This window comes from Schistocerca gregaria, chromosome 2 (genome assembly GCF_023897955.1).
Source record: "Schistocerca gregaria isolate iqSchGreg1 chromosome 2, iqSchGreg1.2, whole genome shotgun sequence".
NCBI classification, from domain to species: Eukaryota; Metazoa; Arthropoda; class Insecta; order Orthoptera; family Acrididae; genus Schistocerca; species Schistocerca gregaria.
In genome coordinates this window covers 560,987,367-561,131,545 of record NC_064921.1, presented here as the reverse complement: position 1 = coordinate 561,131,545, position 144,179 = coordinate 560,987,367, and the positions used below count along the sequence as shown (strand labels likewise).

The window sequence follows — 144,179 nt, the reverse complement described above, 5'->3', positions numbered from 1 at the left end:
GTTTGAAACAAATGTATTTCCACCAACCACTCCCTCTGAAATCAGTAAAATAATAAACTCACTGAAAAGTAAAAGCTCTTACGGAATTGATGGCATTTCCAGCAAGATACTTAAAGCTTATTTCCCACAGATAAGTAGGATTCTCAGCCATGTATGTAATAGCTCTTTGGTGCAGGGTGTTTTCCCCGATAGACTGAAATATGCCATTGTAAAACCATTGCATAAAAAGCGGGATATGTCGGATGTCAACAATTATCACCCAATCTCTCTTCTGACAGCTCTAACAAAAATTTTTGAGAAAGTAATGTATTCAAGAGTAGCTTCCCATATTTGTAAAAATAAAGTACTAACAAAATGTCAGTTTGGTTTTCAGAAAGGCTTTTCAGCAGAAAATGTTATATACGGTTTCACTGATCAAATATTAAATGCTCTGAATAATTGGACATCACCCATTGGTATTTTTTTGTGATCTCTCAAAGGCCTTTGATTGTGTAAATCATGGAATTCGTTTAGATAAGTTAAATCATTATGGTTTGAGGGGGGCAGTGCACAAATGGTTTAATTCATACTTAACTGGAAGAATGCAGAAAGTTGAAATAAGTGGTTTATGTAATGTTAAAACAACAGCTGATTCCTCAAACTGAGGGGGGGAGGGGGGGGGGAGGCGGGCCATCACGTACGGGGTCCCACAGGGTTCGGTCTTAGGTCCTTTACTGTTCTTGATATACATTAATGACTTACCATTCCATATTGATGAAGATGCAAAGTTAGTTCTTTTTGCTGATGATACAAGTATAGTAATAACATCCAAAAACCAAGAACTAAGTGATGTAATTGTAAATGATGTTTTTCACAAAATTATTAAGTGGTTCTCAACAAACAGACTCTCTTTAAATTTTGATAATACACAGTATATGCAGTTCCGTACAGTAAATGGCACAACTCCAGTAATAAATATAGACTTTGAACAGAGGTCTGTAGCTAAGGTAGAATTTTCAAAATTTTTAGGTGTGTCCATTGATGAGAGGTTAAACTGCAAGCAACACGTTGATGGTCTGCTGAAACATCTGAGTTCAGCTACGTGTGCTATTAGGGTTATTGCAAATTTTGGTGATAAGAATCTCAGTAAATTAGCTTACTATGCCTACTTTCATTCACTGCTTCCGCATGGCATCATATTCTGGGGTAATTCATCGTTGAGTAGAAAAGTATTCATTGCTCAAAAACGTTTAATCAGAGTAATTGCTGGAGACCACCCACAGTCATCCTGCAGACATCTATTTAAGGATCTAGGGATCCTCACAGTAACCTCACAGTATATATATTCACTTATGAAATTTGTTGTTAATAATCCAACCCAGTTCAAAAGTAATAGCAGTGTGCATAGCTATAACACGAGGAGAAAGGATGATCGTCACTACGAAGGGTTAAATCTGACTTTGGCACAGAAAGGGGTAAATTATGCTGCCACAAAAGTCTTTGGTCACCTACCAAACAGCATGAAAAGCCTGGCAGATAGTCAACCAACATTTAAAAATAAATTAAAAGAATTTCTATATGACAACTCCTACTCATTGGCTGAATTTTTAGATATAAATTAAGGGAGGGAAAGAAAACTAACTTAAACATTAGTGTCTTGCAATATTTTGTGTAATGTAATATCGTGTACAGACATCTTTCATTAACCTGACACGTTCCACATCATTACGAAGTGTCGTATTCATGATCCATGGAACAAGTATTAATCTAATCTAATCTAATCTAATCTAGTCATGCAAATAAAGATTTATATACAGCTGGAATCGGATTATTCGTTCATGATGTTACCATAATACTTATTGAACCATGAGAAATTGTGAAAATCTTGGACATAATGGATGTTTACAAAGAAGCAGTGAGGGCAACTATGAGCAGCTATAAAACACAGACCTTCTGTCTCAATGGAAGCTCACCTCATACAACATTCCTTTGCTAAATGTATTGATGTGGGAGTGTTGGGTATGAAACTTAGGAAAAATGTACACAACCTAACTGATGTGAATTCCAAAGAAATGGTAGGAAAAATAAGAGGTGCTGTGATAGTGAATAGTACAAGAAAATTGCATGTCATTCAAAGGATAATACATGTCACTGTACCACCCCTGTCCAAAATGTTGAATGTTGCACAAGCCATACCCATTGCAAGAAAATTTGTAACACAAATAAAAAAGTATATAGGTTGGTTCATTTGGGAAGATATGTTGTCATGTGTAGCTAGGGGTCAGCTGACCAACTCGCCTACAGAAGGCAGCAGAGGTTTAACAGATTGTGAGACAAAATATTCAGCTCTTGTGATGAAAACTTTAATAAATACACTGATACTACCTGCAAGTCAGTCAAATTTACTGAAGACTGCATGAGGTATTATGGCTGGAAAACAGGTTACAGACAGATGGGAGCAACTACAGGTGCAAAAAAAAAAAAAAAAAAAAATGTGCAGCACAAATTGCGGGACGCATTCCTCACACATAGACAAAGAAATTATGGTATATGAACATGGGTCTGGAAAAATTTTGTTTCTATGTTACAGGTCATTTTCTCCAACTCTTTAATCATGGCAAACACACATGAACAGAACACACCGGCATACCATATGCAACTCTTTCTCACAGAAGATGTTCAATATGCCCTCTGCGGGCACTGATACACACATCAACCTGCTGTCATAGTGAGTCCCTATCTGCTGATGTATACCTGGACTATAGTATATGGGTACAGAGACTCTGAACATCTTGCACCGTGATTCCATACACAAGATCTTTCAAATGCCCCCACAATAGAAGTACTGTGCATTTAGGTCCAGAGAGCATGGTGGCCAGGCAATTCTTCCATCTCTACATACCCATCTGTCACTGAATCTGTCATTTAAAAGCTGACAGACAATAACATTAAGGGACTCCATCATTCATGAAGTACATGTTTTGTTGCACAGCTAAAGGCACATCTGCTGACAGATCAGGTAGACCACTCTCTACAAAATTACAATAACTATGTCTGTTGAGCCTGCGTGGAACAAAGTGAGATCCTGCTGAACCTACACCAACAATCCAATCTTGTTGAAATGACACCTCATCTGTGAACAGCACTGTTGCATAAAATTAGGGTTGACACTTTGTTGGATAAACCATTTGCAGAAGAGTACCCATGCAGGAATATTAGCTGCTGACAGTGCCTGCACACACTGTAAATGATATAGATACAGCTGGTCCATGTTAACACTCACCAGACTGTATGTGATCAACATTCCATGTTACAACTACACATCCTGTACTGACACTAGGGTTGTCATCAGCTGCATGAAGAACTGCCACCTTCAGTAGCAGTGTCCTAGTCCTTCTAGGCCTCACCCCATCATGAGTATCAGAGTTAAATGCCATGTGTTCCCTAAGTCAATGATCAAGGGCTTCAAATGTTTTCCTGACAGGGCACCTTCATCCTGGAAATCTCTTCCTGTACAAACATTGAGTGTGAGTGCCATTGCCATCAGCTAATCCATACATCAAATGGGCATCTGCCAACTCTGTGTTTGCATACACTGTCAGTGCATGAGACAAGTCTGTGATTAACTCTATGTAGTAACCTGTGTGTTTACAACAATCATACTGATTGCAGGAACAGTTGATGTCACCTATAAACAAGTAACGACATACGTTGCATGCCAACAGGGACATGTAAAACAAAACATTAGTGGTGCAGCACGTAACCAGAAGTCACCAAATGCAAGTTTCCTGTAATTCTAACATTCTGTAGTGTGTTTCCGATGATTAATGAGCTGCAACACATAAACAGAACGTGTCCAGACCCATGTTCATATGACATAATTTCTTCATCTAAGTGTGAGAAGTGTGTCTCGTAATTTTTCCCATACATTTTTGTTACACCCTGTATATCTCAAGTCTTACAAAACTGCAACGTATGTAGTAGACAAGGTTCCTAATGGAAGGTATTATATGACAATGACAGTAATTGGAAGCATTCAGAAGACAACTCCATGCCTAATTAAACACAAAGACTTAAACTGGAAGACAGTATAAGCAGATCTCACCAACAAATCCATCAGCTCACACACACACTCAGTGGCATATATGTTTATAAATAATCGAATCCCATCAGCATTGCATCACTACAAAATAAACCTCACAAGTCATGCATACTGCCAGAACTGTGGTCTAGTTGTCACAGCCATATACTAAACAGTAGATTGCTACAGAATTACATGTTTCTGGAAATGGATAAAGTGTATGTCAATGAGAATTAACAAAATAAACACTAGAAAGTCAATGTGTATGAATGCACCCTCATGGTTTAAAAATTATTACATAAACCATGTTTTCAGTGATGAAGGAGAATCCATAATGATTCTTTGCTGTCATGTGGATACTGTAGGAATCCACCAATTTCGTACTCCTTGAATGAGGAAAAAGGAATAGTACACTGATGGAGAATTGCTCCCTTCTGATGTGTTCAGTTTAATAACAAATGGAAATATTCTTAGGATTTAAAGAAAGATGTACTAATAAAAAAATTCTATAGCAGTTAATACTAGCTGAGTTCTGGCAAGTTGTGGTTTATAGAGGCTTTTCATGTACTCTCTGGGGTTGGCTGTGTCTCGCAATCAATGTAGTTCTGCTGGCTACTGCATACTCGCTGCTATCTATTGTATATGGATGAATGTTTTGACAGTTGGTGCCTGTGCATCATTCACTTTCTCACTCACTGTCTCTCCAGTGTGTGTATGGAATGCCATGTCCATTAACCATGTCAAATATGTTCCGGTGTGCAACATAGATAGAGGCAATTCTTCTTCTCAATCACTATGGCTCATGACAAGGCAGGAGCTTCATGCATAGGCAATCACAGTGATTGTATCTGTTTCTCCCACCAAATGCTATATAACATACATGCAGTAGACATGATAGCACTAGGCCTTGAGCTGGCAGGCTGTAGAGTGGAACTTGACCATGGATATAATGACACGTGCATCTGCAGATTACATTTTTGATTTGGTTTACATAAAGTGCATTTCCTCTACCATTCATATCCTGCAATGGGGAAACTATTTACAGTGCAGTTTATTGATGTATTATGAATGTATATACTTAGTCTCCCATTGTTATTTGCAAGTCTACTGTAATGCTAGTCATACTTCTCTAAAGCAACCTAATAGTGGTACCATTGTTTTATAATATACTAATAATGCAGGGTGTGAGTTCACCATAGGCTTGGTACATGTTTGTTGTTGAGTGCTATTTGTTTGTATTTTATGTATTTGTTAAAATATCAATCTGTGCCATTTGCTTAATGTGTGGTATTGGTGTATTTTGTTAAATACCATATGTGCAAATTGTTCAATATTTAAAGTTTTGTATTTATGTGTGTGTGTCTGCTCGAAAATTGGTTATCGGTGGGAAAATACTGGGTGATAATTCACACAAAAATTTTAAATAGCAATGGGATGTACTGTGATATTGGTGTGCTTATAGAAAATGTCATGATGTTGATAATACAGTAATCCAGCAGTTCCCCAGTCACACAATGTAATTACAAAGTATCTTATATCATAAATTATGTTAATATTTCCTGTCACTTTGAACGTTATGCTATGACATCTTTAAATTACAGTAATTCAGCCATATTCCATCATGTCAAGTCATGTCATGTCAGTCATGTCATGTCAATCATGTCATGTCAGTCATGTCAAGGTGTCTTACCCCATGTATTATGCTAATGTTTCCCACCACTCTGGAGATTATGCCATGATGTCATTAAATGATAGTAATTCAGTAACACACCAGTGATACACTGTAATCTCAAAGTATCTTACCTCAAAAATTATGGTAATATTTGCCACCATTTTTAAGTAGGATAACTCTGTTGCTGATAATTCTTCCACAGCATACAGACCTCAAATGGTGAAACTCACCCAACTGGAAACGTAATTGATTACTATTGGCCTAGAGGAAAAGCGAAGTAGGGGGAGGCAGACCTCATCTTAGTTCATTATCTTAGCTACAATCCACACAGTTGGTGGGTGACTTTTATTTTCCTGACATTTTTATGTCGTGTAATTGCCCTAGAGGCAAAGTGGGGTATTACATTACATACTGACATCAAGTGTCCCATTTGCAATTGCCTCAGAGGTATGACCAGAGGGAGGTTCTCCAGAGGTGATTCTGGAGAAGGGATCCACCATGACATTGAGATAAGATTGTTATCTAACCGAGAACCTGCAATGACACACTGATAAGCCAAAACATTATGACCACCACCAACCGTGATGTAGGATGGCACCAGGCGGCATTGCAGGCACATGACATGATAGCAAAACTATGTAAGCAGAGCAGACATGGATCGGGATCACCCTAGCAAAGATCTGAGCTGAAAATAGGGAAGTCCATTGACACAAGTGACTTTGACGAACAGCAGGTTGTCATTAAGCAGAGCCTGTGAATGAGTATCTTGAAAACAGTGAAGCTGGTTGAATGTTAACCTGCTACTGTGGTGAGCATCTATGGAAACAGGTAGAAGCATGGTGAAACTACCACTAAATGCTAAATGGTTGAAAATCCATGAGTCTTCACAAAATGTGGGGTTTGGAAGCTTGCCTGCTCTCTAAAGTAGGATAGATGGTGATATGTGGCATCTCTGCCAAAAGAGAACAATGCTGGTGCACTCACAAGCATTTCAGAGCACACCGTTTGTTGCGTATCGTTGAACATGGAACTCTGCAGCAAACCACCCCTACATATTCACACATTGACCCAATGACGTCATCAATTACGATTTCAGCGAGCTTCGACTGTTGATCAGTGGAAACATATAGGCTCCTTAGGTGAGTCACATTTTTGTTATACTAGGTCAATGGTTGTCTTCACAAATGCAGTCATCAAGGGGAATGGTAGCTCAGAATGTGCAGCTTACCAGGGATGCAGGCTGGTTGGAGCAGTCTTACAATATTCCAGACATTCTCCTCCACTTGCTTTGGACCTGTGGTGGTAATCAAAGACACGCTGACAGTAGTGAATGACTTGCATCCCTTCATGCTTGGTGCCTCTCCTGATGGTGATGTTACGTTTCAGCAGTATAATTGTCAAGGTCTTGGAGCCATAAGTGTGCTACAGTGGTTTCAGGAGCATTATAATGAACTCACACTGACATTTGGCAACCAAATTCATCTGTTGTATATCTTATGAAATCCATGTGGTTCACTATCAGGTGCCATCACTGCATAAGCAAATCAGTGGCCTGTTATTTAGGTGAATTACATGACCTGTGAGTAGACATCTAATGCCACATACTTTCACAAACCTACCAACAAACTGTTGGTAGGTTTGCTTGATCCTTGATACATCACATTTCGTATTGTGATTTTGAAATGGTATTAACATGTGAGGGTGGGTATTAAGGATAACAGTGTGTAAGAAACCCACAAAGCAAACAGAGTGTGTGAAACTCATGTCACACATCCAGTTGCATCCATCCCAACTGGGCAAAAGAAGGACTGGTGTGATAAAAGAATCAAATATCATGCACATATCTTATCCAAGAAATCACAGGTAATGCGAGTCATTTGGAATTTTCACTATTTCCACCTTGTTAAGTACATCACAGTAGTAAAACTTCGACAGGATTACAGACTGGACTAGTTTTTGTTTTATTTTGGTGGAATTTTTTTCTAAAATGTTGTATCCCCTGAAGACAGATTGGCATTTCCTGCATGCCGTGGTGTTTTTTCTTCCCATTTTAAATGCTTATTCAAGATTATACCAACATTTTATGCAGTTTTTCCATAGGATAATTAGATGCCATAAAGACTTATAGGTGGAATAGTTTCATGAAAATGTTTACTAATCAACTTTCAGCATGATATGAAAATGATCTGTTACTTCTTGAGGCTCAGATTTTGTGCCCTTCACGGCACTATACAAAGTCACTACTCATACCTGCTGTAGCAGCAGCAGCAGCATCCTTATTGCTGGTGCTTACACAAAACAAATATCATCAACATCATTGTGATAGTTATAAGAATGAAGCAGAAGTGAAATGTCATTTCCTGTTTTATCTCATATACAGATATCAAGGCTATTATCACTACACTACATTGATTAGTATCTTTCATTCTTTACAGCATCAACAAAATGCGGTACGGTGGAATCCTGAAGAGGAAAGTTGTGCTGAGTGCTGGGTGGGGAACCTATCCATACAATAGCGTCGCCTTTGAGAACATATCGCCATTACTGTGCCTGCATGCACTATTCACTTTGCTGTCACTAGTGATATTGGTGCTGGAGAGACAAGTCCACAGTTATCGACAACACAGCCGCAAACTGCAGAGACAGAAACGAGTACAACCGCTACAAAGAAGAAGACTCCCACTTTATGGTGCTAGCATTAGATCGCATTCTCAGTGTCACTTACTTCACAGCAACTTGGAAGCATGGGTGTGAGCTTATAAAGCAAATCTATTTGGCTCTGCTTTGGATGGTGTTAGGCTCAACAACAGAAGCAGTTCACCCTGATATCAAAGTTATACTTCATAGATATAGTCTTTGAAGAGGTTTCATGCTGGTCTCCACTTTCTTATATCCTAAGTCTTCACCACTAAATATCTACTACAGTCTACATTTTCAATAATATTTGTTTTTTAAGACAGCAGTCTTTCACTTCTGCAACTATCATGTACTGATTTATTCATCTCTGCAATGCCTGCACAACCAGTGTCTGTGAATGGTATATTTTTTTATAAAGTCTTGCCTTTGAGTGTTCTTTCTAGTCTCTTGATTTTGTACCTCAACCATCTAATTTTTGCCAACATTATGTAGAGTTGTCATTATGAATGAGTCATATTTCAGACTTTCTCTGCAATTACACTTTTTTTTCATTCTGTTACTTCTTCCAGGACCATAAGTTTTACTGAACACCTTGTCATATGTCCCAACAACTTGTCCTTTCATCTCAGAAACTTTACTCATTGACTTCCACTGCCATTGTATATTTCAGCTAATACCACTTAGTTCGATACCAAAAAAGTGCTATTTGTGTTATGTAATATTTGCATTGTGTCTGTCAATAACATGAAACACATACATTTTTTTCATAAATTAGCTTTCAGCCACAATTCTGCCCTGAATCCTAGTTATAGTTCTGTATTAACATTAATAGACTGCTACATCGGGTGTTAGAGTTGTTGTTGGAACTAGGATTGTTTGCATTCATTGATAACAAGCTCTCAGCACTTGAAATGCAAAGCAGATCGGAATTGGATGTAAGGAAGGGGTGTTATGGTGGTTATGATTTCTCCACTCCCAGCCCCCATCCTCACCCTCCCACCCCCCAACCCCTGCATCAGGAAGTACAATAGCATATATTTTGACATATATCAATTTCCAAGTTTCTCAGCCAACTTTCAGAAAATAAAGCTGCATAAAAGCCAAAAGTATTGAAAATAGCAAGGATTTCTAGAAAACTACATGCTGTGTTTAACACAATATATTTCTCAATCGCTCACCTGAGAACAGCCATGCTTAAATGTGCTTGTGGCCTGAATGGCTGCAGAAAAAGCATTCTGCCAGCAAAAGTCACCCACCTGCAGAACGACCACAACTGCTGCAGCAAATCTGAGATGGATCATGAGTCCAAAGGCAGAATCAATACACTACAGGAAGTTGAGCAAGGTAAGTCATAAATGAAAAAAATTAAATTGACTGACTTCCCCATATGGAAAGAGGGGCAGTCAAGGTGTTTGAGATGTCTGCCAGGTAAGATTAAAGGAAGACATCAAAAAATTCAGAAGTGGGCTGCTAGATTTGTTACTGGTAAGTTTGACCAATACACAATTACTATGAAGTTGCTTTAGGAACTCAAACAGGGATCCCTGGAGGGTAAGTGATATTCTTTATGAAGAACACTGTTGAGAAAATGTAGAATACTGGCATTTGAAGCAGGCGGTGGAATGCTTCTACTGATGCCACTAAACATTGCTTGTGAGTGGAACAACAAAAAGGAAACAACTCGCAGTGGTGCAAGGTACCTGGCATTCACCATATGGTGGCTCGCGGGGTATATACGTAGATGTAGGTGAAATGCTGGTAATGGTGGGTATACAGTTAGACTTAATATTGTGTAAATTATGACATGGCAAAAACTGGAGAATTGAGAATGAGATTTTCACCCTGCAGCGGAGTGTGCGCTGAAATGAAACTTCCTGGCAGATTAAAACTGTGTGGCACACAGTTTTAATCTGCCAGGAGAGTTAGTTTATTAAACAACTGTTTCTTAAAACAACTGTATGGTAAATCCACTTCTCAACTTTTTAAATGGATGTTTCTAAAATGATATATTTTTCTGAATTAAAAGTTACACTAAAGTGGTGTACTAAAATTGAATGTAAACAAATTATTATGCTATTAAAACATGTTGTATATTTTATTGTTATTCTTACTGTTACTGAAATACTTGACATCTATCATTCATTAAAATGTGGGATAAAAGCAATAAACTGTGAAACCCCTTCCCCAAAAAGCCTACATTAGATCCATACCTAAAGCAGACAAAGGAGATAACATGGTAATAATTCTGAGCTGTAGTTGATTTCCAAAATCACTTATATTTATGCTGTTAATGTTATATGTCTCATTCGTTTGCAATATCCTATTGTGTAACTAGACTATATACAGGGTGTAATGGGTATAAGGCAGATATTTCTGTTGTAGACTGATGACTGCTCGGAACAACATTACATCAGTATTTGTCATTTGCAGTCTGATAATTATAGCTGTTAGGAATAGTATGATGTTAGTTTGGTTACTACCTCCAAGTATGTGTGAAAAGAACAGGCCATTAATGCTAATTTTTTGCCTGGGCAGAAGGTTAGCCATTGAAGTGTGGAAACATGGATGCAAAATGATTAGTCTATACAGACAGGTATAATCCCCTTAGCTGTGCAGTTATGAACAAGTAGAGAACATCAAGGAGTAAATTATGGGACATGTTTGCAGTCTGAGTGTTCCACACAGAGAAAATTCAAACACACTGATGTGTGTACTTAATAAGATACCACATATAAACATATCTGCACTTATACCTGTTACACCCTGTACATCCATGTGCTTGGAGGGAGATGATCATAATTTTGCAAATCATATTCCTAGTATTTTATGTGCAGTTTATTTATTGTATATTTTTTGGGATGTAGGCATGTTTTATTGATGAAAAAATTTATAAGTTTGTACAGAATTGGGTTGACTTTATGTAATTTCACCTTTTATTCATACTGCAACAGTTACTGTAATTGCTTTACAAATATTTTATTAAAGCAGTTGCTGTTTCTGCTGCTATATCTGCATGTACATGAATGTGTGTAATATGGATCACAGACAAATCTCAAGCCAAAATTACATAATCATTTGAAGATGTAAATGCGACACACTATCATATAATATTTTCTGTAGAAGAAGAACCAAAATGTATACTGAAGTTAGTCATAAAAAATCAGAATCATTACCACATCTACAGTTGGCATTCAACAACAACAACTATCATTTTTCCCCCTGTGGGTTCGGGGGTTAGAATAGGTCCGAGTTATTCCTGCTTGTTGTAAGACGTGACTAAAAGGAGTCCATCACTTTTCAGCCTAATCAGTTATGGTCTCCTTTTAGGGTTTGACCTACACATCTTTCTAAATTATCCAAAGTGGGGAAGGATGCCTTATATGGTGCACCTCATATTGTCCTGGATCTACAACTCCACCTGCAGTCCTGTTATCTTGGGGAGGATGCCTTACAAGGTGCATCATCTACTTCCATTGCCTGCTATCCTCTTTTGCCCCCATGACAATTTTGGATTTTTTGGCACGCAGGTTCTAGCACAGTAGCCAGTCCATCATGGTGGGGCCATCATGTACCCATTTGGTGGTAGCCCCCTGACAACACAGGGGTTGCACTGCTGATGCCTGAGCTGTAAACTCCCCACATATGCCAAGGAGTAGTTGCCAATCTTTTTGGGCATAGGGATACTCAGCGACAGCCATCATGCCAAGTGGCCTTTGCTGTGGCTTGGTGGTGCCCATGGGGAGAGCCCCTGCTTGGTGTGGGTAGCATCAGGGAGGATGACCTGCAATGATGTAGACCAAGTCATCTTTTGCTGAGGACCAAATGGCCCCAGCAGTATCTAAAAAGGGACAAGTTGAATTTAATGCTGAGAGATATGACCTGAAAACGTTCTCCTCCCTAGTCACACCATTGGAGGAACGTAGATCTATGGACAAGAGGGGGCCTTATTTGCCAACTTATTTAGTCTGCAGCCGAGCAGATGGGGACTCTTTTCTGGCTACAAAGGCTCAATTTTTTCTTGAATGCCTGAGGAGAAGTTTGGGGAATTGGCTGTACTGTTGACAATGAGAATTGGAGCAGTCCAAATTCAGACAGCATCCCCAGCCGAGTCCCGGGCATTGCTCACCTGTGACCAGCTGGGTGATATTCCCACTCTCGTCATACCCCATAAAAGCCTCAACATGGTCTAGGGGATTATTTTCCATTGTGACCTTATCTTGCAGTCTGACAATGAACTCTGTGCCAGTTTTGTATAGTGGGGTGTTCACCTGATCCAGCACATCTGTAGGAGACCCAATGACAATTAGGTTGTCACCAGTGCATTCATCTTGGCTTTTGAGGGTGGTTCGTTGCCTGAAAAGGTCAAGGTGATGTAAAACCAGAAGTCTCTCCCAATATGCAGTGCTTTAAGTGCTGGACATTTGGGCACACGTCTTCCCCCTGAAATTCCAGTGCCACATCAAGACTGCAGACGTCCGCTGCATGTGTGCCTCCTCCCACTTGTGTAAACTGTGGAGAGCACCACTCCCCCTGCTTTCCAGTCTGCACAGTACTCTAAAAGGAAAGGAAAATTATGGCGTGCAAGATCCTGGAATGGCTGACTCACTAAGTGGCTGTAACATGACATCCTGCTTTTCCTCAACAGTACTTGTCAATACCAGTATTGTTTTTCAAATTTTGGACAGATCACTATTACCTCAGCTGCTTTTCTGAAAACTTTAATATAATTTTATATATGGTATGTTATATTTCAAGCTAAAATCTATGAAAAGGAATTACTTTATAAAAAATTTTAGTCTCAATACTACAATCAATAAGTAATAGCTCTGAATGTACAGTTAAAACTATTTTTTAGAAACATTTGAAATTACTAATTATTTGGCACACTTAAAATTTCTGTAATTAATTACGCAATCTAGTACTGCTTACAATGTTTATTTCTTAATTTATTTATGAAATAATAATCAAAATTAATAGAAATTCATTTGTCAAGAACAACTGTACATCCTTTGGAATATGGTTATTACTGTGAGTGAAGCTTTAGTAAGCATGCTCTGATATGTTTGGACGTATTTTTGTATTTTAGATGAACAATGTAACTTCAGCTTTGATAATTTGAAAATTCAAAAGACTGTATGCTATACTAAAATGTGACAAAATATATTAATGTAACAACAAAAGTTCTGCAACAACAATCTTCAAATTTATTTAGGTCAGTTCAATAATGAAGACCTAAAAACTGAGAATTTCAGCTTCAAGAATCAGACCCCTAGACAAGAAGAACTGGAGCCAACTCCACACAAAATGCTAAGTAAACTAGAAAGTTTATTTCAATCTTCATTCCTCTAAAAATTTTCATAAAAGACTTTGCTTATTGTGCATAATAAGTGGAATAAGGAAGGAGGTGGGAGATTAGAACGCTAACTGTAAATTTGAGAAATTGCACCCCATTCGGTTGAAACCTACATATGCTGCAGCTAAGCCAAAATTGCCCTCACTTGCGACTATAATTCCACAATCTCTGCTGCATATGATGGGCCCTTTTGGCTGCCTGACTACACTTGCCCCCTTCGTAGGTGGGGGCACCTCTTCTTCCATTGTTCCCAAAGCGCCTACTTTAGGAGTAATACCCCCCCCCCCCCCCTGAAAAAAAAAAAAAAACACCAGGGACATTGGTCCCCTTCCTAAAGCCAGAAAGGCCACAGCCTCCTCTGGCTCCTTTCACTTGGAAGCGGTCCTTTGGGACTCTTCCTTCCACAGTCTCATTTGAGCCTCAGGACATGTTGGGATACAGAGTAATGAACTTTCTGATAGCCTGGCCATACAGACTACTGGTATACCAACTTTGGAGATCAGCCTGTCTGAGACTGATCTCTGACTGGTCTTTCACCATAAAGTTTTTGTGATCTGGAATAGTGAATGGTGCACCCTCTATACACCAAACTAACTCTGTGCCATCAAGAAGACAATGAATGTGTGGTGGTCATCCTTTTGAGTCACTCGCAGGGACTCTGTTATCATTTGCTGCCTTCATATTGGCCACAATCAGCTAACACATAGTCACCTCCTCTGTCACGAGGACCCACCTTGATGTCACTGTAGCTTCCATATGGCTGTCATCCACAATTTGTTGAACTGTCCAGTTTTAGCTACTCTGTGATGGACCTTTAACCTTCCCAGCACCCTACCTATGATGTTGGGTGACAATGCCTCAATGGTTGATTTAGTTTCAAGTCTCACTCATGAGGTATTTTTTTATCATGCATTCTAAGGTGGGTGTCTGGCCTCCTCTCTCAGGCCTCTACCCTATCTTTATTTTACCTCTTCACCACTCTTTCTTTGCTTTTTGTTTGCCTTCATGTTCCTCTTTTCCTATGCATATTCATCTTGGCTTGTCTTTTAACCTGAAGATTTTAATGTATTGCAGAGTGTCTGGCTCATCCTTTTTAATTTTGCGATCAGCCAGCCCAGGCCATCTGCTATATTATTTTAATACCTTCTACTACTTTTTCCTTTTAGTATACATTTTCCCCTTTGTGTTAGCTTCTGTCATTTTGTTTTTCAGTGTGTTTTGAAGTTAGTTTTATGTCTTTTACCTTCCCTGACTCCTTTTAGGACTGTTTTTAACTTAAGACCTGTTTGAACGAGGAAAAAGGGACTGATGACCCCATAGTTTTGACCCTTTACCCCCAACCCCTCCCCCAAACCACCCACAGCCACTATCATTTCAGAAAGCTCGAACCATACATTGAAGTGCAGATAAATTATAAACACTAACTTGACACTTATCTTGTAAAAGAGCTGTACATTGTGAAGCAAAGCACTGAATAATGATTGTAAACAAAGAAGTGTAAAAATGTTATAAAACAAACAAAAAGATAGCTCAGAAAGAGGAAAACAATAAAAGCCAATTACACTGACTGTAAGAAACAGATAGACTGGTGCACAGGCAGGTATGATGAAGGTCATGAGAACATGAGACAAATAATGCATTGAAAAAATATGTACTGTACCCAGCTACAGTAATGTATCCAGACGTCTAGAAGAAATGGAATGCCCTTCTATTGTGTGTCCACTAACTCATGAACCACAGTGGAGTCCTGACACTATCAACAACTTGTAACCACCTCCCTGCCTTTGACGCACTAGATGCAATGGTAAGAACAATTTTTTAGAAAATTGAGAATAATAGTGGAAGTTCATGAATTCTATTAATGATGCTGGTTTTATAGGTAATTCACTGAGGGTTGGTCCACATTTAATCTAAATGAATCAGAGAGGTATAAAAGCACATCACTTGAAGCAATATACTTAGATTCACTCTAGAAATTAAAAAGGATACTGTGTTCCATTTCATCTGAAACTTAGAAAAAATATTTGAGCAGCAAAACACAGTAATAGATAAATCTGAGAAATGGTTTTTATCTACAAAAACAATATTAAGCAGAGTCAGTCATGGTGTGCCAAACTGACAGAGTACATGTGGGCTGAGGGACAGCTTTGCTCTGTCCTTCTCAGAAGTATTCAGTACAGCACAGAATTTCATTTAGTATTGCGGTGTGACATTTTTCAGTTGGCACATTCCTCAGTTAGGGAGAATTGTGGTATCAGCGCTGTTTACTCTATGCTATTTTTTCATGGTACAGTGGCTGTTTGCTCAAAAAGAGGTAGTCTAGCTATCAATCATTACAAGCCTTTAAAAATGAATGGGAATTATGAAGTTACATAATTGACAGGTGCCACAGATTTGCCATGGAATGAAATTACAACACCATACAGAAATAATTTAGTTGATGATGAAAGAGTGACAAAATAAAATGATTAACAGATGGGATTCATTGTTCTGTGCATCACAAAACACTCTGGCTAAATTTGCAGATATGGAACAAAAGATGAAACTGGTGGTACGAATAACAAATTTTCTAAAGTCACAAGCTTTATTAAGCTGTCAGTTTCCACAGTTTTCAATTAAACTGAATGAAGAATATGAAGACCTTATATATTACTGAAAAGTACATTGGTTAAGTCAAGGGGTGTGCCTAAACAGTTTTTTGATGTAAGACCTGCTATTGTTATGTTTATAAAGGAAAAAGGAAAATAGGAATGAAAATGAGAGTTTTGGAAATTAACTGCAGATTTCACATTTTAAGTGGACTAGAGTGCACAATAAGACATTGCAAGATGAGAACTATTTCTGATTTTATGGGGATACATGGCTACACTCTATACAAATACTTTCAGAAATGACTTCCTGACACTTAAATCTATACTCAATGTTAACAAATTTCTCTTCTTCAAAAACGCTTTCCTTGCCATTGCCAGTCTACATTTTATATCCTCTCTACTTCAACCATCATCAGTTATTTTGCTCCCCAAACAGCAAAACTCATTTACTACTTTAAGCGTTTCATTTCCTAATCTAATTCCCTCAGCATCAACCAATTTCATTTGACTACATTCCATTAACCTTGTTTTGTTTCTGTTGATGTTCATCTTATATCCTCCTTTCAAGACACTGTCCATTCCGTTCAGCTGCTCTTACAGGTCCTTTGCTGTCTCTGACAGAATTACAATGTAATCGACGAACCTCAAAGTTTTTATTTCTTCTCCATGGATTTTAATTCCTACTCCAAATTTTTCTTTTGTTTCCTTTACTGCTTTCTCAATATACAGATTGAATAACATCGGGGAGAGACTACAACCCTGTCTCACTCCCTTCCCAACCACTGCTTCCCTTTCATGTCCCTCGACTCTAATAACTGCCATCTGGTTTCTGTACAAATTGTAAATAGCCTTTTGCTCCCTGTATTTGACCCCTGCCACATTCAGAATTTGAAAGAGAGTATTCCAGTCAACATTGTCAAAAGCTTTCTCTAAGTCTACAAATGCTAGAAATGTAGGTTTGCCTTTCCTTAATCTATTTTCTAAGGTAAGTTCTAGGGTCAATATTGCCTCACATGTTCCAACATTCCTATGGAATCCAAACTGATCTTCCCTGAGGTCGGCTTCTACAAGTCTTTCCATTCGTCTGTACAGAATTCGTGTTAGTATTTTGCAGCCATGGTTTATTAAACTGATAGTTCGGTAATTCACACATCTGTCTACACCTGCTTTCTTTGGTATTGGAATTATTATATTTTATCTTGAAGTCTTTGGATATTTCGCCTGTCTCATACATCTTGCTCACCAGATGGCAGATTTTTGTCAGGGCTGGCTCTCACAAGGCTGTCAGTAGTTCTAATGGAATGTTGTTTATTCCTGGGGCCTTGTTTGGACTTAGGTCTTTCAGTGCTTCATCAAACTCTTCACGCAGTATCATATCTCCCATTTCATCTTCATCTACATCCTCTTCTGTTTCCATAATATTGTCCTCAAGTACGTCGCCCTTGTATAGACTCTCTATATACTCCTCCCACCTTTCTGCTTTCCCTTCTTTGCATAGAACTGGGTTTCCATCTGAGGTCTTGATAGTCATGCAAGTTGTTATCATTTCTGCAAAGGTCTCTTTAATTTTCCTGTAGGCAGTATTTATCTTACTCCTAGTGATATACACCTCTACATCCTTACATTTGTCCTTTTTCTCCTTTCATCAATTAAATTCAATATCTCTTCTGTTACCCAAGGATTTCTATTAGCCCTCATCTTTTTACCTACTTGATCCTCTGCTGCCTTCACAATTTCATCTCTGAGAGCTACCCATTCTTCTTCTACTGTATTTCTTTCCCCCACTCTTGTCAGTCGTTTCCTAATGCTCTCCCTGAAATTCTCTACAACCTCTGGTCCTGTCAGTTTATTCAGGTCCCATCACCTTAAATTCTCACCTTTTTGCCATTTCTTCAGTTTTAATCTACAGTTCATGACCAATAGATCGTGGTCAGAGTCCACACCTGCCCCTGGAATCGTCTTACAATTTAAAACCTGGTTCCTGAATCTCTGTCTTACCATTATATAATTTATCTGATACCTTCCAGTAACTCCAGGCTCCTTCTATGTATACAACCTTCTTTCATGATTCTTGATCCAAGTGTTAACTATGATTATGTTATGCTCTGTGCAAAATTCTACCAGGCGGCTTCCTCTTTCATTCCTTACCCCCATTCCATATTCACCTACTACTTTTCCTTCTCTTCCTTTTCCTACTACTGAATTCCAGTCACTCATGACTATTAAATTTGCATCTCCCTTCACTATCTGAATAATTTCTTTTATTTCATCGTACATTTCATCAATCTCTTCGTCATCTGTGGAACTAGTCGGCATATAAATTTGTGCTACTGTGGTAGGTGTGGTCTTCATATCTATCTTGGCCACAATAATGAGTTCACTATGCTGTTTGTAGTAGCTTACCCACATTCCTATTTTTTAATTATTATTAAACGTACTCCTCCATTACCCCTATTTGATTTTGTATTTATAACCCTGTAGTCACCTGACCAAAAGTCTTGTTCCTCCCACCATCGAACTTCACTAATTCCCAATGTATCTAACTGTAACCTATCCATTTACCTTTTTACATTTTCTAACCTACCTGCCCGATTAAGGGATCTGACATTCCACTCTCCGATCTGTAGAACGCCAGTTTTCTTTCTCCTGATAACCACATCCTCTCGAGTAGTCCCCGCCCGGGGATCGAATGGGAGACTATTTTACCTCCGGAATAATTTAACCCAAGAGGATGCCATCATCATTTAACCATACAGTAAAGCTGCATGCCCTTGGGAAAAATTATGGCTGTAGTTTCCCCTTGCTTTCAGTCGTTCGGAGTACCAGCACAGCAAGGCCAGATCAGTCAATCATCCAGACTGTTGCCCCTGCAACTACTGAAAAGGCTGCTGCCCCTGTTCAGGAACCACATGTTTGTCTGGCCTCTCAACAGATACCCCTCCGTTGTGGTTGCACCTACGGTATGGCTATCTGTATCGCTGAGGCACACAAGCCTCCCCACCAACAGCAAGGTCCATGGTTCACGTGGGGGGGAGTCAGCATGGTGTGGTGTGATAATCCAGTTGGAGCTCTGGTCTGGCATGCAGCACTGCCAGCCAGGCTGTGACATCATGTCTGTGGAGTGACTAGTGTTGTGGCACAACTGATATCTCTGTGCCATTGCCCATGTGACATATAGAGGCCTCAGCAGACTGTGGAGAAATATAGTTCTGTTGCATATCACAGTTTTCTGGTGGTGTTTGTCCATGTGTCCCCATTGCAGTTGGTGTGGTGGCGTTGGTGTAACAAAACATAGCATGCGGCATAGGTGGTGTAGGAAAGTAAGTTCAAGATAGCGGTGTCACACCCCTCGTTTGTGACACGCATCATGGTAGGTGAGGTGAAGTCACGGTTGGTCGGAGGATATCACCACACAGGAGGTCCATGCGATGTGCCCATAGGATCAGCAGCATGTCGTGTAATCACTGACAGCTGAATAAATTCTTGGAATATCATTGGTCCATGTGGTATGTGGTTCACTGTAGGCATTGTCAGTGCGTGTGGTGTATCAGTCAGGTTTTGATTCTGATATCCATCTTGTGGTCATAGTGCTTTTGATTCATCTGTTGTGGCATGGTAATTTTGTGCATCCATTCCAGCAGGTGGCAGGCATCAGTGTATCCCAATGTGAGCTGGGGTGTGGGGAGTGGTGCGGTGGGCGGGGCCATGACGTTCCGCCTGACATGTGCTGTGTTACACAGAGCGGCTGCCGTGATGTCACCTGTGTGGCGTGTGACAGCAAAAGCAGTTTGCAGAAATATGACACTCTGTTCAAAATCACTGTTAAACAGCACTTTCTCTCCCTGAGACTGGCAAATACACAGACCTGCATGTTTGTTTGTTGTTGCTAATTGTTCGGAGTTTCTTAATTCTCTGTGGTTGGTGTGCATAATTATGGTAGAGTCACTAGGCTGATAGGGAGACTTGTGAGTAGGATTAGTACTAGTTGAATGTATATCAATTGGAGTATTGAACTCATGGGCGGCAGGGGTGGCAGAGTGGCGCCATGTTTCATTACAGCTGATCATTGTTGTCCCTTAATTATGTAGTCTGCCAAGGTTAGTGTCCACATAAGCACTCGTACCAGTATTTTCAGTGTTGCTTAAAGACACTGTGGCCAATGGAAGTTCATTATCATTGTCCTTACATGTGTGATGATGAGACAATGCTTGCATTGTTGTGTGGGTATTAAACACTGAAGTATTACAATTTCTGTCTTGTAACGGTGAAAAGTCGTTAGGTAAACACACAAAACACTTGCTATCATAGACTATAGCTGGCTGACTGTCAGTGTTTGTAGGATCCACATTGGTATGGTGTTGGATTCTCACATCAGGTTGAGGTGGAGCAATGTGTCACACATAAATGTTGCAGTGCTGTTGTCAAAAACCTCAGGGCCACTGTAGGATTTCGATAACAAAAATGATGTTCATTATGTGTAATGACTATTAATGTTATTGATTCACATACACAATATTTATTTATACATATTATATGGACAGATACAACTTAGACACGTAACGTCTCAGAATACACTGCCCAAGGTCCAGAGATACTACTTTTGCAGCAATATTCTTGAGGACGGAAGTCCATAGAGCTTGTGTCCCCATACATACAAAACAAATGTGGTAATGGTACATGCAATACATCATTAATCAGTGAGCTAGCAATCAAGAGTCCAGAAGAAACAAGAAGTAAATTTGTACCAAGATAACAGAGTAAACTGGTCTCATCCATCATTGCCCTGGAATAATAACTCATAAATACCAAAAATAGCTAACATTTTACGTTGTAATTGTTTCAAACATTTTGAGTTTGTAAGTTGTCTGTTTATAACTTTGAATAAGGTACTATGTGTCAGAATAATTACAAGTAGCGTATTTGGTTCTCACTGTGTTATTCATTTATCTAATAGACAAGTAAGTATGTATTCTGAAGTGGTGCCAACATCTTTCCATATTCCATTATGATAATAATTTGGTTACAATGGAATTCTTTTGGTTTCAAACATATGTGTGTATATGTATATTGGGCATTGTTTTAATTGTATGAATATTTCAGTGTGTTAGACATTTTCCATGTTATGTGGGTGTCATTTGTTAGTTTTATAAATATTTCAAAGAGTTAAGACATTTGCCTCATTTTGTGTGTGTGTGTGTGTGTGTGTGTGTGTGTGTGTGTGTGTGTGTGTGTGTGTGTGTGTGTGTGTGTGTGTGTTTATTGGACAGAATAAAGAATAACGTGACTCTGGAAATCAAGAATTTTTTAGTAAGAATCACACGATTTGGGACCTAGTGAATGCCACATATGTGGTGCGTAAAGATGATGCATCCCTTTCAACTCCTCCTTTGACTTTGGGGCAACTATGTCCAAAACTGTGTCACTTCAGGCAAGATTACTTCCACTATAATGCAATGACCAAGACAAATCTACTGTTCCACTGTGAACTTACACTTTTCCTACTTAAATGACATGCCTCCTTCCCTTACTTCTCTCAACAATTCCAAGTGCTCTTCAACTTTTTCCAGTAACTAAAATATCATCTGCATATATTATCAACATATTATCAATCTAGCAAATAATTCCTTTCCCAGAAAAAATTCTTAACTTCATACATCTCAGCCACAGAAACATTTTACCCAAATGGTAAAACACAGTATTGATAAGATGAATGAAGAAATGTTTAGTTCAAACACAGTACTGATAAGATCTGCCACTATATGGAAAAGCAAGGTACTTTCTGCTAACGGTCTTCACAAATATCTGGTGAAAACTCAAGGTGAGATGAAGTCTAGAAGTATAAGCTACATCTTTAAATTTGTGTAATAGTTAATTTCTCTCTGTAATAATATATTTAAGTGTCTGGAACAGTGGTTGTCAAACTGCAGACTTGTTAAAGTGTCCAGTTTGGCAAGAAAGGAAAAGCAGTGGGCATCCATTGAGGTGAAAAAGTTAAACATTTTATAAGGGCATGGTGATTTAATGCAGTAAAAAAGGCAGGCCTAGAGAAGCTACTGAAACTGAATGGGCTGCTGTCCAAGAGAAGAGAAGAGGAGAGTGTCTAGTCAGGTCGGAAGCTGCCAGCAGAAGAGAACAAATGGCATGTCTGCTCCCAGCGGCTGGCCGCTGTTCCACCCCCACATGACCAACTCCAACCCTCCCTATTGGATAGCCAAATTGTAGACACACAGTTCGGTAGCATTACCTTGTGAGCAACACGTGAGTTTAACTGCTGATTGTTAAACACATGAGTTTTAAAGTGGTTCTGTCCAGTTTCATGCAATGTGACTTACACTCTGAAACTTCTGCCAGGCAGAAGGCAGTGGTGAACAACAAGTGAAAAATAAAAAATAAAAAAATAATTTTTTTTTAATAATATTAAATCCATTCAGTAATGGCCCCCAATATATACCCTTCTCTCCTCCACAGGAGTGAAACATGGAGAGACAAATTGACAGTTACTATGGGGCTCCTACAAAGGACAGCCTTATGTAATTTTGACAATACATTTTTTATTATTTTTAATTTGCATTTTTCCTTAGGAAAAGTATTGAAAGAGTAACAACACTTTTTTTTGTAATAAAATCTTCCGTGACAAAATTTGGACAAATACATATTTTAATGGTTTTTGTGATAATAATTACTATATAAGTGACTTATTAGTGGTTTCTTCATTCACCTCTCCCTTTCTTGTGTTGTGACGTGATATTTGTGAGTGTTTCGTATCAAGCAATGTAACCTCTTAGCTGTGTTTACATTCCTCGCTGACCAGTTGCAGTTGTAGCGGCACACCGAAAGCTAAGTACTGATTAATTGTTTGTGTATAGTGGTTTATTTAGGAACTTTAGTAGTCTTCAACCGGTGTTTTTTGTGTTTTAGAAGAACCTTTTGGGAACTGTTTTGGCTTCGTTACTGTGTCATTAGACGTTTGATTCTCTTTCTGTATTAGTCTCTTGTTATATTCACATTTGTTGTTTATTAATACTCTTAATAATAGTAGTTACTTCCCTTGTAGAGTAAGTTTGTGATTATTGTAGTCAGGTTTTAACATCTTCTTATTGTAGTAGCGGAACTTAAAAAAAAGTAAAATTTTACCATGAGTGAGAAGTGTGGGCTTTGCCGTAGATTCATGAGTAGTGGATTGTGGTGTGAGACTTGTTCGAAGTATTTTCACTGGGAGAATGCAGTGGGGAGGCCAGTGGGCATTCTAGCGAGATCCTCACCTGGAACTGTAGGTTATGTAGCAAGAGTAAGTTGATAGAGGAGCAAGAGCATAAGATCTGTGCCCTTCAGGTGCAGTTGAAAAACACACAGGAGGAGCTAGATAGGATGAGGAGGGATAAGGGGGTTGGGGAATGGGAGCTGGCTGTTGGCAAGACATCTGCTAGGAGAAGAAGATTTTCAGATAGTTTTACAATTGGGTTTTACAATAGATATGACCAACTGTCAGAGTCTAGTGGAGAGGAATCTCTAGTAGCTGTAGATGTAGGAAGTATGCAGCAGATCTCAGTAGTTACGGTGGCTAGAACAGTTGCAAAGTCGAAGAGGAAGAAGAAGGTTCTGCTGTTAGGTAGTTCTCTTGGCAGAGGTGTAGGCCAGTAGTTGCAGGAAGTGCTGGGGAGTGAGTACCAGGTCACCAGCATTGTGAAGCCTCATGCAGGATTGGCTCAGGTGACTGTTAACATAGGGGGGTTATGTAGGGATTTTACTAAAGAGGATCAGGTAGTGATTGTGGGTGGGGCTGGTAGTAGTATTGATCAGGATGGGGAGTATGACATAGATGGTGACCTGAAAAAGATAGCCACTCGCACTGGCAACATGAAAGTGCATTTCGTGGAACTGTTTCAGCGTCACAATTGGCCTCATCTTAATACAGCCGTCAGGCATAATAACATGAGACGTGGGGGTGCACTTATGACAGAAAGCATAGGCCACATTTCAGTGGTGTTGGTGGAGTCTATCAGCAGGACGGGTTTCACTAGACATTGCCTGCACCTCAACAGGTATGGGAAGGACAGGTTGGCAAAGCTTATAGGTGACAGCATAGGCGGGGGTGGTGGGATCACTCATGGGAAAATTCCTGCAGTAGTGGGTGTTAGAACTGCACCTTTTTTAGATTAAAGTCAGCTGATAGGTATTCCTGCTTAAGGGAAGTCTCTCTAACAAAGGAACCACTTTTGACAAAGCTTAGGTATCCGAGTAATGAGGGAATTAGTATATTTCATCAAAATATACAAGGTATTAGAGATAAAGTTAGTGAACTGCTTATAGATGTTGACTCTGAAATTATTGGTATATCTGAAGGCTTCTTAAATAATGAGACAGTTCAGAGGCTTCCTTTACCAGGATACAGGTTGGCTGGCAGCTTTTCTAGGAGCTCTTTGCAGTGTGGGGAGTAGCCATGTATGTGAAAAATGGAATCTCATTTCAGTCAATTGATGTTTCAAAGTACTGCACTGAAAAGGTGTTTGAATGTTGTGCAGGTGTGGTTAAATTTAATGGAGCTAAACTTCTAACTGTTGTTATTTATAGATCCCCAGACGCTGATTTCACAACAGTTTTGCTAAAGCTAGAGGAGGTTCTTGGTTCACTTGATAGAAAATACAAAAAGTTAGTTATATGTGGTGACTTCAATATTAATTGTATAAGTGATTGTGCAAGGAAGAGGATGCTGGTAGACCTCCTTAATTCATACAATCTTATGCAAACCGTATTCTTTCCAACAAGAGTGCAAGAGAACAGTAGCACAACCATAGACAACATTTTCGTTCATTCCTCATTACTAGAAGATCATTCTGTTATCACAAAGGTGAATGGCCTTTCAGATCATGATGCACAAATTTTAACTCTAAAAGATTTTTGTGCTGCAACACGTGTTAAATATAGTCATCAGCTGTTTAGGAAAGCTGATCCAGTTGCTGTAGAGACCTTTGTAAACCTTATCAAGGAACAAGAGTGGCAAGATGTTTATAGCGCTGATACAGTAGACGATAAATATAATGCTTTTCTCAAGACTTTTCTTGTGCTCTTTGAAAGCTGCTTTCCATTAGAACATTCAAAACAGGGTACTAGCACAAACATGCAGCCTGGGTGGCTGACTAGAGGGATAAGAATATCTTGTAGAACAAAGTGGCAATTATATCAATATGCTAGAAACAGTCAGAATCTAAATGCAGCATCCCATTACAAACAGTATTGTAAGGTACTTAAAAATGTTATTAGGAAGGCAAAAAGTATGATGTATGGAGATAGAATAGCTAAGTCTCAGGATAAAATTAAAACCATATGGTCAGTCGTAAAGGAAGTGGCTGGTCTGCAGAGACAGGTTGAATACGTAGAATCAGTGCATAGTGGGAATGTTCATGTTACTGATAAGTCGCATATATGCACAGAATTTAATAATCACTTTCTGAATATAGCAGGAGAACTAAATAGAAACCTAGTCCCAACAGGGAATAGAAAAAAGTGTTCCAAGACTGTTACCTGAAATGCTCTTCCATGATACTGACAAGAGGGAGGTTGAGTTAATAACTAAATCACTAAAGACCAAGAACTCTCATGGATATGATGGGTTATCTAGCAGAATACTGAAGTATTGTTCTATGTATGTTAGCCCAGTTCTTAGCCATGTCTGTAAATTTTCCTTTAGGAATGGTTGGTTTCCTGACCAATTAAAATACTTGGTAGTGAAGCCACTTTATAAAAAGGGAGACAGGGATAATATTGACAATTATAGTCCTATTTCTATGCCATCGGTGTTTGCTAAAGTTATCGAGAAGGTTGTATATACAAGGTTACTGGAGCATTTAAATTCACATAATTTGCTGTCAAATGTTCAGTTTGGTTTCAGAAATGGTTTAACAACTGAAAATGCTATATTCTCTTTTCTCTGTCAGGTTTTGGACAGATTAAATAAAAGGTTGTGAACACTAGGAGTTTTCTTTGATTTAATGAAGGCTTTTGACTGTGTTGTCCACAAATTATTACTACAGAAGTTGGACCATTATGGAGTAAGGGGAGTAGCTTACAATTGGTTCATCTCCTACTTTAAGAACAGAAAGCAGAAGGTAATTCTCCACAATATTGAGAGTGGTAGTGATGTTCAGTCCCAATGGGGCACTGTTTAGTGGGGCATTCCCCAAGGGTTGGTGCTGGGGCCATTGCTGTTTCTTATTTATATAAATGATATGCCTTCTATTATAACAGGTGATTCAAAAATATTTCTGTTTGCTGATGACCCCAGCTTGGTAGTGAAGGATCTTGTGTGTAATATTGAAACAGTATCAAATAATGTAGTTCATGAAATAAGTTCGTGACTTGTGGAAAATAATTTGATGTTAAATCACAGTAAGACTCAGTTTTTGCAGTTTCTAACACACAATTCAAAAAGAACTGATATTTTGATCAGACAGAATGGGCATATTATAAGCAAGACAAAACAGTTAAAGTTCCTAGGCTTTCGGATAGATAGTAAGCTGTTGTGGAACACCCATGTCCAGGATCTTGTTCAGAAACTAAATGCTGCTTTATTTACCATTAGAACAGTATCTGAAATAAGTGACACTTCAACACGAAAAGTAGTCTACTTCGCATATTTTCATACGCTTATGTCGTATGACATTATTTTTTGGGGTAATTCTTCTGATTCAAAAAGGGTATTTTTGGCTCAAAAATGGGCTGTTCGAGCTACGGTATATGTGGTGTAAGTTCGAGAACGTCTTGTCAACCCCTATTCAATAGTCTGGGAATTCTGACATTGCCCTCATAGTATATATTTTCTTTAATGTCGTTTGTTATTTGCAATATTAGCCTATTCCCAAGAGTTAGCAGCTTTCACTCAGTTGATACTAGGTAGAAATCCAATCTGCATGTGGAATGCACTTCCTTGACTCTTGTACAGAAAGGAGTGCAGTATTCTGCTGCATCCATTTTCAATAAGCTACCACGAGAACTCAAAAATCTTCGCAGTAGCCCAAACTCTTTTAAGTCCAAACTGGAGAGTTTCCTATGGCTCACTCCTGCTATTATGTTGAGGAGCTCCTGGCAGATCTAAAAAATTAAGCAAATTCCAGTGTTACACTGTTGATTTTCTTTATTTAAACTTACTTGTCACCTGAATATATTTTTTATATTTCATTTTATCTGTTTCTAATATCGTGTTATAATTTCATGTATTGACTTGTTCCATGACCATGGAGACTTCTCCTTAATTTGTTCCCACGGAACAATAAATAAATAAAAATTTATTATTCCTTTTCTACCCACATGGTACTCAGATCATGGCTATTTTCTGCTGGACTACTACATAACTGCTCCCATTACAAAACTTAAGTGTTATGTTCCCCAGGAAGTTGCTGTTCAGTGAAAGCAGGAAGGGGCAACCAAAGTCATGCAAAAAGTCCTTTTCTAAAAGCTACCCATAGCAATAAACCAATATGGGTAATTATTAAAGTGGTACGTACAGAACTGGGAATAATGATATGACTGAGATACTGGTGGTAGTGCCAATCCATGATATGCGCGGTGGCATGGTCTAGTGCGATCTTCCCTGACTCTTTGTTTACCAGGTCAGTTAAAGATTGGACCAGCTGGGAATGTGAGTGATTGGGGAGATATGGCCAATTGTCAGGTTATGGTAGTACCTTTGGTTGTTCTGGTAAGTACCACATGAGAGGAGGGAGACGCACGTCATGGGCATAAGATTAGTATGCAAACACTTCCTCGGTGGCGGTAGCAATTTTGCAGTCATCTCATAATAAACTAAAGGCTATGCCTTGTGCAGTGAGAGTTATTAAATAATAACCTGCTACCATTGAGTAGCACATGAAAGGGCTGGGTTGCTCAAAGGAACTCGTAATACATAATAGTGCCTGTTACTGGATGAGGTATGGTTTATAAAATATTAATAATGGGTCCCTGGCAGCATGTGGTAGTACAGAGAGCAAGTGGTCAGGCTTAAGTACCTATAAGCACAAATTAATCTTGTTAGCTCCAGCTGGTAGTTAGGTTATGAAAGGGAATAATTACAATTGACGAAAAAGTAATAAATAATTACCTGAGGTTGTAGTGGCAAGTGAAAACTCAATGGTTAAAAGTCATGTGGGCACTATGTCACTGGGCAACTTAAACTTCAATTTCAAAGAACTGCAGGGGTATAAGTTAGTAGCAACAGCATAGTGGGGGAAGAAGGGGGGTATGGTCGAGCTGAAAAAAGGCTTACTCATCATCCTGATCAGCATGAGTGCAAAAATGTGTGGTAGCATTAGTCCGTGCCTGAAATTGATGCATAGGCAGAATTTCCAGTATTTAGTGGTTTTGTAAGTGATTTGCTGAATCAGAAGCTTTAGTAATGGATGTTGTGGCTCAGAAGGAAAAGGGATTTGACCAATGAGAAAGTTATGTTGCAATTAATACAGGGTTTTTTTCTGAGTATATTCACAAACAGCCGTCCACGATCACAATGCCTGGGTAGCTCTACATATTGGCTTTCTATGGCAAGTGGCCCACTCTCGATGAACCAGAAGGGTGCTCACATTAAAGAATAAGGAATTAGGTATGATCGGGAACAAGTTCAGGTAATGGGTTTCAGAATAAGATTGATTCAACAGTGATGTATCCACTAATCACAGGGTTTTTTCTTCCCCTCCCTCTGGGGGGAGGCAATGTGTCTGAGTAGCATTGGCTACTGACCAGGGTTCTGACAAACGCGAGCCTTGTTGTGATGTGTTAGTGATGCATAGATTGAAGAGATAGGTAAGCAATCAATTTATGAAAGCGAAAACTGAAAGAATAACCCACTCAGCTGGGCATTCTGTGGGCACTAGCCACACTGTGTAAGGCACACGGACCTGGTGGAGGGAGGTACAAAGTAGTGGTTGAGGTTGGAATGATTAGACGAGCAACTCAGAGCAATGGTAGTAACCCAGCGCAATGCATGGGTGAGGGAGAAACTGTGCTCTGTCTCCATAGGGGCAATTACGTCTCATGCAGTTAACTAGTACAAAACTCCCAAAATCCCTGAAGTAACAGGATGAGCTATGAAAAATGGGGTCATGCACTATTGCGACATTGTACAATAAAAACTTTTATTCATTAGGGTGGAAGTCTCTTGCTAACTGTATTTCCAACAAGATAATGCATTACTGTGCTTGGGTGATGACATCACATCATGGGTGCTAATCATCAACAGTCTAGTGCTTATCTCAGCTGGTGCTTCAATCTTATGACGCTGTATTTTTTTAATTTTTTTATCTATTTATTTTTTTTATTTTTTTATTTTTTATTTTTTTGAATAAACAAATGGGTGTCTCTCACTTCCTAAACACACGGCGGAGCACTGTTTCCAAATGGTAGCAGTGCCGATTTCCATCCTCACTCATAACATCTTCACTTCACCACTAAATTACTTTGTAAAAAACAGGGTGAACAATAATGAAACTTTTGTTCATCTGGGTGAACTCTTAAATGTGCAAATCACACATGGGGTGCAAACTACAATTCTACACTTACTTGGGTGAAACTTCTTTGGTTTTATCCTATCACAAAATCTATTTCGCTTACCACTCTGCAGCGAGAGGATAACAAACTTCTTCTCAATTTCAGGGGTGCATTCGACTCTTCTCTATGAGTATCTTAGGTAGCTCAGGTGCTTCTTTTCTTTTAAACATACCAGTCCAGCTCTGGGCATGAACATGGCGCATAATGGGATTCTGGAATCACTAACTCACAAAATCGTGTATCACAACTGAAGGGGAATGTTACATAATGGGAGTGTTGCTATAGTGCATCATATCTAGAATCCAGGGCTGTGGTGGGCTTTTACATACTGGGGCCATAAAAAAATAAAATAATAATAATAATAATAAAAACAAGTACTTATTGTGCAAAACAAATGGCATAAATTTTAAAAAATACATGCATGATATAACATATAGGGTATAACAAGGGATTTGCTGCCCAGAAAAATGATTGTGAAATGCTTAAACATAACACAAAATCATAAGGGGAGAAAAATACAAATTACTGGGTAACAATTTTTAAACAGCTAGCAACTGGCAATGCATAGTGGGCCGGACATTGCTCAACACCTCTAATCACACAAAATGCATTTAATACTGAACCTTCTAGTATATCTCTGGGCGGGGAAGAAGATGTTAGGCACTGTTTACTGGTGGGGTGTACTTGTTTTAGTGTTCTGGTAGTGTATCATGTTGTAGTGACAGGATGGACTTACCTACGTTTTTTTTTTTTTTTTTTTTTCTTTTTTCTATCGGCTGTGGCCGAAGCTCGAAGCCTGATTTCTTTGGGTCATGTGCTCTCTTCTAATACCTGTAAAGTTATTGAGAGCATAAAGGGGACAATTCAATAGCCAGCTTTCATAAATCGTGTGTTTGAGGTGTGGGGTATAGTGTATAGGTACATAATAATTAATTATTGGTATAATACTTAAATTGGTCTGTTTGGGGCTTCTGTTATTGGTGGAGATGCACGTATGGTAAGAGTTTTTTGGGTGCTGCCAAAACTGAGTGGTAAAACAATTTATCACATATGGTACATGGCAAAGCAGGTAGCCTTATGAAACTGGCGAGAGACACAAGCAGACATGCTGCGATGGAGACAGGTTCCAGATTAATGCTGAGATAGCGGAGCAGCTGTGTGGCGCATGTAGTGGCAACAGCTCCGGTGTGTTCTAAGTGAAAAATTTGCATGACTCCTTGGGATGTTTGAATTAACCATTTGTAAAATGAAGTTCATGTAAATTAATAATATTAGAGTGGGATTAGTGACCCTCTGCCACACACCGTCAGGTGGCTTGCGGAGTATGGATGTAGATGTAGCGAACAGTACTCTAACTCCTTTCTTGACTGAATTGATTTATAAGGGTTTATTGGGTAAAATTACTACAGCTCATTAATAAAGTAGTTTTTTTTCTGTGGTGGCAAAAGTGAATAGGCTGTGATGGGCACATAATGATGAAACCATTTAAGAATTTGGAAAGGGAGTAGGTAGTCAGTACTTAAGATGCATCAGACTAGACGGAAGGTGGTACTATACATCAGAGGGGGCTTGCCACCAAACTAAATGGCGGTGCATGGGAGGATGCCCCATAATGGCACACTTCATTATTGGGATGCTTTTCCACTTCGTGTTCCATCAGTTGGAGGTTGTTTGCTTCCAAACTCCCCTCAGAATTATAGTCTGGTAAGCGGGCATATTAAGGGCTTAGCTGTGCAAGCAAATTTAGGGGTGGGTTTTCAAGTTGTAGAAGTTACCCGGGTATGAGATGGAAGGATGGAAGAAATCACATTTGAAATAGGTATTACATGAGAAGATGATACCTTTCTGTATTAAATTAATATACATTGGTTGATAGGAAAAATAGTACATTCTAATATGTGTAAGGTCTCTTCTAACAGCGGCATTCAAGCACAGATGGACAGAGTGTGGAGGGAGGGTAAGAGGGGGGTGGGGGGTCAGGTGTGTTAGCCAGCATGTGCTAGCAGGACAGTGTGGGCTAGGGAGGGGTGGGGAGGTAATAGCAGTGCCAGGTGTTTGAAGTGACTCCGCACTTTGCATTATGGCCGCCGCACGTGCGACTCCTTGTTGACGGGTTCACCTGATTCTGACAGGTGGAGTACATGTGTTAACAACTTTGCACTAGCGCCGAGCAGTTGAACTTACCTTCTGAGTTAACCTGAAAAAGAATGGGCATCCATGAGACATGCTAGGGGAAATGTGGAGTATCACTGTTGTGTGTAGGGCACGCGGCCGCAGTCCAGGAATAATCATTGAATTATCTAACATTTCTTTTTGTGTCAAAGCAACAGGTTATGTATGTTATTAATTAACACTCTGGGTGTTCAAATAGGAAAATTACTTAATGAAACATGGTGCCATTTCAGTGAGAAAGTCTTTGGAATGAAAAGGTAGAGAATGCAATCATTACTACGTACAATATCCTAATACTGATCCATAACTCCTCCATATGATACTCTTATTTAGAATTAAATGTATTGGCATTGAAAACAGAACTGTGTCATAACACATAAATAACATAATAAAAATACTGGTTAAAACTAGGGATTACTTAGAACAGGCTGGGCAAGTAAAGCTTTGATAACTTCTTTCAGAGAGGGGGGCTAGACTGACATCTTCATTTCCAAAGGAAAGTAATAAGGTGGTTGCTTTAGCCTTGTTACTTTTTGTTGTTGTTGTTGATATAACTGGGAATCTCCTAAGTAAGAAGAAGTACCTTGGTGTTTAGTTCCTGGATCTCAGGGCATATGGGTGTTTAGATCTCAGAGCATAGCGTATCTAGGGTGAGCTGTGGGGGAAGGGGGGGGGGGGGTGGAACTTTCCTTTTCCTCCACTTCATGGGGAGGGGAGGGGGGTGGAACCTGCTGAAGGTCCAGCGCTTGTCTAAGAAAGCAGTGAGAGAGACATAGTTCCTGATTAAGATTTTAGTCTATCAAAATGGACTACCATCTTATGGTCAGTCAGTTGTAATTCTGTATTGACGGGGGAAGTGAGGCGAATTATTGAATATGGTCTGTCTTTCAGAGGAGTAAGGTTTTTTTTCTTTTTTTTTTTTTTTTTTTTTTGGCACAACCGAATCACCAGGTTTATAGGGTGGGGGGGGAGGATGGCATTTTTATTACTTCTTTTCATCTGTTTCCTGGCTGTTTGCAGTTGCTCCCTTGCACCCCCTTCCTAATGGCCTGAAGGTGGTGGCCTAGCCCCTTAACAGCTGTGTGATCGATTCCCATAGGTAATTTATCAATCTCAAAGGGAGATTCCATAGGAAGGCCAAACACTATCTCATAAGGGGTATGTTCAGTGGCTTTATGGAAACGGCTGTTGTACGCACTTGCCACGTATAGAATGTATCTTTGCCAATCAATGCGGGCTGAATTGATGTAATAGGAAAGCATTTGTTTCACAGTGTGGTGGACACGCTAAATGCGGCCATTTGCCTGGGGGTGAAAAGGGGTGGTTCTCCATTTTCTAATTCTCAGCAATTTGCAAACTTGGACAAATAAGGCAGACATAAAATTGGTTCCTTGATCTGTTACAGTGGCTTCCGAAAGAAAGGACAAGATGATGCACAAAAGATCATGCTACTGTTTCAGCTGACATGTCAGCGATGGGTACCAAAATAAGGTATTAGGAAAAGTGATTGATAATGGATAGGATATATTTACTTCCTTGTGTACTTATGCAAAGTGGTCTGACTATATTCAAAGCTAAAAATTGAAAGGGTTTTGATGTCTCAGGAAGAGATTGTAAGAGAATTTTAATTTGTGGGGGTGGTGCTCTTTGGGCACATGGTAGGCAGTTTTTCATATACTTAGCAACATCTCCCAGCTTTTGTCCCACCAATGCTTCATGGAAAGTACTGTAATTAATTTCTGCCTGGTTCAGCTGACGGGATGCGTAACCAACTGGTCTTTCCTCACCATCAATAATTTGACTCAGAATAGCCCCCATTGCAAAATCAGATGTGTCAAGGGAGAGAATGAATGGTTTTTCGAAATTGGGATAGATCAATAAGGGGGAACTAGTCTGAACATCTCTGATACGCTGCACAGCAGCTTCACACTCGGGGGTCCATTGATAGGGTACATCTTTTTCCAACAGGTGGGTAAGGGATTTGGCTACTATGACACAGTCCTTTACAAAATGCCTATAATAATTGCTGAGTCCCAGAAAGCTTTGCAATTCTTTTACATTTTTAGGGGAAGGGAATGTTCTAACTTATTCAGTTAGGCGGGGATCTGGCTTTACTCCATCAGCACTAATAATATACTCTAGATACTGTACTTGACACTCAGAAAAGAAATTTTTTTCTGTTTTCAATCTTAAATTGGCACTTCTTAGTCTAAACAAAATATTTCTTAACCTGGTAACGTGCTCATCTATGGTTCTGGAAAAGACAATGATATCATCTAGATAAACTAGGCACATTGTAGGTTTCAGTCCTCGTAACAGTAAGTCAGCAAAACATTGGAAAGTGGCTGGCACATTGCGCAGCCCAAATGGGATTTTCAAAAATTCATATAGACCGGAGGAATCTACAAGCACTGTTTTTGGCCTGTCCTGTGGTGCAATCGGTATTTGATGGTACCCACTCTTCATATCAAGAGTAGTGAAGTATTTGCAATTTCCTAGTGTGTCCAGTGTTCCAGTGTTTCGTTGATACATGGAAGAGGGTAAGCATCAGGAGTGGTTACCTTATTTACTGCTCTCATATCAATGCAAAGACGGTCGGTCTTCTCTCCATTGACTGATTTCTTTGGGACGACTATGATTGGGGATCACCAGGGGCTGGCAGAGGGTTGTATTATCCCTGTCTCTAGCTGCTGTTGGATAGTTTCCTCCACAACAGGCTGGAGGTGATATTGTATTTGCGCAATGGGCCTTACATCTCTGATGGGAATTTAATGGTACACAAGGTCAGCAACCGGCAAATAATGCCTTTCCTCGAATAACCAGGAGTGTTCTTCAAAGATGGAGTACAATTTATTTTGGTCAGAAGCAGGCAGGTGAGCTAACTTATCTTTAAATTTGTCTCTGAGCATGGGAGCAATATGACATATTCTGCGTCCTGGAAGCCGATGTTTTCAGTTAGGATTTGTCTTCTCTTGTACAGGGTGGTTTTCTTCAATCTCGTGGCTGTTAGCTATAATGGTGCTACTAGGAATTTCTACTTCTTTCATTCCAGAATCATCCAAACAGAAAGGAACATAAAATTTCTTTCCTGCACTTCTGCTGTTGTTAAGCCACGTTTAACAAGTACCTGTAATCTGTCAAGGACAATGTTTTGATGGAGAGGGTCCACCAATATGGCTGTTCTTGGCAGTTCATGGGATTTGACCCCAAGTCAGAGAATCCATCCCATGCCACCACTGACTCTAACAGAGATAGTTGTACCTAACATCCATGTTTGTGCGGAAGGAACCTGAGGAAGCGGCTGCGTTTCACAAGTACCTTGTGGTGGAACGATGTGGGGGCCACCGAAATGGTGGGTTTCATCACAGAGATGGATAGTTTGAGTTCTGTAATCTACTACACTCTGATGGTGGTGGAGGAAATCATTCCCCAGGATGACATCAAAATCTCGCCTTCATTTTTTAATTACATCCATGTGGCTGGCTACGATTTTCAGTGTAACTTGGCAATACCCAGTGGGTATGATTGTTTCATCACTCAGTACATTACTGCGGTAATGGGGTGGTTTTAACACTTGTCTATCCCCATGCCCTATGAATAATATGCTGGTTTGCACTCCCATGTCGATAAGCACTCTTACATTTTTTCCTCAAACTTGCCATTGAGGAGGACATTCGCCACTTCATTTACAACACCCTAGCTGACTGGGTTGGGCAGTGTGACTTGCCCTCGCCTCCCCCCCCCCCCCCCCCTGACCGTTTCCCAGCTGATTTTGGGTTTGGGGTCATGATGAATTGTTGGTGACTTGTTCCCTCAGCTGATTGTGCGAGGGGCTCCCGTTTCCAGGCATCTGCAGGCAGTTGCTACTCATATGCCCTAAGGTTCCACACTGAGAACAATAGGATGCACGACACTGCATGGCAGCATGACCTGCCTTTCGGCAGCATTGGTATGCCTTCTTGTATTTAAAAATTGGATGTGGATGTTTATTTGGACACACTGAACAGGCAATAAAACACCATACCTCGTCTAGCATCATCGCGAGTTGTGTGGCATCATGCAACGAGGTGGGTGATGCTATTTTTACCTCTCCTCTAACATACGTGTCGATTCCACATATAAAATACATCAGTTGAGTGAGCTTCCACCTGCTCAGTTAACACCTTATTACGGATGGAATCCAAACCTAGAGTGCAAGTGCGGCAAGACACAGCATGGATTTGGTCAGCAAATGTCTCTACATCCTCCTTTTGCATCTAGCGGAGGGTGGATAGCTTGTCCCTGTAATAGCAGGCGTCAAGCCTGTCCAAATATCTCACTTTCAATCCAGCTTCTAATGTGGCAAAAGAGGTGGTGTACCTAAGGGTATGAACTGATTCGATATATGTACACATGTCACCTGACAATTTAAGATGGAGTACATTTAATAGGAAATCAGTTGGCCAAGCGCAAGCACGGCCTTCATGTTGGACAGTTTGTAGAAAGGAATTTATTTTTTCATTAGGTTTTCTGGAAAACATCAGAATGAAATGGACTGCAGGGAAACTGTTAGCCAAAGTTATAGTCGATGGTTGGGGTACTGTGCTACTTAAGGTGCTTGCAGCCATCATTTGCGGCACAGCAGGGTGTGTTTCTGATGCACTTAGATTGTCAGACTGGGTTTTAAGCAGTTTTAAGCATTCTTCTGTCAGTTCTATCTTTCTCAACATTAACTTATCGATTTATAATTGAAGGGCAGCTACTAGATCTGGTTTTTACATAGGTGGGGAGTTCCTTTCGCCAGTGGTGGTACTACAGTTTTGAGGCATGGTTATAATATTAGGACACCTAGTGCTCGCAGAAAACATTACAATTAGAGCACAAGAAAAAGAAGGGCCTACTCTCAGCAAGATGATGGCATAACTGGCAGCAAGGAGGTAGCCGTGAGGGGAAATTGATCGACAGTCTTACAAAAGCTGTAGTTGTGGCAGTTGTGGGTCATCGATGACTGCATCCCATTGGATGATGGCAGCAGGAAACAGCGGTGATGCTGATATTGGCTGTGTCAACAGCTGTGTGATGTGCCTCAGCTAGTTGGCCAGAATATGCCTGTTTCCTGGGTGGTGGCGCATGGCCAGAACATGCCACATGCTACATCTGAACGGCATGGAAGATGACTACCCACAGCATGGCCTACCACCAGATTGATCTGCTGCTACAATATGAATTTTGATTGAAAGTAAGCACACCCCATGCATACATGACTGCCAACTTCAGCATCTTGGGCATGACACGTGTTTGCTTGTGTCTGCCTTTTACTGATAAAGGCTGTGGCCAAAAGTGTTTGTAAGTGTCTTTTAATTGTGCCTGTATGCAACTTAATGTGTCTTCTTTACTGTAAATAGCAATGTGCCTTTTCCTACACTGTTGGTACTTCTGCTTAGAGTCTCCACTGCTTGAAATGGATGTAACAATGATTCATGAATATCCTTTACAGAGACAGATATCAAATGTGCTACATATTTGTAGCAAAGAATATGAAACTTAATTAAGGCTGTTGTAATAAATGTAATGAATAGAAGGACAGCTACACTAAAAACATTTAGTATACATTTGTAACCATGACTGATATTCAAATATGCACTTAAATATAAGTACAATTACAGCTATTAATCTATCACCTGCTCATACATGCAACACAACAACACTTCATCAGGCAATTACAATGCCACAATTTTAGGATTCTGAGGGTGGCAGCAATCTCAAATAGAGAACAGCCGACATGAAGTTTTCTTAATGGTGTCAACTTTAGCAATCATTACTTGAGGGTGTAAAGAGACACCCTCCTCTCGCATTGCTTTTCCTGAACAGAAGAAATAGATACCAGAAATATCATCAAATTTTGAGGCTAATATTATCTCAGCTGTTTTTCTAAACTAAATTTCATGTGATTTTGTACACAATGTATTATAATTCAAGCTCAAAATCTGTAAAAATAAACTACTTTATTTTCTTTATTACAATTGATATGTACTTGCATTGAATGTACAGTTTAATGTATTTTATTTTAGAAACATCTGAAATTACAAAATTTTTGGCACAATTAAAATTTCTGTTATTATTTATGCAATTTAACACTATTTATTATGTTAATTTCTGGATTCATTTATAGAATAATAATATGAATTAACAGAAAGTCATTTGTCAACAAAATTTGTAAGCCCTTTGGAATATTGTTAGTACTGCAGAATGAATTAGCAAATAGAGAGTGCCTCCGATGGGATCAGAAGTGTTTTTATTTTTGGGAAGAACAATGTAATTTTTGGCTTTGTTGACATGGCATTGTATGTACAGTGTGATATAGAAAAATGTGAGAGAATAAAGTTTTGATTAAAACAGAAAATACAGCACGGGCTCGCTTCAAATTTATTCTATCAGTTGGAACCATGAGACCCTATAACATCAAAAATTTCAGCTCCATTGCCCATAGACATGAAGAACTGGAGCCAACTATGAGAAAAGAAAATAAGTAAAAAGTTTATTGTAAATCTTACTCCTCTTGAAGCTTATTAAAAGAGTTAACCATAAAGAATTGTAATTCAACAAATGATGTGGAGGGGTAGATTACAGAGATTACAGAGGCCAGCAGCCAAGTTACTGTGGCATTACTATTGCTAGTCTTTTGGGGGCCCATAACATACTATGTAGGTTACCAGTTAATGATAAGAATGGTACATAGATGGCATGAGGTGACACCCCACAATGTCAGTATTGGCTCTGGAGCAAAAAAGTTAAGGTGATCACTGGTCTGGAATCTAATAAAAGCCTTGTTTCTCCATCTTGTTTAATACTACAATGAGTGGATTATTATAGTCATTGCAACTCTTCTCTGTAACTACCCACTTTTCATCCTTCGTAACTCCCTTTCTACAGCTTCCCATCTATATATCGATATTCCATAAGCTTTGATGAAAAATGATTCGTATCATATTTTCTTAAGTTTACACTGATAATTATTCACTCTTTCTTGTTACTCATTAAAAACATCACACTACTCCCATACAAATTTCCTCAAATCATCTTTCTGACTCTTGTTAAGTCTTTCAGCACCTCCTAATTTTGTTTCAACTAAATCATAATATTCTAGATCTCCCTTCTCATGTAAACTATCTTTCTCTTCTTCATATATCCTATATCATCTAAAAACTTATCCCTGATATGATTGCTGCTATTCATGCCATTTGCAATGGTCAATTTGATATAAGGTGAAATACCACTTCTTGGTTCAGTAAAACTTAATTATTTAGTACCGGATTAGATCCAACTTTATATTTTACAATCCACTTCATGCCCCAAATAACATCATTACTCAGATCTGTCATTATAGTGCATCCCTGATTGAATGGTATGTTATTAATTCTGAATGACAGTAACATTTGCTTGTTCAAAACTTTACTGTATCTCCCTGTAGCTCTTCTAACCTTAATTCGTATCACTGGCAACTCAACAAAATCTTGACTGTGCTTTATTATATCCCTTAATTTTTCTGGCACATCACAAATTGGACTCCGTGTTTCTAACAAACAATTGCCTTCCCACTTATCAGTTTCAGTTTAAGTATATGGCCTTCCCTGTACCTCATTATCATCTTTATTTTCTGCCTTATATAAAAAGTCATTCTAAATTTCTTCAAATCTCAAGTCTTTTATTTTATACTTCTTTAAGAATGTCTGTGCCTTTGGTTGTATAATATTGATTGGTGTACCAGTTTTTTCAAATTTCTCTCAATTATTTCTTGTTTCTTCCCACCATTCTGTATGCAAACTAATACATACTTTTTCCAGTGTACCTATCATTATACTATTACTACTTTTGTAACCATAATGGTCCCAAACCACTTCTAAAACTTCATTATTTATGCATATTTTTATATTCCCTGTCATTCTCATAACAACTCACTGTGCTACTGATGTCTGTTGGTAAAATCTCACTCTTAAGAGCCTGCCTATTACAGTTCTGGCCTTCTGGCTACAATAATCGCTGTCTCTGTAACTACCTTCCTCTAATATTTTGTCTTTAATTTCTATGTACAGGGTGATTATAATTAAAGTTAAACTTTCAAAACACTGTAGAAATAACAGTACTGGTCAGAATGATGTCAAATTACAACAGAATATTATCAGAGCAGGGGAAAACATATGGCAGAAGAAAAAAATAGTGTGAAAATTGATCAAGAGACAGTGCTGTATGTGTCAGAATACATAAATAAAAACACCTGTCACGTGCACGACCCATCGAAGTTGGTATTATGGTTTATGGTAGAAGGACCACAAAAGACAAGATATGATGTTTTTATATGTTTAATGAGTAATCAAAACATTGTTGATGTGAACAAGATCAGAGATGATAACAGTTTCTAAGTAATAAGAATGTAAAGAAAGTTCAGAAATATAATTTACAAATACTAACACTCGAGTCTGCCACACACTCCCTCCACAGTGACAGCGTCCATGTATTTTTGAGGAAAGGTGACCTGTCAACCTGATCTGGTGATCTGTGGTGAATGTGCACTGGCTTGATTGCTGTCTATTGTCTTCTGAAGGTTGACAGTCCTTGAAATGGAATGTGACGGAATTTCCAAAATGGTGTTTCCTGCTGCGTCTTCCATGTTGTCCGATGAATAGCCTGTCAGAAGGAAGGCCGGTTTCAATCAGTCAATGCTAATAGTTTGTTTTCCTGTTGGCATTTCCACCTTGAAGTACTTGTCATTGCAAGACAGGACTAGATAGGGCCTGTCATATGTTGGCCGAAGTGGTGTTCAGACAGCATCATGTTGAATGAAGACGAACACACTTGTCATCAGTTGTTGGTGAATAAAGATCTAGTGGTCGTGATGTTCTGTTGGAACTGGTCTTAGGCTCCTCATTTGTTCCTTCAATTTGAAGACAATGGTTGGGGTGTCAGTTACTAATTTCTGTTCATTGAGAAATGCTCCTGGTAAGCTAACTGCTAAACCATAAGTCATTTCCACTGGTGAGGTATTGACTTGGGGAATTATGTAGGAGTGAAGCCCTAACAGGGCCAGAGGAAGCTTCGAAACCCATTCATCAGACATCTGTGATTTTAAAGCAGATTTTAACTGTTGATGCCATTGTTCAGTTTTCCATATGCTGTAGTTTTAGTGTGGAAAATGCCCAGTGTGCTTGTGAGGCTTTTGAAATGTTGACACTCAAACTACCTTCCACAATCAGTAGTTATGATATGAGGCTGCCAAAACGAAATATCCATGTTGAGACTATGGCAAATGAAACTGCTTTGCTGTGATGTCAGCTAATGGAATTGCTTCTGGTCATCGGGAAAAATAATCAATAATTGTTAGTACACAGCAATATCCTTGTGATGGAGATAGGGGCTCAACTATATCCACATTAATGTGACTGAATCTTGTTGTTGTTTGAGGATAATGTCACACTGTGCTGTTGGTGTATCTCCAGACTTTACTTTGCTGGCAAGGAACAGACGATGAAGTCCAGGCCTTCACGTCTTTTTTTTTTTAGTGATGGCCAAATGAAGTGCTTCCTCACCAGATTAATGATTGCTTGAACACCAGGGTGAGCTAGATTGTGTAGAAAGTTGAAAATTGCTTGTTGTAGTTGTTGAGATACATATGGGTGAATCATTTCTCCAGCTATGTCACAAATAAGTTCTTTACCATATGGCAACATTATTGTTTGAAGTGCAAGGGGGGTTGTATTCTTGATGTGTGGAAACTCTTTGTCACATTGTTGGCTTTTTGCAATTTGTTCCATGCTAACAGATGGAGGTACAGTGATTGAAACAATTCGTAAACAAGTGTTGGCTGTGAGGTTCTGTTTCCCTGTAGTGTAACATATGTCTGTGGTTAAGTGTCCAATGAAACTAATGTTGAATCTGATGTGGAGAAGCTTTGTCCAAATGTTGCTTGAACATGAAGGTGTAAATTGGAAAATCATATCCTTCAAGCATGTACTAAAAGTGCCTCACTGCTGAGTAGGCAGTGAGGAGTTCTCTGTCATAGGTTGAGTAATTCCTCTCTGCATTTGTCACTTTCTTGGAGAAGAATGCTAATGGTTGCACATTATTATCTTTGATTTGTTGCAAAGATACATCAATAGCATAAGCTGAGGTGTCAACCATTAAAATTAGAGGTAAATTTGAAGTTGGATATAATACCTGAAAAAAAAAAACCAAAGCCAGTACAGTAGACACCAAAAGTAAGGCCTTTCTGACCTGTCGAAGCTTTCCTTAAGTAGAATAACAGATTTATTTACCACAGTATGCAGAACTAGACTTATGGAGCAGAAAAGGTGCTGGTGTTAAACAACATGTAACTGCCTTCAATTAAATATTTATTGCACATTAAATATCCAGGTCATGGAATACCAATTAACAGTCCTGAGAAGTTCCCTTATACAATAATTTAGTACAGCTCCATTGACTTGTCCAGTATCTTATGTGCAAATTATACAATATTATGATTACTTGAATCAATAAATTAAAATACAATACAATACCAGTAGCTTTTTCCTTTTTGGCATACGAAAATTGTAAATTTACAATTTAATTTTTTTAACTGATTTAAACAGAGTAAAAATCTTAAACATTCCTTATGTGTTTTCAATAGGCAGATGCCACAATACAATCATATGCAAACACCTTCCAAGCATAGATACTTAAGATTTCAAATAATTAAAAATTAGTGCTACAAGTTCAGACAGGCACTACTTTAACACATGAAGACATGAAGGACTGCTTAGATAGTGATCCAAAAAAACCAGCAACTAGCCATGCCCCTGCATGACCATGGTCTCCACATGCCACCAACTAAATAGCAAAAAATCAAAAAGTACAGAATGTTACCTGCAGCACATGAAAACTGCTTAAGCACTAAAATATAAAATAAACAGACCAGCTACAATGACGTGCTTGGTTTAAAATTTTAATCCAAAAACACTAGGTAAATTTTACTATTATCAGTCAAGATGAAGGAGCTTCAATATTAGTTATTATCACTCAAAGTGTTATGTTGACCTCTCCACACATACCTCTCTGCTGCAGCTGTACTTATATCATTGCTAATTGTATTAAGCCACCCACCACTGCATTAGTATGCAGCTGAACAATACAAGAGGAAGAGCAGTGGCTTGTTTCAAAGTAGATAATTTTCCCCTAATATACAGGGAAAGTAATTATTACAATTATCAAAGAGAAATCCAGTACAGAATGTAAAAAATTTATAATAAGCATAGTTGCTAATGACCATGTAGTAGAAATGCTGAGTTGCAGATAGGCACAATAAAATGACTGTCAGAAAGTGAGCTTTTGACCAACAAGACCTTCATCATAAATAGAGAATACACACACACACACACACACACACATACACACATACACACACACACACACACACACACACACACACACACACACACACACACACACACACAGACAGACAGAAATATTCACAAATAAAACTCACATACAAATGACCACAGTCTCTGGTAGTCTGGCCTCAGCAGCCAGAGACTGTGTGAGATTTGCATTTGCATGTGTTTGTGTGTGTGTGTGTGTGTGTGTGTGTGTGTGTGTGTGTGTGTGTGTGTGGGTGGGTGGGGGGGGGGGTGCCTGAGCCAAAAGTAGTTGTTAGTACACTTTATGGACTTGCATGTGTGTGTGTGTGTGTGGGGGGGGGGGGGGGGTGAGCCAAAAGTGGTTGTTAGTACACTTTATGGACATTATCTACGTTGGCTTTCTCTGGCTAACAATATACAATAATTTTTACTTATTAACAATGCTAAAGGCTCCTCTCCCTTATGAATTCTACAGAACAAGATGTGTGAATGGACAGCTGATTCATTTTGGAGCTCTGCAATCTTTTGGTTGAGCTATATGCTTCACTGGCTTCCCACCTACTGCAATTGTTCAATATTTTTTGAAAAGATGTTGAAAGGTCTGATTTACAACAAAGACTTCAAAGACTTTTAAGTGAAATAATTGTCTCACTCCTGTTAAGCTGTTGTAATTACCTTCATGTTCTAAAATACTACAGTTCCATTTTTTCAGGAGGTTTTCAGGAATTTCTTTAATTTACTTATTTATTATACTTTCTGCACGATAAACGGAACACACCATGATTTTCTCTCAGCCTTTCAATGACAAAAATTGGTGCTGTTTTGATTTTTGCATACGGAATGCCTATTTTGGAAGCAAGTCTGTATACATCTTCAATATTTTCATACAATTGTCTTTTTCAAATATACAGTAGAGTCATGATTTTTACAGTGCTCAGTAATCATACATATATGGTCACAGAAAGTAAGTATGTTTGTAACAGCCAAAATGTGGTTCTCTTTATCACTTAAGAAAAAAATTATTGTACAGATATTCTAGACATGCTTGTAATATATTGTTTCATTAATCTGGAGGTACTGAACAAGTTGAGTACAGTAATTTAGTGAACAATATTTCGCTTATTAATTATAATTATCAAGGTTATAGAAATTCTTGAAGAACATAAATCCAACAAGTCACCATTTCTGGTGTGTATACATATATTTTTGTCATGGGAGATTAGTCAAGAGATAACTCACTTTGATACAAAATATACATTTATTGAACACTTGTACATATGACAGTTATGGCTATTAGACATATCACAAGCAGAAAGGTCATGCCAGACTCACTAGTCGAAAGAAAAATTTCCCGAAGATCAGCCGTTCTGTGCCAGAGATGCCACAACTACATCTTACATTGATTTTGTGCACCATATATTAAACAGCCATGTATGTAGAGGCTAAGTGCTGTCATTAAACCAAGATATTTAAAAAAGTCTCTGCAGGACTCCCTGGGTGTTAATCATAATAGATATCTAACTGTTTTCCCCTGCCAACTGAAAATACAATTTGCTCCTGAGCAACTAATTCATACCAGTATTATGTACTACAGAAGGGAACGGAAGAAAGCAAAATATAGCTGGAGTAACAATAGTTTGCTCACATTTTTTTCCTAATTTATGAAATAAAAAATTACAGAAGCTAGTTTAGCACACAAATGATTTGTGTGTCCTTCCCAAAATAGGTTTTTGTTAATGCTTAGTCCAGATAATTTCACTGTTTTATTTTCGTTTTTTATTTTATTGAGTATAGTGTTTCCTGAAAAATTAGTGCATTTTGAGATGAACGTTCACTTCTTTTCCCAAACCTGAGGCCACTTCTTGATGACACTAAGTTATATGATAAAATCATAATGGAGACTAGACATGATTGTGTGATATATTTTGCAAATTATTTTTAAAAAAAGCTCATAAATGTATTTTGAATAATGTAAAATGCTTCTTGTATTTAGTTTTTTTAATTAAACTCCCAAGTGAGTATTTCCACTAAATCACCATAAATCTGTGAGAGTTTCCATTTATTTATTTATTTATTTATTCTTTCATTCATTCAAAGTGTTCCATATATCACATCAAGAAGGGGAACGTTAATGGATCTAGAACAAGTCAAGTTATATATTCTAAAAAGACAAAAATTATAATGAATTAAAAATAAAATACAATATACTGGTTAATGCTATTCATGCATTTAAATTTAATTGTCTAAATTGGGAAAGGGGGTACTACTTTGAAAAAAGCTGCCATATTCCAGTTACACTATACGGTATTTAAAAATAAATGTCACATATTCCTGCAGGAGATAGTATTGGCCAAAACTAGAAGAAACGGTCCTATAATTTTAAATACAGAATCCGATGCCTGCTGAGATATTGGCCATTTTACTTGTGGTGAGTGTAATGTATAGTATTTGATGGTGTAGGACATCTTACTGCTGCACACTGAATTGCCAGCATGTTTGGAGAATGTTAACCTTGCAGAAAGACAATGACTGTGGTTTATGCACAAAATGGTATCACACTGTTTTCTACAAGTCATGTGGAAGAACTTCACAGAAACACTTCATGATTAGTGGATTGTTCAAGAAGGTCCTGTAGCATGGCCTCTCTGTTCATCAGAGCTGAATTGTTGGTTTTATGGCTATGGGGACATTTAAATGTGATGGTATATGCCCAGCCCAATGACAATGTGCAGACATCACAGGAGCATGTGACTAGCTGCATGTGACACAATCCAAATGCATGTGCATGATTCACTGCTGAGAATAGCTGAAGGATGTGTCAGTATGCTTTGCAAACACTGCCTATAGTAGCTACTTCCATGTAACAGGCACATCGAAGTGAGAGAACAGATTGGCCCATATTTCAAGAAGTATTGATTTCTGGATGTATTATTATAGGAAATTTTCTTATAGTTTTGACCACTACTACCACTCATAGGAATCAGTGACAGTTGTTTTAAACATCCTGTATAGCTGCCATTTACCTGCTATCTGTGGCTTAATATTTACTTAGGCCTACAGGTACTTGTATACTTAATATTTTCTGTGCAATTAAGTTTTTCAGATTACTGCTTTTATCTCACAACACACATGAATTATCAGTTAATTGGAGTTTGATTGTGTAATGTGTGAAAAGTAATTGACAATACATGTTATCTGATAACATTTGCATTCAGTATCAGTGACAAGTTGCTTGTCACTTCCAGGTCAAGAGTAGGAAAGAGAACATTTTGCTGTTTGAAATCAGATACACTTAGCAAGAAATAAAATATATTCAGTTTCACTGAAGTGAATGATGTGCAGCACAGTTTTATGATTGATGGGAAGAAATTCTTGATGCTTCTATCATTTAAAACAGTAATTATCAACAACTCAACTTCAGGGAAATAGTGGCTGTTTTTGTGTAAGTTTTATGCTGGTTTCAGTAACATATCATTTTTCTATTGTAATATAGTTTTAACATTGCTGAATGATGAAAGTTGACACTATACATAATTACAACTTGTTAACATGAAGTGGTCAAAAATTAAAATGTCATCTCATACACAGTTTAATAACATCTAATTTTTGACTGCCATAAAGCATAACAGTTTCAAATGAGGTGAAAATGCAAATTCCAGTGTATCTGAAAATTTTCTCTTTCATTCCTTGTAGATTTTTTTCATTGTTCTAAAGCCTGTAGCAGAATATTTATGTAATATAACTATTCTTAAAACTGTCGCAGTTATGAATTCTTTTTTGGAATTCTTATGTATTTTTTGTATTTTGGTATGTTCAGTCAACTCTAATGATTGTTCAGTTAACAATTTATACTGAGTAATAATAATAATAATAATAATAATAATAATAATAATAATAATAATAATGCATGAGGAAAGAATGATTCTGAATTAAGTGTACAGCAAATAATGTCTTGGTATTAGCAATATATATTTAGACTATGTACTACTTCAAAATGTTATTGAAGACAGGATTTCATTTTGGTTTCAGGAACTTCTCTGCACATTGTGGTTGGCTGTAAGAAGGATGGCAGCACAGAATGGCCAGTGGAGGTATAAATTCGATGTGGTATTGTTCCTGGTGATGATTTTTAACTCACACCTGAGTTGTATGTATGTATCAGGAAATTTCATTTCTGGAGATCATAATGAGTCACCAGGCAGAAACCTGTCACCAGATGTAACAGATTCTGTAGATGCAGTACAAAATAATTTGACACCAAACATTGTTTTGATTATGGCTGATGACCTGGGCTGGGGTGATTTTGGGTCATATTCGCCATACACAGCTCTAACACCAAACTTAGATGCCATTGCCAAGGAAGGAATAAGGTTAGTGATAAAAATTGTTATCAACTGCAGTGTGACAAAAATTTCACTAAATAAACATTTTCTCAGAAACATTTGCTCAATACGACAAAACTTCAATGATATTTTTGCATTTTTATTTCATGTTACTGATTTCACTACTTTTCTATTATGAATTAATATTCAAAACAGAAAGAACAATTATATACCAAAACTTGTCTGTAGCAGCTTGAGAATTCTGCAAGTCAATGTGTGTTGCACAGATTATTGAACACATTCATCTTTCAACAAAACTGAGGAAACGTGTAGATATTGAAAAATTGATAGCAGATTCCTAAGCAATTTTGTGTTTTGGATCAAAGCAGCTATTATGCTGTGAATAAAGATCATACTCTGGGCAGAAGTATATTTAATATGTTGGCAACAAACAGATTTGACATCCTTCAGGGCATTCACATACACATGAGTTAGTAGTCATGGTTGAGTTATAGCAGCAACGATTACCACGGCACAAAGGGCCTTAAAATAAGCAATATACTTTCTATGTTCAGAAATTACGTAATATGCAGATCAGTTCAATGATGGAGCTATAGATAATCATCTACCTAGCAAAATAAATGCATATAGCAGAGGTCCCCCTTGGTATAAAAGTAGCATCAAGACACTTCTTGAGAAACAAAATAAACCAGTTAAGTACACAAGACAAATTATCAACACAGTATGATAGGTTCAAAGAGAAAAGCCTGCAATAGTTACTATCATCAAACGTTTTTACTGAATTCTGCCAAAATACTATGAAATGTTGGTTATGTACAGAAGCTGTTAGTAGCACAAAAATTAGTGTCATTTGTTCATTCATTCACTTATTGTATTCCATAAATTCCAATGAAGAGGAGCCATCAGGATTTCGAATGAATCAAGCTTTACATTAATTGGCAGGAGTGGCCACTGCTTCCTTTTTCTTCGAAATATATTAACATATTATAAATAATGCTAATCTATTCATACCAGTAATTGTGACAGTTACATCTACATTACTGTAAAAATCTACACTGAAAATACCACTGTTTTTTTTATCTAATAATCCAAACAAAGATTTACTTTACATGGGCCACTAACACCACTTGATACACTGACAATCTCAAGTTCTCTTTAATACAGAAACTTGACTTATGGAGAATTTACCCCTCTGAATCCAAGTGTTCCAATAAATTGTAGAAGGCATGGCTGTTGTCATATTATTTTACTTTAGTTTTGATTATCTACAGATTTTTGATTTCCTTCTTGATGACTATCACTATCCTCTAACAGACTATTGCAGAGAGTATAACACTTTTCTAATGTGAAGTACAACTAATATAGTTAAATTAAACAATTCTTACTCTTAAATAACATTTTTGTCTTTATATTTGGAACAGGTTCACAGATTTCCATGTAGGGTCATCTGTATGCACACCTTCTCGAGGTGCACTATTGACAGGTCGCCTGGGATTAAGAACTGGGATTGTGAAGCATCTTACTGCTGATGCTGTTGGAGGTATTGCTGAAAATGAGACAACACTGGCAGAAATCTTGTTGGATGCTGGATACAGAACTGGAATGTTCGGTATGTATTAATTTTGTACGTCTCACCTCGCCTCATCTCTGCATGAAAATGTGCAAATTTGTGTTTCTTTAATAAGAGAAATGATGATAATATTTTTACAATGAAAAATAGTCCTGGAAAGTAATTTAATTTTCAAACCCCATTATGGAAACAGAAAGAAAAATAATTAACATTTTGTGCAATACAAATTCAATGTAATTACTTATATTGTAACTAAAATGTAATTTCTTAATTGTGTAAAGTATCAGCTAGAGGATTCAAGCAAGCTGTACATTATTAACTGTAGCTGAAGACTCTAACAGTTAAACACAATGGAGTAAGTATTGGTCATAAGAATTACTGTCATTAAACAAAAAAATGTGAATATTAATTATCACACAATGGAAAATACAGGATGGAATGTAAAAACATCATCAAAAGGATAGTTGCTACACACCATATAGTGGAGATGGTGAGTCACAGATAGGCACAATAAAAAGACTGTTGGAAATTGAGCTTTGACCACAGTTGCTGGCAGCTGAAGCTAGACTGTGAGCAGCAGCGCATGATAGGAGATGCAAGCAGGTGGTGGGGGTAAGGAGGCAGCTGGGGTGGGGAGGGGAAGGGATATCAGAGTAGGGGTGGAGGATGGTAAAGTGGTGCTTGTGGGAGCATACAGGGATGAGGTGGGGAGAGGGTAGGGCAGCTACGTACAGTCTGGATGTCAGACAGAGGGCAGGGGAGTACAAGGTACGAGGGTGGGGGGTGGAGGGGGGGGGGGTGGAAAAAGGAGAAAAGTGAAATGACTGAGGGTACATTGATGGAACAGAAGGCTGGGTAATGATGAAATGGGAACAGGGAAGGGGCTAGATGAGTAAAGACAATGATTAATGAAGGCTGAGGCCAGAGGGGTTATTTGAACGTAGGATATACCATAGGGAGAGTTCCCACCAGCACAGTTCAGAAAAGTTGGTGTTGGTGGGTTTTGTGGTTGGCAGGAGAGCCAGCACCATGTTACTAGAGGAGGCCAAAAGGCACGAGTTTTAGCTCACGCAGGCTGGCGTGAGGTCTGGAACAGGACAAGGAAATTAGACTTTAGAAAAACAGACGTAGCTCGTGGAATACTTAACTTTAATCCATTAACGATGAACGTCGGTCTTGACGGTACATGATTTCACAATATCAATAGTAACAGATAATGGCGCCTTGCTAGGTCATAGCAAATGACGTAGCTGAAGGCTATGCTAAACTATCATCTCGGCAAATGAGAACATAAGTAGGCAGTGAACCATCGGCAGCAAAGGCACGAGTTTTAGCTCACGCAGGCTGGCGTGAGGTCTGGAACAGGACAAGGAAATTAGACTTTAGAAAAACAGACGTAGCTCGTGGAATACTTAACTTTAATCCATTAACGATGAACGTCGGTCTTGACGGTACATGATTTCACAATATCAATAGTAACAGATAATGGCGCCTTGCTAGGTCGTAGCAAATGACGTAGCTGCAGGCTATGCTAAACTATCATCTCGGCAAATGAGAACATAAGTAGGCAGTGAACCATCGGCAGCAAAGTCAGCTGTACAACTGGGGCAAGTGCTAGGAAGTCTCTCTAGACCTGCCGTGTGGAGGCGCTCAGTCTGCAATCACTGATAGTGGCGACACGCGGGTCCGACGTATACTAATAGACCACAGCCGATTTAAAGGCTACCACCTAGCAAGTGTGGTGTCTGGCAGTGACACCACAGTGGGAAGGATCCAGGTAGCACAAGCCATGAAGCAGTCATTGAAATGAAGAATGTCATGTTGGGTAGTGTGCTCAGCAGTGGGGTGGTCTAGTTGTTTCTTGGAAACAGTTCGGCAGTGTCCACTCATGTGGACAGACATCTACATCTACATCTACATGATTACTCAACAATTGACATTTAAGTGCTTGTCACAGGGTTCATCGAACCACAATCATACTCTCTCCCTACCATTACACTCCCGAACAGCGCAGGGTCTTTCCAACTGAAGTTGTTCATAATTTTTACACCCAAGTACTTAGTTGAATCGACTGCCTAGAGAATTGTACTATTTATAGAGTTATTGAATTCCAACGGATTTCTTTTGGAACTCATGTGGATCACCTCACACTTTTCGTTATTTAACGTCAACTGCCATACCATACAGCAGTCTTTTCTAAATCGCTTTGCAACTGATACTGGTCTTCGGATGACCTTACTAGATGGTAAATTACAGCATCATGTGCGAACTACCTAACAGGACTGCTCAGATTGTCACTCAGGTCATTTATATAGATCAGGAACAGCAGAGGTCCCAGGACGCTTCCCAGGGGAACACCTGATATCACTTCTGTTTTACTCAATGATTTGTCATCTATTACTATGAACTGTGACTTTCCTGACAGGAAATCATGAATCCAGTCGCACAACTGAGACGATACCCCATAGGTCCGCAGCTTGATTAGAAGTTGCTTGTGAGGAACGGTGTCAAAAGCTTTCCAGAAATCTAGAAATACAGAATCAACTTGAGATCCCCTGTCAATAGCGGCCATTGCTTTGTGCATAAGATCAATGTTTTCTGAAACCATGCTGATTACGTATCAATAGATGGTTTCCTTGGAGGTAATTCATAATGTTTGAATACAGTATATGCTCCAAAACCCTACTGCAAACCGACGTCAATGATATAGGTCTGTAGTTTGATGGATTACTGCTACTACCCTTCTTAAATACTGGTGCGACCTGCGCAATTTTCCAATCTGCAGGTACAGCTCAATCGGTGAGCGAGCGGTTGTATATGAGTGCTAAGTAGGGAGCTATTGTATCAGCATAATCTGAAAGGAACCTAATCAGTATACAATCTGGACCTGAAGACTTGCCCGTTTCCAGAGTTGCTTCACAACCCCTAAGGTATCTACTTCTAAGAAACTCATGCTAGCAGCTGTTTGTGTTTCAAACTCTGGAATATTCCATTCGTCTTCCCTGGAGAAGGAATTTTGGAAAATTGAATTCAATAACTCCGCTTTAGCAGCACAGTCATCGATAACAGTACCATCGGCACTGCGCAGCGAAGGTATTGACTGCGTCTTGCGCTTGTGTACTTTACATATGACCAAAATTTCTTCTGATTTTCTACCAAATTTCGTGACAATATTTTGTTGTGGAACCTATTAAAGGCACCTTGCATTGAAGTCTGTACATGTCTGTAAATTTTAGCCAATCTTCGGGATTTCGCGTTCTTCTGAACTTCGCATGCTTTTTCTGTTGCCTCTGCAACAGCGATCGGACCTGTTTTGTGTACCATGGGGGATCAGTTCCATCTCTTACCAATTTATGAGGTATGAATCTCTCAATTGCTGTTGATACTACACTCCTGGAAATGGAAAAAAAGAACACATTGACACCAGTGTGTCAGACCCACCATACTTGCTCCAGACACTGCGAGAGTGCTGTACAAGCAATGATCACACGCACGGCACAGCGGACACACCAGCAACCGTGGTGTTGGCCGTCGAATGGCGCTAGCTGCGCAGCATTTGTGCACCGCCGCCGTCAGTGTCAGCCAGTTTGCCGTGGCATACGGAGCTCCATCGCAGTCTTTAACACTGGTAGCATGCCGCGGCAGCGTGGACATGAACCGTATGTGCAGTTGACGGACTTTGAGCAAGGGCGTATAGTGGGCACGCAGGCTGCCGGGTGGACGTACCGCCGAATTGCTCAACACGTGGGGCGTGAGGTCTCCACAGTACATCGATGTTGTCGCCAGTGGTCGGCGGAAGGTGCACGTGCCCGTCGACCTGGGACCGGACCGCAGCGACGCACGCCAAGACCATAGGATCCTACGCAGTGCCGTAGGGGACCGCACCGCCAATTCCCAGCAAATTAGGGACACTGTTGCTCCTGGGGTATCGGCGAGGACCATTAGCAACCGTCTCCATGAAGCTGGGCTACGGTCCCGCACACCATTAGGCCATCTTCCGCTCATGCCCCAACATCGTGCAGCCCGCCTCCAGTGGTGTCGCGACAGGCGTGAATGGAGGGACGAATGGAGACGTGTCGTCTTCAGCGATGAGAGTCGCTTCTGCCTTGGTGCCAATGATGGTCGTATGCGTGTTTGGCGCCGTGCAGGTGAGCAGGACTGCATACGACCGAGGCACACAGGGCCAACACCCGGCATCATGGTGTGGGGAGCGATCTCCTACACTGGCCGTACACCTCTGGTGATCGTCGAGGGGACACTGAATAGTGCACGGGACATCCAAACCGTCATCGAACCCATCGTTCTACCATTCCTAGACCGGCAAGGGAACTTGCTGTTCCAACAGGACAATGAACTTCCGCATATATCCCGTGCCACCCAACATTCTCTAGAAGGTGTAAGTCAACTACCCTGGCCAGCAAGATCTCCGGATCTGTCCCCCATTGAGCATGTTTGGGACTGAATGAAGCGTCGTCTCACGCGGTCTGCATGTCCAGCACGAACGCTGGTCCAACTGAGGCGCCAGGTGGAAATGGCATGGTAAGCCATTCCACAGGACTACATCCAGCATCTCTACGATCGTCTCCATGGGAGAATAGCAGCCTGCATTGCTGCGAAAGGTGGATATACACTGTACTAGTGCCGACATTGTGCATGCTCTGTTGCCTGTGTCTATGTGCCTGTGTTTCTGTCAGTGTGATCATGTGATGTATCTGACCCCAGGAATGTGTCAATAAAGTTTCCCCTTCCTGGGACAATGAATTCGCGGTGTTCTTATTTCAATTTCCAGGAGTGTATATCTTTGAATTTCAGCCACATCTTATCTACATTTGCATAGTCAGTTCAGAAGGAATAGAGATTGCCTCTCAGGAACGCTTCTAGTGACACTTTATCCACTTTTTTAAATAAAATTATTTTTGTTTGTTTCTGGTGGATTTGGAAGAAACGGCATTGAGCCTAGCCATAACGACCTTGTGATCACTAATCCCTGTATCAGACTTGATGCTCTCTATTAGCTCTGGATTGTTTGTGGCTAAGAGGTCAAGTGTGTAAGACAGCTTGTTGGTTGCCATACCCATATAGAATGCAGTGGAGTGGCTGTAGCTTAGCTTGTAGATCACATGACTGGTTCCACAGGTAGTCATGTCTTTGATGGGATAGGTGATGTTTGTGACCTGACTGGAGTAGATGGTGGTGGGAGGATGTATAGGACAGGTCTTGCGTCTAGGTCTAATACAGGAATACGAGCCATGAGGCAAGGGATGGATGAGGATATTGTGTAGGTTCAGTTGTCAGTGGAATACCACTGTGGGTGGGGTGGGAAGAATAGTGGGTATGACATTTCTGATTTCTTTGCATGACGAGAGGTAGTCAAAACTCTGGAGGAGAATGTGTTTTGGTTGTTCCAGCCCTTGGTGGTACTGAATCATGAGGGGAATGCTCCTCTGTGGCTGGATTGTGGGATTTTGAAGAAGGTGGGTGGCTGGGAAGTTAAGGCATGGGAGATCTGTTTTTGTAAAAGATTGGGAGGGTAATCATAGTCTATGTGGGCCTCAATAAAACCCTCAGTATATTTTGAGAGGGATTGCTCATCACTACAGATGCAACAGCCATGGTTAGCTGGGCTATATGGAAGGAACTACTTGGTACAGAATGGGTGGCAGCTGTTGAAATGGAGGTATTGCTGGTGGTTGGTAGGTTTGATATGTACAGAGGTACTGATGTAGCTATCTTTGAGGTGAAGCTCAACAACAAAGAGAGTGACTTATTGGGTTGAGTAGGATCAGCTTAAGTGAATGGGGAGGAAGGTGTTGAGGATCTGGAGGAATGAGGATAGGGTGTCCTCACCCTCATCCAGATCACAATGATGTCATCAGTTAATCTGAAACAGATGTGGGGTTTGGGATTCTTGGTGTTTAGGAAGTTTCCTCTAGATGGCACATGAATAGGTTGGTATAGGATGGTGCCATGTGAATGCCTGTAACCGTACCCTGGATTTGTTTGTAAGTTATATCCTCAAAGGCGAAGTAATTGTGGATGAGGATATAGTTGAGGAAGCACTCTCAGTAGTGGCACAGTAGCTGGTCTCAATGGGGCTCCCTGGGAGGTTGGATAATGGCCTTTAGGAAGCATGTAGAAGGTAGGAGTATGGGAAATGGTAGGGGGTGAGAAGGGAGAGGGACTCTGGGAAGAGGTTCTGGGATGTGCCTAAGTATTACAGGAGAGACTGGAGATCATACTGGTTTTTTGGAATGGGGTCACTGTGGCAGGATTTGTAGGTGGATGAAGGTGACAGCTGGTGGGGTCCTTCTGCCAGGTAATTCTGTAATTCTGCCAGGTAATTAGTTCAAAACAATAGTGGTACAGCCTTTTTCAACAGGTAGAATTGTAAGGTCAGGATCAGTTATTAGGTGGTGGATTGCAGCTCTTTCTGCAGATGTAAGGTTAGTTTGCATGTTGAGGGATTCGGGAACTGAGGGTGAGGCAAGATTTGAGGTTAAGGAATTCTGGATAGTTAACAGGGATTGATTTGAGGATGGTGGAGTTGGATCACGGTTGGGTGGAGGACTAAACTGAGTCAGATAAAGTTCAACATTGATCTTTGGTTGAGTCTTATTGGTAGGATTGGTGAAAAAAAAAGGTGTTTCCACTGTAGAGGCAGGGAGAAGAGAGAAGTCCTGCATGATAGAATTTGGGAGTGGGGGATAGGTGAGGCATTCGGAAAGGACTGATACTTTTGTGGGGCTAAGGCTGTCAGAAGAAAGGTTGATGACTGTGTTTTGGATCTGTTTAGGTTCTGGAGTCAAAAAGAAGACTTTTCTGTACTGACACAGATGGAAAGAGCAAGGGTCAATGGTGGTGGATAAATGTAGATATACCCCCGACCTTGTGCAAAAACAGATATCCCATGCCTTGTCTTCCCAGTCGTCCAACACATCTAAAATCCCATGATCCGGCCACAGAGGATCATTCCCCCCATGACTCAGAACCACCTAGGCCTGGAGCAACGGAACTACATTCTTCATTAGGGTTTTGAATACCTCTCATCACGCCCTGAAATGAGAAATGTCCTATCCATTCTCCTTCCCACAATGGTATTCTGCCACCCAATGAACCTATGCAGTATCCTTGACCATCCCTACACAACCCCTGCTCCCAACCACTTGCCTCATGGCTCATATCACTGTAAAGACCTCGATGCAAGACCTGTCCCATACATCCCCCAACTACCACCTACTCCAGTCTGGTCACAAACAACACCTACCTCATTTAAGATGGGGCTACCTGTGAAACCAGTCATATGATCTACAAGCTAAGCTACAGCCACACCACTGGATTCTACATGCACATAACAAACAACAAGCTGTCTCTCCACATGAATGGCCACCTCCAAACTGTTGCCACAAACAACTGGATCACCTCACTGCTGAGTGTACCACCCAACATGACATTTCAATGACTGCTTCATAGCTTGTGCCACCTGGATCCTTCCCACCAACACCAGCTTTTCTGAATTGTGCAGTTGCGAACTCTCCCTGCAGTACATCCTACATTCCCATGACCCTCTTGGCCTCAAACTTTGTTAGTCATTGTCCTTACGATCTACCCCTTCCTCATTCCCATTCTAGCACTACACAGCCCTTTACTTCACCAATGCACCCTCAAGTCTTTTTACTTCTCCTGTTTTTCTGCAACTACCCCTGCCCCCTCCCACCTGCCCATCTTCTAACCTCCCAACTGCACCTCGGAGCCCTACCCTCTCTCCACCTCTTACCTGTACACTCCCACAAGCAGTATTTTACTGCTCCCCCCCCCCCCCCTCCCTTGACTACCCTATTATCTCTTTGCCTCCCTGCCCCAGCCTCTTCCTTACTCCCACCACACGGATGCCTCTCCCATCATGCCCAGATGTTTGCAGTCTGACTTTAGCTGCTAGCAACTGTGGTCATGTGTGTGTGAGTTGCAACTGGCTACTAATGTTTTCATAATATTGTTGAATGTTAGACATCGTATGAAAATAGAAGTTTGGAATACCTCAAATTTGGGCTGAGACAAGTTACACTGGAGAGTTTAAGAATGAAACTCTCAGGTACAGTGAGATGAGAAATATTGAAGTAAAACATCTTTGTCAGGAGATGCAAGTTGAAAAATGTTCCAGAATTGTGGAGATTCTATTTGTTCACTATGTTTTGAGCCTGAACAAGCTTTATTCCTCATAGCAAAATTTGCATGTAAAACTGTGCATGTCAGAATCACAGTTCAGACAAAATGTTGCTTGTTTTTTTTTTCAGAAACAGCCTGGACTTCAGTCATTTTAAATACACATATACTAATACTTGTGTATGCCAATGAATTTTACTGCAGTCAAGCAGTTTTTACCATCACAAAAACTTTTCTTCTGCAGACCAAATGTATTTGTATTTGAAATAGTGGCGATCCTGTTTTTTATATAAGTATTGTTACTATTACAATTTCTGGTGATTATTTTTAGGTACTATTGCTTTTCTATGCATGGTTTGTAGTTTGTGATACAATCACTGAATAAATAGGAACATTTTCCAGGAAAATGGCATCTTGGTACTCAACCTGGTCACCAGCCACTGGATAAAGGTTTCCAAACTTACCTTGGTATTCCATATAGCGTTGATATGGGCTGTGCTGATCCACCAGGGGCAAATTATCCATCATGTCCTGCTTGCCCGTATGGTAAAGTACTTGTTTTACATTAAATGATAAGCTTTGCAAGTCTTGGTGCTTTGATATCAGACACTAATAAAACATAATGTGACATTTTTTCATTTTATATCTCACTCTTCATTTTATACTATGCCATAAAAACACATTTTGTATTTCCAGAATAGTAACCTTCAGAGATTCTGATTTTTGTCCTCTCTCTCTCTCTCTCTCCCTCCCTCTCTCTCTCTCTCTCTCTCTCTCTCTCTCTCTCTCTCTCTCTCTCTCTCTCTCTCTCTCTCTTTATCTATCTAGGCATAAATCTGCAAAGTTCTATTTGATATGGTGTATGAACAGAAGTTATTATATGGTAGTTAGAGAAATGATGGTTGATAGTAAAATATCTACAAGTTTTATTCCAGCATCGAACATTAGGAACTCTTTTCGATTCATACAGTGCTCTTCTCTGTGGTATATAATAATGACAAAGTAGTGAAAATTATGACCACTTGATCGATAGCTCAAGATCATGCACTTCATAAAACAGGAAAATGAGCACCCTGAACCAGTGATACACACACGAACAAGGTTTATTCCTATATCCTAGGGCTACAGTTTATATGTCATACACAAAACTGAATAGAGGCTAACTTTTACCTGCAATTCACTGATCTGTGGTGCCTAGAAACATGGAACTGCATAGAAACATCATCTACAGATGGAATGTGTTCCACAGTTCTTCCACCTGATATTGCTGTAGCTCACCATCCAGAGCTGACCAGACACCATCCCATCAAATCTTAATTGGGCTGAAAGGCAGGGGAGGTGGGGGTGGTGATGTGGGTCTGAGGGTCACAACAATGGTCAGAAAGTAGAAAAAGATTGTAGAAGGGGAGCCCAATGAGGAAATCTGTCACATTAATTTGGAATATTTCTGAGTTTTTTATTCCCTGCTTGATATTCACTAGCAGTGTGTTTCAGAGTAAAAAAATCCACTTTGTGCCATATAGAGGGAGTCAAGGCATATATGAATATTATTTTTCCTTCTAGTATTATGGTTGTGAACTGGAGAATTCATCCTAAATCACCACTTGTTATTAAGCACAAATACCACTAGGGAGTACATGTATCGGCATGACTGTGCAACAATCCGTAAGTCCTTGGATAGGCTTCAACATGATATTCAGTTATCAACTTTATAAAACATTCTCACAATGCTTTCTTGTAGAATACATACTTTTTTCAACCTAGCTGCAATGCCAGAGAAGACTATGCCCCAGGACAATACTGAGTGAAAGTATGCTAAGCATGCTAGCAATCCCTTCTGTAGATAAACACAATGAGAGCATTTTGTAAATGCAACACATGCAAAACTGAGCTTTCTTGGTTAACTTATCCACATGCTGGTGCCATCTCAGTTCATTATCCATATGGATGCCCAGGAAATTCATCAATGCAGCCTTATCAAGTGTATGTCTGTGGATCTCTATTTCTGGTACTCGGAAGTCATTTTCATTTGTTTGGAATTGGAAAATACAAGTTTTTGTAAGATCAAGTCTTAAGCTGTTGGCTGTGTACCAATTGTAACACTGCTATGTACTCCCAACTGTGTTTGGCACAAATGAGTTTTAGCCCATTATCACTATGCTTGTGCCATTAGTGAACATTAGTTTTTGGATGTTCCTGGTAAATCATTTATGCAGAAGCAAGAACATGAGTCAACCTGATACTAAACCTTGTAGCACATCATATTTAACGTTTTCCCACTCTGAATTTAGATTTAGTTCTATTGCATAATTTACTAATGTGGTCATCTGTTTTCATGAGTGATTTAATTATTACACAAATTAACAAATTAAAATCCCGAGTGAGTGAAGGACAGCTTCAGTGTTCGTACTAGGATTCTTCCAATATCACTTAGCTTACAGAAAGATCCTGTCAGCTAACTGGTTCAGAAACAGCATTTATGTTGGAAAAAGAGATGTGAACAATTGCACTTATTCCAAACAGAAAGGCATACAAGCCACATTTCAGAGAAATGAAAATACTAACTGCATCTTCCCTCTAAATTAAAACCTGTATTATCTCAATGGAAATGCATCCAGGGACTTCAACTTGTCTTAAATAGGCATTGATGACCACAGTGCCATATTCTGCCTGTTTATATATCTCTGTATTTGAATCCACCAGTTTCTTACGCACTTCAGTGTACATGATCAGCGACTGATGAATAATATTAAAATAACAAATAAAACTCCATTCATGCATAAGGAATGCTTTAACCTCATACGATTTTAGTTTACTTAACAGGATTTTGCAATTTGCATGTTCAAAGGACTTAGCAAGATCATGTAAATTGTTAAAAGGATAATTTGTCTGTTTACTTCCATTACAAATAATTCCATAAGACCAGATATTGCTTTCTCTGTAGAAAAGCCTCATTGAAACCAAATTCAGCTGTAGCTACAATGTTATTTCTCGGAAAGGTGGTCCTCTATTCTGTTGGTGGCTAGTATAGTATGCCGTATGTGGCAAGTAAAATCATTGTCTTAGCAGACGTTGCTTGTTTTTATGAAATACACTGATTGACAAAGCTCCCCTTACTTGTCTTAGAGACCAGTTAGGAGTATGGGTTTGGAATCACATACTGGCTGTGGGACATGGCCAGAGCATCAGGCCAACAAATGGATGCTCTCTCTGATTCTCAGCTAAGTGTGATGTCCATCCTTTCCTCTCTCTCCAATTGCTCTTGGACTTTGTTCCACTGCAAAACAACATCATATATGACCAGCCTGATAGACTGGTTGTCTGTTTTCCTACACCAGGACATGCACTACTGTTTACATATATTTCAGAATATAATGAGAAGTCCTTAAGTCTATCTTTTATTCAAACTGACACTCCATTTGGATGTCCACATCTTGATATCCCTTAAATTTACATCTGATACCCAGTGCAAGCTGGTATCAGAGGTGGGATCCCCATCTTTTAGTCTATAATCATCACCAATATCATCATCACTGATGTAGCAGCCTTCTGCAAGTCTTGGCCATCAATAGAAGATGATTCCATTCTTCCCTGTTTAGTGCTGAATTGCTCAGTTTTGACTTCCAATTTTTCTTACATCCTCTCTGACATCTTCCTCCCACTCTTGCCTTGGTCTTACAACTCTCCTGGTTCCATCAGGCACTGTGTTGGATATCTTCTTAATAATTACATTGTTTGCTCTCAGTATTTGTTTTGTCTGTTTGAGCCTTTCAGTCTTAATGTAACTAACAATATATGGTTCTTTATACTGATTATGTGATTCATAGTTGAATGTCCTCCTCCAAACACAATTTTGTTTCACTTTCCCAAGAATTTGCTCAAGACCTTTCTTTCAAACAAGCTCAGCTGCCTTTCATCAAATTTTGTTAATGTTCATGTTTAGCACCACATGTTAGAACTGGTCATACTAAAACTATATACATCATAATTTTACTTTTCCTGAACAGCAACTTAGATTTCAAAAGTTTTCTGTGGCCATTGTAGCACTTGCTGGTGGACAATATTCATTTTTATTTCAGAGCTGTTCTCACAGTTTACTTCTGATCCAAGGTAAGTGAAACTATGCACAGCATCAAGGTTATATGAATCAGTTTGTGGGGATGAGGGTACATTTGTATAATCTTTCTTAGTTAGAGGCATACACCTAATTTTCCCTTCATTTGTCTGTAGGTTCATTTTTGTAGTAGCTCTTTCAAGACTTGTAGAGTCGTTCATTGTTGTTGGCATACTTGCAATTATATCAATATCATCCGCATATGCCAGCATATGAACTGATTTGTACAGGATAGTCCCTCTTGTGCTGATGACCGAATCACTTATAACCTTTTCCAAGGCCATATTAACAGAAGGCAGGATAACGCACCTCCATTTTTTGCGATCACAGCACTTGTAATTTATTCTGTATTTTAATTTGACTCTGTGTGTTTTGTCAATACTGTTATAGACTGATCTTAAGTCTACTAAGAGGTGATACATATCAATCCCTTTTCTTTCCATTTTTCTAGTATTTGCCATATCATGAAGATTTTATCAACAGTAGATCTTTCTTGATGAAGCTAGAAGCCTATTAAAAAGGATGTTTCAGAACATTTTGTATGCTGTAGGTCAGAGGCAAATTCCTATGTAGTTAGAGAACACTATAGTATCACCTTTCTTGTGTATTGGGTGTATGACATCTATGTTTCATTCATAAGCAATATTTCCATCTATCCAAATCTTAAATACAAGCTTGTGCAGATGTTTGAAAAATTCCTTTCCTGCATTTTTAATGAGTTCTGCTTGTAGTAGATCCATTCCTAGGCCATATTATTCTTTGGATTCTTGATGGCTGCCTCCACTTCATCAGCAGTTGGTACTGGTTCCTCTGCTTCTGAGTTCCTTGTATTTACAGAGGGTAAGATTCCTTGGTTTTCATCTGTACCATGATTTGACAGTTTGTCGAAGTGCTGGTCCCATCTTCAGTATATTGCTTCATCACTACTCAAAATTGAACAACCTGTACTTCTACATAAATTCATTCTTGGTTGGACTTCCTTTCAGGTCTTATTTAAATTCAGATAAAAAGCTCTCACTTCATTCATCTTCTCCAGCTGTTCCATTTCTTCCAGTTCTTTCCTTTCATGCTCTCTCTTTTTCTTTTTGTGCAGCCCCCTTCCTTCTCTTCTTGCTACTCTATAACCTTCTACAGACCTTCAGATATGGTTTACCTGAAGCATTCTCCTAAAGGCTTCATTTTTAATTGCTGTTAGTAGCGTATACTCTTCATCAAATCAACCATTACGTATGGCTCAATTTACTCTTCCTAGACCCTTATCACCAGCTTTTGTAAGGATGTCCTTTAGGTTCTTCCATATTTCCTCAATACTTTCACTGTCAGGAAATTGTGGCAGGTCTTTCTTAAGTAGGTCAGAGACTCTCTGAGTAGACTCAAGCTCCTTGAGAGTATTAACATGGAATTTTCTTGCATGAGATCCTTGTACCTTCCTTGTAATAGATATTCAAGTTCTAATTGTCAACATTAGCACTTATCTAATTTCTAACATCGATTAGATTGGACAGATGTTTTGCATTAGGAGATGGTTGGTCTGATAAAAGTGTTTTCATCTGGAGATTTCCAAGTCATTTTATGTGTATTTTTGTGGTTAAAAATTGTCCTGCCCACTACTGTATTTCTTGAAGAAGCAAAGTGTGCAAGTCTGATGCCACTCTCATTGAGCTACCATGAAGGCTGTATTTACCAATACAAGACTGATATTCATCTTATTTTTCTATTTTAGCATTCATATCTCCAAAAATTATCCTACACTATTCTCCTGAAAAGCCATTGTGTACTTCATCTAACTTATCATAAAAGGCAACCTCCTCTTCTCCAGTCTTCTCTTCATTTGAGGCATGAGTGCATGTAAGACTGTAGTTGAAAAATTTTCCTCTGATTCTGAGTCTATACAGTCTGTGTGATTTCACCTGGAAGTCCACAATAAGATATTTTTTCTTCTTATTTACAATAAAACCAATACCAAAACATCTCACATCTTGAATAGCTGTAATACCTGGTTGGCACTCATACACCTCATCAAGTAATTTCTTTAAACCTCCAGCACAACAGAGAGTTAGAACATTCTGTGATCCTAATCACAAGTCCTTTAGACATCTGCCAGTTTATCGTAAAGAGGCTGAGCTGTGCACGGCTCACGTTTATCTCATTTATTGTTTGTCATCTTCTATTATGGTACTGCTGCCTCGTTTTATTATTCCATTTACTGGCATCACTAACTTCCTGCCTTACCTGCCTGTGAGCAGCAATAGCAGTGCATATCGATACCGGGTGTACCGGTATGAAATGAGCGTTAAGATACAAATGTGTCAATAGGGAACATTTGTTGTGAGTGAGCCTTAATTTTTTTTGTTTGGTTGGTATGACATCTGTCAAAGATATTTAGTATACATCAAGTCATGGAACAAACAACATCATATGTTTTCATCATGTTAACAATGTCGAATTTTGTACCAGAAAGTGATGATTTGCGGAAAGCATTAATTTTTTGTTTTCATTTGAAAAAAAAGTGCTGCAGAGTCACATTGAATGCAAAACATGCAAAAGATGATTTCAATGGTTCAGAAATAATGATTTTGATGTAAGAAATGAAGAACATGGAAGACCACCAGAAAAGCTCGAAGATGCCGAATTGCAAGCAATATTGAGTGAAGATGATACTTTAGTCAGAAGCAAATGGCAGAAATGATAAACGTTGCGCAACAAACAATTTCTGACCGTTTGAAAGCTATGAGAAAGATCCAAAAGTGTGGAAAATGGGTGCCACATGAATTGAATGAAAGACAGATGGAAAACCGAAAAACCATTTGTCAAATTTTGCTTCAAAGACATGAAAGAAAATCAATTTTGCATCAAATTGTTACTGGCAATGAAAAATGGACTTATTTTGAGAATCCTAAACGGAAAAAATCATGGGTTAATCTGAACAACCATCAACATCGACTGCAAAAGCAGATCAATTCGGCAAGAAGGCAATGCTCTGTGTCTGGTCGGATCAGAAAGGTGTGGTGTATCATGAGCTTATAAAACCCAGTGAAACTGTGAATACTAATCACTACAGACAACAAATGATCAATTTGAACTATGCATTGATCGATAAAAGACCAGAATGGGCCAGAAGACATGGCAAAATAATTTTTTTACACGACAATGCACCTGCACACAAAGCAAAACTGGTTCCGTATACAAGCAAAACACTTGGCTGGGAGCTGCTACCCCACCCTCTGTATTCACCAGACTTGACCCCTTCCGACTATCATTTGTTTTCATCAATGGGACACGCATTGGCTGAGGAACACTTCGATTCCTACGAAGAAGCCGAAAATTGGGTGTCTGATTGGTTTGCTTCAAAATACGAACATTTCTATTGGCGTGGTGTCCACAAATTGCCAGAAAGGTGGTCAAAATGTATAGAAAGCAATGGTCGGTACTTTGAATAAATTTTTTTTACTTTTCAATTCAAAATTAGTGTTTCATTTTCACAAAAAAAAAAAAACGCTCATTTCATACCGGTATACCTGGTAAGTGCACTGTCGTACCATCTATAGAGTGACTGATAGTATTTCTGGGTCATCGTTTGTCTGGCAGTCAGCTGGAGATGGACCAGCATTGCAGTCAGGACGCAGCAGCAGTGAAGTTGCGGACGGAGCACCAGTGACGCGCCGACAGCCAGTGCTTGCCGACCGCTGGCGACACAGGTGAACTGTCTCAAGTAGGGAGATTGGAGTGGGACAACCGTTGTTTGGTCGTTTGGTTGGTCATCTCATTGGCTGACGTATATTTGGTCCTTTCACCATTTACGGACCTGGACAGTCGGTCGGTTGGCATGGAGCAGCAAGGAATTTTCCGCGGGACGTAGTTTGGCTGGGGCCACTGGCGGTATCTACACGGTGTTGCATTGTGTGAGGCTGTTCCCATTTGTTCCCATTGCTAAGAGGTCCGTGGCTCACTGACCATGGACAAGAAAGTTGAGTTTTTAATCCACCAGCAAGTCAAGACTGTTCACATTGTGTCGTTTAGAGTTTGTTGTCAGCTGTTGGGATATTCCCGCGAGCAACAATGTGGTTTTCAAGTTGGAAAATTCTAGCCACCCTCCGGGGGAGTTTCACTGTATTTGGTTATTTGAATTTAAGTGCACCAGTGGAATCTTCTGCCTTGTGGCCATTAACGTTCTGGTTACCCACCCTCATTGTGTTGTGATGCCCAGCATAGTGTGTAGTTTCACAGCTCCATGTATGATTGGTTGTGGGCAGCAATATCTTCTACATTGTTCCATTGAACTCCCTGTTGTGCCCTGGTCAGGTGAAGTGGGAAGTTATCTTGTTGGTAGGTTTCTTGACTGTCGGTTGGTTGGGTTGTCATCAGATCATGAATGGATGGCCTGACTGCCTGTCTCACCTAAGCAAGTGTTAGTGTTCGAATTCTGAGTCGACCCTCAAACATCTGACCACCCTTGGGTGTACTGCCTTTTTTTTTAATTCTTCTTGTTGTTTGTACTTGTATGGCTTCTAGCCAATTTTAAATTAAGGTTGTTTTGCCTTAAGTCATAACTTTCTGTAGGTCTTCAGCCTAATTTAAAGAACTGTTTCATGTAATACCTTTGGCATTTTAGAGTTTTAAAGTTGTTGAATTTTAAGTGCTGTACCTTCAGCCCATTTAGAGTTTGAGTTGTGTTGCCCTTAAGGCCTTCAGCCTAGTTCAAAGAACTGTTTTACATAAGCCTTGAGTTTTGCCTAATTAAGAACTGTTTTAAGTAAGGTCTTTTAAAAATTAATGTTGTTTAGTGTTAAGTGTTGAGCTTTCAGACGATTTTGAATTCAAATTGTTTGCTCTGAAAATCTCAGATTCTTTGGGCCTTCAACCTAAATAAAGAACTGTTGTAAGATAAAGCTTGCCTTTTAAATTTCTGATTATGCTTGCGTTTTAAGTTATTGGCCTTCAGCCATGTTTAAATTAAAGTGGCTTTCATCTGGTAATTAAGTCCCAAAGATTAAAGGTGTGTTTAAAAAAAATTTTTTTTAGGCTCTTGTAATGTTTGATCAAATAATAAAGTTGCATGTTTGAGTGTAACTGACAGTCCCTTATTTTGGCCCCTTTTCACAATTTAAACTACCTGTCCTACCCCTCAGGTTTAGTGGGGTGTATCACAGGCCATGCCAGCTATTTCTTGATTATATTTCAGAACATTTGATTTTTAAAGGTTGTGTTGTTAGACCAACATCAACTCCCAGTGATGCTGGAGCACTGATGTTTTCTGTTAGTGTTGGCACCCTTAGCTGATGGGTCATCATTTTAAAGCATAAGGAACTCATTTTTTTTTTGCCATTGCATGACTAACCACAAACATCGTGTGTACATGTTGCCCAGGGGTCATGGCATGAATATGCATGCATCAGACTTGGCAGGGATACATGACATTTCCTGTGTTTTGTTAGTACATTTCCACCAGAAGGAAGTGCACCCACAGGACCACATAGTGTCTCATTAACTGTTTCAGTCTATAAGGAAGGCTGTAATTTTCATGATAAGCTTTGACATGAATTAGAAAAAAAGCATAGTTGGTGCACACATGTATCAGGACACTGCATTGTGACACTTCTGCCTCTTGTCCATTTGCCAGCAGCTAAGCTGGCCATTCAGATGCCATATGCCTGTGCCATGCTCACTGGCAAATTCCTCACCGCTGCTCCACAACTTCCTTCTGCTTTCTGCATGGCCTTGCAGCTCATCTGCTATCCAGCATTGCACTGCTGAAGTGTGATGCTTGACTTGTTGCAGCCAGCCAGCCTTCAGCTGTCACTGCAGACCACCCAGGCCATCCTTGTCTGTCATGTCATTCACAAAGTCTGACAGATGCCATGACAGTTAATTTTCCATTGCTCATGGTTGTCTGCTTTGCCACAACGACAACATCACTGCACATCACAACTAATGTAAGTGTCTTAGAGACAGCAATGCTTTTCAGCCACCAACCCATCATCCAAGGATTCCGAGCATGTAACTATTTCCAGAGAAGAGAAATTGTATTTTTATTCCTTATGAAGATGAGTCCCAGGGAAATAGTGCAGAGTTTTGTTTATCCTTGTTAGCAATTTTGTTGGAAAAAAGTCCACTACACACTCACAAATTGAGTGTAGTGCAGAGGTGAGCAGCAGTGATCGACTTAGAACTTTGCAAGATCAGAAAATGGCTCGTATTCCTGAAACACTGAACTGCAGGAACATCTAAAAGCAAAACAAAGGCCATCATCAGCTAGAAAAGCAGCAAACTTAAATGTTTAAGCAACCCCTGATAACTCTGTATGGCACACTTTTTTTTTTCATCACAGTCCAGCATAGTGAGCAGTAGTCCTGCAGTTACTTTTATCCCTCCCTTTTAAGGAAAATTCTATGAGAATGTTGTCACATTTGTAGTCGTCATCGTGTTTTTATGTAGGACCAGAATTTCCTTGGGGCCTCTGCAAGATCTTTTGCTACATTATGACGGCAGTAGTACTTGTATGCCTTGTGCATAGATCTTTTTAAAGATGCACAAATTTCTACCATTTTTTCCCTGTCATCAATTCAGTGGTGGATTAAGAGGCGGGTGGAGCTGGCAGGCAGCCCCAGGCCTCTGGTTCTGGGGGGAGGGGGGGGGGCTCAAAAGTTTGAGGTCCTGGATATCTCAGGACTACACAATTTTTAATCAAAGCCCAAACAACGCAGTTTGAAGTTCTAGATCCCATATGTATGCAAAATATAAACATAGGTGCAAACTTACCATGTTGTTGTTGTTTTCAGTCCTGAGACTGGTTTGATGCAGCTCTCCATGCTGCTCTATCCTGTGCAAGCTTCTTCATCTCCCAGTACTTACTGCAACCTACATCCTTCTGAATCTGCTTAGTGTATTCATCTCTTGGTCTCCCTCTACGATTTTTACCCTCCACACTGCCCTCCAACGCTAAATTTGTGATCCCTTGATGCCTCAGAACATGTCCTACCAACTGGTCCCTTCTTCTTGTCAAGTTGTGCCACAAACCCCTCTTCTCCCCAATTCTATTCAATACCTCCTCATTAGTTATGTGATCTACCCATCTAATCTTCAGCATTCTTCTGTAGCACGACATTTCGAAAGCTTCTATTCTCTTCTTGTCCAAATTATTACCATTGCAATTTTCAATGGATGTGTTCAGAATCTTTGAAATTTTTGTAAAATGAATGAAAATTAAAATGTGTAGATAGATTAATAATCAGTTGTCTGTTAAACACAATTATTCTACATGAAACATTTCTGATACCTATTCCATTTACACAGGTGTACTACAAGTACAGTTTCAAAATATGAGCATAAGTGCAATGAATAGCTTAACAGTTTGACTGATCAGTTTTTTAACTAAAGTATTACATTATGAAAATTACTTTCATTTTATAAATATTAAAATCCAACTAGATGAACTAGAGTAGAGTCATCTAGATCTAAGCAAACAGTTTTCATCAACCATAGACATCAACACAAGACTCATCTCAGAGAAATTGCACACCTAAGTAAATGTAAAAAAAACCTTTTGCAACTTTTTTATGTCGGAAAAGATGACAGAGGATATCTCAAAAGATATTAAACAGCAGCTCATACTGTAATGTGCACAGGCCTAGTTTACGTCAATGGCATTTCAATGTTAGGTGTACATGGGGCAGTGCAAAGAAAAATTCAACAAGACAGTACAGCACCTCTGTTCAGTCACTGAGCTAACCATTCCATAAATCTTTGTGGAATTCACACATTCTGATGTGTTTCCTTTAGCATCACCTGTTTTGGAACTGCAGAGAAATTATATTCATTGTTCTCATCTTCTACATATTTATAGATGGGTATTACTTATAGAGAAAAAAAAAAAACATGAAAAAGTTTGAAACAATTGTCTGATACCAGTAGTCAGTGGAGTTGTCATTAGTTCAGTTAAAGTCATAAAAGGAAATGTGCAAACAGTTGTCGGCCTTTGGAAGATACACAGGATCCATCTAAGGCAAGCTAGCTTGCTCCTTCCAGCTACATGTTCTACCTTGTTGACCTACATCAACTTTTGGCACACAATACTGGAAGAAGCAAATTTTGCCCAACAGTATCTACAGTCTCCAAAAATGACTAAATGACTTTGAATAAAGGACTACCCAAATTAAAGACAATGAATAAGTTTTAGTTATGGAACAAACTGCCGTTACTTTCTGCACTACACTTAAAATGCAGTGGTATGGACATTAACTTTGGCTGACAAGGAACACAGAGAGTAAATAAATTAATGCCGAGCCAACTGGCTCATGATGGTTGATTATTGATTCAAGAAGATCGTTGATCAATGTTTGAATGAACAGAACGATTTATACAAGAATTATCTCAACGAGACCCAGCCATGAAAGAAATCACCAAAAATTTTCCAGATTGTTGAAACAAAATTTATGCTTGATGCTTCCATTGACGCTCTTGCTGTAGCACTGAAATATCTTGTACAAATGTATGATACATTTGTGAGTAAGTGGACGCTGCAAGGAATAAAAAGCACTGCATTGTTTAACTGCAACAGTCAGGAGACGTGTGTTGTTTGTACTGCACATTTTAGCGGTTTTGATCGAGATCAACTTATACAGAATCAGCTACGTGAAAAATCCGTGCAATACGCACAGCCGACTTAGGAATTTTCGCTTTGTGAGACCGCTTATACAAGATCGTGTGTTAATTTAAAGTTCTAGATACGCACATTTTACTGTTCGCGACGCTTCTTCTGCCTAATCTTTCATTGATTGTATCAATACCTGTTTGTATTGCGATATACTGGGAAATTTCGAACATTCACGGAGTGCTGCGATAAACTAGTACTGTTATCAACTGTAAGCTTCATCTAAATTGTGCTCTTGTAAAAATTTTTGAGGACAGTCAACCTATCGTCGATCAAAACAATCTTACTCTAATTTCATTGCACAATTACGAAGAAACAGGTTACTTTCAGAATTTTCGAAAGCTTACATAATTGTACGTTATGGTACGAGTGTTTTGGTACATAATGTAATTCGTAGCCAAAACCGAAGTACGTCACCGCTGAATTTCATTGTATATCAACGCAAATAAAAGTACGTTTTTGAGAATTTTCGGAAGCTACCATTACCCTTTACATGATCTACGAGCAATTTGTAACAAATTGGCGTTTGTGATTCAGTCACTCTAGCAAATTTTCTAACACATTGTGTTACATCTAGTTTTTCCGTAAAGAGGAGTAGCCCTACATATGATCTGCATTTATTGTAAATTAACTCTGTTTTCGAGTTTGCCAACAACTACGGTTATTATGAAAATGTTAAGGGCAACTAGCAATTTTTACCACAGGTTTTTGAGTTGCCTTAATAGAAATCTCGTGTGTGTGTGTGTGTGTGAGTGTGAGCGCGCGCACTTCCATTCTTGTGTCAACTAAAGAATGGGATACAGCTCGACGGTTTTGGCCAATGACGCCATAGTATACTCATAGACATTAGTGTCTTTATTTTATATTCACGGATAATAAATCAGTTATTTTCTGTGGCGAGGCGTCATCATTTTAAATTGAAATGAATGAATGAATTTCTAAAAGGCAGAGCAAGACGATGTGTACTATTTTTGTCGCTTGTATTACTTCAAATCACTTGTTCGTTGCAATTCATTCGATACTTTCATTCTTACTGACTTTGATATATTTTTGAAGACTTGTTTTTCATTCTGAACAATTATTATTTTTTGATTTTCGTTTGTAGGTATGGATTTATCTACCTTAACTCCAACACCAGATACAAAATTTTACAGTTGTCGCTTTTTTTCTCCTTTGCTAGCACTTGGTACTACTACGATATTTTTCAGTCGATAGCTAGTACTATTGAAGGCGAAAAGATTGACATAGAAAAATTTCTATCCCGTACTTCAGCTGAAGAATATTATACTAGTGCTAGCAAAGACGAAAACAGTGACGTAGGTACGTAACACTGTCATCCTGTACCACAGTTGAATTATGAAGGTTCTTAAGTACGGAATACAAATGTTGTATATGTCGCTATTTTTCGGCCTTCGCGGGCATTAGTATTCCTATTGTTCAGAATCAAATTCCTGCTGGGAGTCGAGTGGTTGTCGCTGTCATACTGGCTGTTGTTGGTGGTGGATTGGTTTCTGCTGCTGGGCTGGCTGTTGATGGCGGGATGGTTTCTCCTTCTGTATCAGTTCCTAATATGTCTTCAAGTTGGTGAGAGTGATCTGCTTCTGCTAACAAGATTGTAGTTTTTGTTTTAAACCCTTCCGTAATACCTGTTTTTCTGGTGATTTTTAAGCTTGGTGTATGTGTCCTCATGACACAAGCACTGGTATATAGTTTTTCTGCTGAAAGTTCTTTTCCTAATTTATTTAAATGGAGTTCGTGAGCTGTGAAAAACCGTCGACATTCTGAAAGTCAGAACATATTTCAGAGATCTTTTTGTTAGCACCCCAAATTTCACCGTTAACACACGACCAGATAGGAAAGTCATAACGAGGTGGTATATTTACAGCGCGAATAGTGGCGTGTGTTAATTTGTTTAAACCGTTCTTCATTTCTTTTATTAACTTGTACGTTTCATTCCGATAAACATCGTTTGAGCCACCTAAAATCACGACAAAATCATCTTCATTTAAGTTGGATATTTGAACAGAATTTGTTTATGCCGCTATCTCACGAAACGGCGATCCTGATTTGACAAAGCCTGATACCTTTAAATGACATTTTTCTGTCAACGGTACAGAAATTCCACGTCCTAGCCATCACCTGACACACGAAAATCTTTTTTTAATTTTTTTGCACTGGATGTTAATGGATACATGAATTTGCCCAGAAGCCATGTTATGTTTCTGCACATTTCCTACAGGTAAAATCTTCCTTACTTTAGACTCCGAGTTAGATATTATTACACATTGTCCACTGTTGTTTACACTGGTAGGCCTACTAGTATGTCTATTTGATTTGTTTTGGTCGTTATTTTTACTCGGAAGTGTGAGTGGTCTTTTTACGCTCTTTTGACTATAGTTTCCCACTGATGCATTGTAACCAGTTGTGCATATGAGTTTTCGATCTGCTTCAGTTATCTGTATCACGTTTATAGCTTGTAATTTGCTTTGGATGTTACGTGAAGCTGCTGCTTGTAGCTCGCGATTTTCTTCCCGAAGATTACAGATATCTCGCAACAGAATATGAACGACTAGCTGAAGGCTTTGTAATCGTTCGTTCAGCTTCTCGATTTCACTTTTACAGTTATTACAAACTCCGTTTTTTACAGTAAAACTACAACTTTTAGTCACATTCAGTTCACTTGCTTCTTTACTTGACTTAAATAGGTAAACTGAAGTAGGATAAAAAAATTTCGTATGTCGCTTTTTTTCGACTTCGCTAGCAATATTACCTGTTCTTCTGTTGGCTTATATATCTCAACTGGAGAACAGGATACACCTTCACAGTTCAAAGAACAGGATACACTTTCACAGTTCAACTGAGGTAGAGTATGCCAGTGTTGCATATGTTGGTGTTTTTTGTCTTCGCTAGCAGTAGTATCTTATTCTTCAGTTGACGTATATAGGTCAGCTGAAGCATGGGATACAAAATTTACGTATATCGAGTTTTTGCCTTCGCTAGCACTAGTGTATTACTCCTTAGTTTACATACGTAGGTCAACTGAAGTACGGGATGCAAACTTTACTGTGACGGCATTTTTACAGTCGCTGGTTCTACAATGATTTTTTCCGTCGATACTGTTACTATCGAAGACGAAAAAAAATTTGTATTCCACACTTCAGTTGACCTATATAGATTAACTTAAGAATAGGATACTTACTAGGACTCAAAGAAACGATATATCTAACATTATATTCGAAATATGGATATATGTGATATACGTCTCTGTCATGTTTCCTTTGTTTCTCAACATTCGTCTTTACTGTTACATCTGTGCAGTATATCATCTTTGGTAACTTCTGATGCTATTGGTCAAAGCTGACAAGTTGTATCTCATTCTTCAGTAATTTCCCAATTCTTATAAGGAATTAGCAACTCTTAAGCTCATAAGATTAAAAGATAATCAGCAAGTTTAATTTAAAGTTATTTCTTCATTGCCGCCACCACCACCAGTCAAAATGCAACCCCACTGTGAATACAGTTCTCAAACGTGAGATATGACGTTTTTAAGCAGGTGGAAATCACCCTGACTACTGTCAGACAATTGGCAGCTGTGTCAAATACTATCCTCCCATGTGGATCCTGTCTCCTCTGCAGAAAGTACAGGATCTGTCATTACCCGTCCACTTGACAGAGTGATGTGTCAATGGTAGACCTAGGTGTCCTGTACAGGGAGGAGAGGGACCAGGGAGGACTCAGGGTGTTGTATTGATCCCCCTAACCAACAAGTTTGAGGTGCTGCTATTCCCTGAAAGCGATATTGAGCCAGTAGGACTCATTTCCCCAATTTTGGTTAAACATGTTTTGTCCGTTGTCAAGAGGAGGTAAATGCAAAAGTATGGGGATCTATCAATCATCAGCAGTTCAAACATATGGTGAATGATGGTATGCCTTAGGGGAATGGCAGCAAGGGACAGGAAAGGACACCAGGTGCAATCAGTGTGCATGCCCGGGGCTCTCATTCAACATGTTGAAGTGGCTAATCTGGAAGCCATTGAGGGAATATGGTGCAACCAACTGCAGATTGTGGTGAACATTGGAACAAATGATGCCTGTTGTCTGGGCTCCAAGGTTATTCTTGGGTCATTGCAGAGACTGGCAGAGAAGGTTGAGCAGACCAACAAAACGCATGAAGTTTCAACAAAGCTCACAATTTGCAGCATTGCCTTGGAACTCATTATGGCCTTTTGGTTCTGAGTCAAGTGGAAGGATTGAACCAGAGACTTCGAAGGTTCTGTGACAAGCTAGGCTGTGACTTTCTGGACTTGCACCATAGTGTTGAGAACTGTAGGATCCCCATAAATAGGTAAGGTGTGCACTACACATCAGAGGCTGCTACTCAGGTAGCACACAAGTGTTTTTCAGATTAGGTGACTCTCCATCCAGTCCAGATAATGATATCTGTAGCAAAAACAGAAGTATCAGTGTAAGATCAAAAGAAATGCCTGCGACGGGTGAGAGTATTAAAATCCTAATGTTAAACTGCTGAAGCATTCGCAACAAAGTGCTGGAGTTTGAAGTTCTCATGAAAAGCAATGAAGCTCACGTAATACTAGATAAAAAAGCTGGGCTGAAACCTGAAATTGATAGCAGTACAATTTTTGGGGAAAATTTGAATGTATGTCAAAAGGATAGGCTAATGCAGTAGACAAGAAACTCAGATCGACCAAGATAGAAATTGAAGCTGCTTGTGGGATTGTTTTGGCAAGACTCAGTACCAGGCTTGGGCATTAAACGATAATTGGATCCTTCTATCACCCACCAGACTCCGCTTCTGATGTAACTGAAAACTTTAGAGAAAAGCTCGGTTCACTTGTATGTATGTTCCCTAATCAAACTGTAATCATCAGTGGAGACTTTCATCATCCAAAAATTAGTTGGAAAAATAACAGTTTTGTTAGTGGTGTGCATGATAAGACATCCTGTGATATTTTAATAATTCCCTTCTCTGAAAACTACCTCGAACAGATAGTTAGGAACTACACTCATGATGGAAATATATCGGATCTATTGTCAACAAATAGACCTGACATCTTTGAGGATGTCCACATTGAAACTGGTATCAGTGACCATGACGCGGTTGTGACAACAATGATTACAAAGTACAAAGGACAACTAAAACAAACAGAAAGATATATGTGTACAGTAAACTTGATGAAAAATCAGTAATCTCATACCTCAATGAGGAACTTGACACTTTCAGCACAGGTCAGGAAGAGAACTCTTTCTCAAATTTAAAAGAATAGTTGACCAGTCACTGTATAGATATGCACCCAGTAGAACGGTTCATAATGGGAGGGAACAGCCATACTGTAAAGTCACTGTAAAGAAACTTCTAAACAAACAGAGATTACTGCATAATAGCATAAGGCTGTGGATAGAGAGATGTTGAATGAAATGCATTTGATTGTCAAGAGAGAAGTGCATGATGCCTTGAATGACTACCATAGCAGAATATTGCCAAATGATATTCCACAAAATCCAAAGAAATTCCAGTCATATGTAGAGGCTTATAGTGGTACCAAAGTTAGTGTCCACCCCCTAGTGAATGACACAGGAACTGAAATTGAGACTAGCAAAGTGAAAGATGATTTGTTTAATTCTGTTTTCAAATATTCCTTTACAAAGGAAAACCCAGGAGAATTGCCCCAGTTTAATACTTGTACCATTAAAAAGATGAATGAAATAAGTATTATTGTCAGTGGTGCTGAAATTGTTAAAACTGAACGAAGCTCCAAGCCCCAATGAAATTTCTGCCAGATTCTGTACTGAATTTGTGGTTGAGCTAGCTCCTCTTCAAACTTTAATCTATCATAGATCCCTTGAACAAAAATCTGTGCCCAGTTCTTCAGAAAAGGCTCAGGTCACACACATCCACAAGAAGGGTTGTAGAAGTAATGCACAAAAGTACCATCCAATATCCTTGACATCAATTTGTTGTAGAATCTTAGAACATATTCTGAGCTCAAACATAATGAGGTATCTTGAATAGAATGACCTAATCAGTGCCACCCAGCATGGATTTTAAAAACATCAATCATGTGAAACACAACTTGCACTTTTCTCACATGACAGACAGAAAGCTATGGATCAAGGCAACCAGGTAATGTGGTGTTTCTTGATTTCTAAAATGTATTTGACTCAGTATCACACCTATGCTTATTGCCAAAGCACAATCGTATGGGAATCGATGACCATAGCAGTCTGGTCCCTTTAATCCCACCAACCAACCACAATCGTATGGGATATCAATTGAAATATGTGACTGCATTAAGGACTTTTTGTAGGGAGGACACAGCATGTCATCTCGGATGGAGGGTCATCATCAGACATAGAAGTAACTTCAGGTGTTCCCCAAGGAAGTGTGTTGGGACATTTGCTATTCATGGTGTATATTAAAACCTTGCAGACAATATTAATAGTAATGAGGCTTATTGTAGATAATGCAGTTATCTATAATGAAATACTACCTGAGAGAAGCTGCTTAAATATTCAATCAGATCTTGATAAGATTTCAACATAGTACAGAGATTGGCGACTTGCTTTAAATGGTCACAAATGTAAAATTTTGCATTTTACAAAATGAAAGACCATAGTATCCCATGACTGTAATATCAATGAGTCTCTGTTGATATCGACCAACTCATACAAATACGTGGATGAAACACTTTATAAACTATGAAGTGGATTGAACACAACACAGGTTCAGTTGTGGGTAAAACAGATGGTAGACTTCAGTTCATTAGTAGAAAACTGGAGAAGTGCAGTCAGTCTACAAAAGAAATTGCTTACAAATCAATCATGTGACTCATCTTAGAATACTGCTCAAATGTTTGGGATCCATACAAGATAGGACTGACAGAGGATGTTGAATGTATGCAGAGGAGGGCAGCACGAATGGCTACAGGTTTGCTTAATCTTTGGAAGAGTGTCACAGAGATAATGAAGGAACTGAACTGGCAGACTCAGATTATCCCAAGAAAGCCTGTCAACAAAGTTTCAAGAACTGGCTTTTAATGATTACTGTAGGGATATACTAAAATGCTATGTATTGCCTACACAGGGATCATGAGGAAAGATTATAATAATTACTGCATGCACAAAGGCATTCAAACAATCATTCTTTCCACACTCCATACATGACTGGAAGAGGATGAAACCCTAATAACTGGTACAATGGGGTGTGCCTTCTGCCATGCACCTCATGGTGATTTGCAGAGTGTAGATGTAGATGTAGATCTAGAACCCTATATGAGTGTGGCTGTTGCTGTCAAATGGACAACCTGAGAAATCCTTCAGTTCATAAGTAAATGGAACTTAAATGAATCATTGCCCTGGAGAAGTTTTTATGAACTGAAGCTAAAGAAAAATTATATTTGTTCTTCATCTACATCTAAATCAATACTCCACAAGCCATCTGACAGTGTGTAGCAGAGGGTACTTACAGTACCACTAACTATTATCCTCTTCCCTGTTCCTCTTGCAAGTGGCATGTGGGAAGAATGATAGTTGATAAGTCTCCTGATTAGTTTTGTATTTCTCACATTTTCTCACTGTGGTCATTTTTTGAGATGTATGTGGGAGGAAGTAATTTGTTGTCCAACTCTTCTCATAAAGTACTCTCTCAAACTTTCAGTAGTAAACCTCTTTGTATACACAAATGCTTTGTATACACCTGTCAGTGGAGTTTGTTGAGCACCTTGGTAATGCTCTTGCGCTGATTAAACAATCCCGTGACAAAACACGCTGAAATTTGTTGAACCTTTTCTTTCTGTTCTGTCAGTCCTATTCGGTAAGGATCCAATGTTAATAAACATTACTCAAGAGTTGATCAAACAAGCACTTTAAAGCCATTTCGTTCATGGATGAGTCAGATTCTTTAAGATTCTTCCTAAGAATCTCTGTCTGATCTCTGCTTTTCCTACTATTAGTTTTACGTGGTCATTCTAGTTAAGGCTGCTCTGGACAGTTACCCCTTGATATTTTATGGTAGATACACTTCCAGCATATTGTCATCAACAGTGTAATTGTACATTAGTGGATTTCTTTTCTGATTTATACAGAATATGTGTGCAGGGTCAACTGCCAGATCCTGCACCATTCATCAATCCTCTGTTGGCCATTATGCAATTCAATACTGTCTTGTGGCATTGCTACTTTCTTGTAGGCAACCACATCATCTGGGAACAGCCTAAAAGAGCTTCTGGCACTTTCTACTACATCATTTATATACACTGTAAATGTTAATTGTTCTATCAAACTTCCTTGGGGTACTCCAGAAATTACCCTTACATCTCTCATCTTCAGATCCTGCATCATTCATCAAACCTCTGTAGGCCATTATGCAAATCAATATTGTCTTCTGGCATCTCTACTTTCTTGTACGCAACCGCACCATCTGCACAAACAGGCTTAAAAAGCAACCAATACTTTCTACTAGATCATTTATATACATTGTATACATTATTGGTTCTGTGACCCTTCCTCGGGGTATTCCAGAAGTTACCTTTACATCATCAATTTTGTTCCATTAAGAGGGTCATGTCGAGTTCTCTCGGAAAGCAGGTCTTGAATCCAGTCACATAACTGGTCTGATACTTGGTAGACACGTACTTTTTCACTAGATGGCAATATGGGACAGTGTCACATGCCTTCCTGACGTCAACCAGAGCTGTTGTCTACCACAGCTCTTGTGGTATAACACAGTGACCTAAATTTCATAAGATCTCTGTTTGTTGATTTTTGTAGAGGATATTTTCATTCTTCAAAAATATCATAATTCTTAATCAAAATATCCAAGGGGTGTACTACCGGTCTACAGTGTCCAACGGGCACAATATTTCGGCGATCATACATGTCACGTATGGATCTCCGTGCCGGCACGTTCACAGGAGCTCAGTCTGTCAGTTCACTTGATGATGGCGACATGTATGACCGCCGAAATATTGTGCCCATTGGACACTGTAGACTGGCAGTACACACGTGGATATTTGATTATCAAACACGTTGGGAGAAACTCAAGAATCACATCATAATTCTTGAACATAAAACATGGTCCATAATTCTACAACAGACTGGTGTAAATGGTATAGGGCTACAATTATGTGCATATGTCCTGTCCCTTCTTGAAAATACAAAATGACCTACATTTTTTCCAGTCACTAGGTACCTCTCACTGCTCCAGCAATCTATGATAAACTGCTGTGAAAAGGGCAGCAATCTCTTTCGTACAGTCTTTGTGGAACCTTGAAGATATCTCATGTGATCCTGATGCCTTTCCACTACTGCACGATAGTAGTTACTTTTCTACTTCACTATCAGTTACCTCAGTATCTGCGATTTCAGCAACTGAAAGGGGAGACTGTTACAATCTTCTATGGCGAAACAATTTCACGAGACCAAATTCAATACTTTGGTTCAAATGATTCAAATGGCTCTGAGCACTAAGGTACTTAACTTCTGAGGTCATCAGTCCCCTAGAACTTAGAACTACTTAAACCTAATTAACCTAAGGACATCACACACATCCATGCCCAAGGCAGGATTCGGACCTGCGACCATAGTGGTCATGCAGCTCCAGACTGTAGTGCCTAGGACCACTCGGCCAGTCCGACCGGCAATACTTTGATCTGCTCTTTGCTATCTCACCTCTCAATGCCAGTATAGTCATTGAGTAACTTACAAGATGATTTTGAACCACTGACTAGACCAAAGCCTAGTAGGTTTTATGGTCAGATTAGTTGACAAAATTTTACTTTCAGTGTCATTGAACATTTGTCTCATTGCTCTTGTTATGCTCATTTTTGATTCATTCATTGTTTGTTTGTTAGCAACGTTCTGACTTCTCTTGAATCTGTGATGAAGTTCTTTTTGTTTGTATAGCAGTTTTTTAACATGGCTATTAAACCACCGTGGGTCTTTCCCATTGAGGATCTTGCTCAAAACATACTTATCTAAGGCATACGAACAAGAATGACTAGCCAGTCTGTTCGTTTTGTCAACTGAAAGAAAAGTTTCAAATAAAATATATTTCAATGATGTTAGTAAGTACTGGTATTTCAGTAAAATAGAGACACAAAAACATGTACTAATAATATTGATAATAACTACTGTCTTGTACTTAAATTAAGAAACTAACTGAAGTTATAGTTCTAAGAGCATTGTTTCCATACATTTAAAATAAAAGATAATTTTATTATTCTGTTGGTTATTATTTCTTTCCACTCTACCTGACGGTTGCTGTACTAAACGATGATTCACAATCTCACCTATACCTTTAAGTATGTAGGCCTATATTATATTACTAGAGCCTAGAGTACACAAATTACAAATAGTTAATTTTTTTCTTGGCCATTATATCTATAACATTCAATTTTTTTTCCAAAATATACACTACAAATATGTCAGTTTCTAAGCAGATCAGTGGCCTCATTTAGTTATGCTGCCCTGGGCCTCTGACAGGCTTAGTCTGCCACTGAATCATTTTCACCTTCTTTTTTGAACTGAGATTGTAGTAGCCCTTCCTTCCTCAGAATTTTTTAAATTTTGTTATTAAACCAATGTGGTTCTCTTCTGTCCATAGCCACTTACTCTGCACATTCTTCTCCAGAGTGCAATTTACGGTCCATTTAAACTGAGTGTAAGTTCTTGAACTGACTGCCTAAGATAGTTTTCAGAAAATGTGATTGAAAGCACTTTGCAAGACTTTCTGTCAATACTACCTGCAATGAATTCATAGATGTCCGAGTTTAAAATTGATAGGTTAAAGTTATGTCCATCTAATATTGCATGATTGTGTATTTCTGCTCTACTGAGTATAAAAGTTCCTTGAATTATTCTAAAATGTCACTGTGGAATCAGTTAGCCAATAGAAATATCTGATCATTAACTTGAGTCCAATTAGACTTGTTACATGCTTCCAGATAACTTCATAGTGAGACTCAATTTTGACCTTGACATACATAATATTTTTGTTGACTGCCATGAACACTCTCCCTCCTGTGATGTCCAATCTGTCTTTCCAGTACACATTAAATGCCTTGCTAAATATTTCAGAGCTTTCTACTCTGGTTTTCAGACTGCTCTCAGTTCTAAGAATAATATGAGAAATGCAACTTTCCTGGAGGGCAGGAAATTCAGGACATTGGTTATGAATTCTTTGACAATTTAGTGTAGAAATTTTTACTGTTAAAGTGGCTTTTCTTCTTACCGTGTTTGATTTTGCTCTCTGCATATCAGCTGATGAGTATTATCAGAGGACTCCAACTACCACCTAGCCCTTTGAAAAAATATGTAAGTTGCACTCCACAAGGTGTCCATTGTTGACAAACAGGAGTGCTATGCACAGAATGGCAAGGCTAGTGAGACAACACCCTGCTATCCAAGAAGCTGCTTTATTTGTGTAGTGCACCCCTGACCTATGAAGGCGAGTCCTAAAATTCTCCACCCCATTTGCATTTGTATGTCTTGCACACACCCAATGCAAAAAGCTAAACCTCAGATTCCACTGCAAAGACTACCTGATGCCTCTGGACCTTTTGAAGTAATGACTTTGAATGATCTAGGGCCATTTCCACAAATGCAGAAAGAAATTAAGAATAAATTATCAGTTACTGATCACTTCTCATACTACTTAGTCTTTGTCTCCATCTCTGACATGACAGAAGAGATTGCAGCGAAAACAGCTTTATTTACACATTTAGTTTTATCTTTAGGATCTTGACCTTGACAGATCAAGGGATGAGTATCATGTCTATACTGTTCATACAAGTTTGTAAACTGCTGTATATTATAAAATGGAGGACAACACCCTTACATCTCAAGACAGACAGAGGGGGGTGAGCATGTACTTAAAATCATAACTAAGATGCTTCGTTATCAGGTCAATAAAACTCACAATAATTGGAATAATACATGCAAATTATTGTGTCTGCTGACAATAATTGAATACATAAGTTGAGTGTACACACTCCTTATGACATTGTGTATGGACGAAAGTTGATCTTCCCTTTTGAAGTATAAGTTACATCACCTGTGAGTAGTGTTGCCTGTGAATCATCTGGAAAACTTTGACCTGTGCAGGGGGTTGGGCATTCCTACCTTCTGTGGCTAATGACATCATCAAGATGGCAGATGATTCAAAAACACAAGAAGGTGTGGGTGGGAAATTTAAAAATGCAAGTTGGCAAGAAATTAAAGAAATAATAATAACAAAAAATACAATTTGGTGGAACTAGTCTAGTTGAAGTGTTGGAACATGTGAGACAATACTGACCCTGCGGCTTATCCTAAAAAATAGATTAAGGAAAGGCATTTGTAGACTTAGAGAAAGCTTTTGACAGTGTTGACTGGAATTTTCTCTTTCAAATTCTAAAGGTGGCAGGGGTAAAATACAGGGAGGGAAAGGCTATTTACAGTTTGTACAGAAACCAGATGGCAGTTATAAGAGTCGAGGGGCATGAAAGGGAAGCGGCAGTTGGGAAGGGAGTGAAACAGGGTTGTAGCCTCTCCCCGATGTTATTCAGTCTGTATATTGAGCAAGCAGTAAAGGAAACAAAATAAAAATTCGGAATAGGCATTAAAATCCATGGAGAAGAAATAAAAACTTTGAAGTTCGCCGATGACATTGTAATTCTGTCAGAAACACCAAAGGACTTGGAAGAGCAGTTGAACGGAATGGACAGTGTCTTGAAAGGAGGATATAAGATGACCATCAACAAAAGCTAAATGAGGATAATGGAATGTAATCAAATTAAGTTGGGTGATGCTGAGGGAATTAGATTAGGAAATGAGACACTTAAAGTAGTAAAGGAGTTTTGCTATTTGGGGAGCAAAACTACTGACGATGGTCAAAGTAGAGAGGATATAAAATGTAGACTGGCAATGGCAAGGAAAGCATTTCTGAAGAAGAGAAATTTGTTAACATCGAGTATAGATTTAAGTGTCAGGAAGTCATTTCTAAAAGTATTTGTATGGAGTGTAGCCATGTATGGAAGTGAAACATGGACGATAAATAGTTTGGACAAGAAGAGAACAGAAGCTTTCGAAATGTGGTGCTACAGAAGAATGCTGAAGATAGGTAGATCACATAACTAATGAGGAGGCATTGAATAGAATTGGGGAGAAGAGGAGTTTGTGGCACAACTTGACAAGAAGAAGGGACCGGTTGGTAAGACATGTTCTGAGGCATCAAGGGATCACGAATTTAGCATTGGAGGGCAGCGTGGAGGGTAAAAATTGTAGAGGGAGACCAAGAGATGGATACTCTAAGCAGATTCAGAAGGATATAGGTTGCAGTAACTACTGGGAGATGAGAAAGCTTGCACAGGATAGAGCAGCATGAAGAGCTGCATCAAACCAGTCTCAGGACTAAAGACCACAACAACAACAATGGTCGAGTTGTAAATTATCCTCCCATAATATCCCCTCTGCTCAGTCAACCACAGTGAAGTATTAAAATGAGGTAACCAATCAAATTTAGTTTCAATAAATAAATAAAATAAATCATGTTAATCCAGTTGTCTTTTGTCTACCAGACACCTGCTCCAGCCATTCTAAGTGTAGTATTAAAATTAGGCAGTCCAATCAGAATGTAGTTGCAATAAATGAACAAAATAAATTTATGAAACTCCAGTTAGACCAGTTGTGCATTGCGCCCAACACCACCTCTCCAACCAAACACTGTGTAGTATTATAACACAGTGTCTGTATCAAGATCCAACTGAATTGCCTAAAATTGGCTCCAAGATATTTTTTAATGCTGTAATATTTTTCTACATTGTGAAACACATAATTTTCATTTAATTGGCTTCATGTTCAAAGATATTTTCCAGTGCTACAATTATTTCCATGATTCGTCACCTTAATTTTGTAAATCCTCACTATTCATTGCCCCCCCCCCCCTCCAATTCCTCTTTCTCTCTCTTTAAACCAGAAACCCAGTCTTCTCTATCCATTTTGCTAATTTTATTGATATTGTGTTTACAACCTAGTTTCTGGGTGAGGCCATAGTTAGTTTACAGCAACTCAAACAGGAAAATGCCATAGGATAATTGTGCCTAGGTAATTTCATGGCTGACTAATTCTTGTCCTTGTTCAGCAGTAGAATCTTCTCCCCAAGGAGGGATTGTTATCTGAATTTCATTTTAATCAACTGTAGCTCCACTGGCTACAGTTCTAGTCAGCTGAGAAAACAATGGTTTCAATATTCCCCAGTATGTCAGTGTTCTTCCAGTCTCCTCTTCACACCAACAAAATGTTAGTGGTCTCTGTGTTTTATGTCTCCTTCCTTAAATGCTCCCTTGAAAACATGACAAATCTCATGAAGGAAATTAACAGTCATGAATACTTCCTTCAAGATTAAAATATGGAATTTGTGTGGGAAGAGATTGGTACCATATGGAGGATGTGTAAGGGCATCCCAGTAAAACTTACCCAGCATAATTCAAACAACCTTCACACATTGATATTCCTAGTGGACATTACTACATATGTATGATTTCATTACTTCTTCATTCATGGCTTAAACACTCCATCTCAACCCCTCAATAGTACATCATCACATAAGCTAAAAAATTCTTAATCTGACAGTAAACTTAAGTGACTGCTCTCTCTCTCTCTCTCTCTCTCTCTCTCTCTCTCTCTCTCTCTCTCTCTCTCTCTCTCTCTGTGTGTGTGTGTGTGTGTGTGTGTGTGTGTGTGTGTGTGTGTGTGCGTGCGTGCATGCGTGTGTGCAAGTGTGTATGTGTGTGTGTCCAAATAGGGGGAATTAACACAATTAAAAATGTGAAGAATTTGAAAATATTGTAGTACTAGCAAATATCTTTGAACATTGAGCCAATTCAAAAGAAGGTTATGCGTTTTTCAATAAGGAAAAATTTTATAGTATTGCTAAATCTCCTAGCACCATTTTTACACTATTCTGTTGGATCTTGACAGATACATTGTGACTGAAGCTGCTTCATTTTAATACTTTGCTAAGATTGGCTGGAGAGGGGGTGTGGGGTCCAAAGCACAAGTGGGCTAGTTTCATTTTTCTAAAGTTATTTTATTTATTTATTGCAACTACATTTAATACTTTGCTGTGATTGACCAGAGAGGAGAAAAGCAAGAAAAAAGGTGGGAGGGGGGGGGTGTTATAAAGCACAGCTAGACTAGTTATATCATATTGTTTTTAATTAATATTATTGTTGTGTAAATTTCCCATCATCTTGAATTTTTTAATTTATCAGCACCACCATTGCAAATTTTTAAATTCCCTGTCAGTTCCATTACAGATTTTTAAATTATTTGCCATCTTGATGACATCATAATCCCAGACCCTGTGTGTAAGCAACCCGAGGCGAAAATATCAAAGTTACCTGGAAGCTTCATAGGCAATATGACTCCTGTGAATGCTGAGTTACAACCAGCAGAGCACACATTGATCATTCATTTTGTTTGGCTTAACTCCTACCACTGTCATTTGACATTGCCACCAGCTGTAATTTCTGTGTCTTCTGTGTTGGCAAAATTCAGTGCCCCTAAGGTACTAAATAAAAGACATAAGAAGCTCACATTCCTATCATACCACTGATACCCATTGTGCTTCAAAGAAGATAGTGGATTAAAGCAAAAGTTTGAGTTCCATTTTTTGAAACTATTCATGCAAAACTAAAAAAAAAAATTAATGCTTAGATATAGACTCCTGTTTTCTGGATTCGCTGTTTCCTATAAATTAATATTATTAATTCTACATTCTCAGTGACTGTTTTGTGAATATGCAGTAATCTCCCTTACCAATTCCTTCCCTTCCAACTAGTTTCAAGTCAAACACTATAGCCTCACATTATGACTTCTATTCTTATTTCCCTTCTTTTATGCACTAGAAGAGTTTCAGAGACATTAAGCTACAATACTCTACTATTGAGTCACTTCATCCCCAGAGCTATGTGGTCCTTGTATGGCATCAACGTATGGCTTCACCATTACTGGAGCTCCAGGACTACAGTCCAGGCCACAAAATTTACAAAAAACTCCTTGTATAGTTTTTGTAAGCCCATCTGGCACTTTTGGCCGCACTAACCCATATTGCATTAAGCTGTTAAGTACCCAAAATGCTTACTCCATCTTCTACAAGAGAGGGAAGGATGTGCAGCTTATCTGGCCAGTATAGGGCATATCATATCAGGGATTTTTATTGTTATTTCTTAACATTTTCTGTTTAAATTATCACTTTCAGTACTCACATATTGCCTATTGTGGCCTACAAGCCAATTATAATCATCAACAGAAACACACCAACAGGCAAGTTCCCCCATGCTGTGTCTGAGCAACCAGGGAGTAGTGTGGGGGAGAAATCACATGCTAGCTGTAGGATGCAGCCAGAGTGTTGGGCCAACAGACAGTCACTGGCTCTGGCACTGACTTCAGCTGGGCATGACATCCATCCTTTCCTCTTTCTCTCCTAATTCCTCTGTAAAACAATACCTTCCATGGCCAACAAGACTCATTGGTGGCCTGTTATTTACCACCGGGTGTACTTAATTATACACCAAAATTTCTGAATGTAATGAGATGTCTTTAGCTGGACTTGTTATTCAAAAAGACACTTCCTTTGGACACTCACAATCCTGAAACACCTTAAATTTACTTGAGCACCATACAGATTAAGATTCTAAACATAGCTTCTGTTTTTGTTAACATATATTTTGATTCATTCCACATCCTTGTAGGTTATCATTTTTGGTAGAATCTGCAGAATGTAGTAGGAACATGGTGAATGAATGAGTGAATTTGTTGCTTTGTTGTTTCATTACTTCAATCAAAAAGCCAAAGTTTCCATAAAAGAGCAAGTAGTTCGTCAGTTAAATTTAAATATTCTCTGTAACAACAATTTAAACATTTGCTTTGTATATAATTTCAACAGTTCTGTCTCATGTTTGCAAGAGTTCTAGAGTGGTTCATATGAAGTGCTGACTTCTTACTGAAATGTAATACACAGCCTTCAGAATCATCTTCACATTGTTCTTTTTCCTGCTGATTTAATGAATCCTCTAACCCAGCCTGTACTATACAAAAACAATTACAGGCTGGCTACTGTTAGGAACAGTAGAATATACATGAGGATCACTGTTCACTTATGAAAAGTTTAAATGAAGTAATAATGCTGGACCATATGCTTGCTAACTGAGATTTAATATTATTGATTATGGAGATTTATGATATTTATTTATTTAGCCAATTGTGGACATTTTAAAGTGTATGAATGTTGTCAGTTGTGTATATTCATATATTTATACAGTTTGTTGGTACATGTAGTTAAACATTGTGACATATAAGTTATTTACAATCATTTTTGCTCTTTATCAAACAGTTTGTTGGTACATGTAGTTAAACATTGTGACATATAAGTTATTTACAATCATTTTTGCTCTTTATCAAAATATTGTGAAACAAAAGCTATTTACAATCATTTTGTATTAAGGAATTCACTTATAGTGTAAATGCAGTGTTCCTGCAAAAACAATTTTAGATTTTTCCTAAAGCAGTAGATGTTATCTGCTGCTTTTATTTTCTGTGGCAGTTTATTATACAGTTTTACACCGTCATACAAGAAGCTATTTTAAGTCTTATGTTTATTCTTCCTCTCTAGGTGAAGACAGTGACTTGCTCTTGTACTATAGTTATGATAACTGCTATTTGTGCTATAATTTTCTATATTTTTCTTGATGTACACTATGGTTTGGAATATAAATTCACAAGGAACAAGTAGAATTTCTAATATTTTGAAAAGTTCTCTGCAGTGGTCCCGCTTACTGCTTTTTGTTATAATTCTTACTGCTCTCTTTTGCATTTTAAATGCTGTTTGTAAATTCTGAGCACTGTTTCCCCAGAAAATAATACCATAAATGATTACTGAATGAACATAACTATACATAACTCATAAATATACAGTTCTCAAACATTCACTACTGCATGCAGATATAAGGACTCTTAAGTGCATAACATGTGGATATCTTTTTCGAGAGTTTCATAGCATGTTCATTCCACTTCATTTGGCTGTCAGTGTGCAACCCTAAGAATTTTGTTGTAGGTACATCATCTATGGAGATGTTATTTAGTTTTAAATTTAAGGGACTCTGTTTTCTGTTCTTTCTAAACCATATTGTATTTTTTTTTCTTTACTTTGAGAGTTACTTTGTTTTCATGAGACCATTTGTGAACATTCCTCAGCACTTCAGTAGAATTTTCCAACATTTGTGTTGGTGTCTTACTAGTGATTACTATTTTGCTGTCATCCACAAACAGTATCTTCTCTCCATGGCTGATATGTTGCGGGAAATCATTTATATATACCAGAAATTATACAGGGCCTAGTACACTTCCTTGTGGGACTCCAATATTGATATATTGTGGATCAGATATATGTTTCTTAATGTACTTTGACCCACTGGAGACATGTGATCTCTACTGACTGTACTCTGTTTTTTAGATGTGAACGAAACTATTTGAGAACCACTCCCCTTACTCCTAGTGCCTCTAATTTATGAGACAGCTTCTGGTGGTCAAATGTATCAAATACCTTAAACAGGTCTAGGAAAAGGCCAGTTACATAGCTGTTCTCATCAAGTGCTTCTAATACTGTTTTTGTAAATTGTCCTATTGCAGATTCTGTACCTCTACCAGGCGTAAAACCATGCTGGTCATTGCAGAGGAGGTTGAATTTACTTAGATAGCTCAAAAGCCTGTTTTTAATTATTTTCAGTTGATGTAACATACCTTTTATGCTTTTCTTTGTATAGAAATCATTCCTACTTGTTTTCATTTCTGTCTTTCATGTACAGGGAATGTAAGCAGAATGGACCCATTTCCAATATGCACCTCAGATCTCGCTCTTCCTTTATATTCAGATAGGACAATAATACATCAGCCTGCTAAGTTAGAGGAGCTTTCAGACATATTTGCTGATTTTGCGGATGAGTTTATATCACAAAGGTAATCTTTTGTTATCATACATATGGAAAATAACTGTTTATGTACATTTACTTAATAATATTGTGCCTCTATTATGAAAACATATTATTGTGCCTCTCATACACTGGAGACATAAAAATTACTTCCTGCTGAAATGATATTTGAAATGACAGAGCAAAGGCAGAAGATAGTTTTTATTCATTGTAAATTACAGCCTGCTACCTTGGTAATTAAAACAGCCTATTTAATCAAGTACATCATCTTAAGATATATGTCTAAAATGTTAATTATTACTTGCCACATTTTACTATTAAAGGCAATTACCAAAGAATTGGTGATTAATATGACTAGGTGGCGTAATAGGAGCAGCCACTATTGATAACCCCTCCCCAAAAATTTTGTTGTAGGTTCTGAGAGTCTACTCACCTATACAGAATTTGGAATCTGAAGAGATGCTTCTTTGTGTAGAAACCAAAAAATTTTCATCAGAGGTGTCACTGTGACATTAAAGTATCTTCTGTACAACAATGATTATCACAATTATTGCTATATGTGTCAGTTAAGTTTATAGCAGTAGTTTCACTGAACACTTTGTCCTTTAAAATTTGCTTATATCTGTCCCTGTGTCTCAACACATTATCCACCATTGTTATTGCTCATCCCCAAATTCATTTTTTTCCCTGTGAAATGCAGCTGTGTTTCTTTTTTAGTTAAGTGTAATATAGTATTGTGCTGGTCCAGTCACAACAAGTCTCTAGTGGCTGGCATTAGTCTTTTCATCGTCTTCATTTTTGTGTGCCCTTGATCTTGGGCAAATTCTGGAAGTTCATTCTGAAGATGGAATGGTAGCACTTGTATCTCATGTGTGATTACTTCTAATGCATTTAAGATTGCAGTTAATTTGTCTTACAATTTGCATGCATGTAGGGGCATCTGCTAGGATAAGTTCAGCTCATTCATTTATTTATGCATTCATCATATTCTATAGACTCCATAATGTACCAGAATCTTCCAGCTTATGGTAAAAGTCATGGAAAGACAAAAGAAACATTTCTTAGAGGTTAAATCTCCCAATTATATTAATAATAAGCTATCTTTAAAGCTAAGATTGTGTGTACTTAAATAAGGTAAATTTAACATATTTAAATTAACACAGAAGCTACTACTTTGGAAACATTGCTACTTTCTCACTTATATGAATTAGATGCTATTTATCTACATTGGATACTAGATGATTTGATAGAGTGTTTCTGGCAGATGTGCTGTTAATTCCTGTCTCAACTGATCCCGTAACAGAATCTAGAGTAATTTACTTAGGGCACATGAAGGACACAACTGCTCAAAAAGTCACCATTTAGTGAATAATGCTATCAAGTACAAGAACTTGTCATGGAAGATGACTACAATATAACAAATGTAATATGTCACAGGAGTAAGCACACTGAACATTGCTGGTTGCAAGAGCAATAACTGAAATCACAGTACACAATAAGTTACTCAAGTGACCTTTGCAAACAGTGATGTACCCTGTTACTCAAGTGACCACTAATGACACTACACAATATGTCACTCTAGTGACCAATGAAATCATGTCACTATCACAAAAGACATCTAGAACTAACACAAACATGGACACTCAACTGTTGAGCAGTCCAATAGATGTTGCTGTGGTCATGCTACTATTATCCATTGCAAGTCCAGGATGTCCATTTCTGCTGTTTACTGTTTAGCTTAGCCTGGAAAGTCAGAAGACACCAATTCAAAACAATGGCTCATTGAAGATTTATTTATACAAACTGGTGATTCTTTCTTTTATGACACCTTTGTAAAGCTTTTGTTGAACTTCTTTGAACAAAATACTTTACAGGATCTGCACTGTCATAACATATTTCTTCATGTTGGTAGTTAATTTTAATACTGGCAGTGAGCAAATTGCTTGAAAAGAAAGAGAAATGGAAACAATCTTGGGTAAAACACTAGATAGTGAAAAGAGCTCAAAATGTTCACTGCGATTAGCTCCATGAGATACAGAGAGAGTACATAAAGAACAATGAAATCATTTTAGAATGGGTGAATAAAGATTTCAATCTGCCATTATGAAAGTAGCCCCCCCCTCCCCCCCCTCAATATTTGCGAACAAGATACACATTTACGAAATGTCATTACTTAATTTCATTCATCATAACTGATGTTTTTGAAAGGCCTGTAATTGTCTTGTTCATGGTTGGACGGTTGGTTGGTTGGTTTGGGGAAGGAGACCAGACAGCGTAGTCACCGGTCTCATCGGAGTAGGGAAGGATGGGGAAGGAAGTCGGCAGTGCCCTTTCAGAGGAACCATCCTGGCATTTGCCTGGAGTGATTTAGGGAAATCACGGAAAACCTAAATCAGGATGGCCGGACGCGGGATTGAACCGTCGTCCTCCCGAATGCGAGTCCAGTGTCTAACCACTGCGCTACCTCGCTCGGTGTCTTGTTCATGATCAACATAATGAAACACTGCATTAATACATATATTTTAATGTTTAACATGATGTCTTCTGTGAAGTTATTCTTATTATCAAGTATGAATATTTACATAGGTATTTTGTAATGCTTATATGTGTAACTGTTCCCATATTCCTCTCTTTTTAAACCATGAATACAGTTTCTGCAGATTAAGATTCTTAGCAATAGGTGAAAGCTATACTAACTTGCAATGTAGAACTCAAACCCCACAGTGTACCATGTCATGTATTATTCCAGAAACACATGAACCAAAATATAAATCACTTTAGGAGGAATTTCTGAAGGTGGCAGTTAGTATATTTAGAATACAAATAAACACATCTATTTCACTTATGTATCCTACTTTTATTGACACATGACATCCCACATCACAATAGACTCCTTAGTCCATTTAATTTCTTCCTTACATCATCCACAGTGCAGTCACTTTCACACAGCTGGTTGCTGCACCTATTTCTTTACAACATTCTAATCACCTGTTGTGGTTTTTGTAGTGAAAATGCTTTGTGTTATCAAGTATTTTGTATTTTTCATACTTTGAAATGATCACTGTGGTGGTAGTCACATACCAAATAGATTTTGATGTCATTTTATAGGTTAAAGACACTACAGCAAGTGAAGTGACACATATACATTAGTGAACTGAAGGATTTTAAAGACATTGAATTACAACAAATCATAAAAAAGAGTGACATGTTCGTAACAAATCTCCAGTGTACCATTGTTTTGATCTGCTTCTCCAACTGTCCTGAGCAGTGATACAAGGATTAAATTTGGGCAAGTCTTCTAGGTTTTCCTTTGCCATGGAACATTTGAAAATGGAGTTAAGCATTCAGTTTTCAAATTTTCCATTACAAAGGAAAACCTAGGAGAATTGCCCAAATTTGATCTTCATATCACTGAAAAGATAAATGAAATAAGTATTAGTGTCAATGGTGTTGAGAAACAGCTGAACAAAGCTTCAGGGCCTGATGAAATCCCTGTCAGATTCTATAATGTATTTGTGGCAGAGTTAGCCCCTCTTCTAACTATAATCTATCGTAGATCCCTCAAACAGGAAACTGTGCACAGTTCTTGGAAAAAAGCACAGGTCATATCCATCTACAGGAAGGGTAGTAGAACTACCCTCTTTCAATCCCCATCTCATTCACTAGGCAATGGACAATAACTTTGATGCCAGTAACAGCTTTCACATACGACCAGAATTTCTTTTGGTTTTGTGGAATAAAATTTGACAATATGCTGCTGTGCTAGTTACTGAAGACAGCAAGCGTTGCTATCTTGTGATCCAAATGCATTTCACTCAACATCTTTCTATCTCTAGGCCTACGCTTTGTTTCACACCTGTTATGCAGTAATCTCTCTTTCTTTAAAAGTGTCTTTACAGTGACTGTATACCATGGAGGTTCCCTCCCATTATGAACTGTTCTACTACATACATATCTATCCAGTGCATGGTCAACTATTCTTCTCTATGTGCTCCTCCCCTGTGCTGAAACTTACAAGTTCCTCATCGAGATATGACCCTAATGATTTTTATCTAGTTTACTGAACATATATATCTTTCTGCTCGCTTTAGTTCTCCTTCAGCCTTTGGTAATCATTGTTGCGACAACTGTGTCATGGTCACTAATACCAGTTTTGATGTGGATGTCTTCAAAGATGTCAGGTCTATTTGTTGCCATTAAATCCAATATATTTTCATCATGAATAGGGTTCCTAACTATCTGTTCTAGATAGTTTTCAGAGAAAGCATTTAGTAATGTTTCACAGGATGTCTTATCATGCTCAACACTAACAAAAACTGTAATTGTTTCAATTAATTGTGGGTGGGTGATAGAAGGATCTAATTATCATTTTATGGAACTGGGAGATATTATCCACTCAGTGGAACTGGCATGTTGAGCAGCAGTAGTTAGTATGCTGAGAGACATATGTGATGGTTTTTTGTTGATAAATATCATAAAGTTCCTGGCCTCCAACCGGGTGAAAGTAGCATATCCCTCCATTTTTTTGTGTAGGCATAGCTTCTTTGAAAAGAAGTTCAACAGTTGCCAGGAACCACTGAAGTCTTGCTCTGACACTATGCCTAAGGTATGCTAGTTGGCACTGAATACCAGTGTCAGCCAGGTAGATGTGCTGGGTAAATCAGAAGTGCAGCATTAGCAAGGCTGTTCTTGGCAGCAGTTAAAGCAGTGTCCATTTGGTCCGTCTAAGGGACAGGGTTGTTGTCTTTTCTGTCTGTCAGCAGTTCTTGAAGGGAAGCTGTGTCAGGGGGATGGTGGGAGATGAAGTTCAGCATTCTGAGGAACCAGCAGAGTTCTTGGAAGATTTGTGGGTGCATAATTTCCTGAACTTTCTGAAATTTATCATTAAGGGGACTCAGGACAAATCTGGTGATCCAGAAATGTCACTTGGAAGGCAGCAAAGATGCATTTGGAGGGATTAATGATAACTGCAAAATTGTTGAGCCATTGAAACACTGCTCTCAACTGGTCATGATGTCACTGATGTGAAAAAGAAGATACCACTATGTATCAGTATAGGCCGAGAATAAGGGCAAGTCACACAGCATGGTGTCGATGAATCACTTCCGTTCTTGTGCAGCATTTTGAAGGCCAAATATCATGAAAATCAAATCAAAGAGACAAAAGGACATGGTTGTAGCTGTCTTCAGTCTATTTTCTGTGGCAACTGGTATCTGGATGAATGCTTTTGTGAAGTCGAGGACTCTATACACTGAGGCATGGTTGAAGTCATGGAGGTTTGGGACTGGATATCTGTTAATGTTGGTGTGTGCGTTAAGAGCATGGTAGTCACTGCAGGGTACAAGGATGAGTTCTTCTTTGGTACGAGGTGGAGATGAGAGAACTGTATGCCAAATGATTCCATCCTAAAGCATAATCTTGAATGTCGTTAGCAGCAGCAAATCATTCTGATGCAATGCATTGTGGTCTGCCAAAAACCAGAGGGCCAGGCATGGTGCTGGTGTGATAGACTTGCTGTGCTGTATATCTTATGTTGCTCCAGATGAGAGTGCAATGGCTGGGAAATGGCCAAAAAAGTCCTGGTACTGCCCTGTATCAACAGCATGAATAAGCTTTGGAGTTTAATTTTGCATAACATTGCAGCACCTTATGGGTGAGTGACAAGAGCCCTTGTCAGTAAGAGTTAAGATAGAACCAGCAATGGTTGGGGGGGGGGGGGGGGGCAAAATGTGCAAAGAAATCAGCATCCCTTACTGAAATGTGACATCTGTGATGGTGAATTCCCAGCTTGACATCCAGTATGGGCTTAGGTCCTATTACATTGGGTGGCCACCATAAGTGGTAATACATGAGTTCTTTGCAGCTGACAGCTAATATGGTGTTGATGGTCAATACCCAGGGAATACCGCACAACAGCAGACACACAGGTTGGGGCCAATGTCTACATTGAAATGCTGGACAGACTTTGTGCTCCAAGGCAGTGTGACATCTGTGCACACTCACTCACAGATGCCACTGGTGTCTGGGTGGTTGCACCATGAGTGGCAGTGAGAAGCCTACTCACCAAATATGTGATAGTACCAACACATAATGGATTGGTCTTTAGGACACTGATGATGATGGCTGCATTGGCAAAGATATGGTAGTGTGGGAACAGCAGCTGGTCATGCACAGACAGCAGATATTTGTGCATTGAGAACTTTTATCTAGGCCAAAAGTACCTGGAATTCCTGGCCGGTCACAGTGAGTGCCAAAGTATTGCAGTCCACTGTGTTGGTAGACAGTGTAGCTGTCATGTCAGAGGTAGCTGTATTAGTGACAACATGAACTGTGTCAGAAGATGGAGCTGCAGTAAGGGTCTCAGCCACAGTGTCAGTGAGTAGTTGTCGCAGTGGAAGTGCCTGCTGAGTTGTGAGGATTGCACATGCCTGGCTAGGCAGACAGTTCAGCTATGGAGGTAGTGTAGGAGGTGTGACAGCTTCCTGTCACCAGTGTCATCACCAGTATTCAGCTAATGTACACTCTCAGATGCAGACACAGAGAGGCAGCATATGAGCTCCATCTTCGGGTACTGTTATGGCTTGGTACATAGTGGCACAGTTAGGATGTCAGTGGCATCGCACTTGGTCATCGTGGCTGACAATATAAGCATACTACATATGCTGTTATGTTGAGCCACTGCAATAAAAGCTGGCCTCAGCCTGCAAAAACCAAAGAGCTGACCACGTGGGTCAGAAAGCTGGTAGTCAAATGGTGACATGGGAGACCAGAATGTAATTTGTTGGGCAGTGATGGGGCTCTAATGTCAGCAGCAGCAGTGCAGTCTGTAGGAACTACATCATCAGAGGTAATTGTGATGTACCTACACACACAGTAATTGATATGTAGCAGCTCGAAAATTTCCAGTTTTGGTTAATTTACAAAGAGTACATGAAAAGACACAGCTGCTCACAAAGTCAACATTTATTGAATAACTAACCACAGAAGCTAACCACATCACAAACGCCATCTGTTGCACAGGTGACCACTTAAGTAACAGTACAGCGCCTGTCACAGGAGCAACCACAGAAACTTTTATCTTTTTTGTCACAATACATAATTCTACATACATTGACAATGTCAACAAACTAAATATCAGAGCATTATTTGTGTGTGCATAGAGAAATTTTTAACATTGGTCTGCAATTAAATAATTCAAACAGTAGGAAAATAACTTATTCCTTAAAAAACAGTTGGTTTTCCATGCAGTTTAGTACTGTACTTATTTTAGGGCACAATTGTTGCACATGTCTGTTTGTTACTTTTGTGTCTTCTTTCACTAGCATAATTTTTTGAACAGTACACGTGGCATAATCTATGAGGCTATTAAAATGATTAAATATGCTTTTACAAGATATCCCGTGTTTCACTTTCATTGCATCATCAAAACTCACTGCTGCAGTATGAAGGCCCTTTTCATATAGATCTCACCTTACAGTGCTATTCCATAATCCAACATGAAGACTCATTAGAGTCTCAGAATTAAAATATGGTGGATATTTTTTCCAAATATGCTCAACCTCCTGGTTCTACAAAAACAGTCATCTGTGTATAAACCCAAAACTTTACATCATGAATCTCATTGTAGCAGTTTCACCTGCTTAATTTATTTTGTATTTTGTTTGTCCTTGGTGTCAATGTACTGTAGTGGTTCTGCCTCCTTTTGTTTCTTCGTTTGTTATCCTTGGTGTCAACATACTGCGTTGCTACACTGGTTGAAAAATGTCGTCTGTAATTCTGAACTGAATACTGTCAAAAGCGTAGCCGACAGGTGCACAGTTGGGTTTCACAGTACTTTAGTTTCACTGCCTAATAATAAACAGTTATATGGCCAGTGCACTATTGTTCAACATTCGATAAGCCTCATTAATAGTCAGCAGGCAAACATCCACCTACTGCTACAATGGTTTCCTGTTGAACATCTACAAGCAGTAAAACCTAACCATGAAGTTCACAATTCTTGAAGAACAGAAAGGTACATATGGAGCAGACACTGTTATTGTTTTTACACATGGTCTAATTGTTTAACATTTATTCCACAGTTAATTTGAAGCATTGTTGTTGTTCTAATCAACACAGGTTTCTTGTCTGAATCTCGGACATGGGCAGACTGTCTCATGACCAAAAATTGGGCCCTTATATATCATCACAATAAAGTTAAATTTACAGAAATTACAATCACACTCAACTCAATAAATTAACTGTATACATAAAAAAATTCCGTCTTTTTACCAGTTTCCCCTACTACAAGAGTTATGCCAAATTATTTGTTTAAATCATGAAATTAACAAATGTAGTTATGCAAACAATACTTCTGACAAAACTGTTAATTACTTTGGAATTAATTAAGGGCTGGCTTTGCTGTATATGTCAACATTAAAATTTAAGTTACGAAACAATTACTGATTTCACCCTATGACAAAAGATACTAACTAGGAGTAGTCAAACCAAATTAGAAAATCAATTACATACATAAAACTAAGCACAAAATCAGATATGGTGTTATGTTCTTTGAAAATGAGCACAAACTTTTCTCTTTTTTTGGAAATGCAGATTATATTCACATGTGTTAATGGTCATTAGTTCAACAATGAACAAAACAAATTTAGGTAGGCAGATAGCAAAACAAGAGAGGAATTTGAAATATACCAGCTTGCTTCATCACATCATCATTCACAGTAATTGGACTTTTTGGGCGATCTAGTTTAAACCAAATATTATTTCGTTTTCTATATTAGTTTTTAAATTTTCAGTTAGTTAATGAGCACTTTAATTTCAGTAAAGTTTTGAATATCTTCAATAAGGCTGAGCACACTCTTGGTACAACAGACAAACACTGGTGGATCTAATAAACGAGGGGAGGTCATTGATCATTATCAGAAACAGGAAGGGCCCCAGTACCGATCCCTGAGGCACACCTACTTAAACATTTTCTATGTTTGATATTTCCTTACCAACACAAACTACCTGTTTAAGGCTGTTGAGATAGCCTTTTAATAGTATGAGACTGTTTCCTTTGATGCCGTAGAATTCTAGTTTCTCTAGTAGTGGCGTGTGCTCAACACAGTCAAAGGCCTTGTTTAGGTCACAGAATGAGACCTGAGCAAAGCTTTTGTTCTCAAAAACTTTGAGGATGTAACTGACTACATTGTTGATTGCATCAATGGTAGACAGATTCTTCCTAAACCCATATTGTGTAGCATTAATTATTCCTAGATTCTCAAAGTGAGATGATAATTGTTGGTACATGATGCATTCTATTACCTTGGAGAATGCGGGTAGTATTGAAATAGGCCTGTAACTAGATGGAGAGTCTTTATCTCCCTTTTTGTATACTGGGACAATCTTAGACAGTTTTAACTAATCAGGAAAATATCCCTCAAGTAAGCACTTGTTTATGCAATGGGTTAAAGGGTACAGAATGCAATCACACACTTTTTTTTCGCAGGTTGCATGATATGCCATATATATCTAAGCTATTAGATGATTTCAGTTGTTTTATGACCCCTTGTACATATCTAGGCGATACTTCGGAGAAGGTTAGCATGCTTGTATTTAGTGACTGTCTACCCCAATTTTGGGAGAGTAACTCTGAAGGACTAATGTCTGGTTTGATAATTGCGTCTCCTATTTCTTTCACTGAATTAATAAAAAACTCATTGAGTGTTTGTGGTGGGATATTAATTTTGTCTTTTTTAGTATCTGTGGCAGCACTGTTAATTACTTTCCAAGCGGTTTTGCATTTATTGGTGAAATTATGTATGCTGTTGGCATTGTAGGTTTTTTTGGCTTGCAGGATGGCTTTTTTGTATTCATTCCTCCATTCCACACAGGCTGATTTGGCACAGTCAGACTTCATATTATTGTATATGTTGTACAGTACCAAAACTTGTTTCTTTAGATCTGTCAGCTGTTTAGTGTACCATATATTTTGTCTGTTTTGAGATCTGGATTTGTGGCTGCTGTCCATTATTTTGATTTTCTTTATGGGAATTCTATGGTTAAATAGGGTGAAGAATGCATTAAAAAATGTATCAAATATTATTTTGGCTGGCAAGTCACTACTTGATGTGTAATGTCCATCGACACTACAATGGCCAAACCAGTCTCTGTCAGCAAGGGAATTACGAAATGTGTTAATTTTATCCTCAGTTACAGGTCTGGTTATCACAACTGTTGGGACAGGTCTGTTTGCATTGCTCCTATTGAGGGGAATTTTACCTGCATAATTTAGAGATACGGAGTCATGGTCAGAGAATGGGAACACTACAACTTTGCATGTGTTTTCAGTGGTCTTGAAGTTTGCAAAGATGTTATCTAAACATGCTTTGTTTCTTGTGGCCCTATTATTAACATGATGTAAATTGTATTGTCTTAGTAAGTTTTCCAGATCTGCAACACTACCCTTACATTTAGTAACATCAAAATCAGCATTCAAATCACTTCCTATTGCAGTATCATAGTGTAGCCATTTAATATTACTTAATTCACTCAATAGCATGTCCATTTTTTCTAAAAATATGTTACTGCTTTCCTTTGGTGATCTGTACATGGATACTACTATTAGCTTATGACTGTTAATGATTATACCCTTAACTTCAAAGTGCTGTTCATCACACAAGGAATTTAGGTCTAGTTTGGTTATTGTACAATTGAGTACCTGGTTGGAATAAATTGCCATACCACTTCTAATGTGCTCTCTCCTACAGTAGCTATTTACTATACTAAAATTGTCAAATTTGGCAACTGCAAGTTCATTCTCATTAGCCCAGTGTTTACTCAGACAAAAAATATCAAACTGGTTATCAAGACCAAACTCATTTATGATAAGTTCTTTATCTTTCAGTCCTTGAACAATAAGGTAACGTATTTTAAGATCCATGCTCTTATTGCTTACATACTGAACACTATGGTGATTGGTTTTCAAACCTTAGGGCTTATCTTTTGGATCTCTGCCTCTTGTTGCCTTTTACTAAAAAATTGTTCACTTGGGGTGGTAGCACATCTACTGTTGCACGCCTACTCTTCCCTCCTTGTGATGATATTGTAGATGAGGCTGCTTCTACAGGAATTGATGGAACTGCTGCTATGGTGTGTGGAGGCACTATTGTGGCATCTGGTGACTGAGGAGATAAGTTGGTTGCTTCTTCTTCTGCTACTGTTGAATCTTGCAGGTGAAGTGTGATAGGTACTACTGCTGCTGCTGCTGCTGCTGTAGGCATTGTTGTGGCAACTGGTGACAGTGGAGATTTGGATGTTGCTTCACCTTCTGCTGCTGTTGGATCCTGTAGATGAAGTGTGGTAGGTACTGCTGCTGCAGCGTTTGTTATGTGTGTAGGTTCAATTGCTGCTTCCACCTCTACTTCTACTGCTGCAATAGAAGTAACCATTTCTTCAGGCTCTGCTTGCGTCAAGCAAGGAACTGGAAGAGCAGCAATTACTTCTTGGTTGTCAGATGCTTTCAGTATCATGCTGATGTTTTGGCACAGAATCTTCTTGCCTCTGTCCTTCAGGCAGCAATTCGTCATCCCCAATTCACTTGGTACTTAAAAAAGATGGTTCTTTTCAGCTGCATGGTGGTTACAGTCACCTTAGTGCTCTCACTATCACTGACAACTACCAAACCCCCTCATTCAGCACTTTGCAGAACTTCTGAACAGCACATGTGTTTTCAATCTATTAGGTGGACTTTAATTAGAACGTCCCTCCTCCTTCCTTCCACTTTTCCTCAGCTACATATGACATCATCCCACTGCTGCCCTCATCCAGGTGCCTCTTGCAGATGCATTGTCTGGGAAGTAAACATCTAGTTAACATTGGATGCATAGTTAGACAAAACGATCCAACTGTTTAAGGCAATGAAGGTCGCAGTAGCTAATGCAATCAGACTTGTGCATCCAGTTGCGAACACACATATCTTCATAGCCACATATGTGAGTGATTCCTCAATAGGTGCGACCCTCCAACAACTCTGTTCTACCATTATGTTTCTATGAAACTGACGAGTTCATAATGAAACTGGCCCACCTTTGATTGTGAACAGCTGATGATTTGTGAAGCAGTGAAATATTTCTGTGATGACATAGAGGTTCATGAAGTCACTACATTTACTGGCCATAAACCTTTTGCAGATGCAATTTGCCACCCTTCACTGGATCTAATGCTGAGACACTTTCAACACATTAGCCAATTCACACCAGACATTGAAATATTAGGGGAGCAGAAAATTTAGTCAGGGGTTAGCTGTCCAGAGTGGTGGTGGTTACTTCTCAGAGATTCAGAGGCTCTGAGCACTATGGGACTTAACATCTGAGGTCATCAGTCCCCTAGAACTTAGAACTACTTAAACCTAACTAACCTAAGAACATCACACACGTCCATGCCCGAGGCAGGATTCGAACCTGCAACCGTAGTAGTCACGCAGTTCCAGACTGAACCACCTAGAACTGCTCAGCCACCACGGCCAGCAATTACTTCTCCTTTGGACTTCAAAAGAGTTAGCTCAATTGAAGATGGTGGGCACTGAAGTACAGGAACTGGAACAGAATACAGTTATAAAACTTACTGGTGTCTCACCAACTACCAGGCTCCACTATCTCAATTATGTGTGACATCTCCATAGGTAGCCTGTGCTGAGTGTACTGGCAGTCCTTTGGCAGTATTAGGGCCTCCAAGCACCTTGTGATGGAACGCTTTGTCTGGTTGAACATAAAGACTGCCAGACATGGGTATACCCATATATTCCTTGCTAACTGAGCTAGATCAGCCGTCATAACTGGTCTTCATTAGGCAAAGCCAAGATACTGAAAGGGCGACTGTGTCACGTCCAACTCAACATTGTTCGTCCACTCCCATCTTCTGAGGGATAGTGCTACATACTTTTGGCCATCGATAGAGTGGCTAGATGTGTTGATGTTACACCACTCATGAACATTACTACTGACACCATTGAAAACACATTTTTGAGTATGTGGATTGTGCGATTTGGCTGCCCCTCTTTTGCTGTGACCAACCAGGACTGCCAATTTGAGTGTCAGCTTGTTTTGGAACTGTCCACCCTGTGCAGCATTCATGAGTTGCACACTATTGCTTAGCATCCCTGAACTGTCCACCCTGTGCAACATTGATGAGTTGCACACTATTGCTTAGCATCCCTGAGCAATGGCCTCATCAAACATTGGCACCACACATTTAAAGCAGCCCTCATGTGCCATGGGGAATCCTGGACTGAGGCATTAATCTGGGTCTTCCACGGCATTCAAAAAAAGATTTAAAAGCTTCACTTGCAGAAGTGTCTTTAAGTGAGCCCTTCATGCGCCCTGCTGAGTTTGTGGAAGATTCCATGCTTATACACCTAGTTGGGCTTCCTGCCATGTCAAGTGTATTAGGTAACACATTGCCAAGGTGCACACCCTTTCCCCTTGGCTGCATTCAGCACCCTGAATTTTTGTTGACAATGAGATGGCTCATTGCAAGTTTATAATGCTGCATGATGGTGCCATTCACCAGCATTATAGCCCCCTACTTGGGCCCTCACAGAGTGTTGGCCAGGGCAGAAAGTACTATGGACATTTTATGACCTCACCATCCACCTGCACAGCAACACCATCTTTGTGTTGGCACACCATCCTTCTAACTGCGATGAGGTTACCGCATCACATGTGACACTTCTGCATTCATTCCAGATTCCCTCAGATGCAGACAAAGATCACATCACTGCAAGAATTCATGGCATCTCTGTGCCTGTTCACCTAGTCCATCTGACAACTCCATTCCCATGTGTGAGCCATCATCTTTGCCCTCTCTAGGGTCCACGAGCACAATAACAGTGATCTGCTGAGAGAAGATCCAGCAATGCCCTACTTTAGAACCTGCCATGACATGAATGGTCATGTAAGCTTGCCCTCACAGTAGATCAATACCGATGGGCTGCCTCCCATCTCAACTCCTACATGCTCTGGCATCACTAACAATTCCCTTCCATCATTTTCCGCACTACTGATTGGGGGGGGGGGGAGGGGGGGGGGTGCAGTGTCCATTTGTAGTGATCATCAATAGCAATGAAACAATGTTTAACCAGTGAAGCGTGTTGCTCTGCATGAACACTGTGCTTTGGTTTTCTGTCTGGATGATATGCACACCTGTTATTGTTTGTGTAGTTCAGTGAATAAAGTCAGTTGCAATGGAGTGTTGAAGTATTCCTGTCTATTCTATTACTGATAGGACAGTGAATATTATCACATGTTCATCATGAGTGGGGTTCTGAACTATCTGTTCTAGTTAGATTTCAGAGGAGGCATTTAGTAATGTTTCACAGGATTTCTTTTCACATCCAGCATAAACAAAACTATAATTATCCCAGTTGACTGCTGGATGATTAAAGTCTCCTCTGTTGATTACAGTATGACTCAAAAACTTATATACAAGAGCACTAAGGTTTCCTCTATAAGTTTTTGGTTACATCAGGAAGCAAGTCTGGCAGTCAGTGGAAGTATCGAATTACAGTTTTATGCCCACCTCTGATACTGAGTCTTGTTCAAACAATCTTACATGCAAGTTCAATTTTGATCTCAATGGATTTGAGTTTCCTATCTAGTGTGACAAATACATCACCTCCACTTATCATTACCCTATCCTGCTTACATGTAGTTGACATTTCCTCAGAGATCTCACTGCTGTCAACTTCAGGTTTTAACTGGCTTTTGCTGCTTTTGAGGAGTGCTCAAACCCTGACTCTCTGTAGTAAATACTTTGGCAGTTAATGACTAGGATTTTAGTAGTCTCACTTGTGGGTGACATTTCTTTGGATCTTACTCTGATATTCCAGGTCCCCTACATGTACCATTGGAAAGTCACCTAGATTTTAAAAAACACACACATAATAAACTACTTGCATATCAGCCCATAATGTGTAGTGCATGTGTGACTCATTTAGGGGGATCTCCCTACAGTTCTCAACCCTATGGCACAAGTCTAGCTCCAAACTGCAAGTTTTGTTGAAACCCTGTGCACAAGGCCTTTCCTATGAACCTTCTCTGCCAGTCCATGGAATGATCCAAGTATGACCTCAGAGCCCAGACCACATGCATCATTTTTTCCTATGTGCACCACAATCTACAGTTGGTTGTATCCTCTTCCCTCAATGGATACTGGGATAGTCTTTTCAACACACCGAATGAGGCCTCTAGGCATACACACTGGGTGTTGCTTCGTGGCCATTTCTTTGAATTCTCTGGGGCAATCCTTCCACTCACCACACTTTGCAGTTGGTTGCACCCTGTTCCCTCGATAATGTGCCTGGTGTTTTTCCAGAGTGCTGTTGCCATTTCCCTATGGGGTGCTATTATTCGCTATATGCTTGAACTGCTGACAATTAATGGATCCCTACCCTTTTGCATTTGCCTTCCCCTGATGTAGGACAAAGTGGTTTCCCAGGTGAAGAAAGTCCCACTGGCCCAGTTTCAGTGGAATACAGAACCTCAAACCTATTGTTTACGGGGACATATTTGGTCCTCCATGCTCTCTGGTTCCTGTCTATCCTGTACAGGATGTCTATACCTACCATTGACATACCACTCGTAGTCAAATGGATGAGTGGTGATAGATCTTGTATTTCCTGCAGATGAGACATTTTCCATAAGAAAGGATAGTACTGTAGATACCTTTGGTACCCTTGGTATAAGTTTCTTGGTTTCCTTCCTAAAACACCCATTCGTAGCAGCTTCCAATAACTTGACAGTAGTCAGGACAATTACAAACTACAGCTAACTTATCCCTGGCCTGAGAACAGCATACACAGTAGAACTGCATTGTACCTCGTGCAGTATTCCATGGAACAGTGAAGGAATACCAGTATTGCTAGTGGCCTCTTAGAGCTGAAGCAATTCACAGACAAAACATATTATCTATAATGATAACAGAAAAACTTAGTATAAATTTTACTGTTTCTCTGAAATGTTTTTCAGGTTATGATCACTGACAAATTCAACAATGTTGTCAGTTTCAATGAATGTAGACAATATAAACCCCTGTTAAATGAGAAAACTAACACGACCCAATATGTTAGTCATTTACAGTAACTGTAAATCAAAAATGCTGATTTACTACTACTTCCAAATTTTTTCAAAAATGTACATTTATTACTTTAATATACACTGAAATTTGGCATGAATTATTCTTTGAATGACAATACTACTAACAAAATTTAATAGAGCACAAAAGTTAATTATAACTCATGCTACAGCACAAAATACATGTTTCATGACACAGTTTGTCAGAATTACAATATGTCACGACACACTCATCACATAATCAACACACAAAAAAATGTGTTTTGAGGCATAGCAGAGTTTATTCTGTTCCACGTACATGTTAACTTATCCAAGGACTTCCACTAGGCCTTGTGTATTTGTCTAGTTTTTCCTATTACCTTCATTGTCTAAGCTCTCAAAAGTAACCAAGTCATCTATTGTATTCCTATTCCCCGCCCGTTTCACTTGTTTAATGTTCTCTTTGAAACTCTCAACAATTTCTGGTTGTTTCATGTTATACAAATCTGGTCTTCTTAATTTCCTACTTTTTGCAGGTTCTTCATTTGATAATCAGCATCTCATAGTCGAGTCCACATCTTATCATGAAAATGTTTTTCAGTTTAAAATCTGGCTTCTAAATCTTTGTCTTATCATTATATAATCATTCTGAAAACTCCCATCTCTTCCATATGTATAACTTTCCTCAATGGTTATCAAATCAAATATTAGCAATAATTAAGTTGTGCTCAGTGTAATATTTTAACAGATAACCTCCCTTTTCCTTCTTATTTGCCTGGTCCATGATCTCCTATTATTTTTTGTACTCTTATTTTTCCCAGTATAGAATTCCAGTCCCCATTTAAAATTAAATTATTGTGTCCTTAATCTTTTATCCCATCATACATTTTTGGAATCTCCTCAGCATCTCATTAACTAAACAATGGAAAATACAGGATGGAATCTAACAATATTATGAAAAAGATAACAGAGATACTGTGTCACATATAGGCACAAAAAAAGATTGTCACAAGATAAGCTTTCAGCCAATGAAGCCCTTGTCAAAAATAAATGACGGACACACACGCACACACACACACACACACACACACACACACACACACACACACACACACACATACACATACACACACTCTTTTTGCCTGAAAGCTTATTTTGTGACTGAAACTACACACACACACACACACACACACACACACACACACACACACACACACATACACACACACACTCACACACACACTTTGGCAAAGGCCTTTTTGGCTGAAAGCTGATTTTGTGACTGCAACTAGACATCTTTGCTACATGGTGAGTAACAACTATCCTTTTCATAATAGTGCTGCATCTCATTAATTAATAGAGATGTATATTTATATAACTTTGGTCATTTAGTGTCTTCTTTTTATACTGGCTATAATAATACATTCACTTTGTGTTCATAATACTGGCACAGTTACCGTTAAAGATTAAAAATATTTGTGTGAACAATTATTGAAGCAGTGTAGCAGTATGTAACAAATTATTGTGAAATACTTTAAAATATACTTTCTTTGTCTTGGTTTAAGAATGCATAAAAACTTCCATAACGTTTCTGAAATTTCAGTACGGAGCCTTTCTTCTTATATGCTGCTCTGCAACATGTTCATGTGCCATTGGCACATGGACCCATGTTTGGCAACATTACTGGGAAAGGAACATTTGCTGACACTTTACTGGAAATGGACTGGCTTGTTGGGAGGGTTGTCCAAGCTGCTATGAATCATAGCAGAAACACTTTGGTCTGGATATTAAGTGAGTTCTTTCATCCATTCTGCAGAACTTAATGATATGCTGCTGTTATTTGGGTGTAACATTTTATGCACTTTAAAAGTTTGGTGTTTTCCATTTATCAATTATTTTTACACTAAGAGGTTAAACTGTATATCAAAATATGAACCAGAGTAAATATGTGCTACATACACTATAAAACTCACATAGTTAAAAAAAAAATTGAACACTATGGTTACCCCTAATATATTCACAGTTTTGAAATGAAAACCCACATGTTAATTTTTTATGAAAAAATTATTTAACTCCTTTGTTAGAACTCGCCTGGGAGGACACCCAGAAATTTTTAAGAAAATAATGATGGTACTAGCTTCATCCAAAACCTACTTTCACAACTTTTCAAAGTATTGTTTCACAACTGTGTGTACTGTTGCTCTCAGTGAAGGCACTCATTATACTTCTTGGGAACTTCAGTCAAAAAACTTTGTAGGCAGAATAATTACTTCTGGGATCTGAAAATCATCCCCATGTTTATTTTCCTTTTTGGTATGAAAAGATATAAAATGAGACAATGTTGTACTGTAGAGTGGATACAAAAATGCTCAGACTGGGCCTGCTGAAGAAATACTTATTTTTTCGCCACTCAATGAACGTGCACTTTCATGGTGAAAAAACTTTTCATGGTAAGCTCCCCATTAGTCACTTACTTTTGCTTTTTCAAAACACATAAAACAAAGACATACTCCTTTGATGTGTTATGTGGATAATAAGCTTCCTTCTTTTGGCATGGTTGTGGCAATATATTCTTTTGCAACAAAGAATATGTTTTTCATTCTTTAGGCAACACTGCTAACTGCACTTTTAGTGGATAACAATCAGTGAGAAAGTTTTAATTATGTAACTCCATCCTACCCTCAGGATTAAATTGGTAAAACTATGCTTTTTCATCCCCTGCATGTGGAATATAGATGGTTATCTGGAATTAAGATTTTTTTAAATTATTTGTTAAAAAATATGAATGTTAAATTCTCTCTTACTAGGTTACCTTACGTGATATTCACTAATCTGATAAAAGATCTTAGGGAAGCCAGTAATCCCTTGAAGCTTATCAGTGCACTAAATGTACTAGTCTTTGCAGAGGGATACAGTTGTCTCATGTTCCAAAAAAACTTGTTTCTTCAGTAGCATCACAATGACTGACTTCCATCTTCAAGACAATTTGTTTCATTTGTTTTCATTGTAGCAATCAAAGGAGAAATACTCCCATTGTCAGGTGCTATGACTCTATACAGTTACTGGCAGCAAATAACATGAATTCATAAAAATTCCATCATAAAGTAGAGACTTCAGGAATATGGAATGATTCAGGTTGTACATTAACAGTCAGAAGCAGCCACTGTGAGCTTGTTCTGTGAAGTATAGAAAAAAACTAATGTTAATCTATTTGTACTGATCATTATAAAAAAACACTGATAGACTGATTTTTGCATGTATATTATAAATAAAAAGAACTACTTCGAAAATAGAAACTACTGCTCCTCCTCTTACACTACACGAGCCTGTTTTTATCTACTTATTCATACAAAGCATTTATGAAACTAGACTGGTTTCAATGACCAGTATAGTCTGCTAAAGCTAAAAACATGTTTAATATGAACAATAGTGGTGACTGAAATTCACATTCCCAAGTCCAAACATTCTCATAAATCATAGAAGGAGAGGCTAAGAAACTACGATTTCGAATATCTGAAGATTTCGTTTCTGTTTTGATGCCTTCCATCAACCTGTTGATGGCTTTTGCAGCAGAACATTAAACTCCATTCCGAGCCTTCAACAGGGATGCAGTCCATATGGAAATTATTTTTGCTTCTAGTATTGTGGAAGTCATATGGCTCCACAAATGAAGGGAAGGTGGGGAGAGTGGAGAGAGCAGAGGAAGCACTTGCCCACACATGAGATCTGGGATATAGACTACAGAAACATGGCAACCAGTGTATATGGTTCATACCAACACAAATAAAAAGTCTTATTTGTAATATTAAAGTTGATCTAGATCTCCAAAAGTTTTGTGTGTACTGCATTAGGTGGAAATGTGGCAAAGCTTACGTGGAGCACACTATTACAACAGTCAAGGAGCGATGCAAGCCCCATCAGCAACACATCCGTGCGGGTGCCCATAGCCATACCCTGGACTTGTTTGTAGGTAATGCCTTGATTGCTCCCAACTGCTCATCTCATGGCCCATAACCCTGTTATAGACCTAGATGCAAGACCTGTCCTATACATCCTCCCACCACCAGTCTGGTCATGAACATCACCTACCCTATCAAAGACAGGGCCACCGGTGAAACTAGTCATGTGATCTACAAGCTAAGCTGCAACCACTGTCCTGCATTCTATGGAGGCATGTCAACCAAGTGGTCTGTCAACATGAATGGCCAGCAACAAACTGTAGCCAAGAAACAAGTGGACCACCCTGTTGCTGAACACACTGCCAAACATGATATCCTTCATTTCAACGACTGTTTCACAGCCTGTGCCATACGGATCCTTCCCATCAACACTAGATTTTCTGAGCTGCACAGGTGGGAACTTACCCTGCAATATATCCTACATTCCGGTAACCTTCCTGGCCTAAACTCAGTGTGCAGTTTCAGATCTCTGAGACTACAGATGTGTGTGCAAGTTGTGCTTGTGTGTGTGTGTGTGTGTGTGTGTGTGTGTGTGTGTGTGTGTGTGTGTGTGTGTGTCTACTGCTGACAGAGGCCTTAATGGCTGAAAGCTATGATTGTGTGAATCTTTTTATTGTGGCTCAGCATCTCCGCTATATGGTGAGTAGCAACTTTCCTTCTTTCATATTGTTACATTCCATCCTGGATTTTCCATTGTTTGATTTTTGTCTAACGGCATCATACATTTCTTATTATATTATTGGCTTGATTGTACTACACTGGTTACTCAAAGTATTACAAATATTACATTTTTGTATGTCATTATTAATGTGATTAATAATGTATTTTAATCATTCTGTAAGAGCCCAGACATGAATTTTGGATCTTAAAAAGTGTATTGATAGCTTTTATGTAAACAAAATTTCAGCAGACGTGCATTTTTCAACAAAATTCAGCAAAATACCTACCTGACTCATCAACTTTTAATAATATTGTCAGGCTCTACTTAATTTGAGCTGACTGACCTCTAAATAAAATTTTCACTCTGAGACTAGAGATTGCACTGTATTGCAACCCTTTATTTATGAATTAGAGTGCTTAAGCATCTAGGACGAAGAAGGAAGTCATTACACTTCAACAAATAGATGGTGAGGAACAATTAGCACAATAGCAAAATCATTCCTGAGCATAAGAATATTTTTGAGACAAAGGTAGCTCATTATTATTGTAACAAGGAGTGACAGTAAGCAAAAATAGAACAAAAAAATGGAACATACAAAAGCATATAAAAATCGCACACCAAAGAATAAACAACACATAGAAAAACCATAAGAACATACAAAAACACAGTGGCCCTGGTGGCTGGCTCGGAAGCTTTTTAATGGCTGTGATTACCTTGTCACCACATACATGTGACTCTGCACAACAGAATGCAAATAATGTCTCTGGTTAGTGCGATTCTTGATTGATTGCTGCAACCATGACAAACAACATGTGTAGCAGATGCTACATCAGCCTTCTCAGTGGATGCAGTGCATCATCTTGGAAACAGGCAGGAAAATGGATGTGGTGGCTATAACAGGTTGTGCATGCTAGTAGGTGCTCTGCACTGGCTGGGTTTTGTACCTGCAGTGGAGATCGTGATGCTGGCACTGGAAGAAGCTGAGGTCTTGATGCCATTGTGGATATAGGTGCTTCATGAGAAATGCATGCAGGCTTGACACTGTAGAGTGAAATGGTTGTGTACTTGCAATTTACCACAATGTGCAACATTTGAGTACATCTTCTTAAGATATGGTATGAGACAGTGTAACGGCGTTGCAATGGTGGCTTGACACAATTATTCTGAAGTGTTACATGTGAGCAGCTGTCAAAGTCATAGTGAACCTGACTGTTTGATGCTTTGGATATGAGTGACATGGTCTCTTAACTGGTGTAGACAATCCAGCTGGTCCTGTGTTAATGTTTGTAGAGAACTGGCATTGGCAAATTCTCCAGGAAGACACAATGTTTCGCCATGGACCATATCTGCAGCTAAGGACTCCATGTCCAGCTAGTATGTGGCTTGTAGGACAAGGAGAACGATCAGAAGCTTGGAGATTCAAGGAATTTGATGGCACATGAATGCCGCCTTCAGGGAATGATGCTGTTGCTCAGTCATTCCATTTGTTGGTGGGCTGACAGCTGATGATGCTGACATTAGGTACATGGCCTTGTCCACTCCTGTCAGTCTTTCTCCAATCCAGGCCAGATGAAATGCTGTGACACCAGTTGTAAAGCTGTACAGGCTCCAGGGTGACACAGACTGCAGAGACTGTTGAAAACTGAATTTGTTGATCTTATTTGCAAAACATCACAGTATAGTTGGTCCTTCTCCAGGAACATTAACAAGTTGTAACTATAACAATTAAGTGGCATCACTGAAAGTCCAAAGCTCTTAGTTGTCCAGCTGAGTCTTGGCCAGTTCTGAAAAATCTATAGCTCTCAATATGCTGGTGCGCAAGAGACAGTCAGCTACTACATTATTAATACCAGAAATGTGTTTAATATCCTTACTAATTGTCTTACAATCACAAGGTGATTGTATTATCAAGGATAGCAATTATTGTTGCTGTCCTGCTTGAAGGCATAGATTAATGGTTTGTGATCTGATAATAAATTCCCATGCTTTATCGGTGGCCTCCAGTACAGTAAATTCTTCCTGATCTGGCCCCCAGTAGTCCAGACCTCCAGTAATCTTACCAAATCCATCCTCTAGTCACTCATGCATACAATAATGAATTATTGTGTGCAACAATGTTGTTAATTAATTACAGTGTTAAAAACTCTTACACATATTTGAAACTGTAGTTTTCTATACAGTTCAGTGTCACGGCTTCTAAAAGAAAACATGTTATATGAGATATCAAGTGTAAACCCAAAATTAGAGGTAAGTTGAACTGGTTGTTTATAGAAAGCCATTTCTGGACGAGCAACTATTTATGACGAACCTTAAACAGACAAATACATAATCAAAAGCCTACAAGAAGCTGCAGATATCTTCCGGGAGTACATTATACAATCAGAAATGTACAGTACTGATGTAATGCTTGTAAAGCTATTGAGTGATAAGGCTTGCTGTCATCATGTATCATCATTGAAACAACTAAAAATCTGATACATGTTTCATAGTGAGTGATATGTTGTATATATACACACTCAAGGAGTAAGTTTTCTATGAAAATGAATTTGCTTTTGAATTTAATAAAGTGTAATATGTAAGTGATAACAATAAATTTAATAAGCTGTCAACAATCCGCCACGTTTCTAACCAGGAACCCATATGTGCAAGGAATGGCCAGATTAGCAAGAGTCTACTGTATTTAACCATCTCGTACACAGCCTGTAGTTCACAGTCGTAGGCACTCCACTTCTTATGTGATGGTGACACTTTAAACAAGAAGTATGCAAGCAGTTGCCGTGAACCATCTGGCAATTGCTGCAGTGGCAGCCAATGTCCCGTATCAAAGCCAAGGGTGTGTCAAGCTTGGGTTGTGTGAGGAGCTATGTGTTTACCACACTTTGCTTTGCAGTCTCGAAAGTGGAGAACATCACTTCGGTCCATTGCAGTGGGATATTGTCACTGACCTTTGAACTGGTGAGTGCCACATTTCAGTGATTCCTACAGTTCTGCTGCATGCGGTAGATGGCAGTGGCAAAAGCTCAACATCTTCAGAAACTGGTATAATTCCTTACTTCTGGTCGGCCTTGGTATCTGCAAGAGGGCTTTGACCTTCTAAGATGGCTTTGACCTTCTCAGTTAATGGTAGGAAGCCTACATATGATATCCAAGGGCCTAGGAATGTGGCACTGGGTAGCCCAAACGTGCTCCTGGCCATGTTTAACATCATACCATACTGTTCCAAATGTTTGAATACTTCCTTAAGGTGCTGGTGGAGTTGCTCCTTGATGATTGAAAACACAAGTACATTGTTAAGGTACACACAGCAAATGGCAAGCCCTTGCAGGACAGAATCAATAAATCATTTCCAGGTTTCAGCAGTGTTCTGTAAACCTAGTCATGAACTTGCTTTCAAAAAGTTCAAATGGAGTAATAATTTTTGGGATGTCTTCCTCTGCTACAGGAATCTGCATATAAGCCTTGGTGCAGTGGTAAAAACTGAATATTGTTGCTCCCTGTATCGTGTAACTGTACTCTAGCAACAAGGGCACAGGATAGCAATCAGGTACAGTTCTAGAGTTGAATACACTATAATCACCACATGGATGCCATGCTACTCCTTTCTTCAAAATAAGGTGTACAGCAGATGACCATGGGCTACTTGGTGGTCAGATTATTCTTTCTCTAAGTATTGTCCTGAATTCAGCTTTAACAATGGCCAGGTAATCAGTTGCCAAATGCCTAGGCCTGCAAGATACGGGCAGCTGTGTGATGCACTGTATTGTGTGCTATGTGACACTTGTTTAGGTATCTGGCAATCTGTTCAAAGCAGGAAATTGTCTTAGCAGAGAGGCACACTCCTCGTCATATGCCTGTATCATTTTATCACTGTGCACAGTTGTACTGCAATAAAACCCTGCAGCAGTCAGTCCAGTCCAGCCAAGCATTGGCTGCAAGAGGTGGTAATGTGCCAAGAAATGAGCTTCTTTACTAACCACGATGATGTCCATCATGGTGAAGTCCCAGGTGAATGGGCAGAATAATCTTAAATTCTATATGATACACAATGTTTTGTACCTCAAGATACATGAATTATTAGTGGCAGATAAACAGAATGCTATCAACAGTCTGCTTCACATCACAGAAGTTCGAACTAATATAATAAAATCTGAACCAGTGCCTATCAGGTACTTCCGGCTGGATCTTCAGTCACCGCCGAACAGGCATCGTGACTGCAGGGGGCAGTTGACTGCACCTACAACTTACTGCTGCTGGCATTTGGAAATGAACACAGTGTTGTACATTTCTGCAACTGCTCATTGAACCTATGATGGTACCAGTGCATGTGTTGTTCTGTGCTACATGACACAACACTGGTCAAAGAATGGCTCCTTGATATCCTGCTGTAATGCGCTCTACCATTACCAGTACCACCTTGTGACAGCATCTTGCCAATCTGCATATATAATGATTTGATTTTTGCTACCAAGGAGTCAGAATCTGCATGCATGACCATTGCTGCCACTGCCATACTACCACCCAGCACTGTCACTGCAGGAACCTGGGCAGATACAATGGCCTATTGGATTCAATCTGCAATCTCTGCCATGGCACCTAATGATACGTCTTTGGTTGTGCCATGAGTGCTTTGACCTGTGGTATTGAACTGCACCACAGGATGCACAGCAACTTGTCTGGACTGTCAGAAATGGTAACTGTGTCTACCTCACTCAAATGTTGCAAGTATCTTGATGGCTTGTAATCACCTAAGTCCTTTTGCATAAGCATTCGTCATATACAATATTCTTGTGATGCTGTAATCTCTTAACTAATTCTGATTTTAAGCTTTTTTAGTATGAGTTCTGCAGTAAAATGGTGGTCTAGCTGACTCATGACAAGGGCAAATTTTGTCAACTCAGCCATTATTTTATTGCAGCAAAAGGTTGCTTCTACCTGCACAGTCCACAGCACCAGATTGTTTGTCCAAAACAGAGGCAAACAGACTGCTAGTCTGGACACTATTGGCTCATCACTTATCTTGCATAACTAGTAAAATCCAATGGTGGTTAGCCCACTTCAGCTTAGATCATGTCAGGGCCACTCATTTGTCAAATTCAGCTTGAGCCGACCAAATTCTGAGTAACATGTTCACTCTGAGGCTAGAGATTCCACTGGATTGAAATTCCTTATTTGCAGATATCAGTATTTCATTATCTAGGACAAACAAGCAAATTATTACAATCCAACAAATATCTGGTCAGGAATGCATAACAAAATAGCAAAATTGTTGCTGAGCATGAAAATATTCATGACACAGAGGTAACTAATTATTACTGCAGTCGGGAGTGACAGTAAGCAAAAACAGAACAACAAGCATGGAACTTACAAAATCACATAAAATTCACACATCAAAGAATAAACAAAAACTAGAAAATTCTTAAGAACATATAAAAACATAGTGTCGCTTGCAACTGGTGCGGAAGCTGCCTGACAGCCGTAGTTCACTTGTCACTATACACATGCTGCACTGCAAAATAGACTAAAATAACATCAGGTTGGCATGAATCTTGACTGACGACTGTGACCATTATGTGCAACATGTGTAGCACACGCTACACTATCACATTCATAAAATCTTGGTTTGGTAATTGACGTATTACCACATGTGTTTCTGAAATAAACAATTTGTAAATGCTATTAAAAGGACCTCATGTTCTGCTGATTTTCAAGAATATTCTATGAAATTAGTTCTCAGTACAATGGCAGTAACAATAACAATAACAATAACAATAACCTGATATCCAACAGTAGACTTTTTAAAAAATAATGGCATTTGTAAACATATTTTGTAGTAAAATTAATAATGTCAATGTGACAGTAATTTACAAAATATTTGTTCTATTCACTACTTATTTATCAGGATATAAGCTAAAACAAGGCTAAAAAAATCCCAGCATCAATCACTTCACTCACTGTAGTGTTTCCTGGTTTACGCATTACAGCATATGTTGAATTTCTTTCCTATATATACTCAGCACATACATGTCTGAAGTACTTGCACAGAAATGGTTCCAGGTATTTGGCTATTTCTCTCTTAAAAAGGTTGTTGATGTGTCTAAAATTTGTTCAGAAGGTTGTCTTCTACAGTTTTTATTCTTATCCATATCTGTAACTGTGTATTCTTGATAACATTAAGACAACTCAACATTTCTCTTTTTTGCCAACAACTAAGATGAGTATAATTTTTCTATCTGTCTTCGTTTCACATAATTCTCATATGTGAATGTTACTTTGATGAAAACTGGCATTTTTAGACTGTGGCTGTGTGAACATCAACTAATGTGTACCTAGCCATGAACAGCCATTTGAAGATGAACCTGTTGGTTTGAAACTGGTAACTACACTACTAGTGTAAATGAATAGCATTGGATTGTTGCTGTTTTCTAGTTAGCAAGAATCATCCTTTATTTCATATCCAACTTTTATTTTCAAATTTTATGCTCAGATAATCCTGTAGAATTAATTTCTCAATACAGATAGACAATGTGAGGGAGGTTTATGACGAGCTTTATTGTAGTTGGCTATGGTATGACAGTAGATCTTCTTGTTTGCAAACAGGTGACAATGGCCCATGGGAAATGAAATGTGATTTGGCAGGATCCTGTGGCCCATTTGCTGGGAAGTGGCAGAGGGATGCACAGGGAGGAGGAGGTGGGGGTGCTCAGAAGAACACTGTTTGGGAATGTGGACATCGTGTTCCCAGCTTGGTGTTATGGCCTGATCATGTACAGGTAAAAGATTAGGCAACCAGTTTCTTCAGAAACATAATCAGAAAGTTCTTATTCATACTTTTTGGCTTCACACACAGACTTGATAGAATTAGTTTTTATACATTCTTGTTTTATCATCCCATTTTCTTACTTTTCTTGATTTCCTTCTTCTCTTTCTCTTCCAGTTACTCCTGTTCTTTCTCACCCTCCTCCCCCTTCCTCATCTCTCATTCTGTCTATTTTCTACTGTTTTTAACGTGGTTGTATAAGAATGTGTGACAATAATTAATAGTTTCTTTGCTTTTGCATTCCCAGCTGGGGAGAATTTTGACACCAGAAATTTGTTTGTTATATAAAGGCCCGATCACTTAAAACTTCAGATTTTTTTTCTTCCTACTTCCTCCTAACGGAATTTTACTTTACTATCTAACCAAGCACAGTGACTCATAGTTGCCTTCCCAGTCTGAAGTGTTGTAAATATCTGCATAAACTGTAATGTTAACTTAAGTTGTCATTCCATCTATATACACTCCTGGAAATGGAAAAAAGAACACATTGACACCGGTGTGTCAGACCCACCATACTTGCTCCGGACACTGCGAGAGGGCTGTACAAGCAATGATCACATGCACGGCACAGCGGACACACCAGGAACCGTGGTGTTGGTTGTCAAATGGCGCTAGCTGCGCAGCATTTGTGCACCGCCGCCATCAGTGTCAGCCAGTTTGCCGTGGCATACGGAGCTCCATCGCAGTCTTTAACACTGGAAGCATGCCGCGACAGCGTGGACGTGAACCGTATGTGCAGTTGATGGACTTTGAGCGAGGGCGTATAGTAGGCATGCGGGAGGCCGGGTGGACGTACCGCCGAATTGCTCAACACGTGGGGCGTGAGGTCTCCACAGTACATCGATGTTGTCGCCAGTGGTCGGCGGAAGGTGCACGTGCCCGTCGACCTGGGACCGGATCGCAGCGACGCACGGATGCACACCAAGACCGTAGGATCCTACGCAGTGCCGTAGGGGACCGCACCGCCACTTCCCAGCAAATTAGGGACACTGTTGCTCCTGGAGTATCAGCGAGCACCATTCGCAACCATCTCCATGAAGCTGGGCTACGGTCCCGCACACGGTTAGGCCGTCTTTCGCTCACGCCCCAACATCGTGCAGCCTGCCTCCAGTGGTGTCGCGACAGGCGTGAATGAAGGGACGAATGGAGACGTGTCGTCTTCAGCGATGAGAGTCGCTTCTGCCTTGGTGCCAATGATGGTCGTATGCGTGTTTGGCGCCGTGCAGGTGAGCAGGACTGCATACGACCGAGGCACACAGGGCCAACACCCGGCATCATGGTGTGGGGAGCGATCTCCTACACTGGCCGTACACCTCTGGTGATCGTCGAGGGGACACTGAATAGTGCACGGGACATCCAAACCGTCATCGAACCCATCGTTCTACCATTCCTAGACCGGCAAGGGAACTTGCTGTTCCAACAGGACAATGAACTTCCGCATATATCCCGTGCCACCCAACATTCTCTAGAAGGTGTAAGTCAACTACCCTGGCCAGCAAGATCTCCGGATCTGTCTCCCATTGAGCATGTTTGGGACTGAATGAAGCGTCGTCTCATGCGGTCTGCATGTCCAGCACGAACGCTGGTCCAACTGAGGCGCCAGGTGGAAATGGCATGGTAAGCCATTCCACAGGACTACATCCAGCATCTCTACGATCGTCTCCATGGGAGAATAGCAGCCTGCATTGCTGCGAAAGGTGGATATACACTGTACTAGTGCCGACATTGTGCATGCTCTGTTGCCTGTGTCTATGTGCCTGTGGTTCTGTCAGTGTGATCATATGATGTATCTGACCCCAGGAATGTGTCAATAAAGTTTCCCCTTCCTGGGACAATGAATTCATGGTGTTCGTATTTCAGTTTCCAGGAGTGTATATATGGTCAGTCAAAATGTAATGCCTCCTATTTTTTCTCCTTAAATGAAGTTTGTTAAGTGCAAAATTTGAATTTGGTGCTATTCCAAAAGGCTTCTTCTCCAATCCATTGCAGTAGTACCTTTGTGCATCAACAGACGAAAGTACTGCAGTCGCTTGCAAAGTGGCTACATCGATGTTTGTATCAGACTGCATTCTGCGATAGAATTCTTAAACACATGAGAAGAAATGCCCATTTGCATTTGTGATTGACTGAAAAATGTGTACAGTGATGCAACAGAGGACACAAGCCCTTTTAGATGATGGGTTCATCACTGTAACAACGCTGAAGGGAAAACACCATTGGCAGGCAAAATACAGAGCAGCAGGCCAGTGACTGCAGTGACTCCACACAACATTCAGTGAGTCAATGACATCATTCATGGTGACTGCAAATTATGTGTGTTGCATTATCTCCCTCAGTAAATGCGGTGTGATGATGACTGTCCAATAACTGAGATACTCAAAGGTTTATGCAACTTGGGTATCAGAATAAAAAGACGAGATAAAGAACTGCCTCCTGACTCTTGCAGTGCTTCCATTTGGAAGAAGAGGAGTTTGTCCAAAAAATGTGACTGGTGGAAAAACATGGGTTCATTTTTTTGAACTAGAATCAAAAAAGCTGTCAATGAAATGCCAACACAAAAACTCACTTGAGAAGGAAAAGTGCACAACTGTATGTACCTATGGCTACAGTATACTGGGATACAGAGGTTGTGATTATGGTTGATTTTTTGGAGCAGGGTGCACAATAAATTCCACAGAGTCTAATGAAATGAGGGCCTGTGATACTGTTATTAGTGATCCGTCATATGGATCAGGACGTTAAGTCTGACAGCCCCTTGGTGATATTCAAAAAGAGTAGGCTATGCGTTGGCACCAGGTTTCACTCTTTCCCTTCTGTCTTCATCATCATACAACACAAACCTGACGCCACACTATACACTCATCCATTAACTTGCCCACACTCAATAATTACATGCAGGACACATTTTTATGTAGCAGCGATGAAAGGGGCCATTGTGTGCAGAGGAATCAGGCAACTGAACCTACTGCTTGGTGTCTCTTATCCAGTAATTCCATATGACTCTTTCTTTGTTACATCATTTTTTGGGGGCGGGGGGGGGGGGGGGGGGGGGAGGAGTGGGCGCCACTATCATACTCTAACCATACTTGATGTATATTACTGTTATTATTATTAAATCCTGGTCAACAGTGGTTTGTTAAAACTGGAAGTGACAGTTAAAAGGGAAGGGAGGAAGGGGGGGTAAGAAACTATGATCCCTTCTAGAAACTAACCCTACAGCCCTAGATTCATTCCTGATGGATAGACTGTACATATTTCCAAGTGACAGGCTCATATAATTAATCAATTGAATTCAAAGGTTGCCAACTTGATATAACGCAATCCTCACTCAGATAATCAGCATAAGGCTGAAACCTTTGACGTTTATACAATTTGCATTAAAGTTCTGAAGCATGCACTTCAGTAAACGAAGTACATAAATATTGTAGGTGCAACAGCAGTTACTTCAGACTTGTTATTAAAACATTATCCAGTTAATGTGAAAATTACGATATGGACTGAATGAGCTCCTCTTAGAACCTCTAAAATATTGCAGGTGCTGGCCACCGCAAAAGATAACCATCTGTGCCTTACATTTTGAAGAATATTGGCCATTGGGTTCCATGTCACTGAAAAACTATACGTTTTCTTTACTTAGTGTTTGGTCTGAAAGGTTCATAGCCTGATAGTGGTGATGAGAATGTATATTTTCAAAAAACACTAACTCCAGTGACACTCCAGTACCATTATTACATCTTTGTAGTATTCCCATGGAACTGCAAAATATTCATCTGCAGCTATAGTCACATCTTGGTTGGAAAGAAACATTGAGTTTTGGGAAGTTGTGGAAGTCTGAGGAAGCCAAATCTGAAGAAACAGGGTCGATGGTCTGACACTGAACAACACAGATCCATCAATTTTCCCATTGTAAAGACACTTTCGTGGGCTGGTGCATACATTTCAGAAAAATATTTTTTTCCTGCAACAAGGTCTCTTTTCTTGAATTTCTTGCATCCAGATCCCTTAGAAAGTTAGAATAATACTCCCAAATTATTGTCTTACATTTTGAAGACAGTCAATTAACAGAATTTCTTTCACATCTCAAAATACCAGTGTGTAGATCTCTCCATCTGATGATATCATCTTCATGCTCTTTGTAGCTGAAGAACCAGCTCTTGCCCACAGTTTTGAAAGTAATTTTGATTCTGATATGTGGTGATGATATCATGTTTCATCCAGTGTCACAAATCAATGATGAAAAACAATTTTCTTTGTAGAACAATGAGTCAAATACTGTTTGAAAAAGTCATCCAGACTCATTTCTAATTGGTCATGAGCAGGTGCTCACCCATCTTGCACAAAGCTTTTTCATGTGCAGTTCTTCATGACAACTACAGTCAAAATGTTCTTTGGGAATTCCTACAGTCCTGGCAATTTCATGTACATTCTTACACTCATCTTCTGAGGCTATATTTTACCTTTTTTTTTTTTACAATTTTTGGTGTGGTCATGCATTTCACATGTCTTTCACAAGGACCATCTCAGATTCTTTGCTGTCTCTTTTAAATTTGGTAGTCCATTTCTTCATAATGGAAACTGAAGAACAGTCACACTACACATATGTGAAAATTGAATGAATTTCAGTTGGCATAAAATTTGTTTATACAAAAGAATTTAGCACTGAACAAAACTTAATTGTCTCCATTTCTGAGAATTAATGCATCGTGCCTTTCTCAGATAGCTTCCTACAGACAACATAATAAATTTCAATTTTCTACTGAGATGGTTGAAAGTTGTAGTAACCTCTGGCGAAAAAATTCCAGCATCTAGTGCTATGATTTGTGAACAAGGCCAATAACTTTTCATACCACCCTCATATTATGATTAACCACTGGAGTCAGCTCTTGAGACAAACACAATGGACATCAGGAAACAAAGCGAGTGCTTTTTACTTCAGAAGTGTGAAAGTTATATTACTGGTGTTGTATTTGAACTACCAATTTTTCATAGTTTTAGTAAATGGGATGAAAGTTGGCAGAGCTGAATATGGTGCTGCTCAGACTGATGTTAACAAGAGCTGTAGTTGCTCTTTATGTTGCCTCTTTATACCTCGAATAATTACTAACAGAGCTGTTCTCAAAATTACAGGAACCTGAGAATGGTTGGATCCATAATGTGCTAATGTAAGTCTGCTTTTCTATACCCTTCTCTGAAAGATATATGTCAAACATTAACACGAATCAAAATACACAAAAATACAAAATGAGATAACCTGGGCCATCAGTAGTAAACCCAAATTCAAATCATAATTTTGTCAACAGCAAATCCAGTCTGTTATCAGAGTTTCATCATCATACACTATAATGTGTGTGAAAGTATTCAAGAAAACAAAAACTGTCATTTAATGCAAAAGTCAGTAAGAGATCACTGGTCCTGTGAGCTAGTGGAGGGCAGTGAGAATTCTTCAGCATCATTAATTAGCCAGCTAGCTGTTAAATGAGATGAGATGACATGTGACTGGCCTCTAACCTGGCCACAATGATGAGAAATGGCTATACAGCCAGTGTCTACCTGTTATAGTCACACATAGTCACACAGTGACAGTGAGTGACAGTGCAAGCTTGATGTATTGTCATCTGACACTGGCCTATATATATGAATAATAACTAAGTTGTTATTTGGTAAAATCTCCATTTTCTTTTTCCTCTTACATTGAAATATGTAACAATCATTTTCCTTGCCAGTCACGATATGTGAACCTTGTGTATATCAGCTAAGAACTGAGACATTTAAACTAGTCATTGTGTAAGTAGTCCAATACAAAAATAAAGAACCCAAAAAAATTATTTCATATTTCAAATACAAACTGTAACTAGATACATGTGACAGTTATCCTCTGCTTAACTGACCGAATTTTAATATTAATCATTTTTTTAAGTCAGTCATTGTACTGGTACCTCGAAGAAGTTTTGGTCATGTGTCAGTTTATTTTTTATCAGTTCATCATTACTGTGGTTGGATCAATATCATACATCTATTAAGTATGTTACTTTTACCCCCAAAATGTTGCAACAGAACCACTATTTCTTCACTATGAGGATGTCTTGAGTGACCCACTAAGATGGTAATGTCTTCAGGAAAGTTAAATTTTACAAACATTATAATAGGAACTAGTGCTTGGAAATGAGTCAGTTAGAGCATCAAATGTAATTTGGGGCACTTATAGTTGCTGTTTGGATTTCAGTAGGGCTACTAAGCGAAATAGCACATTGGTAAAACCCTGAACCTGCATATGAGAACACAGTAGTTTATTCATGTTTGACTGTTCAATTATATGTTTTCTGGGATTTCTTTAAATTTTCTTCAGCTTATCCAAGATATTTAAGAGTGATAGTCACAGCTTTCTATTAAAAAAGTTATCATAACAACAGAACCTTCAAGATGATTAATAAACATATAGACACAAACAGTACTTGATTTGTGAGAGTATGCACCAGTACATTGTACCAATACATCTTACGCAAAAAATGTGGATTCTGAGATGAGATGCAATATAGATTTTGTTGTGGTTAAAGTAACGTAAAAGAATTGTTGCGTTCACGCTTTTAAAATGCTCAGAAAAAGTATTAAAATAATGTAATTTAAATTTCAAAAACATCTCCCTTGAAGATCATAATACTGGAAACTGTTTTATTACAAATCGTGTACTTTCTATGTGTGTGTGTGTGTGTGTGTGTGTGTGTGTGTGTGTGTGTGTGTGCGTGCGTGCGTGCGTGCGTGCGTGAACGTGCACACGCGCATGAGCACATGCATGTGTGAACAAAGCAATATTACTACAGTAAATTTTTAATATGCTCTGTACCTCTTTTTAGTCAAAACACAAAAATGACATATAAAATCATTAAAATTTCAGCCAGGGAGTGTATCTGAGGCTTTAGTGTCATCACTTGACATTATGCCAACTATTGCTGCAATACTCAACATTTCTCTGCCGTCAGATCGATTCTATGATGGTATAAATATACAAGACATTCTAATAGGACAGTCCAGTGTGGGCCATGAGGTAATCTTCATTTTCTGTTTTCACTTCTGTAGTATTATAGACTTCAAAGTGTTTGTGGTGCAAGTAATTAAGTTGTGTCTATACATCTGTACAAAGTTGTTAACTGTCTCTTCATATGAGAAGACTGTAATTACTTTACTTATTTATTTGAAACTAAAGATTCACTTATCAGGATGAAATAATAAACTAGGATAAAAAATAAAATTCTGACACATTAACATCTTGTGATTTCCACATTTTTCAGATAGATGTATGTTTGTCTACATGGCGATCAATTTGTGGAGACTAACAATTTGTGTTATTAGTAGTTTTAAAGGTCTCTGGCAGACTGATCTTCATGTTGATAAATGTGTGGACCTAATTACCACTAAAGGCTTATCTCCAACAACAGATTTTGTAACAAGTTAAATTGTGTGTGTGTTTTTTTTTAAATTATTTTCCAAATCACTCATAATGATTTTGGCCATTATGCTCTTCAGACTATGGCACGTAAGACCTTCAGTTTGTATGAATATTGTTATGAAAACTGAAAAAACTGAAGTTGAGAAATAGCTCCCACATCTCAATTAACTCAGCAATGTTCCTAATGCTCATGATGTTATGGGATTGGATAGTGTTTTGACAAGATGATGTAAGATGAACACCAACAAAAGTAAAACAAGGATAATGAAATGAAGTTGGCTTAAATCATGTGAAATTTAGGAAATTGATTAGGAAATGAGACACCAAAAGTAGCAGATGAGTATCATTATTTGGGCAATGAAATAACTGATGCTGACAGAAGCAGATGTGATATGAAACTGATATCGGCAATAGCAAGAAAAACTTATGGGTAGCAGGTCACACAGTCATTGTATTAATAATCTGAACATCACTTAATATGAAACTCAGTATTTATTACGAACACAGTATATGATAGAACACCACATGCCAAATGCCAGAATAAGACTATGGAACAAACCGTAGTGGTGGTGCGAGTTTGAAAAGTCAAAGATTTTGGTTAATTCAAAGACAGCACATTGTGTTGACACTCATATCTGGTGGTTGATGACCATCATAGAGTTCCCCACCCCCACCGCCTAGAGCAGAGCGGGGAGAGGTGTAGATGTAGGTTGGTGTGGTGTTTGGTCTGTGATCATGTCTAAAGATGTCCCCACAAGGAAAGAGGACCTATGGGTGTAGATTGCATTAATGATGAAGTCACATTGCCACATTGGTGGGCAGAGTGGATGGCCAAACAGATAAACCGGGATCGGCGACTCAGCATTTCACACTGCGAGTGGCATGTGAATAGAAAGGTGGCTATCATCATCTATTGAGGCAGTGATGACTGTCTCCTCTGTGTCTGGAGGGATCACAAATGCGCAGACAAGCACGCCCTGGGCATCAAATCATCCAATGTGCATGGAGGGGTGTGCAGGATGAACAGTGTGCCATCCAGAGAGAGGTCCTCAATGGGAAAGGATAACATGTCTATGTGGAAGATGGCAACACAGCTGTCGTCAGGCGGTTTTGGCCAGTCAGTGGAGTTACTGGGTTGGGGGAACGCTGAGGGCAATCTTTCACAGGCAACATAATCTTTCACACACAACCTCTGAACTGGATGGAGGACTACTAGTGTCATATGCATCATTATACACACTATCAGAGCCAGAAGGAGTGTTTGGCTCATTAGGAGATCTGGGAGTGAGGAGTCACACGGAAGAGAGATTGGGAGGGCTTGGGGGGAAGGGGGGGGGGAGGTCGTCCTCCAAATTTGTGTTTTTGTTGAGGCACCAAGCTGGATTAAGATGTGAGACAGACACTGTTTATCTTTTATCGTTGAGCAGAATGTCAAAGGTCTGCAGCAAGCAGTGTAATACTTTATGTGGGTCCGAGTAGGACAGGCACAGTGCAGGTCACACTGTGTCATCATGCAACATCATGCAGTCGCAAACGTGTAGGTCTCTGTGCATGGAGATATGAGGAACCATGTGCACCCTCAGTGGCAGGGGGCATAAATGTATGATAAGGTGTCAGAAGCATTCTACTAATGTCAGAAGCTTGGGCTGTGTGGGAGGGTTGGAGTCCTTGACAAATTGTGCCAGATGGACGAAAGGTTTTCCATACAATGTCACCTAGTGAGGCTTTTAAACCCTCTTTGTAGGCTGTACGGGCAAAAAGCAGGACCCAGAGAAGAGCCTCTGACCAAGGTATGTCATCACATCAGCACAGATTTTAAAGTGCAGTGTCAGTGCTCAACCAACCCATTGCTCCGCGGGTGATAGGCTGTTGTACAAAATTTGCTCACACCACACAGGTCACACAGCTTGGAGAGAAGAACAGCTGCAAACTGTCATTCCTGGTCCATTGTGACCAAAGACTGTAGGCTGAACTGAATCATCCTGGAGGTGATAAAGGCCCATGCAGCAGAGGAGACTGTTATATATGTGATCAGAATGACCTCAAACCACTGAGAAATGTGGTCGATGATAGACAGGATGTATCAAAAATCCTCTGATGGAGGGAATGAGCCAACCAGGTCAAGAAGTACATGACGGACTGCCTTTAGATATGTCAGATGAGCCCAACAGTGGAGTGCTGTCAAGGTGCATATGCACAGGTCCAGCTTTTGAAGTCTGCTCTAAACCCTGTCCATATGAAACACTTCATTATTAGGCACGTGGCAGCCCAAATATTAGTATGCACAAGGTCATGGATAACAGCAGAACTAGGGGGTAGGCTGTGCCTGTGGAAGTGTCACAGAGGACCAATACAAAAGAATCAAGAATTTGGTGAGGCTCAGTTGAGGGTGAGGTAGACTCACTGTCTAGTAACTGCTGTATGTTGTCATCTGTTTGCTGTTGGACTGATAGTTCATCGAATTCCTAAGAATAGAGAGATCACACTAACATGTGATATGTAGTCAGTGATACCACTGTCCTTGCCCTTCATTTAACGGACATCGGTGGTGAATTGACATATTAGTTCCATGTGTCAGAAGCATCAGGGAAGTAGGTCGTGTGTGAGTTTACACACTGCATTGGCCAGCAGCTTATGGTGTGTGTATATATAATCATTAACTTACCCTTGCTGTTCTTGCAGAAATGTCAAATTACTTCATAAATGGCAAAAAGTTCTTTGTCAAAAGTGGACCATTTGTGCTGGGAGGCAGATAACTTATGCAAAAAGAACCTGCTAAAGAAGCTTAGTGCCAATGGCTATGTCACTCGTATCCACTGTGATTGATATTGGAGCATCAGAGACCAGGTGTGTGAGAGTGACAGCTTTGGTGCATACAGTTTAATACATTGAACATGCATCGCATCATCACACCATAGAACATTGCAAAATATGGAAGCATTCTGTCCTGTAAGTGCAACAGTCAACGGTGATTACAGGGACACAGTGTGCGGCATGTGTTGTCGAAAAACATTTATCATGCCTAGGAAAAGGCGTACATCACAGTAAGTCACAGGCAGAGGAAGGTCACGAATAAAAGTGACTTGTTCCAAAGTGGGATGGATGCGTTTCACAGAGACATTATAACCTAGGAATATTACATTAGCTTCTGACAACTGTGATTTATCCTTGTTGATCATGACCCCATTCTCAGCAAATGTGTTAAGGACTCTTGATAGATGTTTTTCATGCTCTTTGAAGATAGTTGACAAAATAAGAATGTTCTCTATATATGCATAACAGTGTGGGAGCAACAATCGTATGTAATCAATAAAATGTTGTATGGCATGTAACAGTACTCATAGAGTCTGAAAGGGTGATTATTGTAGTCTGGGGGACATCTTGCCAATGCATTGGGATCTGGTGGTACGGTTTCCGACAATCCATCACACTGAAAACCTGCGCACTATGGAACTGTTGGGCAAAAACCTGTATGTGCGGTATTGGGATAGTTATCTAAGATTGATTAGACATTCAGTTGTTCGCAGTTGCCACACAGATGAAATGAACCATCCTTCTTGGGAACTAATTGGATCGGTGAGGACCAATTCCTGGACAGGTGGTCAATACCAGAATCTATCAGTTCTTGTACCGTGATTTTTGCATGCTTTAATTTAGTGGCATTAAGGCATTGAGCCTTGTGGTGTATCAGGAGGCCTTGCCTGGTCTTCAGTCAGTGACAAATACCATTAGTAATTCTGCTTACCACCAATGGGATTCCCTGGGTAACATCAGTTGAAATGTGAGTGAATTCCTAAGGGACAAACTGCTGAGGTCATGGGTCCCAGACTTACACACTACTTAAACTAACTTATGCTAATAACAACACACACACACCAATGCCTGAGGGAGGACTCGAACCTCCGGCAGGAGGGGATGCACAATTAGTGACATGGCGCCTCTAACCACGCGGCCACTCTGCATGGCTGCAACATCAGTGGGGGCAGATGTAGGAACACTAGTGACACTAAAAGCTGGAATGTCACTGACTTTGGGAATAGGCAATGCTGCGAGGGTGTCTGCAGGATCTGCGTCATGTTGATATTGGTGCCAGAAGGCTGATGCTTCAAGGTTTGGTGAGAACCCAGAGTTGTGTAAGAAATCCATGCCACTAATGGGGCAGTCAACATCCATGATACAAAATGTCCAGGTGCAGCACAAGGTGGACAAGAGATTCAGCCGAGCCATGGACACGAAAAAAGTCAAAGATTTTGGTTAGTTCATAGTATGTTGCATCAACACTCGCTTCTAGTGGTCAATAACCACCATAAGCTATAATGAAAAAGAGAAATATGTAGGATGCAGGAAATTTTTTCTGAAAGTATTTTGTTGCATATGAAATGAAGATGATAAAACAGTTCAGACAAGAACAGAAAAATAAGCTTTTAAATATGGTACTACAGAAAAATGCTGAAGATTAGACGAGTGGATCAGATAATTAACGAAAAGGTCTGAATCAAGGAGAAACCTTCATATCACAACTTGAATAAAAGAATGGTTTGGGTGATAGGGCATGTGTTGAGACACCGTGAAATAGTTAATTTGGTAATATATGGAAGCGTGAAGGGTAAAAATCATGGACAGTAACCAAGGTTAGACTAAAATAAAAGGTTCCAATGTATGGAAGGTGCAGCAGTTATGTACATATGAAAATACTTCAAAAAATAGGCTACTCTGGAAAATTACCTCAAACCAGTCTTCAGAATGAAGGCCACAACATCGGCAAACAACTACATGACAAGTACACAGATCATGCACCACAAGTAATCCACTGAATAACATTCTATAGTTATATTTGATTCATTATTGCTTATGAAAAATGTGTGTCTTGCTGAAATGTACACTGAAAAGAGATAACAGTATCAGCATCAGTGGCATTGCTTAAGCTGTAAGTATTCCCATGAATATAGCAACAAGCAGATTTTATCGTATTATTTCTGAGGTTATTTCGATATGACTGATCAGTAATGTGCTTCCAGATGTTCTGCCCACTTGTTGATCCCTTTTTTTTGCAGAATATTTTGATAACCAATCCACCTGTCATCTTCAGGTGCTGCAAGTTTTGCTATTACATGTGCTCAATGCCTGGACTATAACCAGACCATGAGTTGTCCGCTTGGAGTCCAGATAGTGAGTACATGTACCAGCAAAACTTGCAACAATTGAAGAAGATAGCTGGATCAGTTTTCAAAATACACAGTGATTTAGAAGAAATGTCACATAATTTGTGAAGTGATTCTATATGTGAAAATAAACTGAAAAAGTCCTATGAACAACTGTGCAATTTTTGATCATTACAGGTTGAAGACTACACACATCTATGAGTGATAATGAAGACAAATGTAAATATTACTTGCCAAAATGCTGTGTAGTCACTGTGGTGGGCAGAATAATGTCGAGACAGATGACTGATCCACCCTACAGGAGGTGTTCAAAAAGTTCTCCACCTGCCTCAAAGCACTTGTCAATGCAATGGAGGGTGTGTTGTGTTGTTCATTACATATCATCTTGGTGGGCTTTAATGCAGGCAATAGCATGGGTGATGTGAGTGACAAGTTCTTCGCATTTACCCACCTTTGTAGCATACACAACCCCCTTTAAGCAGGCCCATAAACACAATTCTAAGAGGCTGATCAGGTGATCTGGCAGGGCAGTTAATGGATCTGCTATGGTCAGTTCTCTGTTGAGGAAAGGTGTTACTCAGATTCTGGGATACTTGTCTGGTACAGTGAATCAGTGATCCATCATCTTACAGGTTCATTTGCTGTCATTACTCTGTCATATCTTCCAAAACTGCAGGTAGATCTCCTTTCAGGAAACATGTGCATGATGTGGCTGTTATACAATTTGGCAGGAACCAGACCGTATCACCAAGTCATCAATTGTACCACACCAGATGTTCACTGAGAACCTAATTTGGAATCTTGTTTACCTTTTGTTGACTCTTGTTTACCTAGTATCATGTGGGTTCTCCTTCACCCAAGCATGAGAATCACAAGTGTTCATGATACTATTCCATGTAAATGTAGCTTCACCTGTAAATAAAGTGTATTGCATGATGCCTCTGTGTAGGCCAACAGCCAACCATTCACAAGACTGTTGTCTGCTTACTGAGTCACCTGGATGCAGATGTTGCATGGGCTACTCATGGAATGGGTATTAGTCCTTGGAATGAAATGTAAACCACACTCATGTTTGTGGAATGTGAAGATGACAGCTAAGATGCCATGTACTGAGGGTGGGACTCCTTTGTACCAGCGCAATACTGCCTTCCCTTTACCCAGTTGACAGACAGCCTCACATTTTGTTGTTACTTGTCCACCGGATAGTGTTCCAGATTCACATAACATTTATCAGGGAAACATCTGATATTCTGTCACAGACACACAGTCACATGAGCACTGCCATTACAGTATCCATACACAGACAACATGTATGCATATCTTGCGTGAGTGAATGTATGCAGCATGTTGATATTCATGGAAACAATTGACTTGCTCAATTCAACAACACTCAAGCCAGACATGTAGGGGCCTCACAACTGCTCACTGATCCAACCCATGATTGCACACTGGGCACACTTGCATCTATTGCCTCAGTGCGACATCACAGTACTGCCATCTGTTGGAGAACCCTGACACCTCTTGTAGGATGGATCAGTCATCACTCCCACCATTATTATGTCCACTGTAGTGCCTAAACAGCATATTGGTAAGTAACATTCACACTTGTCTTCAAATTTATTCATAGATGTGTGTAGTCTTCAACTTGTTCCAGTTCCGTAATGAGCAAAAATTGGACACATGTTCATAGGACTTTTTTGGCTTATTTGCACGTGTAGGATCACCTCACAAATTATGTGACATTCCTCCTGACTCACCCTGTATAACGCAGAACTTGGAAAAAACAATTTGGCAGAACACACAGGAGCACGTTATTAGATTTTATCATTGGTACACTGTAAATGCCACCACTCACTCCACATTCAAGGAATAGCCTAGAGACAAGTATTGCATGAACTTTTCCCAAAACTCTAGGCTCTGATGTGACTTTTGTTGAGAAGTGTGCAACATAGGTTCAGCTTTCACAAACAGAGCCTATGGGTATCCACAATACATAGATTAACCTCAAAAGTGGGGAACTACCTGTCAGATCAATATTCTTACCTAATTTCAAAGGTCATCCCAGACAGATATCTATAACCTACAGTCATATGAATATAATATTTTTTGGGAGCCACTACTCCCAGTGTACCTCAGCATCATTTTATTGTAACTAGAAAGTTGAAACATTATGATTATGGATAAAAGAAATGGTACTTGGATTTTAAACAGAGAAAGATGCAAAGAATATCAAATAAATTAATTTTAACTTCTTGTCTGATATGCATTAACTGCCCTTGACACAACAGTAAAAGTTAAGAGCAGTCTTAGTTTGATGTTGTTGTCCTATATTTTCTTCTTAAAACTTATCAGTTATTATTCTTTCAGGTATTATTTCATCCCAACAGTGGATCAGGAGGACCAGATGGTGAAATTGGAGCAGTGCGAATTGGTGATTATAAAGTAGTCTACTATACTGGTAAGTTGTGCATCACCTAGGAAAAGGAAATATATAAAATTTAAAGTACTGTAAGTCATTTTATGAGTTGATGTAAGTTTCCCCACAGGAACATACCGTATTTCTGTCTGTAATGGAAAATGACTTGAGGAAGTAATATTGTTTTACTTTCAATAAAATTCTTCTATTAAAAATAAGTCTTAAATTTGGTGTTTGGCACCCATTTTAAGACACATCTAAATATCAGATAAACAATCTGGTAGAAATATTTTTTTCCTATCATTAATTAATGTGACATAATTCCCTCTGCCTGTATATCTCAACAGTTGGTATGCCTGCCTATGCCTGCCTGTCACACAGAGGTGAGTATTTTCTATTGTGGGACAGCTGAAATAGAAACTATTCTTTCTCATGAGGACAACTGAGGTGTTACCTGAAGAATGATGTTTTGCAATTTAGAGCTAATTATAAACAGTTCAAAGAGTAGGGTCCCTAGCATGGTCATCTCCTTTACTGGCGCCCATTGATGCTAGAACTAATTCATTCATTTGTCTTGGTCTACAGATCCCTTGAAGAAGGAGAATCTGTAGGGATGTGGAAAGAGTTGTGTTATATGTAAACAAAAGTCAAGGAAATTGTAGAAGCTTAATCTGTATACTGGGTTAAAAATTAACTATAGTGCTTAGTGAAATTTACGTACTTTTTTTTTTTAATTTAATCCAGTAAATTAGAAAGAAATTTATTACTTTGAAAAGAGCTGCTGTATCCTCAGTTATAGGGTTACTACATATATAGATGCTGTTTGTTTGCTCTTGGTAGTTTAGTATTTTACTTGATTACAATGGTGTTTTCAAAGGAAATGTTTGCCTAGATTTCTAAATACTGAGTTCTATTTATAGTACACTATTGCTTGTCATGTAGCTTTACAATGAGCACTGTTACTTTTTCAGTCCCAGAATCTGGATATTAACATCTGTACAACTGTCATCTCTCATCACACACCACCTTTTTTATATTTTGTCTATATATCCTGTATGTATTCTGCTATGTGAGTTATGTACGGAATCATCTTTTGGGGCAATTCATCACTAAGAAAGAAGGTATTTATTGCACAAAAACGTGTTATCAGAATAATGTCTGGGGCTCATCCAAGATCATCTTGTAGACAATTATTTAAAGAATTAGGGATATTGCCAGTAGCTTCACAATATATATACAGCCTAATGAAATTTGTTGTTAGTAACCCAGATCACTTCAGAATTAATAGCACAATCCACAGCTACAATACTAGGAGACAGGGTGACCTTCACTACCGTTCATTGAATTTGACATTGGCACAAAAGGGGTGAATTATACTGCCACAAAGATTTTTGGTCAATTGCCAAACAATATCAAAAGTCTGACAGACAACCAATCGGCATTCAAAAGTAAGTTAAGGGAATTCCTGAATGACAACTCCTTCTACTCCATAGATGAATTTTTAGACATAGGCCAAAGAAATACAGTAAGCATTAACAATTGTACCGTATATAAGACTAACAATGATTATTTAGGATAAATGAATCTTGTGTACTTTGACACGTTCCACATCATTACGAAAGAATCGTGTTCATGATCCATGGAACAAGTAATATAACTAACTAACTAACTAACTAACTAACTGTACCACTACTGTCATCCCTCGTCATATACCATCTTAATATAATTTTTCAAATTGACTTGTCCTATTCTCTCGTCATATACCATCTTAACATAATTTTTCAAATTGACTTGTCCTATATCATGATGTGCTTTGCTGTACAAATTGTATGATCTACAGGACCAATAATAAATCAAATCATTTGTAGATAGAGTGACTAATGAGGCAGGTTTTTAATTCTCTTTTGAATTGGTAGGAATCCCAATTTCTTACTTTATGTTGGACAGCAGCTTGTTGAACATATCCCACCAAAGTACATAACTCCAATCTGAACTATAAACAAGGTGCAAGGTGTGCAAAAGTTATTTTGTGTGTTGTATTGCGGCTGTGGAAATTACCGTTCAACTGAAACTGATTTTTACTACCAGCAATAAAACCATTAGTAGTATGTTTATATCAATTAGCAAAAGTGAAAGTTTTTGAACTCCCATTTAAAGTTACTGGAAGACCATTTATGTAGGCTAAGAACAAGAGTGGGCCCATTACTGACTCTTGTAACATTCCACATATTATTTTCTCCTATTCTGAGATTAGTTTCAGGCTTCTGGAACAGTCTGTCAATGAGATACTCTGCATTCTGTTATGAAGGTAGGATTCCATCCACGCAAGAGGAATACCATTATTACCATAACACTTTAGTCTGATCCACACAATCAAAGGCTTTGACAACATCATTAAAAACTTACCAGCTAATTTTTCTTGATTAACTTTGTTTGGACTTCACTGATGATATCTTCCACTGCTTTCTTACAAAATCAAAACTGAGAGACAGTTATAAAGTTCTACTCGGTTAAATGAGATAGTATTCGATCATATCCCACTTTCTCAAGTATTTTTCTCTCTAAGCACTGTGACTAAACTTTTGTTAAAGATTCTTTCTTCATGATAAAACTGCTCAGTTCCAGTGATACCCATGTGTTTTTCTGATATGCCCAACAAGTCTGCTGAAATGCCACTTACCCTTTCTTTTTTCTGTATGGACACAAGGTCTTCATCCTTTCTATTTATGAGGCTTCTGAAATTTTTATGGGAGACCTGAAACTATTTTTTTTTTTAAATATTGTTAGCTTTGTCCACAGAATTTTCTTGTGCTGACTGAAAGCTGTTTCTTGCATGTCAGCCACTATGAACGGAATTGTGTGCATACCTTCAGTGATGAGACAAACTAATTTTTTTGGAATGTCACACTCAGTTAGCCTGTTCTCCTTCTCAACATGAGGAAAATCATGAATGTAAGACATAAAAGAGTACCCTTTAACCAAAAACTTGTGATCTATTTCCATAAAGTAACCATTTGCTGTTAGGTAAACCTTAGAAAAAGTCAGAATCTTATTTTTGTTTTGCCCACAGCAGTTGTCAGTCCACACTATCAGTTTCTTTTTTAGAAGCAAGATCAGTGTAAAGGCTTTGTGCACACAGGAAGCAATTTCATACCCACCCTTTAGCAGAGAAAAAATTGAGAGTTGTCATAAATAGTACATTTCACTATGCCTTAATGAAGGAAGAGAAATCAATTTCTATGAATCCACTGCAGTTATACATACTTCTGACCTTGGCATTTGATTTGTGTTTGTGTGAGCTTTCATGAAACCCATAGCTTTCTTTACTTTCTGGGGTTAGAGTTCTAGTTGCAGTTTATTGTCTTTATTACTGGGATCACCCCTCAGTTTAAATTTAAGAAGATGACATATAACATGTAACACTTGACAAATGATGACATTTTAATTTGGACAATCTGTCTTTAATGGCTGTAGCATAGAAGCAATATGTGAGTTTAGTGTCTTCATGTCACTCTTGAAATTCCTTGAATGATAAAAAACAGTCAGTCACTTAATTATTCTTTGTCAGCTGATTTTTCTCTCAATTAGTAGCTCTCTTGTGCCTTGGCTTGGTTTGGCATAAATATGAACAATAACCAGCTTTTCATCTTCTTCTGTATATTTCCTCTCATTTCTTAATAAACAATCTCACCATTCTGCTTCAATTGCGTTAATGTCTGATCTCCTCATTTTGTTAATCTGAGAACCTTACAAAATGTTCCTTACCATAATCATATTTTACCTCACTCACTATCAGGCAATGTGTATCACATAGTTACTTCTTTCTTCTTTGGTATTACTGGTTATTCAGCATCAGACAGCTGAGCAGTTTCATTTTTGTCATTATTTAGTTTTGATCTTCACCTCTTCACTTTGCAAACATATATGTGAGACATTGCACAGGTATTTTGCTTCACCGTATCTTCTAGTGAGTAGAAATCATTAAATAACTTAAGTCGCTGGTCATATGAATGCTGTGTGCATTTAAAGCAACATTTACAGGAAAACTGAAAGAGTGAAATAGTATCTATAATAAAATTTTTAAAATGAATTCCTAGGTCTTTGCAAAAATGATTGCATCCAAGTAGTTAACTAAAGCCTCATAATCAGAACAATGATATTTGTTGATATGGAATTCATTTCAATAATAAATTAAATGCATTAATATACTTGAACATTGTTTTTGAGCACTACCTTCATCTCTCTTCCTCCATTGTGGTGCAGTTTTCCTCTCTTATTTTGAAATATTGTGTATTATGTATCTGTAATAATTCCTTCAGCAATGCCCTACTGTTGCAAACAAACCACAGAGCTACTTCAATCGCCAGCAATTCATACAAGTTTGTGGTAAGACACAAATAGAGAACAGTGATTTGGTATATGACTCATTATTTGAACATTAATTTAGGTGTTACACATTTGTGATGGCTGTAAACACTGGTTCCCACTGTTCTGGTGCTTGTATCAGAATATATGTTATTGGCATTGGTGTTTACAGTGGATTTTCACCAATAACACAAAATTTCATTTTCTGGCACTTGACTCATTGTTTACTTACATGCCACAACTGTAAAAGGGCAGCTTACAGCCAAGACACAATAACTGGACTGGCTTGTTAATTTATTTTAGTTAATTCAATTGAAATCCCAGGATGTAATAATATTTTAAAGAAAGGAAAGGCAACCACTCACTTACAGTTTACTGATGTCTAATGCACAGAAGCACACGACAGAAAACAATATGTCCACTAGGTGTCAAGCTCTTGCTCTTTCTCTAGTAAAACTACACATATTTACACACACAACCACACAAACTCCATAATACATACACCTGTGGTTATCTTTGCTTTCTTTTACATATTTTAATGCATTTCATTTGTCAACTTCTTTATATCAGAATTTTTTCAGTTTCTTTTTCCATACTTATCTTTCACCCTTACTGAGTTATTACCATTTTGCTATGTTGTATTGTTGTAGTCACAGTTTATCATATTCATACACCTTTGTCTCAAGTTACAGTATTCCTGATTTTTCAGGATTGAGAGTCACTTCTGTTCCTCCCTCTCCTTTCTCATCAACCATGGTCCAAATCCACATATCTCTCCTTTATTGTCTATTTTTATATTCCTTGGTTAGCTAGCTGCTTATTCATTCATAGATCATTTTACAATGATATTGGACATGTTAGCTTAAATATCATCATCAGCAGCAACAGAAGCACAGCCCAGTCAGTCACTTGGTGATGTAGTGAGACCTCTGAGTCAGCACACAACATACCATTAAATAACAAATATAATTCGCTTCAAAACACAGATGACATAGAAACTGCATCAGCATACTCATCTGATAATGTGGTGCAGGACACTCAAAACTTAGCGAACAGCGAAGTAAGGTACAAGAAAAAACGTAAAATTAAGATTTATTCAGACAGTTACGCCAGAAGATTAGCAGCTATGTTAACAGAATGCGGATCTCGTGTGATTAACGAGTTTGAAATACAAGGTACTGTTAAGTCAGGAGCTGGTCTACGAGACGTTACAACATCAATCAAGAAAGAAAGCACAGCCCTCGCGGACAGAGACTTTGTAGTGGTAATGGCTGGAGCAAACGACGTCAGCAGAAATGAAAGGAAGATAGCTACTTCGACACTGAAGAAGACTCTCGAAGTGTTAACCCACACCAACGTGATTGTTGTTAATGTTCCTCATCGACACGATTTGCCCCAGTGGTCGTGCGTGAATAAGGAAGTGGAGCAGACCAACAAGGAGTAGAAAGCTATCTGTAAGCACTTTAAGAATGTTTCCTTGATTAACACCATTAGTTGTAGCAGAGAATGGCGTACCAAGCATGGGCAACATTTCAATAAGCTAGGTAAATGTGTTTTAAGTGATACAATTCTCGGAATAGTATTGGATAAGCTAGAGAAGGAAAAAAGACCAGTAATGTGTTTGGATTATGTTTCAACTGAGATTACAAAAAACTTGTATGCATAGACCAGGCTGGGTGTTCTAGTAATGGAAGGACACAACCTGGTCAACTTTCATGCGGTAACACTAGGTCATGTCAACTAAGAGAATATACAAAAGAAGAAATGCCTAAAGTAGGGTTCAAAATATGCTACCTCAATATTCAGGGTATGACAGATAAAAACGTAATAGTCAACGAATTTTCAAATGAAAACGTGGTAGATGTTCTCTGTTTAAGTGAACATTGGTGCAAAGAGGATGAGCTTGGGTACAAAGTATTGGAGGATTACACACTACTAAGTTACTATTGTAGAAAACAGCACTTACGTGGTGGGGTAGCAATATATACAAAAACACCTCTTGCACCAAACTGTGGCAGGATGGATCTCAATACCCTTTGTGATGAAATGCATTTTGAAATATCAGGTCTAGTAATTGAGAGCCTTAAGCTAATGGTAGTAGTAGTGTACAGGCCACCTAGTGGTGACCCACATATCTTTCTGGAGAAACTTGAGGAACTCTTAATGTACATATGTATACCAAAATGGAAAAAATACAATATTGTCATTGGAGGGGATATCAACTCAAGTTTTGATGTCCTGCGGGACAGAAAAACTGTGACAGAGCTCCAAAATGTGCTTCGACAATTTAACCTGTACTATGTTAACTGCAAACCCACCAGAGGCTCATCCTGTCTAGACAATATATTTACAAATATTAAGAGAACTTGTATGTCCACTAATGTAATTGGTTTCCCTTTCGCAGACCATGATGCAGTATATCTTAGTCTTAAAAATGTAACTTCAGACTGCACTAAACGAGAATCTAAAATTGTGATTACTAGACCAGTGAGCAAAGAGAGGGTGGATAGGTTTAGACATGCCCTCACTTATTTCAGTTGGGACACACGTTTTAATAGGTTTCAACACTGTTCAGGTGATACTGTTTTCACCAAGTTTTTCTCCGTATTCTTAAATATATTTGAAAATAACATCCCTCTGAAAAAATGTACAGTGAATATTAGTAGTAATTACAAGAAAAGGAAAACGAAGGAATGGTATACTCCACAGTTAGGGCAACTGAAAAATACTGTAATGCTGTATTCTAGTCTGTACAAATCCAGTAAATCAGAACTGCATAAAGAACTCTATGCTAAAGCTAAATACAAGTATAGGAAGGCAATAAATGAAGCAAAGAAACTGCATAACATAGTAAACATTGAAAAATCTAACAATAAATGCAAAAAGGCGTGGAGTGTAATAAACTCCATTGCACACACTAAATACAAAGAGGAAATCGCCATTACCCCAGAAGAATTTAATAAATATTGCATCCAGTCCATTGAAGAAATTAGTAGTTCAATAAACAAACCCCCTGAAAATGCACTTAGCATTATGGACAGCTGTTTTGAAAAGCTTCCCCCGAGCACCTTCACTTTCACGGAAGTGAGCCCAAATAATATCCTAAAAATTGTAAAAAATTTCAAACCTTCAGTTAGTGTTGATTACTATGATATGTCAGTTAATTTGTTGAAAGATGTTATTGATTGTGTGATTTATCCTTTAACATTTTGTGTTAACAAATGCCTAGTTGAAAGTAAGTTCCCTGACATACTAAAAATTTCTAGAGTTGTGCCCATATATAAAAAAGGGGAAAAGAACTGTCCCGCTAGTTACAGACCTATATCCATAACCTCAGTTTTTTCAAAAATTTTAGAAACAATTATGTATGAGCAAGTTAGTGTCTACTTGGGTAAACTAAATATAATTAGTGATAAACAGTTTGGATTTAGAAAAGGTAAATCCACAACGGATGCAATGGACTCCCTCGTAAAATTAGTCCTAGATGTGTTCGAGGCTAGGGACTATGCCCAGGCTACATTTTGTGACCTGAGCGGAGCCTTTGACTGTGTAGACCATGACACTGTGCTGAAAAAGCTAGTTTACTATGGTTTTGATGACAACAGTATAAGTATGTTCAGGTCTTTTCTAGAGAACCGTCAACAAGTTGTGTGCATTGGTAGGGAGAAATCAAATTTGGTTAATGTTAGGTACGGAGTGCCTCAAGGGTCGGTGCTTGGACCTTTACTGTTTATACTAATGATTAATGACCTGCCCTTATTCATAAATTCTCACACAATATTGTATGCTGATGACACAACTTTTCTACATAAAAGCTCTGATCTAGGTACACTAAAAACACTGACTGAAAATACCCTTGCTCAGTCCTCATTATGGTTCAAAGCTAACGGCTTCCTACTAAATGAAAACAAAGCCCAGACACTTTACTTTAGCCTCAAAGAGATTCCCAATTACCAAGAATTAGAAACTGTTAAATTTTTAGGTGTTACTATTGACAATAAATTAACATGGGAACCACACATTAAAAATATATTGGCTAAGCTTTCAAGAGTCATTTATCTAATTAGAAATTTAAAAAGACATGTCCCCAATGACTATGTGAGATCAGCATATTTTGCCTTCTTCCAAAGCATCATCTCGTATGGAATCTTACTGTGGGGTAGTAGCTGTCATGTAAATGACATTTTACTTTTACAGAAGAAAGTGATCAGAATAATAACGGATTCTGATAAAACAGAACATTGTAAACCTCTGTTTATTAAATTGCAGTGTCTTACAGTAATAAACTTATTCATCTACAATGTTTTATTGTACATTAGAAACAATGTCTCTAATTTTGTGTTGAGAAATGATATTCATAGCCATAATACTAGAAAAAGAACATCTGTAGACATACCATATCGTAGATTATCAAAATCACAGAACTCCTACCTAGTTATCGGACTAAGGATGTTTAATAGACTAAGTGCTGACTTTAAAGAACTGCCTGTAAATATTTTTAAAGCTAAATTATACAAGCTACTAGTGAACAATCCGTTTTACACCATTGATGAATTTTTTAAAGATGAAAATACTGTATTCTAATGTGTACCTATTTTATGTTTAAACCAATTTACATCGATATAGTAGTTTATGTAGAAATATAAGCTCTTGACTTTGTCAATTGCTGTAACCAGCTGAATGACAATAAAATTTTTATTATTATTATTAATCCCAGCACATTCTTCCATTTATGCCTATTTTGTGGTTCAAATTTCCAGCTGAATACAGTTGTTTTTCTAAAGTCTTTGTCACATCTGTCCCATGGTATTCCTCTCAGCCTTTTTTGGTAAATTGGGCTCCAATATAGTATATCTTTTAACCATATGAAAAGAGAGTAGCATTTTCCATCACAGATCTTGGGCATCATATTTCCCACTAAAATGTATTATATAAAGCATGAACAGCCCACTGCCCTTTCAAGGCATTTACTCATTGCATTATGTCAATGGCCTTAGCTGTATTGTCTGATATCGACTACTTTCTTTCTGCCTTTCTTTGCAGAGTCCAAAATTAGTATTTTCATCTTCTTTGCATTACTGTAAGTTTTGTAGAAATGAATTAATTTAATGTCCATGGCTCACAGCCATAAGTTATTACTGGTAGTATACATAGGTCAGAAACTGTTTTCTTCAGCTCAGTCAACCTAATAGACTTAAATCCTGAAGAGTCTATTCCATAAACTTGCCAGACAAATTTCATATGTTAACTTGAAAATACAATAAAATGCAATTAAAAGGTAACACACAGACAGGTGAGAAATTTTTCAAGGGTCTTGTTAATTCCACAATTAATGTCGCACTATTCATTTACGTCTCATCACAAGTCACTGCACACATTGAATTCATTGCACACTACACTCACGTCCTTTTGACTGACATCAGGGCCATAATCATACTACTGCATAACCATTATGCTCTTTGTGTGTTCCTATTTGTCCTTCTATGCAACTGAGTCAGCATCCTTTCATGATAGAGATGTTGAGTTCTGGGAGATGAAAAGAGAGTAGCTTTTTCTATCACAGATCTTGGGCATCATATTTTCCAATAAAATGCATTAGATAAAGCAACTCCATGGAAATCTTTTTAAGGGCAAGTTTAAACAGTTGTTAATTTAAAAATGTTTATACTTACTGAAGGTTTTCTGAACTCAATAGCTGATAGTACTATTTCTATACAGTGCAGTGTATTAGTTGGTAAATATTTACATACTTCTGATTGTGTGTATTAACTATATTTATGGCATAATATCAGTGTTGTAAATGTACAAACAAGGGTGATGTCCAATACTAGAAAATTATTGTGCACTTTAACTGCCTTATTGACCAGTATGGTTCTATTTATCTCCCTTTTTTTCTTTTCCTTGTGAAGTTTGACTCTCTGATAGAAAATACTGTTTTAGTTATTCATTTAATTTTTAACCATACTGCACATATAAATTAAGCTGATTCTTGTTCCATGATCATGAAGAGAGCTTTTAGTTTCACAGTTACTGAAGTTTCTTTCTTTTTTGTGTGTACATGATGAAGTGGTAGATGTACTCAGTAGTGGAGTTAAAATGCCCAGCTCTTTAAACAGATATGAAAAAGGAGTCCGGTTATTATTGTTAATTATTATTATTTCTCTAAGTATGATACTTCTCTGTAGTTTGAATATTGTTGCCATGTGTTGTGTATTGGAGCCCACCAAAATGATACAATAACTAAGGAATGAGTCTGCACAGTAATAATAGCTCTGTGTAACTACAAGGCTCTGATTAAAGCGCTCTTAGGGCACAACATGCTGATAAAATTCTCCTTACTAGTATCTGAAGGAACTTATGCTCTTTGAACATAAGAAACAATGTTTTATGGGAATTACGTGTTACTTTAGTCTTAATTTTCTCAAGATAACTCCTTAAAACTGACAGCAATTAAATAATCACCAGCCCTGAAAGACTGCATTGTTTGATTAAGATTGAATTTTTTGAATATTATTTGGTTTTGGTTCATTTTAATGAAGGCCAATAATTGATGTACATTTTTCAATTTTATACAGTCTATGCAGCTCGTGTTTTGAGGCATTGTTATATCCCTTTCCATATCACCTTTCCTCTTGCTGATAAAAGCCATTCATTTCTGACTGCGTGCAGTCATTCAGCTTGTGACTACATTATTTTATCATCAATCATATGTTACCTGGGCATCAACATGTAGCTGGTAAACATTTGAAATTAAAATGCTCTCAATTGCTCTTAATTTTCAATTTACAGGTGGCTCTCAAGACTGTGACTACAATACTGGTCCCACAATGTCTCATTTTTCATCCCCACTGGTGTTCAACATTAAAAATGACCCTGAAGAAGGCACTCCATTGACTGTCAACTCCACAGAATGGCTGTTAGCAGTGCAGGCAGCTGAAGAGGCACTGACTTCGTTAGAGATCAGTCTGCAACAGGATAACACCAGTACTGTAAATTACACCACTGATCCCAGTGTCCGGCCATGTTGTAATATAGAGAACTCCATTTGCCGCTGTCCTTGGGACTAATATTTCGGCTACATTAATTTGTGATTATTTTTGTACTGAAATAAATCTCATAATAAAGAACAATATTCTTAAAAATATTTCTAGAAACATCTGTTTATCCTTTTTATTAGTGAAATCAATGAATTAATAAATTGTTACAGTATTAGAAAACTGTTTGTGGAAATCAAACAGTGGAGTAAAGAAACTTAGACACTCACCATATTAGGGGTACACCGAGAGACGGGTAGGCATGGAAACAAGAACTTGAACATTTTAGTTCTCCTTTTAAACTCACACACACAGACAATGAGAACTAATTAGCATTAATCTAGGGTGTCATGAGTTCTAACGGTCTTCGGATGACAGTAGAGACAGTGTGGTACTGGGGTGCAAGACTCGCAACTTTCTCGCAGTTGACTCACATATTGTGTGCAGCCGATCTTCTTCTTGGGTCAGACGGCTGCATTGATCTTCACAAACTCTTCTTCTCCAAAGACTCTAGCTGGTTAAGGCAATTTCAAAATAGACTTCTTTTCTGCTCTTGAAATTATTCTGTACTCTCAGGATACTTTGCTTCAACTCTTTTATATTTTCATCTCCACAATAAAAGAACTTCACAATATTCACACAAACATTCAACTCTCACAAATCAACCCCGTCTTGGAACTTTAGAAACTAACAGATACAATTATAATGTGTTTGGTTTAATAACCACTATAAAACCAATTCTTGCTTCTTATAAGTCCAACAACCAAAAGTCAAATGTAAAAGTCTTTAATTAAATATATAATTCATTTGTTCACAACAATACAGCCATTACATTATCAAGGAATAGAGTGGGCTTGCTCCTTGTATTGGACATACAATTTCTCCGGCACTCACTGCAAACACTTTTCCACGCAAATCAGCCATCACTATTGGCTTGTTCTCCCAATACATGTCCATCCTGCACACACACAAACACAGAAACTGGTGGTGAGGTAGACACGTCTCCACTTTCTTACCCTC

General features: G+C 38.8%; 1 protein-coding gene across 1 annotated transcript; it reads left to right on the top strand.

The window, feature by feature from the left end:
- The first annotated feature begins 46,624 nt into the window (after positions 1-46,624).
- LOC126336234 (arylsulfatase G-like) lies at positions 46,625-143,279 on the top strand. Its single transcript, XM_049999724.1, has 10 exons — positions 46,625-46,832; positions 47,420-47,760; positions 49,155-49,342; positions 57,866-58,009; positions 89,091-89,241; positions 106,905-107,092; positions 116,519-116,691; positions 123,631-123,780; positions 131,712-131,802; positions 142,915-143,279. Exons 2-10 carry the CDS (start codon positions 47,456-47,458, stop codon positions 143,190-143,192), a joined length of 1,668 nt encoding a protein of 555 aa, XP_049855681.1. The 5' UTR covers positions 46,625-46,832; positions 47,420-47,455; the 3' UTR covers positions 143,193-143,279.
- The last annotated feature ends 900 nt before the right edge of the window (positions 143,280-144,179 follow it).

Excerpts from the sequence above, each read along its gene's own strand:
- LOC126336234 (XM_049999724.1), top strand. The coding sequence starts at position 47,456 with ATGGCAGCACAGAATGGCCAGTGGAGGTATAAATTCGATGTGGTATTG. Across the intron at positions 107,093-116,518 it reads CACTTTGGTCTGGATATTAA|GTGACAATGGCCCATGGGAA; the intron begins GTGAGTTCTTTC and ends GTTTGCAAACAG. Across the intron at positions 116,692-123,630 it reads TATGGCCTGATCATGTACAG|CCAGGGAGTGTATCTGAGGC; the intron begins GTAAAAGATTAG and ends TTAAAATTTCAG.